This window comes from Musca domestica, unplaced genomic scaffold (assembly GCF_030504385.1).
Source record: "Musca domestica strain aabys unplaced genomic scaffold, Musca_domestica.polishedcontigs.V.1.1 8, whole genome shotgun sequence".
Lineage (NCBI taxonomy): Eukaryota > Metazoa > Arthropoda > Insecta > Diptera > Muscidae > Musca > Musca domestica.
The window spans coordinates 5,286,886-5,431,064 of record NW_026712409.1 but is presented as its reverse complement, the minus strand read 5'-3'; the positions used below and the strand labels follow the sequence as shown (position 1 = coordinate 5,431,064).

At 35.5% G+C, this 144,179-nt stretch overlaps 6 protein-coding genes, 1 long non-coding RNA gene and 9 other non-coding genes across 22 annotated transcripts; 10 read left to right on the top strand and 6 right to left on the bottom strand.

Annotated features, from left to right (window-relative positions):
* Positions 1 to 28,280: 28,280 nt before the first annotated feature.
* Positions 28,281 to 29,909, bottom strand: LOC101892705 (MIP18 family protein galla-1). 2 transcript variants are annotated; one of them, XM_005174742.4, is made up of 5 exons: positions 29,766 to 29,909; positions 29,348 to 29,683; positions 29,176 to 29,288; positions 28,958 to 29,108; positions 28,281 to 28,897 (listed from the first exon to the last, which is right to left on the bottom strand). In XM_005174742.4, the coding sequence occupies exons 2-5, from the start codon at positions 29,544 to 29,546 to the stop codon at positions 28,800 to 28,802; spliced, it is 561 nt and encodes a 186-aa protein (XP_005174799.1). In that variant the 5' UTR covers positions 29,547 to 29,683; positions 29,766 to 29,909; the 3' UTR covers positions 28,281 to 28,799. The 2 variants fall into 2 exon arrangements, with proteins under 2 accessions (XP_005174799.1, XP_058987050.1); XM_059131067.1 differs by lacking the exon at positions 29,766 to 29,909 and having other exon boundaries at positions 29,348 to 29,759.
* Positions 29,910 to 31,053: 1,144 nt separating this feature from the next.
* LOC101892196 (maternal protein exuperantia) lies at positions 31,054 to 38,491 on the top strand. Of its 4 annotated transcripts, none has more exons than XM_020035368.2 (5): positions 31,054 to 31,263; positions 33,721 to 33,957; positions 35,845 to 35,997; positions 36,089 to 37,007; positions 37,107 to 38,491. In XM_020035368.2, exons 2-5 carry the CDS (start codon positions 33,826 to 33,828, stop codon positions 37,445 to 37,447), a joined length of 1,545 nt encoding a protein of 514 aa, XP_019890927.2. In that variant the 5' UTR covers positions 31,054 to 31,263; positions 33,721 to 33,825; the 3' UTR covers positions 37,448 to 38,491. The 4 variants fall into 4 exon arrangements, with proteins under 4 accessions (XP_019890927.2, XP_058986949.1, XP_058986948.1 ...); XM_059130966.1 differs by lacking the exon at positions 31,054 to 31,263 and adding an exon at positions 31,663 to 31,841; XM_059130965.1 differs by lacking the exon at positions 31,054 to 31,263 and adding an exon at positions 32,072 to 32,254.
* A 1,779-nt stretch (positions 38,492 to 40,270) lies between these two features.
* LOC101892023 (RING-box protein 2) lies at positions 40,271 to 93,571 on the top strand. Its single transcript, XM_005174737.4, has 3 exons — positions 40,271 to 40,422; positions 40,512 to 40,670; positions 93,162 to 93,571. Exons 2-3 carry the CDS (start codon positions 40,514 to 40,516, stop codon positions 93,341 to 93,343), a joined length of 339 nt encoding a protein of 112 aa, XP_005174794.1. The 5' UTR covers positions 40,271 to 40,422; positions 40,512 to 40,513; the 3' UTR covers positions 93,344 to 93,571.
* Positions 43,259 to 64,283, bottom strand: LOC101891733 (facilitated trehalose transporter Tret1). 2 transcript variants are annotated; one of them, XM_005174735.4, is made up of 8 exons: positions 64,147 to 64,283; positions 59,155 to 59,505; positions 55,675 to 56,579; positions 55,454 to 55,604; positions 45,544 to 45,669; positions 44,666 to 45,451; positions 44,321 to 44,606; positions 43,259 to 44,261 (listed from the first exon to the last, which is right to left on the bottom strand). In XM_005174735.4, the coding sequence occupies exons 2-8, from the start codon at positions 59,233 to 59,235 to the stop codon at positions 44,074 to 44,076; spliced, it is 2,523 nt and encodes an 840-aa protein (XP_005174792.1). In that variant the 5' UTR covers positions 59,236 to 59,505; positions 64,147 to 64,283; the 3' UTR covers positions 43,259 to 44,073. The 2 variants fall into 2 exon arrangements, with proteins under 2 accessions (XP_005174792.1, XP_005174793.1); XM_005174736.4 differs by lacking the exons at positions 55,454 to 55,604; positions 55,675 to 56,579; positions 59,155 to 59,505; positions 64,147 to 64,283 and adding an exon at positions 45,767 to 46,109.
* On the top strand, positions 51,239 to 55,447 carry LOC109611914 (uncharacterized). Of its 2 annotated transcripts, XR_009344109.1 has the most exons (3): positions 51,356 to 52,296; positions 52,379 to 52,777; positions 52,841 to 55,447. It is a non-coding gene; the product is annotated as an uncharacterized LOC109611914 (long non-coding RNA). The 2 variants fall into 2 exon arrangements; XR_002194172.2 differs by lacking the exon at positions 52,841 to 55,447 and having other exon boundaries at positions 51,239 to 52,296; positions 52,379 to 52,837.
* TRNAE-UUC (transfer RNA glutamic acid (anticodon UUC)) lies at positions 86,822 to 86,893 on the top strand. The gene has a single exon. It is a non-coding gene; the product is annotated as a tRNA-Glu (tRNA).
* A 3,124-nt stretch (positions 93,572 to 96,695) lies between the features above and the next one.
* TRNAM-CAU (transfer RNA methionine (anticodon CAU)) lies at positions 96,696 to 96,768 on the bottom strand. The gene has a single exon. It is a non-coding gene; the product is annotated as a tRNA-Met (tRNA).
* A 568-nt stretch (positions 96,769 to 97,336) lies between these two features.
* On the top strand, positions 97,337 to 97,409 carry TRNAR-UCU (transfer RNA arginine (anticodon UCU)). The gene has a single exon. It is a non-coding gene; the product is annotated as a tRNA-Arg (tRNA).
* A 369-nt stretch (positions 97,410 to 97,778) lies between these two features.
* On the bottom strand, positions 97,779 to 97,851 carry TRNAR-UCU (transfer RNA arginine (anticodon UCU)). The gene has a single exon. It is a non-coding gene; the product is annotated as a tRNA-Arg (tRNA).
* Positions 97,852 to 100,006: 2,155 nt separating this feature from the next.
* TRNAR-UCU (transfer RNA arginine (anticodon UCU)) lies at positions 100,007 to 100,079 on the top strand. Its single transcript has one exon. It is a non-coding gene; the product is annotated as a tRNA-Arg (tRNA).
* Positions 100,080 to 101,180: 1,101 nt separating this feature from the next.
* On the top strand, positions 101,181 to 101,253 carry TRNAR-UCU (transfer RNA arginine (anticodon UCU)). The gene has a single exon. It is a non-coding gene; the product is annotated as a tRNA-Arg (tRNA).
* A 652-nt stretch (positions 101,254 to 101,905) lies between these two features.
* On the top strand, positions 101,906 to 101,978 carry TRNAR-UCU (transfer RNA arginine (anticodon UCU)). The gene has a single exon. It is a non-coding gene; the product is annotated as a tRNA-Arg (tRNA).
* A 1,652-nt stretch (positions 101,979 to 103,630) lies between these two features.
* On the top strand, positions 103,631 to 103,703 carry TRNAR-UCU (transfer RNA arginine (anticodon UCU)). The gene has a single exon. It is a non-coding gene; the product is annotated as a tRNA-Arg (tRNA).
* Positions 103,704 to 103,836: 133 nt separating this feature from the next.
* On the bottom strand, positions 103,837 to 103,909 carry TRNAR-CCU (transfer RNA arginine (anticodon CCU)). Its single transcript has one exon. It is a non-coding gene; the product is annotated as a tRNA-Arg (tRNA).
* A 63-nt stretch (positions 103,910 to 103,972) lies between these two features.
* On the bottom strand, positions 103,973 to 104,600 carry LOC101891561 (small integral membrane protein 12-A). Its single transcript, XM_005174734.4, has 2 exons — positions 104,388 to 104,600; positions 103,973 to 104,221 (listed from the first exon to the last, which is right to left on the bottom strand). Exons 1-2 carry the CDS (start codon positions 104,515 to 104,517, stop codon positions 104,085 to 104,087), a joined length of 267 nt encoding a protein of 88 aa, XP_005174791.1. The 5' UTR covers positions 104,518 to 104,600; the 3' UTR covers positions 103,973 to 104,084.
* Positions 104,601 to 105,304: 704 nt separating this feature from the next.
* On the top strand, positions 105,305 to 107,043 carry LOC101891383 (probable trafficking protein particle complex subunit 13 homolog). Its single transcript, XM_005174733.4, has 5 exons — positions 105,305 to 105,464; positions 105,530 to 105,914; positions 105,979 to 106,291; positions 106,346 to 106,474; positions 106,535 to 107,043. The coding sequence occupies exons 1-5, from the start codon at positions 105,422 to 105,424 to the stop codon at positions 106,973 to 106,975; spliced, it is 1,311 nt and encodes a 436-aa protein (XP_005174790.1). The 5' UTR covers positions 105,305 to 105,421; the 3' UTR covers positions 106,976 to 107,043.
* The last annotated feature ends 37,136 nt before the right edge of the window (positions 107,044 to 144,179 follow it).

Sequence of the window (144,179 nt, the reverse complement as noted above, 5' to 3'; positions counted from 1 at the left end):
TGCTATGTCAGGTGAAAAATTGGACATCATGTGCCTCCCCCACAGAGGGTCCAAATTTTGAATAATTAAAACTCTTAGAAAATGTGATATAAGTGTCCGATTGCCTTCAAATTAGACACATCAAAATATTTTTATTAATACCGGGTCTTGTATGAAGAAGAAATCTATCGGCCCACTTCTTCTGGTACCTCCCCCACAGAGGGTCAAAATTTTGAATGTGCATGAAACTCATAAAACGCAAAATTAACCTTGGATTCCATTCAGACTTGCCACATCTCAATATTTCTATCAACACAAGATCTGTTATAAAGGTGGTTGGGATCGTCAAAGGTCAAAGTTTTGAATAACCAAAACAATTATAAAATCTGAAATATTCATTCGATTCTCTTTATATTTCACATTTCCCATTATTTCTACTAACATAAGATCTGTTGTGAAGATGGGATATATCGGCCCACTCCTTCTAGTACGTCCCCCACAAAGGCTCAAAATTTTGAGTACCCATGAAGCTCATAAAACGCAAAATTAGCATTCGCTTCCATTCAGACTTGGCACATCTAAATATTTCTATCAACACAAGATCTGTTATGTGGATATGCGGACCATTCCTTTTGGTACCTCCCCCACAAAGGGTCAAAAATTTTGAGTACCCATGAAGCTCATATTCAGACATCTCAATATTTTCATCAAAACAAGATCTGTTATACAGATAGTAGAGTTCGGGCCATTTTTTCTGGTACTTTCCCCACATAGGGTTATAGATTTTTGAAATAACAAACCCTCAAAGAAAGCGAAACAAGTATCCAACTCTCTTCAAATTTCACAAACACACAAACATTTTTGCTAACACAAGATGATTTATATTAGCGAACCCCTTCTGGTACCTCACCCACAAAGATTCACAATTTCCAATTCTTATATCTGTCATAACTTGCGAAACAAAATCTAGATCTAAACATTTCTCTTAACCAGAAATCTGACATGAACATGTAATTTATAGAAATTTATGATTTCGCGTAAAATTGGATATAAAGGTTCGATTTTCTTCAAATTTTGCACATACCAATATTATTATCTGTTTTAGATGAGATATGAAAATGGAAAACTTCTGTCGGCTTTATGTGTTACCTCACACATATTTCCACATTTTCCAAAAATTTACACATATTTCATATAAAGTATGGGAAGTAGTCGATATAGTCCAAATCCGATACGTTGTAATATTTTTATCAGTCTTATGTGATATACGAATTGGTCAATATTGTCCAACTGCTTCGGAACCTCCCCCATAAAGGGTAAACAGCTTGAATAATCATAACTCAAGGCTGGGGGTATACAGCTGTCGGCAAAACCGACTGATACTATTTTTCTTGTTTCATTGAAATAAGGCCACATATCGCTCCTGCAGTAACAGGTTTCCATTCAAAACTTAAGGATACCATGTCATTACAAATTAATTTAAAAACAAAACTATTTGTATTTTGCATTCATGGGTTTAATTTATGTGCATTCTCATATCCATACATGTGTGTAGTGGGCAATTGCTGTTGTTGTTCTTGTTGTTGTGGACAATTGCATGTGTGTTTATTTGAATTGGTATTTTGCAAACCAGTATGTGTACGTGAATGTCATTATAAATGCCTTGCAACTATTCATGTGTTTGCAGAGTAGTTTCGAAATTGAATTCGCAAACTAGAATGTTTGCCAACTCGTTGGCCACGATGACTAACGGAATGTGCATTGGCATTAGCAAAAGTATTTTATGACTTATGCAAACTGTTAATTTACTATGTATTTCTCTCCCCTCGCTCTCTCTCCCTCTCTCTCTCTCCCTGCTCTCAAAGTATTTAAAACCAACCAAAACGGCAGTCATAATTCAAAAATTACTATTCACATTTAAGTGACCACAACAAATTGTGCGGTCGTGAATATAAATAATAAAATATAAAATTCCCATCGTCACATTTTATTCGACTTTATTTTTATCCAAGCGCTGGCACTCACTCACACACTCACTACCCTTCCTCGCACGGCCATACAATATTTCTCATTTAGTTAGGAATTTATAAAATATTTAAAATCTAACTAAAATTTAAATACATTCCTAAAGAGAAGCAATGTCGCTGGTGCGTCAGGATCATGGTTTTAGGTCATTTTTGGCGTCAGTTTGTTCGTGGTTGTTTATTTGTGTGGTTTTGCCCAAATGCATATGCTGCCTGGGCAGGGGAAAGGAGGGGAAGGAGGTATAGCAATTACAATAGCTAAAATTGCAATCTAAAAATTACTTGGTTTTAAATGTACTCTCGCTCTCTCTCTCTCATATACATATTTTAATATTTTAATTTTCGATGCCAATGCCACCACCAACCACTCACTGTATGCTTAAGTGTCACAAATGCTTAAGTGTCCAGGAAGAAAAAAATACATGAAATTCAATCGTTAAAAGTGCACTACAAACTCCTCTTCGGTAGTAAATAAATTTCTCAACATGAGCTCCACTTAGATGGAAATCCTTATTAAGAATGACAAGAACTTATTATGGAAACATTTGTCCAGTGCTTAAACATTTTTCATTCAGTTCGACTTCGAAGACCCATTTATTTGAATTATCTGCATTCGCTGGTTTAGGAAGACTTCATCTCATCTACAAATGAGCTCTTCTTTAAAGACCCTTCAATTTCCGTCATCATCATTTCTGTAAGAAATATTTTCCAAATGCATGTATTAAGACTCCGCCTGGATTTTCTGGCCTTCAACTAGTCTCTGAGGACATAATCTCTTTTCTGATGGCTTCTGGCCATCACATAATCTTTGAGGCCTCCCTGGCCTTTTGCTCATCTCTGAAAACTCCTGGCCTTCAGTTAGTCTCTGAGGACATGTAGGCTTTCAGCTCTTTTCTGAGGGCTTTCTGGCTATCAAATAAACTCGGAGGCCTCCCTGGCCTTCAACTAGTCTCTGAGGACATACTGACCTTAATCTCGTCTCTGAGGAATTCCTGGTCATCAATTAGTCTTTGTGGACATCCTGGCCTTCAATTAGTCTCTGAAGACATGTTGGCCTTCAGCTCTTCTCTGGACGCTTCCTGTCCTTCTGCTCAAGTCTCTGAAAACTTTCTGCCATTCACCTCGCCTCTGAGAACTCGTCTCTGAAAACTCCTGGCCTTCGGTTAGTCTCTGAGGACATGTTGGCTTTCAGCTCTTCTCTGAGGGCTTCTTGGCCATCAAATTATCTCCTTGGCCTCCATCTCGTCTGTGAGGCCTCCCTGGCCTTCAGCTTATCTATGAATATCTTTGACCTTCAGCTTATCTCCGAAAGCTTCGTCTCTGAAAACTCCATGGCCTTCAACTCGTTACTGAGAATTCTGAAAACTCCTGCTCATCTCTGAGAACTCCATGACCTTCAGCTCGTCGCTGAGAACTTCCAGACCTCCATCTCTTCTTTGAGGACTCCCTAGCCTTCAGCTAGTCTCTGAGAACTTCCTGCCATTCAGCTCGTCTCCTAGAACTCTCTGGCCCTCAACTCGTCGCTGAGAATTCTCTGACCTCCATCTTTTCTCTAAGGACTCCTTAGCCTCCAGCTCTTTTCTGAGGCCTCCCTGGCCTTCAGCTTTTCTATGAAGACTCTTTTGTTTTCAGCTTATCTCTGAAAACTGCTCGTCTCTGAGAACTCTCTGACCTTCAGCTCGTCGCTGAGAACTTCCACGCCTCCATCTCTTCTTTGAGGACTCCCTAGTCTTCAGCTTGTCTGTGAGAACTCCCTCGCCTCCAGTTCCTCACTGAAAACTCCTTGGCCTCCAGCTTTTCTCTGAGAACTCCCTGGCATCCAGGTTGCATCTGAAAACTCCTTGGCCTCCAGCTCGCCTATGAGAATTCCCTGGCCTTCAGCTCGTCTATAAAGATGCCATGTAGTACGTCTGTAGTACGTCTATAAGGACTCCATGGGCTCCAGTTAACAATAAAATACTTCCTGGGCTTTATCTCGTCTATAAAGACTCCATGGCATCCAGCTCATCTCTGAGAGCTCCTTGACCTCCAGCTCGTCTCGGAGAACATCTTTGACTCCAGTTCGTCTCGGAGAACACCTTTGACTCCAGCTCGTCTCTGAGAACACCTTCGTTTCCAGCTCGTCTCTGAGAACACCTTCGTCTCCAGCTCGTCTCCGAGAACTCCCTGTCCTTCGGCTCACATATTAGGATTCCCTGGCCTTCAGGTCATATATAAAGACTTCATTTCCTGTAGTTCATCAATAAGGACTCCCTGGCATCCAGCTTTATTCTTAAGCACTTCCTGGCTCCAACGCATCTTAAAGGACTTTTTGGACTTCAGCTCGTCTATAAAGAATACCTGGCCTGTGAGAACTACCTGGCTTTAGCTAGTCTGTAATGACTTGCAGGTCTTTAGCTCGCCTAAAAAACTCCCTGACTTCTAGTTTAGCTATAAAGACACTGTGGGCGTTTGATTTGTCTATAAGAACTACATGGCCTCCAGCTAATGGAACTTTGACCTCCAGTTTGACTATGAAAATCCTTGACCTCCAGTTCGACTTTCAGGGACTTCTGACCTCCAATTCGTCTTTAAAGCTCGCCTTCATCTCCAGTCATCATCTCTTCTACATCGCTTTTAGGTCACTTCAGAAAATAAGGGTCAGCTTTCAGCTTAACTTCAGCTCTCTTTTTAACACGTTTTGTCAAGCTCTTCTATAAGGTCTCTTCCGTTCATCCACGAAATTTACACCCTTAGCTCGCTACTCCAACTATTTTTACAGAACTTGCACTTTTCAGTTCATCTATAAATACTCTAAAAATAATCCATGTTGTTGAAAACGAAATATTTTTCAACTGGAATGTAAAGACTACCTAACGATGATCTATTCAGACCCTCCTCATCTTACCTATAAAAAATCTTGTTTCAACAATCTTTAAAAGTTACGCTCCTTCAGCCCTCATTGAAAATCTCGCTCTACTGCTCATCTTTACAAACTCACTCCCCAGATCTTAGACAGAAAGCCTGTAAACTGTTGAATACAGCTCAGGATCCGTCTATTTATACTCCCACCTCAGTACCTTCTTAAAGAGTCCCCTTTCCGATTTTCTATATAGATTCCACCTTTAAATCCCTTTATGAAAACTGAACCCTCGACTCCTTTAGCCTTGATTCTCAGCTCGAATAAATGTGTTGTTTAAAATAAACTGTTATCCTTGAACATTTCAGACAAATTTCCCCTCTGCTATGTTTATGTGCATATTTGTGTGTGTGTGTGAATGTGTTTGTACGTGTAAATAAGTATTTGAATAATACAGATTGCCGTACATATGCAGACTTTAATTTAAAATAATTTCGTTATGTTATTCATATTTGTTGTTGTTGAAATTCAAGTTGCCACTACTGATGATTCTGCTGCCGGTGTTGCTGGTAGTGATGATGATTATGATGCTGTTGTTGGCATTACTGTTGTTTTCGACAAGCGTGTTGTTGTTGTAAACAAATAATCTTGTTAACCCAATTTAAAGTTTAATAACATTATTATGAATGTCGAGTAACCACTTACACATGAATAAGCATTGCAACATCAGCAGCATCAGCATCGCTGTCTGACAAACATTGGCAGCAGCTGAAATATGGCAGATCTAAAGTTTTGAAACATGTGTTGCAAATGTTATTAGTATCATTTATTGTTCATTTGAAATTAAAAAGCAAGAGATGATGAAAAGCAGTCACAATTTTTGGATTACAAAATCTCATCAAAAATTAAGAGGATTTAATTTAAATGACAAAGTTCGAAGTATTCTACACCCTCTTCGATTAATTAAACCAAGGTCTTTTTAACTTCGTTATCACCAGATATTCACTGAACAAGTTAACTCGCATATTAATCACAACGGAAATGAAAATTAACATACACACAAACACACTCCATGGTGTTAACAGCTGAAACGACCAAAGTGTGTAGTGGCCTACACATATAAATACAAAAACAAAATTAAAAACTCAAGGCATTCGAATTTCTCCAACAAAAACAAGGACACCATCACAAACGAAACAAGACACCAATAAAAAAAGCCCAAGCCCAAGAAGTAAGTCGAAATGCCAGCCAGCCAGCAAAGTATTAAAACCTCCGCATATAATTGGCCCCCATGCGATAATTGTAAAATATTTAAACAGACATTTCCGCAAAATATGTTCGTTCATGGTCGAGCAAAACAGAAAAAAAAAAACAAATAAAAAACAGGCGCATTCATGTGACCATTGCCGGCAGAGGTGACGGTGGTGGTGGTGAAAACTCCACCAAAGGTTATTGTACAACAAAATAAGTAACTCCGGTTTGGGAATATGTAATGTAGTTATATATTCAGTGCGGTAGGGTTACCCACAATCGTCATGAAGATATTTAATACTTAATTTTTATAGCGTATTAAAAATGAAGATGGGGGCAATATAGAAGGCAAGTTCGATATAAATTATGACTACATACAATATCTTTTTTTTGTTTGGTGTTTCAGATCTTTGCCATATAAAATGTCCACTTTTATTTGGATTTTAGGAAGAAACACCAAACATTCTCTTAGTAATTAGTAAAAAAGGTAGGTACCAGAAGGAAGCAGGTAGCAAAAGAAATAGTCCGATCTGTACCATCTTTATAACAGATCTTGTGTTGATGGAAATATTGAGATCCACCAAGTCTGGAATGGAAGCGGATGTTGTTTTCGCTTTTTATGAGCTTCATGGATATTCAAAATTTTGAACCTTTGTGGGGAAGATCCCAGAAGGAGTGGACCGATATATCCCATCTTCACAACAGATCTTGTGTTATGACTTTCATGGATATTCAAAATGTCGATCCTTTGTAGGGGGAGTACCAGAAGGAATGGTCCGATCCGTTTTTATAACAGATCCCGTGTTGATGGAAATATTCTGATGTGCCAAGTCTAAGTGGAATCGGATGTTAATTTCGCGTTTTATGAGCATAATGGATATTCAAAATTTCGACCTTTTGTGGGGGAGTTAACAAAAAGGGGAGAACCGATGTTAATAATATTAATATTGGGATGTGTGAAATTTGAAAACAATCGGACTCTTACATAACATTTTATAAGAATTATAATAATTCAAAATTTTGACCCTTTGTGGGGGAGGTACATGATGGAGTGGACCGATATTGTCCATTTTCGCACCTGACCTAGCACTGACACAAATATTAAGATTTGCAAAGTTGGAGCAAAATCGGATTATCCTTTCTCTTTCTTGACAGAAAATATATTTTACGAAAATTTCGACCTTTTGTGGGGGAGGTACCAAACCTTGAGTTAATAAAAATATTGGGATGTGTGAAATTTGAAGACAATCGGACTGTTACATGGCATTTTATAAGGGTTGTAAATATTCAAAATGTTGACCTTTGTGGGGGACTACTTGATGGAGTAGACTGATATTGTTCATCTTCGAACCTTTTGGAGCAAAATCGCATTATCTGTTCTCTTTGTGTGCAGAAAATTTATTTTTTAATTTTTTTTGGGAGGTACCATAAGGAATGGACCAATTTTGCCCATCTCCGAACTCGATCTAAGTTTGGCAAAAATATTACGATATACCAAGTTTGGACCAAATCGGATACTGCCTTCGAGAGTTATCGTGCACACCAGCCAGCCAGACAGGCATACGGACAGAAATCGCTAGATCGACTCCAAATGTTCTGAAACGGATTTGGTCCGAAGAGACCTAGGGTCTGAAAACCGTTATTGTAGCACCTGGTAAGCACTTTCCTTTCTTAGGTTCTTATTGAAGTCTCTTGCAGTAGTAGCTTGGCATATCCCGTTAGATCCTCGTTAGAATTCTTCTAGTATCTTTTGCGGCAATGATTCTACAAATCCTTGTAGATCCTTGTTTGAACAGTTACTATGGTATTTTTCAGTTGTCTCTTTGCAGATTCTTGCTTGAGTACTTGTGAAGGTTTTTTGTAGGAATGTTACATAACCTTGTGGACCCTTGCCTTTGTACTTACTTTACCTTACAGGAATATCCTTACATATCTTTTAGATTTTTTCCTAGCGACCTCTTAGAATTCCATTAAAGTGCGAGCCAATTTTTTTTTACTCAACAAGTCAATGATATATTTCCTTCTGAAAGCTCTATTCAAACACATGCAACACATGAGAAATGATTTTTATCCACTTGGCTATTGTCGTGATTTATAGGGTTTTCGTTTCGGTTGACAGATCATTTGCTGTCCTCCGATGAAGAGAAATCGTAATAATACATTGACACATGAACTTAGGACTACGGTCCCAAACGAAATCTTGAGTAGTAATGTTAAGTTAGTCGTAGACCGTAACATAGCGCGACTAACTAACCTTCGAGCACCGATATGAGATCCCGATCATCAACTCCTCTTACACGACCCGAACACAGTAATTCCGATTGTAACCCGAGAAGAAAAATCGTCTTCATAGTGGTCCACAACGACCATTCATCAGAATTGCCGATTAACTTCAAATCGTCGACATCCCTTACATCTTCATTGCACCCGAACATCATTCATCAGGGTGGCCGATTGTCTTCAAATCATCTACAACCCGAAGATCGTAATCCTCGATTACTCACAAATCGTCAATATTGTAAATGCCAATCAGCCACACTTCGTCCACATCCGACGACTACCATCAGTTCCCAATTATCCTTAAATCGTATTTCAATTTTGTCCAAATATCTGGGACCACAATATTCCTCCTAAAACTAATTTTATTCGGGAAGCTCTTTTAAAATTCTTGCCAACAGTGCATCGGCATGGTTGTACCCCAGCAATTCACTAGCAAAGAACTCCATTATTAAACAGTAGGCCTGTTCTCTTCTTGCAAAAAATGTTCGATTCAATTCCACAAATTGGTATAGCCCCCATATAACAGTACCTGCCGATTTTCGCTATTTGGAAGGTTTCTTCTACAATTCCCAACCAAGTTATATGTTAACATAGGTTTTGCTATTTGGGTTATATAGATTTTTTTATAATGATGTTAAGAACAGAAATCTACCCCCGAATATAATTAGCTCTATTGAATTCGAATGTATTTTCATGCACATCTTCCTTTACGAAGCTTATGAAGAAGTCAATGTAGAACTGCAATAGTTGTTGACAGCTTTTAAATGTTATAAATTTTGGACAAGGGGAGGAAATTTCCATCACTAATCGGACCAAAAAAGGGTTAAAGCTCTTAATTTATTTTTTTTAATAACCTAAGGGACTCCACAACTCATTTTTAAGCCGTCCACATACACCGTGGTGTTGTTTAACATCAGAAAACGTCCATTGCTTCGATTTGTTCTCATTCACCCCATTAAACAAATTTGGCCAATTTCACATGTTTCCTCTTATCCCATTACTAATCGGAACAGTGGAAGGTTCCCCTTGCAATTTATGTAGATCAATCACACATTGCTTTACAATATTGTTTTAAAGTCTATTAAGACCACATATACATTGCCTTCCTCCCCCATCCCTCACTTTAGGGAATTTCAAATATTCAAATCACAAATGCCTTCAAAGATTTGCAAACCCACTCGCACACTCGTACACTCTCTCTGAGTACAAAATCAATTTCCCATTAAAATCCGTTTCTTATTTGCTTTTTGATTTCCACACACATTCCCCCAAAAGGCGCACGAAACCGGCAACATTTCCAGGCCAGGACATTAAAATTGGGCTAGGGGAGCAACAATTCGATTGGTAAACCCTTTTTCTTCTTCGATCCAAACCAATTGGCCCAAATCGTACATAAAAATCTCGACGCACTGCTGTTCCGTACATATTTACTTGGTAAATGTATTCTCTTACATTTCATAGTTTAAGCGATTTTACTTGTTTGCGTGTTGTCCCAAGTGTAAGTGAGTGCGTCTGTGTGTTGTGTGCGAGCGAGTGAGTGTAAGTGAGTATTGATGTTTGCTGTACACATTTACGCATTCACTTGAATGCGCGTTGAACAACAAAAAAGCATGCACAAGCAGCAAGTGTCATTGAGGGCAATTTCCGGTGATAATTTAAAACGACAATGACGACAGCGACTACAACAAGTACAATAACAGCGGCAACAACAACAGCATCATCGGCAATTCAAGTAAAACCAGTAAAGAACAAGAATAATAATTGTCGCAATAAATGCCTACGTGTTTGTATGCCTTTTACGCGTTCTCTCGTACACATCGTCCGTGAATACCATACATGTGTATGGATGTGTGTGTGTGTGTGTTAAATGAATGCGTTTGTACGTGTGCAAGGGATCGACAATACAAAATGATTGTGTAAATAAAATGCTGCACATATACACATGAACACACACTCTCAAATATTCGCATTATTGAAAGCAAAAGTATTTATTGCTCTTTTTATGTTCAGACCCCAAAAGAAACTACACATACACACACGCAAAAAGCAAATTGGCGATAGTGTTGAATACGCCGAGTAACAAGAAAAGACAAACAGACATAGCGTTGAACGTTCCCCGGGCCAGCCAGACAGACATTGATTTATAAATAAGTAAATAAAGACATTTATTTTTATTTATGCTGCGCAATTGTTATATGCCGAAAGGACAACTGTTTGGCATTATTTTAACATTGAATTTTGATCACTTACATACATGCATGCATGGTGTATGTGTGTGTGCCCGCGAGGAGGTCACAAAGTGTATGTGATTTATGTGCCCGTTTTATTGGTGTTAATGATGCAGATGTCTTTGTTGAGAAATAATTTCAAATTCATCCTAAATTCATCGGTTAGCAGTTGTGGCCTCTTTAGGAGACGATTTTAGGAGGCTTTAAAAAGATTTTAATGTGAATTTAACAATCGGCAATAAAGTGAGTGTGTGGAGCTTATTTAAAATATTTTGTAATCATTTTAAAGTCATCCTGAAGTCCTTTGAGCCTTAACGAAGGTGGGGTGTACAATCGGGATAGCAGTATTTTTGGGATTCTTTAACGAAATCTGCGAGATTTAGATAGGTATTGTTATTAGGTCGTCTCGATCCATACTTCAATGTCTAATACCGATTACATGGTACATGGTGTAAGAAGTCTCTGAACCTTATTTTTGCAAGCGATTTCTTTCGCAAAGGAGGTGGTAGACTTCATATATATGACAGTGTGTACTTCAAAGGTACTAAAAGGAACATTATGATTGTTTTGCGCTCGATAAGAGCTAGATTTGACATTTAGCGACAATTTTATTAAAAAATGTAGAACATTTCCGCTAAATAATCGGAAAATTATACAGAAAAACTACTCTTTGCGATGAAAGGTTGGATACGATATACAATGTAAGAGTGCTGAAAGGTTCGAAATGGACCATTGAGGGCGATAGATTAGAGCCAGATTTTTAAAAATAAGCATAAGTTTCACTCTTGGGTGAGATAAGGCGGAATTTTTGAAAATTTCTAACTTAAGGCATAAGGTTAAGGTTAATTTTTTAAAGTGGTCATTGATATATCGATAAAATCAAATTTTCCATGAAATCACTCCTTGTGCAGAGAAATAAGATGTTTAACTGGATATCTTGTACTTCGTACATTAAAGGTTCGAAAATTGATCTGTTAAAGTCTTCAAATAAGGTCTTCACCAATCTAGTTCGATCGAACGAACTATTCCCTTAACAGGTTCCGTGGGCTCCGGTCGTTTCCATGAAATCTTTGCGTATAAGTGATAAGAAATAGTTGAAATTTATGAAATCACTCATATGTTATGGGAAGTATCGTATTGAACTACGAACTAGATGGTCCCAACTCTATGTAGAAATTTGTATACCCTCAGTCATATGGCTAGAGAGGGTATATATCATTTGATACGGCCAAAACGTGCCTCATCGAAACAACGGTTTAGACCCTAGGTCTCTTTCAGACCAAATCCGTTTCAGGACATTTGGAGTCGATCTAGAGCTGTCCGTCCGCCTGTCTGGCTGGTTTGTGCGCACGATAACTCCCGAAGTGAGTATCCGATTTGGTCCAAACTTGGTACATCGTAATATTTTTGTCAAACTTAGATCGAGTTCGGAGATGGGCAATATCGGTCCACTCCTCCTGGTACCTCCCCCACAAAAGGTCGAATTTCCCAAAAAATATATTTTCTGCACAGAAAGAAAAACGATAATCCGATTTTACTCCAAATTTGCAAATCCTTATATTTGCGTCAGTACTAGGTCATCGGTTAAAATTTTGAATAATTATAACTTTTATAAAATGTGATGTAAGAGTCCGATTGTCTCCAAATTACACAGATCACAATATTTTTATTAACCCAAGGTCTGGTGTGAAGATGGAATATATTGGTCCACTTCTTCTGGCACCTCCTCCACAAAGGGTAAGAATTTTGAATAACCATGAAGATAATAAAACGCGAATTTAACATCTGATTCCATTCAAACTTGGCACATCCCAATATTTCCCTCAACACAAGATCTGGTATAACGAAGGTAGAGGTCGGACCATTCCTTCTGGTACCTCAATGTCAATGTTAAATAACCAAACAACAATAACCAAAACGATTATAAAATCCGAAATAAGCATCCAGTTCTCTTCATATTTCACACATCCCATTATGTCTACTAACAAGATCTGCTGTCAAGATGGTATATATCGGTCTATTCCTTCTGCTGCCTCCCTCACAAAGGTCCAACATTTTCAATATCTATGAAGCTCAAAAAAACGTGAAACTAACATCCGATTCCATTCAGTCTTGGTAAATCTCAATGTTTCCATCAACGCAAGATCTGTTTTAAAGAGAGTAGAGATCGGACCATTTCTTCTGGTATCTTGCCCACATAGGGTTCAAGATTTTGAAAAATAAAACGCTCAAAGAAAACTAAATAGTCATAAAAAACACTCCATATTTTCCACATCTCAATATTTCCTTTAAGTCAAGATATTGTCTGAAGATTATGGATATAGGCCTACGTCTTCTGGTACCTTATCGCAAAAGGTCACAATTTTCAATACTTTTATCGGTAATGATTCTTTACAACTGGCTCTTTCTAAATATTTCTCTCAATCAGAAATCCGATAAGAATATGGAATTTGTCGAAATTTATGATTTCGCATAAAATTGGATATAAATGTTCCATTATCTTGTTATTTTACCCATACCAATATTTTTATCTTTATTAGATGAAGAATGAAAATGGAATACTTTGGTCGACTATATCTGAAAACTCACGCACATTTCAACATTTTCTAAAAAATTATCATATATTCCATAAAAAGTGAAGGAAGTAGTCGATATAGTACAAACCTGGCATGTCGCAATATTTATATTATATTTATTTAGGTCCGATACGAAATGGACAATATTGGCCCTTTATAACCTCTGAAAATACCTATATTTAAAGAAAGAATACGAAAGTTCTTCAATCGACAGAAGCTTATAGAAGACATCGAGGTATGCGCCAATGGCAGCCATCCTCGAAATAATTTATTGTTTTATTTTTTTTTTTTTTTTTAATTTTATATGCTTTCCAGTTGGATCCTCTAAAAAGTCCCGATACGCTTTCCATTGATGAGTGTGGCAGTACATATACATATATAGGACCACATAGAGACTGCCATATTTATCCTTTATTGAGTAATTACCTTCTACTACTCACGTAATAAGAAATCCATATCGAAATTATTTCGGACCCAACTTGCAGAACATCTTATATTTAAATAAAACTTATAGAACGATTTTAATCAAGGGAAACCTATTCAGGGTAACCTGTAAAATTTTACTATTTCTAATAGTTTATGATTTTAAAACAATTGATTATTTTATATAAATTATTATTATAAAGCAAGCTATTCTATTTGCAAAAATAAAGAAAGAGAAAGTTGTATTGTACTATCCTCCCTATTTTCCACCTTTGAAATATGCAATACACTTTTGCACGATTTACAAGTACTAAAATACATTTGCACTTACGCAAGTCAAACAATACCAGAAGCAAAATTACATTCACAATAGGTGTTTCCACTTCCAGGAAAGCCATGTATTTAAAACGGCACTTGAACAACAATTTCACGTAAACAATGCATCATGCTCCACACGAGATAAGCTTGAAATGAAGTGCTCACTTCATAGTTAATAATGCATTGTAAGGCGTCATCCATTTGCCAACCTGGTCACGGTGCTAACAAAATGGCAGCAATTGTCTAAAATCACAATATTAAGAAAAGGATAGCTAACACGGCCTTATCCCGACTTTATGTGTTTTGTGTTGCTTTATTATCCCGTGCATGATTATCATGAAATTATTCTGTCTCTTGTGTTTGCAACAAATACCGGATAACGGATATGCGAGCAGACATTGACAATACATGTTTTGTAACGTGGGCATCAACGTCAACGTCATCATCAACATCTACTACTACAAATGGCGATGAGAGCGAGAGAGTATGTGCGTGAGTGCATGCATGCATTGTTTTTGGTTGTCACAGTAACTCGTTTGTGAACAATCAAACACTCAGTCGCCCATACACACACACTCGCTCGCACAATAACATTTAAAACACGCTGCATCCATGTCTGTGGACCACTCACCAGGATTTATTGTTGTTGACATTAGTTGTTGCTCATATTGTTGCTAATAATGCGAAATTGTCACATATAGTTTTTTTGTCTTTCTCACTATTTTTCGAAATGCCTCAACGCTAGGCAACGTTGTTTCCGCATCCTCTTTTCTATATGTGTACATGTGTGAGAGTGTGAAATTAAAGTATGAAAACAGTACCAAGTCATATCAGAAGGATGGAAGCGTTCGCTAAATATTTGGTAATTCATGTTATTTTGCAATTTTAACACTTGGCAACAACATGTAATTTAATGCCGTGGGTAAAAACTGTGCGAAGGATCCATCTTTTGTAGAGTTGTGCCAACCTAGTTCAATCGAGCGTATTAGTTCCATATCTAATTTTTTGGACTCCGGTCGTTTGTATGCAAATTCTGCGTATGAGTGATATGAAATATGTGAAATCACTCATACGTATAGAAACTGGTGAACTATGAACTTGACTGACACAACTCTAACAAAACAAATTAAAAATTATTAGTCGGTTTTTGCCTGTGTTCGATTATTTACATATATCGGACCTAAATAAATATGATATCGTGCGTCGTGCAAGGTTTGGACCATATTGGTTACCTAATTTATGTTGTTGAGACAAGTGATAATTTTTAGTATATATTAAAATGTGCGTGAGGTACCAAATATAGTTGACCTAAGTATTCCATTTTCATACCTCATCTAATACAGATAAAAATATTGGTATGGGCAAAATTACAAGAAAATCTTACATTTATATCCAATTTTATGCGAAATCATAAATTTCATATTCATCTTAGGTTTCTGGATGGGAGAAATATTTAGATATAGCAAGTTATGACAGATAAAATTATTGAAAATTGTGACCCTTTGTGGGCGAGGTACCAGAAGGGATTGGCAGATATATATATAGCATACGATATAACCCATCTTCACACCAGATATTAGGATATGTGAAATTCGAAGTAAGTCGAAAGCTTATTTCTTATTTTATAAGAGCTATTATTATTCAAAATGTTGACCCTTTGTGGGGAAGATACATGATGGAGCTGGTCGATATTTTCCATTTTCGCACCTGATATAGCACTAAGAAAAATATTGAGATTTGCAAAGTTTGCAGAAAATCGATTGATCCTTTCTCTTTCTATAAGTGAAATTATTGTCTTTGAAAAATTTGAGGTTTTGGAGTGGACCGACATTGACCATCTCCAAACTCGAACCAAATTTGGTAAAAAAATTACGATGTACCAAGTTGGGGTCAAATCAGAAACTCCATTCAAGAGTTAAGAGTTAAAACGGATTTGGCCCAAAGAGCACATTTTGGCCGTATCAAATGTTAAATACCCTCCGTAGCCATAATGCTGAAAATAACTGTAGAAAAAAACACTTTACATATGAATCTTACATTATGTAAAGTGAGAATGGAAGAGTATCTTCAGGTTCATCCCTGATGTTACTTTTGCTCAGACGAACCCCGATTTTGGTTTTGGCCTTCACTTGGGGTACTCGTCCACAGGACATGGTTCCTTAAGGGAACCATGGTATTACCACTCCCCTGGTCACATGAGACTGAAGCTGGAAGTAACTCGGTTACGAGATCTGACCAGAGATGTGGTTTTTCTGGTACCACATGTGGTGGGGACTCACAGGGAATCCCAAATGTCTGCCCCACCACCATTGATCTTTCAGATCTTATCGGGGTCACTTTCAAATCTAATCAGTTGCCTTTTGACAGCATAAGAACAGTGTAGCTCTTGTGTTGCACTCGTCCTGTCCTGATTGAGCCTTAAACATTCTCTCATTTTGACTGACCAGTCCCGTACTGTATGAAGCAAAAATCTGGTAATAGTTTTGACTGCGATGTCTGACCGGAGACTTTTCTGGTTCAGCGGGTGTTGGGAGCCCCTAGATGTGTTGATCTAGCCTGACTATGGAGAGGTCCCTGTTTTTGGTTCAACGCGGTAGTTGTGGTTTATACCCAAATCGCGGGTAGAGCTTTGGCTCTATGTGGAGTTGCATTCTCCACCGGGTACTGCGACCCATAGAGCATCAGATATTTAAGTTAGTCCTCAACCCGTTACCAAGAGGGAAGTGAAGCCTACATAGCCTATCTTCGAATTGGTACCTGCGGAATAGACTTAGAACTCTGTGGAGAGCTACCACTCCCTATGAGAACTCTGGGTAGTTCCAAAGAGGCGCTGGATGATGCATGTTATCGCGAACGCTATGCAATGGTGCATCATGGATAAAGCCGTCAAGCCGAAAATCATGTAACCCCCCCCGACAGCTTGCATTCTGTGTAGACTGGAGTAAATCGCTCCAAAAGCTTTCAATAAAGTAAATAATGGCTTTTTGTTTGTGCAAATTATTTTCTATACCATTCGAAAACTTTGTTTGTTCTCTAAGAAGGACGGGTGTATCCTCCCTAAAAAAAAGAGAGCAACAAATTTCGACATGAGCCTGTTCCAGCTGGTGTTAATTCACACACATATCATCGCATAATCACGAGCATGTTACATGTCCACTTACATGAACTCGAACGCACAAACACACACACACATCCCAAAATACAAGCAAATTCATCATTTTATAATTGTCTTTGTTTTGTATTAGTGTGGGTGTCTGTGTCCGTGTGCATGTGCATTTGAACATAACGTCAAATAGGTCAGCGGTTACAAGCAGCCAGTCACACATTGTCCTTCCCGCAAAAGGAAGTGTTGAAAGGAAGCTGCTGTATTACTTGTACATGTCCTTTGGTGGTCCTTTGTTTGTGCGTGTGGACATGGGTGTGTGTGTGTGTGCCTTGCAAGCCTGGGTTTTTGTGTTATTCCTTTCAAGTGTAAATGAATGCAGAATGCACCATCTGTTTATGTATTTGTGGAAATTAAAAACATAACCAAATACAACAAACTTAACACACATACAAACACACACACACACACACAAACGAAGAAAAATGTCCTTTTGTTAAATTAGAAAAACATTGCACACACACAGACAAATTTTCATGTAATTGAATGTAATTTATTATCAAGAAGAAGTAAAATTACAAGCTACAAATTAAACATGTTTTTAAATATCACCCTCTCGCCTTCTTCTTTTTTTTAATAGCTCTGTCCTCGATGTTCTTTCTAATTCACAAAAAAAGAGAACATGATAATTGATTTATGACTTCTGATGTATTGTCTAAGCTTTTCAGAGATAATGGAATGGCAAAAATCAAATTTACTTTTTAAATTGAAGAGAAAAATATGTAGGGCATGGTGTGAGCCAATTGAAGAGTAGTGCTCTAAGCTATGTCAAGCGTGCAACTTTCTTACAGGAATTCAAAATGGAACCCTATAAAGGCTAATCTTGGCCATCATAAAAGTCTATAGTGCGGACAGAATATTTGAAATGTGATATGATCCAATTCTTCAAATCAACTGGCCCCTTCGTTTTATCTCATTAAGCCTAATAAGATGTTAGGGATGTCTATAACACTACCATAATTGATGTCTTCATAAGTTTGTTTCACTTTTAATTTACAGTACACAAAACAAGTAAGAAAAGTCTATAGTGAGGCGATACGGAAACCTATGACACTATAATTTACGGAAAAATTTCTGTAGATCTGAAATCCTTTGGACTGGAATTAACCCATCCCTCAAGATATTGTGATACATAATTAAACTACTTAAAATATAATTCTAAATAATATATTCTGTGTTACATATGATGTGTATAAATTCATATTTCAGGATCATTGTTGCTATTATTATACCCTCAGCCATATGGCTAGAGAGGGTATATATCATTTGATATGGCCAAAACGTGCCTAGTCAAAATAACGGTTTTAGACCCTAGGTCTCTTTACAACAAATGCGTTTTAGGACATTTGGAGTCGATCTAGCTATGTCCGTTCGTCCGTCTGTCTCGCTGTCTGATGCGCACGATAACTCTCGAATGGAGTATCCGATTTGGTCCAAACTTAGTACATCGTAATATTATTATCAAACTTAGATCAAGTTCGGAGATGAGCAATATCGGTCCACTACTTCTGGTACCTCCCCTACAAAAGGTTGACATTAAATAAAGAGAAAGGTTATTTCGATTTTGTTACAACTTTTCAAATCCTAATATTTGCATCAGTGCTAGGCCAGTGGGTCACCTGAAAGGGCCAAAATTTTGAATAATTATAACTCTTATAAAATATTATGTAAGAGTCCGATTGTCTTCAATTTACACATATCACAATATTTTTATTCACCCAAGGTCTGGTGTGAAGATAGAATACATAGGTCCACTCCTTTTGGTACCTCCCCCACAAAAGGTCGAAGTTTTAAATAACCAAAACGAATATTAATTCCGAAATAAGCTTCCGGTTCTCTTCATATTTCACACATCCCATTATTTCTACTAACACAATATCTTCGGGGGAGATGGAATGTATCGGTCCACTCCTTCTGGTACCTCTATCCCACAAAGGATCAAAGTTTTGAATATCATAAAACGCGAAATTAACATTTGATTCCATTTAGACCTGGTACATCTCAATATTTCCATCAATACAAGATCTATTATAAGGATGGTAGAGATCGGACCATTTCTTCTGGTACCTCCCACAGAAAGGTTCAAAATGTTGAATAACCAAAACGATCATAAAATCCGAAATAAGCATCCGGTTCTCTACGAATTTCACACATGCTATTATTTTACTAACACAAGATCTGGTACTTCCCCCACAAAGGGTGGAAATTTTGAATAACAATGAAGCTCATAAAACGCAAAATTATCATCCGATTCCATGCAGACTTGGCACATCTCAATATTTCTATCAACACAAGTTCTGCTATAAAGATGGTACAGATCGGACCATTTCTTCTGGTACCTCCCCCACAAAAGGTCGCCATTTAAATAACCAAAATTATTATAAAATCCAAAAAAGGCATTCGCTTCTCTTCATTTTTCACACATCCTATTATTTCTACTAACATAATATCTGCTGTAATGATGGGATATATCAGACCACTCCTTCTGGTACCTCCCCCATAATGGCTCAAAATTTTGAATATCCATTAAACTCATAAAACGCGTAGTTTACATTCGATTCCATTCAAACTTGGCACATCGCAATATTTCCATCCACACAAGATCTGTTATAAAGATGGTAGAGTTCGGACCATTTCTTCTGGCACTTCTTCCAAAATAGAGTTCAAGATTTTGAAAAACAAAACGCTCAAAGAGAACGAAATATGCATCCAACTCTCTTCAAATTTCACACATACAAACATTTTTGCCAACACAAGATCTGTTGCGTAGATGATATATATTTTCGAACCCCTTCTGGTACCTCACCCTTCTGGTACCTTCTTTTAATTTTGACCACACCAATATTTTTATCTATATTTTATCGTGTACCTCACGCACATTTCAATATTTTCTATTTTTTTTTTCTTATTTTCAAATTTTTTTCTATCTCATATTAAGTGAAGTCGATATAGTCCAAACCTGGTACGTGGCAATATTTATATCATATTTATTTAGGCCCGATACGAAATGGACAATATTGGTCTATTCTTTCGGAACCTCCACTGTAGACGGTGTATTCCTTCGGAACCTACACCATAGATGGTCAACAATTTAAATTTATGTCACATTCCGCCAAATAAATCTATTGTCCCAATATTTTCAGGAAAATTGCAAAGAACTAATTGGTCTATTTCAATTTTTAAATGTTTTCTAATGAAAATAAATTAAATTCCCTGCATCAATTTGGGGCGCAATACAACTTTGTGTGATGCCTAAAAATATGCAATACATTCTGTCTCAACTCAAAAAATTACTATTTCACTCTTTTAATTGATAATAATCTCTAAACGGTCCTTATTTTGTTCAATTATATTGCAATTATATTTAAATATTTATGCCGGCCCTAATGACTGTGAGCAAAATTGACAAACCTACAGCCTCCAATGCAGTACCGCAGTGCGTATTAGTCATCATCAACAGCAGCAGCAATAAATTGGCCAACACTTATTCGTCACCATAGCCCAATTTGCTCCACACCAAAGCAAATGGAGGGAAAACTTTTTCAAAAACTAAGCTAATTAAACTAATTGGCAATAAAATTACAAATTAAAAGAGTATTAACAAAAATACTAACACACAAAACTACCATCAGCAGAACCACTACAAAGCAGTGCCAGTGTGAATGAAAAACACACAACATGAACACTTTTTTCGAAAATCCTCTACCAGGTAAATATTCCATGGAATTATGAAGAGTATTATGATTTTCTTTTTTTTCCCCTCTTGGCCAGAAGGGGGAAAAACAAAACATTTTCTTTTCAGCATCACATACTTTGGTGCAGTTTTGTTGCTGTTTGTTTTCACATTTTAATAGACAACAGTTGGGGAGTCACTGACACACAACGACAAAGGGGAGCAAAGAGAACATTACTTCGCCAGAAATACCTGGAATAGTGTGGACATCAGACTGCAACAAAAACTACTTCTCAATGCTTAGAAAAGTCGTTACAAAAAACGCTGCTTCAATAAGTTAAGCAATGCAAGTAAAGTCCACTTTTTTGTGAGGGATAAAACCGTTTGAGAGCAAAATATGCAAAAAAGTCTACTTATAATGAAGAGCAGGACCATCAGAAAAATAAGACAAGCAGAAGAACGATAAACGCCAAGAAGCTGTAGAAAAACACGTTGAGGTAGTAATGTAATGGCAGTAATGGCAATTTGTACCAGCTACAAAGCTCTGCTGCAATTAAGCAGGCGAGATGGGGACAAAAAGACAAACTAAATGTGAGAATGAAGCATTTACCACACCAACATTGTTGGGTTGAAAGAGTACGGAGTTCGGTGTGGACATCAGAAAAAGTACTTAGCATGACAGAGGTTTTTGCACTTCTTTCTCCTAGTTTTTTTTTTTTTTTTGTGATGAAGAAAATATTTAAATTTTCTTCTTTTTTTTATGTTATTATTACTGCACATTTGTTCGTGTATATTTGGTTGCATTGACTGGGGAAAAATGTCCAGGGGATATTTTGATCTTCTTGACAAGGAATACTTTGCTTAAGATATTAAATAAAAGCTTTTAGGGAAAAGCTTTAACCGATATTTTAACAAGCTCTGATTCCTAAAAAAATGAGCATAGGAATTCTTCAAACGCGTCAGAACCTACCTTGCTTTACAGGTACCACTTTACACATACATACAAACATTCTTTCAGAAAAGAGTTTAAATAGTTCAGTTAAAGTTCCTTTTCAGGAGTCTATAAAGATTCCTTTACAGGAGTCTACAAAGACACCTTTACAGGAGCCTGTGAAGGCTCCTTTACAGAATGTTTAAAACGACTCCTTTACAGTAGTCTGTAAACACTCCTTTACAGTAGTCTGTAAACACTCCTATACAGGATTCTATAAAGACTCCTTTACAGGAGTCTGTAAAAACTTCTTTACAGGATTCTGTAAAGACTTCTTTACAGGAGTCTGTAAAGACTACTTTACAGGAGTCTGTAAAGACTACTTTACAGGAGTCTATAAAGACTCCTTGACAGGAGTCTATAAAGACTCCTTGACAGGAGTATATAAAGACTCATTGACAGGAGTCTATAAAGACTCCTTGACAGGAGTCTATAAAGACTCCTTGACAGGAGTCTATAAAGACTCCTTGACAGGAGTCTATAAAGACTCCTTGACCGGAGTCTATAAAGACTCCTTGACAGGAGTATATAAAGACTCCTTGACAGGAGTCTATAAAGACTCCTTGACAGGAGTCTATAAAGAATCCTTGACAGGAGTCTATAAAGACTCCTTGAGAGGAGTCTATAAAGACTCCTTGAGAGGAGTCTACAAACAATCCTTGACATAAAGACTTCTTTATAGGAGTCCATAAAGACTTCTTCATAGGAGTCTAAAAAGACGTCTTTACAGGGGCCTAAAAAGACTCCCTCACAGGGGCCTAAAAAGACTCCCTCACAGGAGTCTAAAAAGATTTCTTCACAGGAGTCTAAAAAAAAGACTCCTTTATAGGTCACATTCTTTATATGACTTGAACCCAAACCCCCCCCCCCCCTCTCCCTCTCTCTAGGGTCAAAACTACGACGTTATAAAAAATTTTCAACATGGAATTTTGTGACGTTGTAACATAGATAGAGGCCATTTGGTGCTGTATGGCCGCTCGGGCTCCATCTCAGAATATTGAGTCCCTATTATGCTATCTCAGCTAATTCTTCCTTCTAATTCAAAAAAATCCATGAGTTATTATTGTTTTTGGATATCCGAATTAAGTCTGCATATGTTACACGTGGGACACTAATGAAGTAATCTACTCAGTAATGGGCTTTATTTTTGGAATATCTGATCTGCAATTTCATTGATTGACATTGATTTTGCATTCTTAGTTGCGGTAACATCTCTGACCACTGTAGAGGCCTTAACGTCTTTATCAGACATGGAACCGAATAGTCCCAATCGAATCTATAAAACTGCCAACTATCAATGCTAACGTAATTTTATGCCACAACATCACCGACCATTGCTGACACTTGGCAGCAGTCGATGCTACGGGTTTTGTCATTTCCACGCTCTCACTATCTCTCCCTCTTCTCGCCTCTCACATCACACTCACACTGCCACTGCATTTCACTTGGGGTAATAAATGAAAATTTGCCTTTCTGCAGTAATCAAGTGGTCTTAAATACAAGTGTGATCTGCATACAAAGTTCATGATTATAACTTTTAATGGACAAGGCTTAAAATGGTGTGTTCTTCTTTTGTGTGGCACCTTCCGCCAGGTATGACATTGGTGGCGAAGGTGATGGTGATGATGTGGATGACGTTTATGCGATCCCTACCCTTGCTTGTTTGACGAAGGTGTTATGGGGCAATTTTCTTTTTCTGTTTTGTTTTTATTTAAAATGTTCCAATGCTACATTGGCTGTAGGATTCTGTTTTACACACACACACACACACCGACTCACTAAGAGCACGTGCACACAGGCCCAAACTTTTGCACAATCTTGAACAACATTGCCAGGCAAAAGTTCAACAACAACAACAATAAAAAGCCAAGTTTAGCTATAAAAAATTAATACCTCCAGTCCATTATGTTCCTCATCAATATGGTGGGAGGGGAGGGGGCAATGAGGACCATGCGCTCGGAAAAATGACTCGAAAGAGTTTAATTCTTTTTATTGTTTTCACCTTCGCATAGCTAATTTATGGAAATGTTGCAGTCCATTTTATTTCTTTCATTGGTCCATTGCTGCTAATTTTTGGGGTGTAATTTCTTTGCCATTAAAAAGGATTACAGCGAAGGGTCATAAAATTTTAAAGCAATACATTTTATGATTTCATGATGAAAGAAAGAAAGCAAATGATTGCCAATGATTTGCGTGAAAATAATCGAAATAGGCTAATTAGTGATAATTTCGATAATTGTCCAGCGAAAAGGTCATAAATCATGAAAAACATTTTGATTTATGGAAATCGCTAAGTTTATGGCATAGGAAAAGTTAATAATTAAATCAAAAACAATTGGACCTTAAAGCCTGAGGTACCTTTGTAGGAATTTATTGACCATAAGGATAGTATAGTCTATAAGAGAATATTTTTACAGGAGTCTAAGAAACTCCCGACCGAAGTCTATAAGGTCTTCATGAAAAAATTGATTAAAACTCCTTCAGAACAGTCTACAAAAACTTTTACATTAAAGTCTATTTAGATTCCTTTATAAACGTATGGGAGAACTGATTTATACAGGGTGAGATAAAAAACTGAAACAAAGTCAAACGCCATATTTTTTACTTTTTTCTAATTTTATTGAATGAAAGCAAAAATGTCGGAAATAGCATCAAATTTTAGAATAAGTTTAGATTTGTTCGAATTGGCACGAATCATGGCCTTCAAACGGCCAATGAAACCGTCACGCGCTGCCCGAATGTTGCTCTGCGGTATTTTGGCCAATTCCAGGCGAAGCGCTTGCTTGAGGTGATCGACACTTTGGTTTCTTTTAGTGCCGACCTTGCTTTCCAAAATACTCCAGACACAATATTCCAACGGATTGGTATCCGGAGATTTTGGTGGCCATTGTGCGCGGGAAATGAAGCAAGGAAACTCATTTTGTAACCACTATTGAGTGGAGCTTGCTGAGTGCGATGGTGCTGAGTCCTGTTGGAATGACCAAGGTCTGCGGCCAAAATGTTTGCGTGCCCAAGGCTTTAATACACCCTCCAGAATATTTTCGAGATAATATTCGGCATTTATTCTGATACCACGGTCGATTAATACGAGCGGAGAGCGACCATCGGCTGTTATGGCGGCCCACACCACCACCATGGCCGGCGCTTGAGTTCTGGTGGCCAATCGAAGGTGCACATTTTCAGCTGACCTCTTTGGCAAGTAAACACGAGCATTTTGTTTGTTTTGCAAACTGCTAGACAAAGAATGTTTTCTCATCGGCGAAAACCAAATTCGGCAGTTCACCACTTTCGGCCAAGCGAAGCAACTCTTTAGCTCTTTTGAGTCTATTTTCTTTCTGTTGCGGTGTAAGTTCAATATTTCCGAATGGAATATTGCGATATGTTCAGCTCACGAGCCATTTTTCGGCCACTGCGACGCGGGTTTCGATCAAGTCGCTTCTTTAAATTTCGAACCATTTCTGCTGATGTTTCTGTTTTTTTTTTATCTCACCCCGTATTATTATTAATATTATCATTATTATCATTATTATTATCATTATTATGATTATTATTATTATTATTATTATTATTATTATTATTATTATTATTATTATTATTATTATTATTATTATTATTATTATTATTATTATTATTATTATTATTATTATTATTATTATTATTATTATTATTATTATTATTATTATTATTATTATTATTATTATTATTATTATTATTATTATTATTATTATATTATTATTATTATTATTATTATTATTATTATTATTATTATTATTATTATTATATTATTATTATTATTATTATTATTATTATTATATTATTATTATTATTATTATTATTATTATTATTATTATTATTATTATTATTATTATTATTATTATTATTATTATTATATTATTATTATTATTATTATTATTATTATTATTATTATTATTTGTATTATTATTATTAATTTTATTATTATTATTTATTATTTTTTTATTATTATATCTATTATTATATTTCTTTTTTATTATTTTTGTTATATTTATTTTCCTTCACAATTCTGCATTTAAAAAACACTTCTTCTCCTCATAAATTAAGTTTTACTGGACATCCAAAACCAACAGTTAGAGCGGTTATAGTTCTTTTTGCCGGTATATCATGAATGCTTTCCCCCTGTTTTTGTTATCTCCCCAAGTAACTTGTGTGGTTTTTTTCTTCTTTATAATGTCCATTTCCTTGCACATATTCCCACAGGGCATATGAAGAATGTGCGTGTGTAGAACATTTTATATTCTATATTTTTCCATTAAGGATGAGCGTTTACTTTTTTTCTTCTTTGCTGTCGCCGACAACATCCCCATTCATATTCCACAGTCCGCACTAAAATCTCTTTGTTAGGACTTTCTTAATGTCGTTGCCGTCAGAATGGTCATAGTTTTTCTTTTGGTTTTCTTAATTTCATTTCGGTTGTTTTATTTGAAAGAGCGGCACGTGTAAATGCGAGTGTGTGTGTGTGTGTGAGTTTCTTCGAATGTGTGTTAGTGTACTTTTGGTTGCGGCTGCAGTTTTTATTGCGCTCGAAAGTGCATTATACTTTAATTATGTTAAAAGCTTTCATTACTTCATTCTTTTGCTCGGTGGCGGTTGTCTACTTCTTTTTCGATTTTGTGGAAATTCATTTGGTTTTTCACACAAAGTTCTTTAACTTTATGAAAGTGGGGTAAAGGAAATAAAACTTAGATATCATCTTTTTATAGGATGTAACTTCTTTGGTTTGTTTGATCTGTTAACAAAAAAGCAGAATTTGTAAAAACGAAATGCACATAAAGATTTTTTTTGGTATTTCAAAGAGGAGGAAAATACATATGAATGGTCAAAGTTCGTTATATTGTGTTGTTTTAATAGCCCGACATTTTTTAGAGAATTGGTTGAGGTAACAGTCGTTGGCCAAGTGGAACTGATAGATACGAACTGTGTCCTTATGAAAAGCCCTAACTAGTTACGATATAAGACGTCAAAGAAATGGACGAAAGAAAACAGCAACATCAGCAGAAATGGTTCGAAAAGTAAAGAAGCGACTCGAAACCCGCGTCGCAGTGGCCGAAAAATGGCTCGTGAGCTGAATATATAGCAATATTCCATTCGGCAAATATTGAAAAATGATCTCGGGGTAAAGCCATTGAAATTCCAAAAAGTGCAAGAACTTACACGGCAACAGGATAAAAAAGACTCAAAAGAGGTAAAGAGTCGCATGTGGTTAACTGCCGAATTTGGTGTTCTCCGATGAGAAAACATTCGTTGTACAGCAGTTTGTAAACAAACTAAATGATCGTGTTTACTTGCCAAAGAGGTCAGCCGAAAATGCACACCTTCGGTTGGCCAACAGGACTCAAGCAATTAATCGACCATGGCATCAGAATAAATGCCGAATATTATCCCGAAAATAATCTTGAGGGTGTATAAAAGCCTTGGGCACACAAACATTTTGGCCGCAGGCCTTGGACATTCCAACAGGACTCCGCACCATCGCACTCAGCAAGCGCCACCCAAGAATGATTACAAAATGAGGTTCCTCGCTTCATTTTCAGCGCACAATGGCCACCAAAATCTCCAGATACCAATCCGTTGGACTATTGTCTCTAGAGTATTTTGAAAAGCAAGTTTGGCACTAAAAATACCAAAGTGTCGATCACCTCAAGCAAGCGCATCGCCGGGAATGGGTCAAAATACCGCAGAGCAACATTCAGGCAGCATGTGACGGTTTCATTGGCTGTTTGAATGCAATAATTCGTGCCAAAAATGATCAATTCGAACAAATCTAATCTCATTCTAAAATTTTCAATTTCAATTTCAAATTTTATTGAAATTTAAAAAATATAAAAATTATGGGGTTTTTACTTTGTTGGAGTTTTTTTTATCTCACCCTGTAATGGGTAAAACTTAGTTTTCTAGACCAATTAGAATAAAGACAACGAATTGGTAAACACTTACGCCATTCAAAACCATTCAAACCCAATTGTTTTACTGTTTTTATACATCTGGTGTACGTCCATCACATGCTACCCATCACATGTAAACCCATTGGACATTGTATGGAAAAGAATGTGTTTTACTTACAACCCCTTTACAAGTTGATGACTGCATAACCCGTATAAAGTTATATTTCCATAGCCAAGATTAAAATATTAAACGAAGGCAAAATTTGCAGATTTATATTATCTTAAAAACTAAGCCTTAAGTTTTGTGTTGTTTCTAAATTCTAAGGCTTCATCAATTGTTTTAAATGGTTTCAAAAAGTGTCAAGAGTATTCTGCTTAGAGACAGTCTTGGCGTTTGTTTTTAGTATAACATAGATTTTATGTCCATGCAAATATTTCCATACCCTAGTTTGTTCCATAACTTTCCCGGAACATCTTTTATATTTGTACTGTATTTTATAATTACCATAGGGTGTAAAACGATCGACTTTGTTTCGCATTTAACTCTATATGATTTCAATGCACACAATTCCATTAATTGCAATCACCAAATAATAACAATAACATTATCTAAATATGTATTTTCAAATGGTAAAAAATATTGCTGTTGTTGTCTTTATTCCATTGATACTCTTATCAACAAATTATCCGCAAATAGTACCCCATTCTAGTCTGTTGATAACAGAACTTCATTCAGAAATTACAGGTGATGCACGCCAATGAGCGCCATATTGATTTGATTCTACTAGGCATACACATTAGTTATTGGTGCCACTTACTACTACTGGCCAGTCAATTGGTGTGCACACGACATTGTTATTATTTTTTCTGTTGTCTATTTTGATACGACATTACTTATAAACATACGATTAATCTTAATAAAAACCAAACCATATCAATTATTTTTACAAAAAAAAAAAAATAAGATAAAAATATATGAACCAAATATGATTATGGTGCTCGGCGAACTGCACACACAAACCAAAAAAAAACTTGGACTATCCCTTTAGGCACGTCTCAACGTGTCGCTATAACACATTTAATATTCTACACTAAATTTAGTTTTAAGATATTTAGAATTTTGTTTTCCAGTATCACTCTTCATCCTTTATGCAATTCTCCACTAATTCCCGCAGATTTGGATTTTCCATTGCCGCTGCAATTCTTTCCTTGTCATTGATTTGTTTGTTAACTGCCAAAGATTTAAACAAGTAAATTAATGGCTAATGCTTTTATTCCCAATTATACTCACTTTCTTCTTCTGTATTGTGGGTGCCCTTTTTAATAAAAATATCCAATTTGATGTTGTGCGGCAGACTTCGCTCCACCTTGACGCGTATACACAAACCTATTAATGTGGCCAATGAACAATGAGGAACTGTGGGATTAAATTCAATGCGCACCTAGAGAGACAATATTGTTGTATAAAATAATTTTACTTTTTTTCAATAGCAATTGCCTAAAACTTACCACTGAGACATTTGATTTGGTGGGTGGCATTACAAATATACCATCCTCATAGATTACATTTAAATCTTCCAATGTTGAAGGCTTTTCCGGGTCTCTTATTGTCCTCAAGCAATCTACAACAAAAATGGATAAAATGTGAAACTCATGCAAGAGTATGCGGCGTAAAACTTACCATAAACTGTCTCCTGTAAATCAGTGGCATTTTTATAGCCCAGTTCCTTTAACAGGGCATCTTCACCCATGTCAACGGCCTCATTTGAATTCAAAGACATTTGTGATGTTCTACGGGCCAACTGTTGATCTGTTGTGCCGGCGTTCGAATTCGCTGTGGAATCCGATTCAGACAATTTACGTTTTATAAAAGCCAACATAGTAGTTAGTGCTGCAATGTGTTTCGAGGTACGTCTTATCAGAGATTCGACTGTAGCGATGTCACCAACAGTGCACCAATATTGAATGTTTGTGTGATGTAATATCTTTGGTTGAAATGGAATTAGCCCAAAGCGCGCTGCTTATGTTTTAATTAGTAAAATAGGGAAATAAGAAAAATTCACCAGGATAAGGAATTTAAAGGAAAATCTAAAATGTACCTTGTTACGAATGAGGGAAGAAGCAAAACGACACACGTACGTTGTTACGAATGAAGGGAGTAGCAACGAAGTATAACAGCTGTTGGTCAGGAATGTTGGCGCAAAAAGGAAACTGAAAAGCGTATGGCGACAAACTGACATTCACATTGGAATGATAACACAAAATATTTTTGCATTGCATGCACATTAGAGAAAAGAATAACATTACGATATTTTTAAAAATTTTAATTTCAACATTTCTTAATATCGTTCAAACGTTATGCGTGAATTTTGTCATGAGGTATGAATATAAATATGGTATAATTATTCGAAAGTAATTGCCGACGTTAGCTGTTAGATGTAAAAGACGTGTAATTTGTATAACCTACAAATTTACAAGAAGGTAAAGTCATTTCAAATAAGAATTCCCAGCTTTGCATTTTCTGTAATTTACCTTATTATGGGCCCTGTGGGCTTATTTATATTTCTTTGTAAGGTAAATAAATGAAATGAAATTTTAACTGCATAGAAAATGGTTTCCAATTTCTGATTTGTGTATATACCATGGCAGAAAAATATAGGTAGATGCATCAAAGCTTGGGAACATTGATATGTCAAACATTTTTAGATGTCTTTTTTTTAAATACGTATGTTTTTGTATATTTTCTTATACGACACCAATTGGAGTTTGTTATAATATTTATTTTTCAACAATTTTTACAAATTTAAAAAAATTTCATTCAAAATTTTTGATTCCAATATTGGTTTGACAGTTGATTGTCCCAGGCGCGTCTACCTGTATTTTTCTACCATGGTATATAAAATGAATTTATGAATAAACATTTTGAAAATGAGATGTTGTTAAAGGTATAATTTTGAAAAAAGTCTACCATGGACCTTTTATTACCAGAAACAAATTAAAAACACCAGTCATTGACACAGGCTAAAATATAATGATTTGCTAGTTTCACATGAAGTTTTGTGAATCCTACTTACATTTTCCAGTTAAAGTGGCTGTAATAATATATTCAAATTCTTCATAAACACACACATTTATACTTAAATAATACAATAATTAATTTATCAAATCTAATTGAAGGCATTAAATAACAATATTTTTTATTAATATTTTGGTCATGGGATGCAAAATAGTTTAATAATTAATTCAAACAAACAAACTGTAATTTCTTGTGTACCAAAGTTATGTCTCATCACTGATCATGACAACTGTCAAGTCGTTGTGAATGCAACTCTGTTCCATTCACACTTATATCAGACTACAGAGTCAATCGGTTTCATTTCATTGATATTCTGCTATCGTTCGTGGTTGTTTATTTCTAGAACAAATTCAACGGGATTTTTTCGGTTAAAATTATAAAAATTAAATAAAAGAAGAAAAACAATAGAAAAAACATCAAAAGTACAAAACACAAAGAATTTATAGAGAAATTGTTATTTCAAGAGACGGTGAAGACAGTGCCAAACATTGATTGCGGTCTATAAAAACCACATTTTTTCTGTAAGTAAAGCAAATTGTTGCCTCCCCCACTTCAACCTGCCGATATTGAGTCGACCACTTGATATGACTGATCCATGCAAACGACCATAAAAAATAGCTACGTAAGGAAGAAAAATAGCCACTAGCCAACATAACATCTAAACCGCAACAGTTTATGTATGACTACATTGTTGTGTCTAAAATAAGTCAATACAAATTTATAGAAGCTTGAGGTAATAATCGAGCTTGAGATGTGGGTGTTTTATTTTCCACAAAAAAACATGTATTTCCCCAACTTTGCATAAAAACTACTTGTCTTTATTTCTAACTCTGTTTTTTTTTTGTTTTTGAACCACAATAGGCTTGGCAATTTCAATGTCAAAAGAAGTATTGAAAAAAGTTCATTTTGAAATAAAAATTATAGTTTTCGTGTGCAAATTATTTTTGGGTCCATGTAACGCCGGCTGCTAAATACAATAAAAATCCAACCCAGAAGCGATTTAAAGAGCTGAAGCAAGAAAATTTGTCTCAAGAAAAGAAGCAAAGTTGTAGTTGGATGCAATTTTAATTTACCACTCAATTCTTGGAAGATTCTATCGGTAATTTAGCATTTTTTTTTTTCTAACTCCAAAGTGACAATTTCATTGGAATATTACTCTCCACGTAATTTGTGTGTGAAGCGAGATAGCTTAAGTATAATTATTGTTTCTTTATGTACTCGATATCCCTTTTTCTTTAACTGATTTTATTGTTGCCTTATTGGAAGTATTCCGTTAGAAATTCTTTTTGGGAAAAGGTAGCTTTGCTAAAGGTAGAGGGCTCCGACTTCATTTTAGTAAATCTATTTGTAAAACGAAGAAGTATTGCATAAGACCTTTTTGCTGGTTCAAAATAGGATCTTTTCAATTCTAGTTAAAAGTGATAATATTAAAGTATTCGTTATATTTAAGTGGAAGTTAATATTCACATTCGATAATTGTGAACATATAAATAATTTCTATTTATATTACTGGTAAGTTCTTTTTGTTGGGAGTAGAAATTTATTATCTCTATGTTGCTTTATTTTAAACAAATCATCGATTATTTATTTCCAAGCGTTGCCTAAAAAATTACATTTTGAAATTTTTTGGTATGGTAGCCATTTTAAAATCTCTCGAAAAATCAGATTTGAATATATTTCTTTTCTTTTTAACAAAGCCAAATATACCATTGAAAGTTTAATAATTTAATTTACAATTTTCAAAATTTAATTTACAAAAAAATCTGACCATTTTACCGAAGATAGGGGTTTTCATCTTGATTATAACAACCAAAATACCCTTTTTTACTTTGCTATTTCCAATACCTTCCTCGCGAACCAAATTTCCTCATCTAGGGTCAAAAAAACGACAAAGTTTATATAAATTTAATCCATTTTTAAGTAGATTTTTCCGTCAGCTGAGTGTAAACTTAATTTAAGCCCAAAAATTCTATAATTCCACATCATACTTTTTTATGTAGATTTAGCCATTTCCGTCAGTCTATGGAAATCACTCTAGCATTTTAGGTCCGTAGAATGTTTGGTATTGAAAATGGGTCATATATGTCGGCATTTTGCCGCCAGATTTAAGGTGCAAAATTGGATTATAGCTAACCTTTCTGTGCAAAAAAAAATTATTATTTTTTTTTTTAAATATGACTTTGTGGGAGATGTATCAGAAGTAGTGATACGCTATACTCCATCCTCACACCAGACCTTGGGCTAATAAAATTATTGGGATGTGTGAAATTTATAAGAGTTGTAGAGTTTTATAAGAGCTATTTGGCTGAGGGTATAAAAAACCAAAAAAAAAAAAAAACTAAAATAAGTCATAAAAGAAATAATAATTGTTAAGTATTTCCCCTATTATCCCAAAATGAAAATGAAAAATGGATTGATGTCGCTTACTTCATATTAACACAATAAAAAAGCTCGATAGTTATAACATCGATTTAAAGAAAGGGTCTTCCCCCTCTTCCTTTACAATTTTTATCAGATTAAAACACGATTGTCGTTTTTTGTTTACCCTAGCTGCTCAGACTGCTTATATAGGTTCAATTTTGCTATTGTACAAACATTTTTAATTTTGCCTTACAAAGCAAAACACCCTTTTTGCGCCAAACCCAACTCTCCGCTGGACAATTTCGGACAGAAAATTATGAATAAGCACAAACAGTAAAAACCATAAAATATTTGAAACGTAAATAACTCTCAAGTCATCTAAACGACGATAAGAGCAATACAACAATTTAGTTGCAAAAAAAAAAAAGAAGAAACAACAAAGTTGGTGCTCGATCGATCGCTCAGTGCTGAATTGTGTTGGATCTTTCAGTTTAATTCTGCTTGTGTGGTCGTCATCGTCATTGCATTCTGCTCCTCAATTTCTGTGTAAATGCATTTAAATAATTTTTTTGTTTACATAAACATTAATATTTTTCTTTGTTGTTTTTTCTTTGCAGTGAGTACTTTCAGCAATAAAACACATAGCTATTGAGTGTTACAACAAAAACAAATTGCATTTGAAAAAGAGGAATTAATTTTGTTTCAACAAAAGAATTAACAAAATGGTCGCTGCTACTGCTACTGTTGCCACACCAAATGGTAACTCCAACAATGTCACAACACCCCTACCAAAGGGCAAATACACTTTAGTTGGTATTGATATTGACACTACCGGACGCAGATTAATTGACGAGGTAAGTTTGTCATCATAGTCTTGTTAAAAATGATTATAATTTTGTATGAACGTGTGTGAGTGTGCATTCTGAGAGCTCATTAATGCTAGCTATTGCTCACTGGTTGTATATTTTTAATTTCTTTCTCAGCAAAAAAGTCACGTTTTACTCAATTGTTTAGTAGTAGTGCATTTTCCGTTGTTCATTTCGTTTATTTTCAGTAAGTTTTGTATGTTTTCAATTTCTCCGGAAAGGCTTTAAAATTTTATAATAAACTAATCCTATTACTACGATTTTTATAAAGTTGAAAAATTTTTTGTTAACCATCCAAAATAACATTTTCAATATTTTTGAAAGAGAAGGAAGAAAGACTTTTAAATGGTAGTCAAACAAGTAAAATTGTATCAGTCGATTTTGCTGACAGATTTATACTCCCAACCTTGAGTTTAATTAAAATAGAATAATTATTCGAATTGTTGATCCTTTATGGGGGAGGTTCCGAAGCAGTTGCCCAATATTAACCAATTCGTATCTGGCATAAGACTTATAAAAATATTACAACGTGGCAGATTTGGAGGACATCGACTACTTCCTATAAGGTAACAGCTATAGCGGACCGAAGTACGGCTTGAGATGAAAAAACTGCAATCAACTTCAGACTGCTGTCATTTCTAAGCCACTCGTCCGACATCTGTTAAAACTATTCCAGTGACAACTCATTATATTGTTTACAAGCGTACAAAAGCATTTTGGTGAGAATTTTCGAGCAAACAAGTTATTCGTGATGGAATTCAAGCGTGATAGTGTGATCTCTTTATATTTGTCTGGAAAACCATTGGCCGTTTGGAGTGGACCGATGTATTACATCATCACACCAGACCTTGGGTTAATAAAAATATGGTGATGTTTGTAATTTAAAGAGAAACTGATACTTATTTCAGATTGTATGATCGTTTTGGTTATTCAAAATTTTGGCCGTTTGTGGGGGAGGTACCAGAATGAATGATCCGATCTCTATAATAGATCTTGCGTTAATGGAAACATTGAGATATGCCAAGTCTGAATGGAATCGAATGTTAAGTTCGTGTTTTATGAGCTTCATGTATGTTCAAAATATTGACACTTTGTAGGAGAGGTGCCAAAAGGAGTGAACCAATATATTCCATCTTCACACCTGGGTATAATAAAAATATAGTTATTTGTGTAATTTGAAGACAATCGGAATCTTACATCACATTTTATAAGAGTTAAAAGTTATTCCCTTTGTGGGGTGAGGGAGATACTCGATAGAGTTGACCGATATTGTCCATTTTCGCGTCCTACCTAGAACTGGTGCAAATATTAGGATATGCAAAATGTTTGACATTGACATTTTGTTGTTGACATTTTGTGTGGGAGGTGCCAGAAGGAGTAGACAGATATAGCCCATATCCGAACTCGATCTAAGTTTGACAATAATATTACGACGTACCAAGCTTGGATCAAATCAGACGGACGGACGGAAACGGATTTGGTACATAGAGACCTCGGGTCTAAAACTGTTATTTGGATGAGGCACGTTTTTTTCGTATCAAATAATATATACCATCTGAACCCTATGACTGAGGGTATAAAAAGCTTCGGCTGTTGCCAATATCCTCTTCAATGTGTGTGAATAAAAATTTGTTCAACATGACCCGATAACGTAACTGTCACACACTGCTTATTTTCCAAGAAAAAGGGGCTAATTATGAACCTGGGCGAAAATCCGCACCAAACAGTGGAAGGATGTAACTAATTATCTTTCAAACCTTACATGAACTAAGTAGTATCATTCACCAAATAAATACTAGTTTAAAAATAAACGTTGATAAATTTTTGTTTTAAATTGTCTAAATTCAAAATATATCGTACTTGTATATTTCTCAGATTGTTCAGCTGGCGGCTTATACTCCCAAAGATCATTTCGAACAGTATATTATGCCATATATGAATTTGAATCCAGCTGCTCGTCAACGTCATCAAGTTCGTGTGATTTCCATTGGCTTCTATCGCATGCTCAAGTCTATGCAAACATACAAGGTAATGTATATCATTCTTCTTAAAAATAATGATGTGTTTTGTTATACCCAAATACATGACGACATTCAATTCCTTATTCATTTACTTACAGATCATTAAATCAAAATCTGAAATCGCTGCTCTCAAAGATTTTCTCGCTTGGCTCGAAGCTTTGAAAGCTAAAGATGCCACATCGCAAGGTATTATTTTATTGTATCATGAAGAGCGTAAATTCATTCCATATATGATTTTGGAATCGCTTAAAAAATATAACCTGCTGGACAGGTTTTTACTTACTGTTAAGTCATTCGCTAACGGTCTCAATTTGGCCAAGGCCAATGTCAATGAGTCCCTGCAACATTATACATTGCGAAAACTATCCAAGTTTTTGAAATCAAACGCTGTGAACAGTGTTGAATTAAACAACAATAATGTGGAGGCATCGTCCACCACTGAAGGTGCTGCAGCAGTTGCCACTAAAGAGCAACAGCTGCAACAAAAGACTAACAATAAGTCTAGTCAAAACAATAATGAAGGTGAATTATTCGATGGAAGTGCCAGTGTTCGTGCCAAATTAGCCTATGAAGTGGCTTTGCATTTAAGTAATCAAGACTCGAAGGAAGATCTCGATTCTCAAAATGCTCTCGATAAATTTTTAACGGCCATAAATCCTTATGCCCAAACCATTCAATGTGATTTGGATGAGTTGCAAACCCAAAATGAAAATCTGGATCGCCAAAATTCATTCCGTCCAGTATTTTTGAATTACTTCAAGTCAACACTTTACAATCGTGTGCGTGCTGTTAAATTCCGTATTATCCTGGCAGAGCATGGTTATGATTTGCAAACTCTCAATGCCATCTGGACTGAAAAGAAACGTGATGGCCTTGTTGAAGTTTTGCAGGCCATAGAAGAGCTGAAGGATGAGGACAAAACAGAATTGGCTGATTTATTTGACAGCTACTATGATCCAGCCAAGACGACTATTAAACCGGTTGTTAAACCAATCAATCGTTCGCGTAATAGGCGTTGTAAGTTTACACTTGATTTGGTAATGGTGTTATTCGAAATTCAGATATACAAACTTTCGTTAAACCAATTCATTAATTTACATTTCATTTTGTTTCCAGTACGCAGCAATGTTAGAAACGATGGTAAAGTGGCTCCTCCTGCTGCTAATGGTGCTCCTGTTGAGCAAGGTGCCGGTGGTGATAAGCAACAAGCTAGTGGTAACAATGCTAATTTGCCTGATTCTACAACAAAATCACCCAAAAACCGCAACAAACGTAATCAACGTTCACAAAAGAACAATAATAACAACAACAATAATACTAGCACAAATAACAACAATGTGTTAATAAAAACTGAAACTCCAGTGGCAAACGATACTCCCACTGCAGCCGATGCAAATCAACAACCAACTAACAATGCAACTACTACGGCTCCAGTGGCTGTAGCGGCTTCAAACTAATAAAACTACACTCCAAATGAAATCCAACAACAAAGCCAAAAAGGAGAATATGATTCAAAAGCCAAGCCATTCAGCCACCAAAAAAGTGAAACTCCAGCTCGCACTTTTTCAAATTAAATGCCATGTCCAGATGTTGCTGCAACAGTTAACAGAGTAAATCTAAATATGTAACTACATTATTATCCGTAATTTTTAAAACCTAGTTTTGTTAACAAACTTTAACTACAAATTGTTGTAGTTGTAGTAAATTATTTTTATTAATTGTTAATTTTTTACTTTTTTTGTTTTTATTATACTATTGTGAATTGCTAAAGAAAAGAAACAACCCAAACATATTGTCATTATATGATGCTGCCTAACAACAAAAACGACAAAGCGTTTTTCGTTAAAGTGCCCAAAATTGTTTATATTATTAAAATTTTCTTTCATTTGCTATAATTTGTTTAAAACAAAAAAACATGAGGGAATTTGAAATTTACCTTTTTACTTTGATTTTCTTATTATTTTTGCCATTCTTTTAAATATTAATTTGAATTTTGTCTTGGTTTTTTTTTTCTAGAAGTATGAAACACACAAATTAAACATTTAAACTGAACACACAAACAAATGAATTTTGAAAATCCATGTGGAAAACAAAAAAAAATGTTTAATTTGGCAAAATATATAAAATTGAAATAAAATAAATGTAGATCGGAAGAGAAGCTAGCAAAATATTTAGATTTGTTTTAAAACACAATTGAATTTTCCAGGCCTCTGTTGTTGCCAATAGCTTTTTCAAAAAAATTGAATAACAAATCTGGATATTTTGTTTTACTCCACAGACGACTGATCACAGAAAATAGTTTAACAACAATATTTGCATACAATATTTGTACTGTACATTTATATACATGTGAATCATATTTATTCTTCCTCTTCCCCATACAAACATATATATTGCATAAAAATACATATTTCTATTTTAAATGAGAATAATAAGAAAACTTTTAAAACTATTTTTGATTGAATATTTAAATAATAAAAAAATAAAAACAATTACAAAAATATGAGTTTTTATTAAATGTTTTGTTTATTTTGTTTATTTTAATTAAATTTGTTTATTGATTATTTTAATTAAATTTAAATTTATTTGCCATTCATAAACATAGCCTAAATTTAATTTTTAATATTAAACAAATGTTGGCGGAAATTTAACGAAGGATACGAAGTGGAAAGTTATGTATCCTGACGTCGAAATTTTGGATAGACGTTAGAGGTTTTTGCTAAATATTTTAAAAATTCTATATTACGTATTAATAAGCTGAACTACTAGTCGCACTCCAAAAAAATTTATATATATTTTTTTCACTTTCAAAAACTGATGCTATTTAAAATTTTGAATTTGATCAATTATTTTCTGCTAGTAGGCAGGTTAAATTCGTAAATGGGCAATGTAGGTCATCGTTTTCATATAGCTCCCCATATAACAGTACCTCCCGATATTCGGTATTTTGATGATTTAACGATATTATTCATCGGAATTCTTTCAAATTTGGTATTTGAAGTTCGTAATGGATACTACAGCCTATGGCAGAAAATTGTATGTGCAGGTCCACGTTTTCATATAGCCCCCATATATACGATACCACCAATACCAATATTCGGTATTTTGATGATTTTAACGTCAATATTCGCCGGAGTAGTTTCAAATTACGTATTTAGAGTTCGTAATGGGTACTACAGTCTGTGGCAGAAAATTGTCTATGCAGGTTCAGGTCTTCTAATAGGCCCCATATATCAGTACCTCCCTATATTCGGTATTTTGACGATTTTAGGTACAATATTCACCGAAATTGTTTGAGATGTCGCATTTAAAGTTCTTAATGGATGCTACAGTCTATGCAGGTCCAGTATAGCTCCGATATAACGGTACCTTCGCATTTTGGTGATTTTAGCTACATTATTCACCGTTTATTTCACGTTTCGAATTTGAATATGGTAATGGCTTATGACAAACAATGCTTATGTAAGTCCATGTCGTATAGACACCAATATAACGGCTATATTAGGTATTTTTAAGATTTTAACAGAACTTTCAACGGGTTTTATTTTTAGAAAATTTCCAAATTCGTTCCAAATGGTGGAGGGTATTCAAAGTTCGGCCCTGCCGAAATTACTGCTTTTTAACTTGTTCCAATTTTAAATAGCATCAGTTTTTGAAAGTGGAAAATGAGTTATTCGCATCATAATGTTAAAAGTAAACATTTTAAGAAAAGTTGGCTAAAGTTCTTCATTAAATTGCAGAGGGAAAGTACACGTCACAAAATCTTCATTCCAATTCTATGTTAGATACTCTATTCCTCAAAAATCTGCGGACAAGTGTATGCATTTTGGCTTCAGCCGAATCAAAATACATATAAAATTACTGATGTAATTGAACAATCGTAAACGTGGAACGCTCGTAGCGTTGTACAGAATTAAATATTAAAAAAAGAGGGGGGAAAGGAATTTTAGCTCGAGGATGCAAAACACTTTTTATGTACCATGCTTAACATAGAGAACGCCAGAAGATTATTCGCAGATATATTAAAAAAAAAAAAACATAAAATACATTATTACAAAATTATGTACAAGTTAAGCACATGTATCTACATAGAAAGCTGTTTCCCTCTCTTCGCGCTACTTCAAATATAACGGCTATTTGTCTTATAGATCCCTATTTGCAAATGTCACCATTTCAATGTGAAAAGCATTCATTTGTTCATTCAGTGGGCACTAACATATGTTTCTTGGCGAAATTGGTGTGCCAAAACCCTGCAAACACAGTTTCGATCTTCTGATGACTATTTAATTTTTGTTTTTTGTTTTGATTTATAATTTATCACTCATTCCCGTTTCGGTCTTTGTTTATCATTCGCATATCCTCTAGGAGCTTTTGTTTGGCGTCAGTCGAATTGTTTTAAACTATTGGAAATTTTAAAAAACTAGCAGGACAAGTAAGCCCAGGAAACAACCAGTATTTGACATCTCATTGCTGAAGGACAGAAAATTATACACATTTACGTTTAATACAAATATTGTTTAGTCATGGATGAAAGTGAAAATTCTATGGATAAACAAATTGATGACAACGATGGCACCAAACCTGAGAAAATGTTTACGCTGAAAAAGTGGAATGCCGTGGCTATGTGGAGCTGGGATGTCGAATGTGATATTTGTGCTATTTGTCGTGTCCAAGTCATGGGTAAGTCATCCATTCCTATAATTAGAATTTAAGACCTTCTAAATCGTAACTTATGATGTTTTTAACAACTTGTTGGTACTGATATATTTCAAAATGTTTCAAACCTGTCGCGCTCTGAAAATAAAAAAAATACTATGCATAATATATTATTTACTATACATTCAAGCGGTCAGTATTATTAAGACCAGTTCGGTCTGGCTGACCAGGAAGCGTAGATCGGATTAAGAAGTTCTTTAAAAATACTGGCCTAACTATAGTTTAGTAAAACCTCGGATGTTTCCTGATTACCGGGAATGTATGTTTTCTTGGGGGACGGACCCGGGTACCCAGATATTTGAGCAGAAAATGCGGGTTAAATACCCGGATCTAATGAACCGTTATAGACAATATGGGTATCATTTGAAAGCTTATTAAAATGGTGACCAACAAGAGACCCCAATAAAGCAATGCACTTTACATTCTTGCTGTTCTGAAACAGCTGTGTTATTACCTTTCCTAGAACAAGAGATGTTCTTTGATATCCTCCATCATTTTAAACCCAGCAAAGTATACATATACTTGGTCAACATAATATTATATATCGATTAAGCGATGTCCGTCCGATTGTGAAAATCACTCTAGCTTCCAAACAAAATGAAGTAGATTTATAATATTTTAGTCAGAAAATATCTGCAGGAGTTTTGGTATTGAAATTGGGCTATATAGGCCCACGTTTTGGTATAGATCTCACATAACTGTAACGAGAGATTACAGTATTTTAAAGGCACCACCTTCTCTGGCAGATAATTGGGTGTAAAGGTCCACGTTTTCGTATAGTAGATATTGTAGAGACATATTTCGAGGTTTTTTATACCCTCTAACTTCGTCATAGATCCCATAAAGTATGTACAGAGTGAGATGAAAAAACTGCAACAAATTTCAAACTGCTGTCATTTCTAAGCCACTCGTCCGACAGCTGTTAAAATTATTCCAGTTACAACTTATTATATTGTGTACAAGCGTACAAAAGCATATTCCAGAAAAAAAAAGTTATTCGTGATCGAATTCAAGCGTGATAGTGTGATTTCTTTATATTTGGCTGGAAAAACACAAGTGGCTATCGTTAGAGCGCTGCAGCATTTAAATGTGAATACATTTTTTGTGTTTCGTACCAGCGTAGCCCGACGTCAAGAAAGTGGATGGAAGAAAACAGCAACATCAGCAGAAATGGTTCGAAAAGTAAAGAAGCGACTTGATCGAAACCCGCGTCGTAGTGGCCGAAAAATGGCTCGTGAGCTGAACATATCGCAATATTCCATTCGGCAAATATTGAAAACTGAGCTCGGGGTAAAGCCACTGAAATTCCAAAAAGTGCAAGGACTTACACCGCAGCAGAAAGAAAATAGACTCAAAAGAGCTAAAGGGTTGCTTCGCTTGGTCGAAAGTGGTGAACTGCCGAGTTTGGTTTTCGCCTATGAGAAAACATTCGTTTTCCAGCAGTTTGTAACAAACAAAATGATCGTGTTTACTTGCCAAAGAGGTCAGCTGAAAATGTGCACCTTTGGCTGGCCACCAGAACTCAAGCGCCGGCCATGGTGATGGTGTGGGCCGCCATAACAGCCGATGGTCGCTCTCCGCTCGTATTAATTGACTGTGGCATTAGAATATATACCGAATATTTTCGCGAAAATATTCTGGAGGGTGTATTAAAGACTTGGGCACGCAAATATTTTGGCCGCAGACCTTGGACATTCTAACAGGGCTCAGCACCATGAGCACTCAGCACACGCCCCCCAAGAATGGTTACAAAATGAGGTTCCTCGCTTCATTTCCAGCGCACAATGGCCACCAAAATCACCGGATACCAATCCGTTGGACTATTGTGTCTGGAGTATTTTGGAAAGCAAGGTTGGTACTAAAAAATACCGAAGTGTCGATCACCTCAAGCAAGCGCAGAGCAACATTCGGGCAGCGTGTGACGGTTTCATTGGCCGTTTGAAGGCCATAGTTCGTGCCAAAGACGACCAATTCAAACAAATCTAAACTTATTGTAAAATTTGATGCTATTTTCGATATTTTTTGCTTTCATTCCATAAAATTTTAAAAAAGTAAAAAAATTGACTTTGTTGCAGTTTTTTATTTCACCCTGTATTAATAAAAAGTATCTATCTACATTGGTGATGATGCTGAAATACCATCTGTACTTATGGCCCAGCACTAACCTAGCATTCCCCATCGTCCCAGCAGTGAAGGGCATAAATAGTTAAAGTAAAACTGGTTGTTGCATATAAATAAATCGAATTTGCAAATTTGAAGCAGCTACTAGTTATTCATATTTAATAAGAATAATAGATTTTGCTGATAAGAAACAAAATTTACGTAGGTATGTCTGTAGATTCATTTCTACACGTTGTTTAAAGACATCAATAACGTAAAAATCAATACAAAAAAGGCAATTCCGATGTCATTGTTATCAAACCAGTCCAATAAATAAATAAAACGCAATAATTTACAGGGTTTGTAAATATGTAAATAAAAAATAAAATACAGTACACTTATATACTTACACAACAATGTGAGCTGACCCTTTGCAATAAAATCTGTTCTTGTTTACTGTTTTAGTTTATTTAAAAACATTTAAATAATAATTTATAAAATATAGTAAAATTGTATCGGTGTCTGTGTAAAGATCCATACATATTGTTCTCACATTACAACATTTTATTATTATTATTGATATTTCTTAAACTTAATTCATAATAACAATACAAATTATTAAAAGAAAATAAGAGGAGTTAGATGATCTACATATTTTGTTAATACAACAAAACTATAGTTAAAATCTCTACATTTATAGACTACAACTGCTCATCAAAAAAGAAAAAACTGTCATTAGAACCAATGACTATCATCAATGCCTACATTGATGACAATTATGTTGGTACAATGCGCGTATACTTTTTGTTTTTTTTTTTTAACATAAATTATTATTTATAATTATTTTAGACAATTTAAAAAATAAAATACCAATCGTTTCATATTCATTCGCTTATACAATAACAAAAATAATATTAATAATGACAATGAAAGCTAAGCTTTAAATACGTTATGTTCTCTTTTGCTTTTCTAATATAACGATTCTGTTTTCTTGTATAAAGAAACACTAACTGCCTGTCTAACTGATGGGCTAGAGGTTTTAGCCCACACTTCTCCGACTTGCTTACTACTTATAGCTAATATTTGGTTTTTCTTAATGTGTATTTCTTTTAAAAATGGGATTATATTATGCATGGCAAAGGTGAAGATTTGTTGATGGTGCAGCGACAATTATGGCTTATTCTACTATACATCATGAGGATTTTTTATTCTGGTTTTTGTTTGCACTCGTCATTAATATTCGTTAGCATCACACTATTCAGATTGTTTACATGTTGAAAGACAATGGTTTGATATTGGCCACCGATGACATACGTCTAACACGGCCCATCATTTTTCGTTCAATATCCTCCAGGGTCTTGCCTTGGGTTTCTGGCACATAGACAATTACAAAGAACAATGCAATTACGCAAACTACACCGAAAAGCCAAAATGCACCATGACCACCAATTGATTCTGAAATAAAAATAAATTTTATAGAAATTGAGGACAAGGGTGTGTACAATTCTACCCACCAATCATATCCGGGAAAGTCTTGGTAACAATAAATGTACATGTCCAATTAAATGCAGTAGCAACAGAAGCTGCAGAACCACGAATTTTTGCGGGTAAAATTTCACCCATCATTAGCCAGGGAATGGGTCCGAAACCCAATGAGAAGCCCAGAACATAGACCACGAAACTGGCCAAGGGCAGCCAGCCAACATTTGAAACATCCATTTCACTGGCTTTGCAGTAGAAGAAACCACCCAAAACAAATAGAGTAATGGTCATTGCCACAGCAGAAATATACAATAGAATCTGGAAAATATAACAGAATAACTATTTGCTAACATAACAGCGTTTTGGTGACAACCTACCTTTCTGCCCAAACGATCAATCAATACAATTCCAATGAATGTGGCTGCAAAATTCACAATACCCACAATAATGGTACAAATGTTACCATCAATAGTTGAGCCGGCATCCTTGAAAATTTGCACGGTATAAAAAATTACGGCGTTAATGCCACTGAACTGTTGGAAGAACATCAGACCCAATGAAATCGACAATGGTTTCAGATTATTGCGTTTCAGCAACTCCATCAATTGATTTTGCCTAGCCTGACGTTCGTCATCGGCCTGGGAACGCAAGAGGCCCTTCAATTCTGGTTCAACATCTGCTTCCTTGCCACGCAACCACACCAATGCTTTACGGGCTCTTTCCTCGCGATTACGTGAAACATACCAACGTGGTGTTTCAGGTATAACAAACATCAGAATTAAAAATGGTACAGGCAATGCTCCGCCAAGGAATGCCAGCATTGACCAATCCATATAAGTACCAGCCACAAAACACAACAATATACCGATATTACCAAATGCCGTCGGAAGTAGACCCAATGTGCCACGCACTTCTGGTTGTATGGTTTCACCCAAATAGACTGGCAGTGAAAGCGATGCTATGCCAACACAAAATCCTGCCAAAGCGCGTCCGGCCAATACCATGGCTACATTTATGGCACAGGCAATCAAAAGCCATGATATAATAAATGGTACGGCTATGGCGAGAATTGTATTTCGCCGCCCCAAGTATTCAATTAAGGGTCCACCACAAATACCACCAGCCAAACCAGCCAAGGGCATTAAACCTCCAACCCAGGAGGCCTGAAATTGGGAAAAAGTAGAATTTTGAGCAATATGTGAAAGGCATCTACTTTGAAATAGAAACACAAAACCAAAATAAATTTAATACTTACCGTCTGTGGTGTTACTTCAAATGAGGTAATATTTCGATCAGTCATGGAAACCAAGGCGGGTGAAGTGTAGGCCGATGAAAAGCCCACAACCAATGAGCCAAGAGAAACACTGAAGGCGGCCAATACCTGAAATTAATAAAAAATTACACGTTTATTCTATTATCCTTTTTAAGATAAAAAAAATAGGAAATAAATTCGGTGTTATTTGTAATTTGAAATTAACCTGTGAAAATGTACACTTTGCAGCTGGTACATCATCCGGCAAATGGAACGACACATGGGTGTCGGCTCTCATTAAAATTTTCATCTTATTTCAATTAAGTACTTGATGGCCGGAAGAAAAAGGACCTCAACTTAAGTCTACGAACTACAAAATATATATTCGTAAAACGCGTTTGTTCTACGTGAACATTAAATTTATTTGATTGCCAAAAAAAAAAAAACAACAACAACAATAAAAATACTACAAAACTGAAAGTAAGGTCACTTGAATTTGGAATTCTTCCAAGTTTGCTTGATCACTCAACAATATATTGTGTGCGTGTAGAGACAATGCTCGAGCCGATGTAAATAGTTCGTTCGAAAGTTAAACAGGAACTGATTACTATTGTTCGGTATTTTATTTACAAAATCAATAAGATCTACTTTTGTACGTTACATTTTGAAAACACAAAAAAAAAACAGCGAAATGCTTAAATAAATAATCAATTAATATTCGCTCTTTTCAAGCGGTTGCAGTAATAGTCATAGCTAATGTGTCAACTAACAAATCGAAAGCTGAGCGTGAAATGGAGAATAAGACTAGAATTTAAATTAGAATATTTGTAGAGTAAATCAAATCCATAAATGCTAATCAAATAAAATCAATGCATCACATTAGGGATTGCCATTTCGGATTTATGAAAAACGACCAAAATCGATGCTTCAAACCCTGTTGAAATGGACCGAAGGGAATTTGAAGAAAAAAGAGAGAAAGAAAGCCGGAAACTAAAACCTGGAACTGGAACTAAAGTCAAGGCTGTGTGAAGCGACACAAAAAGAACCAGAAGCGCTCAAAAAGAGAATCATTGGCCTTTTGAAGGCCATAATTCGTGCCAAAGGTGACAAATTTTTGAGGAGCCTTTTTAATATAATTTAAATAAATTTGTAAATCTAACCCGACCAACAAAGCAAAATGCACGAACACGAGCGGATGCTGCGTTGGGCGAGTCAATCCGGTACATAGAACCGGTCATCTGGGGAGTTGTTTAGTCACAACTGAGATATGGATGGTGCAGCCACCTGAATTCTTGTTGGGTTTGAATTGACAGCAGTGCACAGTTTTGTAGTAGAAGTTTTATTAGGAATGAAAAACTTGAGTATGTACAACATGAATTGTAATATAATAGTAAATCAAAAACTACTATAGATAAAACAGAAACTTGGTTATATAAAGTAGTATAACATTTCTTAACACATCAACACTTTCCCTTGTTAAGAGATGTTAGACTGTTTGTTGTAATCCAATATGATCGCAAAGAAGTTTAAGTCTTGTGGGTTGCAAAGGTTTTGTCATCAAATCAGCTAATTGATCTTGCGTAGGTATTTGTATTACTTGAAGCTCATTTTCAGAAATTTTTTCTCTAATAAAGAAATGCTTATTGTTGATATGCTTTGTGCGTTTGTGATATTCAGGATTTTGTGCCAAACGTACTGCAGCAGAATTATCAACATATAACAATGGAGTGGAATTTAATTCTATCAATTCAGAATATAAACGTTTTAGCCAAATTACTTCTTTTGTTGCTTCAGAAGCTGCAACAATTTCTGCTTCTGTTGTAGATGTTGCTACCATAGCTTGTCTCTGGCTTAACCATGATACAACCCCTCCCGCAAATTTTACAACAACACCAGATGTAGATCTTCCGGTTTTCAAACATCCTCCAAAATCTGCATCACTGTAGCATTCTAGCTCTTGAGCATGTTCGTTGTTGTAAAATATTCCATAATTAATTGTTCCAGATATGTAACGAAAAACTCTTTTAACTCGGGTAATATCTTCGTTGGATGGATTTTCTAATGTTCTTGAAAGGAATCCAATGCTATAAGCTAAGTCAGGCCTTGTTCCCAACATAAGATACATAATGGCTCCTACGGCTTGTCTGTATGGAAATTGAGAACACTTCACATTGTCTTTCCCCGATTCGAAATTTTCTCCTTTCAGCATAGGCGATGAAACTGGCCTGCAATCAGTAAACCTAAATCTTCCCAGAATTCTTTTTGCGTATGCTTCCTGACTGATTGATATTCCACTTTCATTTGCCTTTATTTCCAGACCCAAAAAATAACTTGCATCTTTTGTGGTTATTTTGAATTCTCTTCTCAACTCTTCCAAAAATGTTTCCAGCTCGCCGGGGTCTGTGGCAGCTACTAGACCATCATCTACATAAAGAGCTAGTATTAATTTATTCCCTTCTTGATTTCGTATGTATATACAGGGATCGGCGTCACTTGCTATAAAACCGATTTTTAATAAATATTTTCCAAATCTTCGGTTCCAACACCGCGGAGCTTGCTTTAATCCATATAGACTCTTTTTAAGCTTACAAACTCTTCCTGTGCCGTCATCAAAACCATCTGGTTGTTTCATAAAAATAGTTTCTTCAAGGTGGCCATAAAGAAAAGCAGTGGATACATCAAATTGAGATAGATGCATCTTTTCACTTGCAGCTATACTTATTATAGCTCGTATCGCTGCCAACCTTGCAACTGGACTGAAGGTTTCATTGTAGTCTACACCTTTGCATTGTTTGTATCCTTTTATAACTAATCTTGCTTTGTATTTGTCTGTACTTCCATCAGGGTTAGTTTTTATCTTATAAACCCACTTTGATGGGAGTACCTTATTTCCTTTTGGAAGTTGAATCAAATCCCACGTGTTGTTTTCTCTGAGGGAATTCATTTCTGACTTCATTGCCTTTATCCAATGATATTTTTCTGTACTTTCGACAGCATCAATAAAACTGGTAGGTGTTTGTACTTCACACATAAAATCTTGAGCAGCCATAACATAGTCATCATACTTCGAGTTATGTAGCGTTGATCGATCTCTTAAACGATTTCTAATTGTATTTTCTATCGTATCAAATCCACGGAAATCACTCTCATTGGATACATTTTCTTCCGAACATTCTTCAAACATCTCATCTTCCCAATCTGAATCACAACGAATCTCTTGAATATATCTTGGTGTACTGGGCTGAATATGATCTTCTTCTAACACTTCTTCTTTAGATCTCTCATATGATTTAAATGGCAATTTTATTTCTTCAGCTCTCTTATTTGAAAACTCTTCATTCATCTCTTGCTTTTGATCGTCACATTTTGAAATTTGTTCATTAAATGTCACATCTCTTGACAAAATTACACTCTGATTTTCTTTGATGTAAATTCTATAACGCTCTTCAGTATCATATCCAATTAAATGTCCCTTGATTGCCTTTGAATCCATCTTTTTCCTCTTCTGACTTGGAACATGGACATAGCATTCACTTCCAACTATTCTCAAATGAGTAATTCTGGGTTTTCTTCCAAACCAAAGTTCATGTGGACTTTTGTCATCAACTGGTGTCTTGCGAGTACGATTTAAAATATATATGGCGGTACGAACTAACTCAGCCCAAATAGCTTCAGGAAATTGGACATTCTTATTCGAGTACTTAAAAGTACGGGCCATCTCAATTACAGTTCTATTTTCCCTCTCGCTTGCACCATTCTGTTGCGGAGTGTAGGGAGCAGTTAGTCTCTGTGTAACTCCATATTTCTTTAGAATTTGCTTTACTTCATTATTATCGAATTCGCCACCATTATCGCTCAAAAATTCTTTTATTGGATTTCCTTGATTTTCTGAAAAAGCTAGAACTTCCTTCAATACAGTTTTAACTTCGGATTTTTCCTTCAAGAAATATCCAAAACAATATTTACTGTATGCATCTTTAAATATGACCAAATACTTCCTTTTGCTGAAAGACATATGGAATGGGCCACATACGTCAGCTGACATTAATTCGCCTGGTCTTTTAGAAACCTCTCTAGTACCAAAAGGTAATCGATGTGACTTTCCATAAATACAGGATTCACAAATTTGCATATCAAGTTTTACATTAATACCAAATTCCTCCCTTAGTTTCTTCTGTACATGGCGTTTATTCTGGTGTCCCCAACGTTCATGATATAGTTGCAATGTGTTATCAGATTCCGTTAAATTTACTTCATTTGTTGAATTTGAGATGACTGTTTCAATATCCGCTAGATACAATGTGCCTCCTTTTTCCCGATGACCAACTAATATCACCTTATTATTGACCCAAAGTTCACACTCAGTTGCTGTTGACTTAAATTCACTGTTTGAACACTTGTCTTGTGCAGATAAAACAGAAAATAAGTTCCTTGACACTCTTGGAACGTACCAAACATCTGTTAGTGTGATTTGGATTACCTTGTTGTTGACATAAGACTTGATATCAACTGTACCTTTCCCAATTACATCTAACATTTCACCACCGGCCGCTTTAATCTTGCAACATTCCTTGAACTTCTCGAAAGATTTAAATACATTTCTATTATTTGCCACGTGTCGTGTAGCGCCATTATCAATCCACCAATTCTTTGAAATATCCTCCTTAATTGTGTTAATCTCTTCATACAATAAAGGTAAAATCTGGTGTTGAGGAGTTATTGCTTCAGCCTTCTTTTCTTTTATAGGCTTACCATCACTTATCCATTTTCTGCAATCTCGTATCCAATGACCTTTCTTATGACAATAATTGCATGCACCATTTTTCTTGCTTGTTTTTGTATTATTGGTTTGTGGGAATTTTTTCTTGACATTATTAAGCATTAAAGCTTCTTCGTCCTTAACATCAGCACCTTTGCAATTTCTTTGATACATACAGAGTTGTGCGGTCATTTCCTCAAAATTCTTCTCTTCGTTTTTTGTTAAAAGCATCCAACTTGACTTAAAAGTATCAAAATGACTTGGTAAAATTTGAAGGATTTTGCAAACTAATAAAACTTCTGGGAGCTCATTTTCCTTACGTCCTTTCAATCCGTTATTGAGTTCTATCCACAAACTTTTGAGTTTTGCAATATGTAAGCTCACGTCTTCACTTAAATTCCATGTAAATGAGAAGAAGTCAATACATATTTTGAATAATTGATCCTTCGATCTAGCCTCAAATTGAACCATTAGCGATTCCCAAGCCTCAGCAGCAGTTTCTTTATCCATTATCTTTTGATACACATTGTCACTTACTGCGCTTGCTATCATGGATTTTGCATAACTGTTTGCTTTTCTATACAAGTCCGACTTTTCCTTGTACAGCTTCTTTTGTTCACTCGTGGCATCAGAGGATGGTGGATTTGGATTCTTTAGTTTACCTTCAATAACGTCAATTGCTCCTTCGTGATAGTCTAATAAATCACGCATCTTCCGTTTCCATATTGGATAGTCCGTTTCGTTTTCCAAAGGCTTGATGTGCTTAGCAAAATCCATTTCTTCTTTTTTTTTTTTTTTTTATAAGTTATTAGTTATTGTAGCCTGCTTCCTTGATTAAATTCTTGAACAATTCTCTTTTTTTTTTCAAAAAAAAAAAAAAAAAAAAAAAAAAATTTTCATAAATTTTTGAAGTTCTATATTTTTGTAATTTTTATTTTTCTCAGAGACTCCTGGGCTCATAACCTTTTGTAGTAGAAGTTTTATTAGGAATGAAAAACTTGAGTATGTACAACATGAATTGTAATATAATAGTAAATCAAAAACTACTATAGATAAAACAGAAACTTGGTTATATAAAGTAGTATAACATTTCTTAACACATCAACACACAGAACACCAGTCCAGAGTGTGGCACAGGCCCACATGACACGTTGTACCTCATCGACTGCCCAGCCAAATCTACTCACCTAACTCCGGTATCGCTATGGACTCAAGCAATACAGGTCGCCTCCTTTTTGAACTTGGAGTTGGAAGCAGAGCCAGATTAAAGAAGAAAAGCTAACATAGCAGTACGAGCTGCAACAACAAATTATTACACGAAGTAATTTTTCAGTTGAGTTGATAAATATTAAACCAAACCAAAAAAGAAAGGATTAACATTTTCACCAGGATAAATTTTTAAATTGAAATTTACAAATATGAATTTAAATTCACGATCCAATTCCAATTTCCCAGCATTTTGGGCGAAAAATCCCAAAATTATCTAATTTTTATTCCCCTACTTGCAAATATTTCTCTCAAAATTTTTGTCATCTTTCGTAATTGTTGTTGTTGTGGGTTTTGCTGCCGCCACAAATTGCTGCTCAGCAAAATGGGTTGTTTGGGTGGTTTGTTTGGCTCAGCAACTATCAGTCTCTAATCCGTACTTTTAGTGTGGAAATTGTCTTTGTTTTCTTAACTATCAAACATCACGCTGTGTTCAGCTGCTTGGTTGTAAAGTCCAATGGAAATCAAAATAAAATGCAATATATTTTACAAAAAGATAAGATGTGCTACGCCACGTAAACGTCTGATGATCGATGCTGCATTCTGCAGCTGCAGCAGCAGGAATCAAGGGGACCAATAAAATAGTCACAACAATAACATATTCAAATTATGATTTTGTTTTCGTCAGAAATCTACACGCCAATTCATTCTCCATATTGTTATACTTGTTGTCTCTCACACTTTCCACTTTAATTTGGTTGGTAAGCGGTTAGATGCGGAATTTTACAAATGTACGTATTGTTGTTGTTCTTTTTTGAAAAGCAAAAGGATTTGTATAGCTTTTATTCGTTTTTTTTTTTTTCAATTTTGTAGCACTCAATTATAAGAACTGATATTGTTTGTTCCCTGCTGTACCAGAGGACCACCAAATGTGTTGTAGATAACGCCAGTCAAAAGTTCACACTGACACTGAAATTGTCTTTTCATCGGAATCCACATGTTAACCCCATCACATCTTGAGGTATTGCACAGCAACCTTTTGTGTGATGCGAATCGAATGGTCATAATTCATCATTCGCAGTGATATTTATTGCATACTACTACCAGTTTATGACTTTGTTTGACAGGCGCCATAAAATGCATATCTAGTTTTTGTTATTTCAAAGTCGGGAAGCTCGCTGCCGCATGCAAAGACCTAGAGAAGCTAACAGGCTATTCATTCCTTAATTGAATTAGAGGTCAATTAAATCAAGGTAGAGTGTGTGTGGCAAGGTGGGTGGATGTGTTTTGTGAATATATTTTTTTCTAAATTGTTTTTTTTTTTCAATTTAATAGAAAAACCTCAGCTTAATCTTTAGATATTCTTAAAGTAACAAAGCAAATTTTATTTCTGGTGGGTGGCATAAATGTTGAAAACCAAATGCATTTTTGAATACTTTTTTTAAATACAGTTTTTATTGACAATGATCATATTGTTGCTGACGATATATGCAAGATAGTAATATTTCAAAAATATTGTTTTTAACATTATTTAGTAGCAGAGTATGATTTGATTAATGGGCTGAAAAATGCCAAAAGCTAGAGATATTTTTGGAAATTTCTTTTTTAGGTTGAGGTATTAATGACCTAAGGAGAAGGCACTGAAAATTGGAATCTAGCAAAATTCCATGCATTTAACCAGTCAGGGGGCTCATCAGGCATATTACATGCTACTTTAGTGGCTAGACGAAGGCCAATTTTGGTGAGTTTCATTTTGGTGTAAATCGTTGGATAAATGCATACGCGAATTAAAGTGAAACAAGTCAGTCTATAGTCTGACTGTAGAAATTTCAGTACTCAACATTTACAATGGTAGGTTTTTATACCCTCCACGTCATTCCGTTTGTAACTCATCGAAATAATAATTTTAGACCCAACAAAGTATATATATTCTTGATCAGCGTACAATTCTAAGACTACTTAGCGCTGTCCGTCCGTCAGTTGTAATCATGCTAGAGTCAAAACGAATTAAGATAGAAAGCTAAAATTTTGCGCAGATCAGTCTTTTATATAAGATTAGATCGAAGATGAACTATATCGGTCCACGATTTCGTATGGCCCCCATATAACGGTACCCCCCGATATTTTGATGATTTTAGGCACATTTTGCAATGCAATTGTCTGAAAATCCACACAAGGAGTTCCTGCTGAGCACTTTACCCCCTGTAAGAGAATGGTCTATATAGATACACCATATCGTATAGCCTCCATATAACGGCACCCCTCGATATTCGGTATTTTGATGATTGTGGCCAAATTTTTCAATGGAATTGTCTGAAATTCTAGACAAGGGGTTCTTTGTGGAATTGTCTTAAAATCCAGACAAGAGGTTCCTTGTGAGTACTTTATAGTCTGCGGAGATGACAACAGAGCTGAATGTGCAGATCGAGGGAAATATAATTCCGACCACAAACTACCCCAAGATTCTAGGGGTCACATTCGACAATATGTTCAAGTGGTCAGCTATGCGGTTCCAGTGTGGTTTGCGAAAATAAGTGCTACGCAGTAGAAGAATATCCGGACCCTGAGGACTGCGACAGGGTGCTTCCCTATAACACCAGTGGACCATATACATAAGAAGGCGAAAGTCCTTCGAGTACGTCAGTATGACCATATGCTTTCGTTGCAGAACGTTCTTGGGTATTATCGTATGAGTCATCCAAACCATCATGTCAGGAAGGAAATACATGATCTAGAGAGGGAGTTCCATGCTACAAGAAAGAGCCTCTACATAAAGAAATCTATCAGGTAGGTCTGAGTGGCATTCATACTGATGGAATTACAGACCCCATCAACAATTAGAGTATGACTACCGTGCTCGGAGTCCACCACCCCACATTCATTGCATCCGAAAAACGCGCCCAGACAAACCAGGGTAGTTTTGGCACAATTTCGTTCTGGATGGTGCAGTCGTCTCAATTAGTATTGGGCACGAATTGACGAAGATGTGGGAAACATCCGCCTGGCGTATGATACAGGGCTGAATAATACGCTGCACCTCTTTAATTGACCTATCCCACTCACTCCAGAAGATCTATGGTTACAGCCCGTGGAAGTAACCACATTTTTTAATCTGTCTGAGTTAGAAGCGGACTAGCAGAAATTAAACAAAACATCTGAAGCTGTTAGAACAACAACTTATTTTTCGCATTCTTGTTTCAAGAACATCCATTTTGGACTACAAAAAATGGTAAGCGAGTCTGAGCCTCAAAGCTGTATTTATTTTCTTAGGCAACGACGAATAAAATCTAATTATGAGCTGAAACGTATAAAATTCGGGCCTTCCTAATAGCTGCTCTGTTCCAGTACCTGCAAGAATCAACTAGTTTTGCAATTTTCTTCGATATCAAAAAGGGAAAATCGGTTATTGTAGTAAAAACTTTTACATTCTTGCAGTTCAGGAACCGTAAAACGAAAAAAAATATTTTTTCTATGAATTGATGTTATAAGAGTGGGGGTTGTCACGAGTTCCTAAGGTTGTATTTAAAATTATTTATAAAAGTATGGAAAATCACTTGAAAGAGCCGTACAAAGTTACAAAATAATGTATCATCCAAAGAAAACTTGGAGCCTTATAAACCCACCGACCAAAATAAAAAAAGTCACTTGGGAGGGTGGAGGCTTTTCCTACGGACGAAATATTAACATTTCCATATAAATATGCATTTGATGTAAACTAATCCCTTTAATTTCTAAGAACACTGCGTCGCTAAGCAGACATCACGTGCGACAATTGTTGTTGAGAATGTCGTAGTGATAAGAAGATTTCATCAGATTAATTCCATTGCATTTTCTTTGGAATACATTGAACCCCCCGTTCAAAGGTCTTACACAAACCTTGACTCAATCGATTGGTAGTTAGAAATGGGTTAAGTGCAATAATTATTAAAACACAAAATTCTTTCTTACCTGTGTCCAAATAAATATAGGATTTGTCGTTGGTCTATAAACTTCCAGCTTTGGTTTGCCATCTTCGGTAATTTGTCTAACAAAGGGTACAGCTTGGCGCAGATTTTCACCCTTTTTACGACCCATTTCATCCATTTCGTAAAAACGTATACTGGAAATTTTAACAAAGAAAAAATTAAAATTTAAAAAACATTTATGGAAGAAATTAATTGAGACCATACCTTTTCCTTGAATCTGTACTGATGGAACGTTGCTGTTGAAAGTGCTGCCTCGACGAGACGTAATCTTCTTCACTCTCACTCTCCAAGTCTTTCAAATCGATAACCACTGGCTTTGTTATGTCCTTGGGACGATATATCAAACGTTTGTGTTCCACATCATCATTTTCCTCATCACTGTCTGTGCTGGAACCTTGTAATACTTTTTCCAATTTGAATGAGACACGAGGATCCAAACTTTGATGTTTGCGGCCCTGAAATTCACGACGATTTTTGCGAAACTCCTCCTCTGATGATGATTCTTTTAGGAGATCCTTGAGATATCGTGTTCCCTTCAAATCGAGTGATACATGTTTTTTCGATTGAAATTGACGGCGATTGTCATTGGCCAAAATGGTTTTTAGATCCTTAAGTATACCTCGGTGATCGACACTACTGACAGCCTTTTGTTGTTGAAATCCGGTGCGACGCTCCTCAAAGCTGTCGTCTTCACTGCTCTCATCACCGCCCCGCTTCTCAAATGACACCCGGGAACCCTTTAGAGAAGATTTACTGCGCTGCAAATCTTCTGTGGACACAACACTGCGTGTGTGTTGATCACGATGTGAATGCGATGAAGGCGGTGGTGGCAGCGGCAATGGTAAAGGCTCTTGAGTATTTTTCACCTTTGGATTTATGGGCAGAGGAGGTTCATTGATATCATCTGCCTCAATGATGGGACCAAACTGCAAAGGGAATTCAGCCTCAAAACGTTGACGCTGTTGTTGCTGTGTACTCGGGGCTGTTGGTCTGTTGTGTGAGGGAAATAGAAAAGGATCCTCGGGTAGAATAGTATCAAGGCTGGTAGCAGTATTTGAGGTTGACAAAGTGCCTTCATCCAAATCCACACGCTGATATGGTTGCTCCTCCTATTCAAGGGGTGATTGATCGTCGATGTAAAAAGAATGTTTCATTATTGAATATTGCGGAAGATTTTCTTAAACTACTCTACTTGTGAACTGTCGTTTAATCTGTGTTAACATGATTCTTATAATTTCTGCTATTTATTAATTATTGAAATTCAGTACAATAAGAAAAATATTGAAAATTGATAAGATGATGGATGGATGCCCCATCAAACACAACATGTTCGCTCGTTGTCGCTTTCTTTCATTCGTAGGAAATGGCTGCGATCTGTTATTTGTTAATTGATTTCAAATAAAATATATGTAAATATTTCGGTTCGGCATATGTCACTTTCATACTTGATGAAACATGTTCCACGGCTCATGCTCAAACCATCAATGGTCTTGCGACTCTTTTGAGGTTCATTGCAATTTGGGATGGGAACAAAAACGAATTTTCGTATTCTTATCTTTTTTTTTTTTGCAAATTTGTTGTTGAGTGACCGAATTTATAGGTTCATATTTTGTAATATTTATTTGCGGAAATTTTAAATTATTTACCGGTATAATAAATGTCATCAATATCTTCAAACAAAATTTAATGATTAATTCAAACATTTTCTTGGCAAATATTTTTGTACATACATATTTAAAAAAACACCTGGCGTTCTACTAACCCATAATTGTGGGGTATCAAATTAAAATTTAATTATGTATAAATAAAAATTAAGTTAAACATAATTTTTGAAGTGTAATAGTCATTTGTCAGTTAGGTGAAATGCGGAAGATGTAAACACCACACAAAAATATCAAACATTACAATCAAATCCCATTAAATTATTTTCGTCCCAAAACTTTGCAATGGAGTATTTTTGTTTGAATGTTTGTTAGAGTTTTTGTTTCCAGCATCTTTTTTCCCTCTGATGCTAACAATCACTTTTGGATTGGCTTATTTTGTCTTAATTTATTTTATAACGTTTTTCGAAAGTAAGAGTTAACATTCTGTAACCTAATTTGTATAATTATTACTTGACAGTTTCACAATCGTTCTGGGCTGCTGCTCTTTAGATATATTTTTGTTTCGGATTTTTAAATTCTAAAAATATAAGAAATTGTCCAATGCCCCCCTGTGCTGGTTTGACCACAATTACATTACCCTTGATTGATTTTGGTATCTACATTTTTGAATGTAGTGCTCTATATATTAACATAAGCCGTATCGATCTATTTTCATGGAGGAGGGTATAATTACTTTGTCATTCCGTTTGTAACTCCTCGAAATATTCATAATAGACCCTACGATGTATATATATTCTGGATCAGCGTCAAATTCTAAGACGATCTAGCTATGTCCGTCTGTCTCTCGTAATCACGCTATTTTTGAACGAATTGGGATATAAAATTTTGCATACATGCTTAGTTTACCAGTAGGCCGGTTAAGTTCGTAAATGGGCCATGTCGGCCCATGTCTTCGTATAGCTCCCATATAACGGTAACTCCCAATATTCAGTATTTTGATGATTTGAGCAGCATTATTGACCGGAATAGTTTCAAATTTCGTACTGGAAAATCTTAATGAGTACTACAACCTATGAAAAAATTTTTGTATGCAGGTCCAAGTCTTCATATAGCCGCCATGTGACGCTTTTCATTTAAGTGGTACTTTTCGTTTTTTTTTTGTTTTTTTTGAAATTCTTCAAGTTCCTTCAAAATGGTGGATGAAGGTATTAAAAATTCGGCCCGGCCGAACTTTTCTACTTTTTAACTTGTTTTAAATATTAATAAGACAATATAAGCATCTTGTTGCTATTACAAGGGAATATAACTCCACCTTCTCTGGCAGATAATTGGCTGTAAAGTTCCACGTTTACGTATATAGCTGTAATACCCATATTTGGAATTTTAGAAATTATAGTGGTATTATTCAGCGGACTTATTTACATTTTGGATGTTCTTTCCAAATGGTGGAGATTATTAAAAATTTGGCCCGATTTAGTCGTTTTTGCTTTCAGTTCTTAAGCTCGTTTCAATAGAAAAATAATAAAATTAAATTAGAACGAAATTATTAGGCAAAAACTTTCCAAATTAAACTTTTAGGGTTTGGGTAAAAGATAATGTCCAATTTTTTCTCAAAAAAAAAAATGTTAAAAGAGATTTTAAACACAGTTTTTTTGTTAATTACTTTTTTACAATATAAAATTCTTCTAAATGTGTCGGAGTTTATTTAGCAAATTTTAGAAATCGATTTGTTATTTTTACAGTAAGAGGTTGTAACAGAACATATACTATGACCTACGAGGAAGACTGCCTGATTTTCATACCCAAATATTATTTCTAAAAATTTTTTCATATTGAGAACGTACAGGCTTGAGTTTTGTTAATACACCTGTTTCATCTAGGAAATAGAAAATAAAAAAACATTTTCAAAAAAGTAAGGAATTTCAATATTAATTCCCTAACTTCAAATTCTTTAAAAGTATTAGAATCGGTTATTCGACACTTTCCATTAGCGACTCCATGCTGTGTGTTTGAGGCATCATCCCATTTAGTTGTAAATAATAAAATTACAATATAAATAAAATAATAAATTCATACTCACCCTGGAGAGTCGATCTTTTAATTTGCCCATGGCATTGCCCAAGGGCTGATGCCCGCTACCACGATTATCTCTTCCACTCATTTCACTGCTTCGTTAATTCGACTCTTTATCCGATATGTTGAATATCCTAATTCACCTTTTTTTCCAAACAATTCCAGTCAATCTATTTATTTGCTTTGAAGTTCACTTGGTTGTTGTATAGGTTGTATAGATTGTTTATTTATATTTGCGTTTTTTGTTTTGATTCTTTTACTTCTACTTTGATTTGAATAACAACAAAAACGAAAACAACCACTGATTAATTCAAAAAATCCAACGTTGGCTGTCTCAGAGTATTGGTTGTTGTCTCTGCTGCAAAGAGTTTGTACAAAGAAAAAAGAGAAACAGAAGATGATGTTTAATTTGTGTTGAAAGAGAGAAAATCTATTTATCGATGTAAGAGAATGTTGAAAAATATACAGTAGCAAAGAGCACACCTAGCAAAGGCGATGACATTTCTCGGCAAACACAACAACGCCAAACAAAACAAAAAACCATTAAACAAAATCAACTGATTTAATTGTTATTATTTTTTATTATGATTAATAAGATATTTATTGCATTCACTGTATTTTTTGGTGTAAACTTTTTCGCCTACATATGCAATATTTTCTGCCCATATGAGTAGGCAAGAAACGTAGTTTTTTAAATGTTTTTTGTGTGTTTTTTTTTTTGCTAATAAAACAATATGCACTCGTTTGCCCTCCACAATTTTTGAAAGTAGATTTTTTAAACGATTTTAAATGGACTATACCTTATTTATTTAGTTGTAGTTTCTAATAAATTTATATAATAAAGTAATTTAAAAAAGATCTTTTTTTTTTTTTTTTTTGTTAAAAAAAGTAAAAAATAAAAACAACGAAGAACAAAGGGTCTGTTTCTGTATAACTATACGAAGTTGTTGGGTAAGAAAAACACAATTCCAAATGAGTTTTGTGATCACTTGTTTAAGGATGAATTATTCAATATTTTAAAATGGCCATAACTCCTTAAATATTGACTTTTCGGTGTTTTTAGCTATATTTTGCTACATTTCAAAAATGTATACAAAATTGAAATAGTGTTTTTCGTTCGCATTCACATTAGTATCATCATCGGAAAAAGCCTCTACGAATACTAATGTTTAAAATTTAAATAAAATAATAATAAATAAATAAATGTGGGTGGGACTCTGGCCGTAAAAAAAATATTTTGTCGAAAAATATACATGTCTACTAATTTTAGAGAAAACGTTAGTATAACTTTAAGTCTCTGTCGAAAGCTTCTACTGCATTTTCGAACCGATTTGTTTTCATACAAAAATGTGTGTTCGGTATTGTTTAACCCCTTGACAAAATCTTTCACTCTCTTTGCAATAAGTCTGTAAATGAAAATTTAAAGAAATATTTTTTTCCCAAAGGGAGAGGTCTAGCCTTATTGGCCGAAATTATACTATTCCATATGTAGTCAATGATATGTCTCCATTAAAAAATTACTCCCTTTTTGACTAAACTAGGGTCTCAACCAATTAGTTTATTAATATGTAATACCCTCAGCCATATTGCTACAGAGTGTTATATCATTTTATACGGCCAAAACGGGCCTCATAGAAATAACAGTTTTAGACTCTAGGTCTCTTTGGACATTAGGAGTCGATTTAGGGGTTCCGTCCGTCTGTCTGTAGCCATATGGGTACAGAGGGACATTGGGAGTCCATCTATGGGTGTCCATCGGTCTGTTTGTAACCATATGGCTACATAGGGTTATATATATTTGATACGGTCAAAACGGGCCTCATCGAAATTACTGTTTTAGACTCTAGTTCTCTTTGGATATTGGGATATCTCTCACTCACACTCTCGAGGGAGCATCCGATTTGGTCGAAACTTGTTACGGTACTTGCTTCAAACTTGGTACGGTACTTGGTCCAAACGTACGTAATATTATTATCAAACATATACGTAGTTCGGAGATGTGCAATATCAGTTCACTCCATTAAGTTCTCCAGGTTAAAATTTTTATTTATTTATTTTTTTTTCACAGAACAAGTAAGGGTCATCCGATTTTGTTTAAACGTTGCCATTCCTAATATTGGTATCATTACGAAACGACTTCAAAAATGCAAAATGTGCATCCTTTTTTGCGCAAAATTGGTATATCCAAATATTTCTTCCAACACAAAATCTGGTGTGAAGATGAAATAGGTCAGACCACTCTTTCTAGTATCTCCCCAACTATCTTAAATAAAGTGGTGGAAGTAGTCGATAAAGGCCAAAACTTGCCACGTCACAATATTTAAATCTGACTTAGATCAGATGCGAAATTTCCGTCCGTGTTTTTTTTTTTTTTTTTTGAACAAAATGCATGTCGTATTTAAAATACGATTGAGATGAAATTTTGCAAACAATATTTGTTTGGCCCAAGGACGAACCCTATTGAAATTGGTGAGAATCGGTTCACATTTAGATATAGCTCTCATATATATCTTCAACCGATTTCGGACAATATCAGTCCAAATGACCTGAATTTTGGCACATCCGACAGAATTCAATCTAGAAGCAAGTACATCAAATTTGTAGAAAATCGGTTCAGTTATAGCTAAAGCTCCCATAAATATGTTTCATCCGACTTGGTGTTTAAGTCCCTCACTCCACAAGAATGATTTTAATACCAGATATCAGATACAGCCCAGAAATACATCTGACAAATTTTATCAAGATCGGTTCAGATTAGGATGTAGCTCCCATATATGTCTTTAATCCGATTTCAGGTTTATTGTGCACCAAATAAATAATATTAGTCCAAATGGACTGAATTTTGGCAATTCCAACTGAAATCATCCCAGAAGCAAGTACTTAAAATTTGGTAAAATAGCTATAGCTCCCATATGTATGTTTCATCCGATTTGCGGTTTTAAGTCCCTCACATGCGTAATATGCACTCCACAGGAATGATATTTAGTACCGGCATCAGATATTGCTCGAAAATACGTCTGCCAAATTTTAGCGAGATCGGTTCAGATTAGGATATACCTAAAATTAATCCTAATGGACTGAATTTTGGCAACTCCGACTGAATTCATCCTAGAAACCAGTACTTCAAATTTGGTTGGTCCCTCACATGCGTAATATGCATTCCGCGCATCAAATACTGCACGAAAATACCTCTGCCTAATTTTATCGAGATCGGTTCCGATTTATATATAGCCTTGATAAACATCTTCATCCGATTGTAGGGTTATTTCTCACCATGGAGGTTATCATATAGTCGGCCCCACCGGGCTTTTGACTTTTCCTTACTGTTTTTTTTTTCATTTTCTTATTTTGGAATATCTTTGCCTAGATTGTTCATTATTCCTTACGCAGTAATCATTTGCAAAAGTCAAAATTCTATTTCAAATATTTTTTTGTTTGGTTTCTAAGTTTTCAGAGATATTTTATGTTGTATTATAGGCCCCACAATTCTCTCCCCCCAGAGAATCAGGTTGAATCCTTATTGCAATTAATTATTAATTAGAGATGTTTATATTATTAAGCCGATCACTAGTAGTTCTTATTGACATAACATTTTTCAATGTCACCGGCCAGCTTGTGTCGGTGGAGGCACGGGGGTATCCATTTTTCGATCCAGACGAATGAGAAACATTTCTTTTGTTATTATAATTTTTTGTTTGTTTTGAAGTCATGGTGTCATCGTCATCTGCGCCATTGTCTTTGTAAACAATTTAGTTTTATTAGCTAGAATAGTGTTTTTGCATTTCACTTTAGTGTTTTTTCTTTTTCTTTCTTATTTTTTGCACACAATACGAACAATTTTCTTTTACCAAGTCTTTTAGAAAAAAAATAAGAAAAGTTTTCTGCAATACGTAAAATAAAACACATTGATTTGTCACATTTATTGCTACATTCTATTTTCGTATTTTGTTTTTTGCAACAATTCACGGTCTCGTCAGACGATCTGTTGTCGTTTTTCACTATGACGTTTAGAAAGTCACAATTAGACAAAATTTCTATTTTATTTTAGTTGTTTTTCCGAAAACAATTTATTTTCATTTCGATTTTTTTTGGTTAATTTTAATGGCATCGTGCCCTTGGCGCAAATTTTCGCCAACCGAACGTGAATGTCTAGAAAACCTCAAGAAAAAAAAAAAGAATTTTCATTTTCATTACAACGTCCATTTGTATTTTGCTTTTTGCATTTGTTGCCTCTTGTTACGTAAATTCAATTTTTTTATAAAAAATAAATATTTAACCGCATAAATTGTTTTTTTGATACACATTTTTTATAATTTTTAATAGTTTATTTGTTTTGTTGCCTTCACTATATCACTGCTTGTAAATTATTGTTAACTACTAATGCGGCCAGTTAGTTATTTGATAGATGTTGAGATGGTTCGACTTACAATCAATGCCATATTTTGCCCATTGTTTAAAATTCTAAACCAGATTTTCCAAAACTTATTAACATATCATTTTCATTGGGCAGGCAATTTCCAACGTCAATCAGATCGTTCAAAGTGTGCAGGGCACTGTGGTGTTGGGCTGGCTCGTCGCTTGGAACTGTTGTAACACACACAGCAAGTCAAAGTAATTTTGCATTTTTTACGGAACTTGAAATATTTGAAGAAATTCACGTTTTATTTGAACTCACAGTCAGCCGACTTCTAGACTTGCCATTTTTGTTGTTATATTTGTTTTTGTTTAAAATTCAAGCTTATAAATTGCCAGTTTTAAAAAGTTACACCTTTTTTTATTTTCAATTAAATATTTTTTATGGCTTAATTTTCATCACATTTTCATTAACACGCAGTATTTACACATTATTTAACTATTAACTACTGCTTTTTATCTGAACATTCGCATTTCTTTTTTTTTCAAATTTAATCTAAATTTGCGTTAAATTTTATCTTTATTTAATTGGTAGTTTTTTCATTTTATGTGGCCAACACTCAACCAGTATCATTTTGACATTTACCTTTATTTTTTGTTTATCAAATATATCCAAACGGGAAACTAAAGCCAGAGACATGAATGTCAGTTGTTTATATAGTGAACGGTCGACGTCCGTCTCCTCCTTCTCACGAAAAAACGGCCGAACTCGATTTCTTGTAATGTGTACTCACTCAGCCAACTCATTTACACGAAGAGAACTGGCACTGAGATACACCATTACCATTACAAAGTTTCTACAACAATTTTGTTAGTTGGAGATCCTCTCTCTCTCGCTCGTTTGTTGGTGTGCTTTGTTGCTAAAATACCACAAAATGCATTTCATATATAGGGTTGCCGTTACAAGATAAGTCAGAGAGTGGAGAGCATGCAAGATATATGCAAGTTAATTAGTTTTAATTTGAAATCAAATTTTAATAGAAAATGTGCTCTCATAAAATAATTTGTTTTATTTAATATTAAGAAGTTCTTTGAATATATCCTAATGTAATCTACGTGAGAAGAAAACATAAATTATTGCAGACATAGTTTAATCACAATGCCAGAAGTAAGTCTCTAAAGTTTTATGAGAATCAGGTCAGATATAAGGATATAGATACATACATGGATATAGCTTCTTCAACATAAACTTAACAAGTAAAATAGTATCAGTCGGTATTGACCAATCCGTATCTGACATAAGACTGATGAAAATATTCCAAGGTGCCAGATTTGGACTATATCGACTACTTCCTGTGCGACTTATAAGATATGTGCAAATTTTTGGATAGTGAGGTAACAGATATAGCGGCTCGAAGTATTCCATATTCATACTTCATCTAATACAAATAAAAATATTTGCCTGTGCAAAATTTGAAGGAAATCGAGCATTTACAGGGTGAGATAAAAAAAACTATAAAAAAGTCAAACGCTATAATTTTTACATTTTTTTTTTTAATTTTATTGAATGAAAGCTAAAAATGTCGGAAATGTCATCAAATTTTAGAATAAGTTTATATTTGTTCGAATTGGTTACCTTTGCCACGAATTATGGTCTTCAAACAGCCAATCACGGCCGTCACACACTGTCCGAATGTTGCTCTGTGGTATTTTGGCCCATTCCCGGCGAAGCGCTTGCTTAAGGTGGTCGACACTTTGGTATTTTTAGTGCCAACCTTTCTTTCCAAAATACTCCAAACACAATAGTCCAACGGATAGGTATCCGTAAATTTTGGTGGTCATTGTGCGCTGGAAATGAAGCGAGGAACCTCATTTTGTAACCATTCTTGTGTGGCGCGTGCTGAATGCGATGGTGCTTAGTCCTTTTGGAATGTCCAAAATGTTTGCGTGCCCAAGGCTTAAATACACCCTCCAGAATATTTTCGCGATTATTCTGATGCCACGATCGATTAATACGAGTGGAGAGCGACCTTTGGCTGTTATGGCGGCCCACACCATCACCATAGCCGGCGCTTGAGTTCTGGTGGCCAACCGAAGGTGCACATTTTCAGCTGACCTCTTTGGCAAGGAAACAGGATCATTTTGTTTGTTTACAAACTTCTGGACAACGAATGTTTTCTCACTTTCGGCCAATCGAAGCAACTCATTAGCTCTTTTGAGTCTATTTTCTTTCTGTTGAGGTGTACGTTCTTGCATTTTTTTGGAATTTCAATGGCTTTACCCCGAGCTCATTTTTGCAAATTTGCCGAATGAAATATTGCAATAAACAACATAATGAGCTGTCATTGGAATAATTTTAACAGCTGTCGGACGAATGGGCTTGGCAGATATATATCACCTTTACAACAGATCTTGCGTTAGCAAAAAAAATGTATGCGTGAAATTTGAAGAGAGATGGATGCTCTTTTAGCCTTCTTTGAGCGTTTTGAAGAAATGGCCCGATCTGTACCATCTTTATAACAGATCTTGTGTTTATAGTAATATTGAGATGTACCAAGTCTGAATGGAATCGGATGTTAAATTCGTGTTTTATGAGCTTCATGGATATTCAAAATGTTCACCCTTTGTCTGATGTCTGATTTACATATAGCTCCCATATATAATTCCCTCTGATTTGATATAAAAGAAAATCTCATTTTCTTTTTTAACATGATCTATCAATCCTGTATAATCTACTGATTTTCTATGCAATGGTATATTGGCTTTTTATAGATCAATGTATCTATCAATAGCTTGTAGTGTGAGATATTTGAAAATCACATAATTCTTCTGAATTTAGGTTAAAATTATTTCAAAATATTTAGACCCAGAGGGCATCGTTTTGACTGAAAACTTGTTGGCTCTCAAATACCATCAAATGTTATTAACCTCAAAACAATCGGCTTTACTGCAACCAAACAAAAATCCCCCGTTAAATATTCAGTGATGGTGATCCCCTTTGAATTGAATGCATTCAGTTGCACAGAGTGCACGTTTGAGACAAGAGCATTGATGGGGAAGCCAAATTCTTCACTAAGAAGAGAGCAATTTTGAGCGTTCCTCATGGTCTTTTCTCAAACTGAGAAAATAACGTATACGTATTTCATTTCTGCAACTGTTGTTGTTGTTTTTGGCGAGGAGTAAAAACGAAAGAGTGTATCGCAAAACTGAATGAATATTTTGAACAAGTTAGATACTTTGGTACATTGTTGTTGTGTTGTTGTGCTGCTGTTTGGGCAGAACATGTGTGCATACAATACGCAACTTGGAAATATAGTTCACATCTCAAGGGCAAAAAAATATCAAATCAATTTCTCAGAGATGCGAAATGCAAAAAAGAGAAGAAATTTTGTGGTCACAATCGATGATTGGTTTTTGCAGTGGAAAATCACATGTAGTTTCCAGAGAACTTTCTTCTTCCTTCTTTCGTAGGAAATGTTTATTGTTAATAATATGTTGTGTTTACTTTCGAACGCTCAGATAATTGGAAGTTTCCACTGTTTTCAGAAAGTTAAAAAAAGGAAGAGGAGGTACAAGTTAATAAAAAAACGTGAACATATTAAAACACAGTTCGATTTCTTTATGGCCTATTTTATGTCTTATAAGAGCTTATACTACTTCATCATCCATTATAAATTTATAATGTCATAATATTAATGATCTCATTAAATGTTCAACGGCATACTGTGGTCTGTAATATCTGGAAAATTCGTGAAGAATATTAAATAGTGTATACAGGGAGATATGAAAAAACTGCAACCAACTTCAGACTGCTGCCATTTTTAAGCCACTCGTCCGACAGCTGTTAAAATTATTCCATGGACAGCTCATTATATTGTTTACAAACGTACAAAGGCACTTTGGTGAGAATTTTCCAGAAAACAAGTTATTCGTGATGGAATTCAAGCGTGATAGTGTGATTTCTTTATATTTGGCTGGAAAACCACAAGTGGCTATCATTAGAGCACTCCAGCATTTAAATGTGAATAAATCTTTTGTGTCTCGTACCATCGCTTGTTACCATGATACTGATAGTGTAGCCCGACGTCAAGAAAGTGGACGGAAGAAAACAGCAACATCAGCAGAAATGGTTCAAAAAGTAAAGAAGCGACTTGATCGAAACCCGCGTCGCAGTGCCGGAAAATGGCTCGTGAGCTGAACATATCGCAATATTCCATTCGGCAAATATTGAAAAATGAGCTCGGGGTAAAGCGATTGAATTTCCAAAAAGTGAAAAAACTTACATCGCAACAGAAAGAAAATAGACTCAAAAGAGCTAAAGAGTTGCTTCGATTGACCGAAAGTGGTGAACTGCCGAATTTGGTTTTCTCCGTCTCCGATGAGAAAATATTCGTTGTCCAGCAGTTTGTAAACAAACAAAATGATCGTGTTTACTTGCCAAAGAGGTCAGCTGAAAATGTGCACCTTCGGTTGTTGGCCACCAGAACTCAAGCGCCGGCCATAACAGCCGATGATCGCTCTCCGCTCGTGTTAATCGACCCTGACATCAGATTTAATGCCGAATATTATCGCGAAAATATTCTGGAGGGTGTATTAAAGCTGAGTCCAATAGGACTCAGCACCAACGCACTCAGCTCGCGCCACACAAGAATGTTTACAAAATGAAGTTCTTCGCTTCATTTCCAGCGCAAAAATCTCCGGATACCAATCAGTTGGACTATTGTGTCTGGAGTATTTTGAAAAGCATGGTTGACACTAAAAAATACCAAAGAGTCGATCGCCTCAAGCAAGCGCTTCGCCGGGAATGGGCCACAATACCGCAGAACAACATTCGGGCAGGGTGTGACGATTTCATTGACCGTTTGAAGGCCATAATTCGTGCCAAAGGTGACTAACTCGAACAAATCTAAACATGTTCTACAATTTGATGCTATTTCCGACATTTTTTGTTTTCATTCAATAAATTTAAAAAAATGTAAAAATTATGGTGTTTAGTTTTGTTGCAGTTTTTTTCTCACCTTGTAATAAGTATTAGAATATACAACTGAAGATTGCTTTGACCAAAAACCCTACACATGCTAAATTTCGTGTTAATTTTCACCCACTGAAATGTATATAGTAATCACCGCGTGGATACAGTGTGAAATTAAACACATATATAACTGAGTACATGCTGTATGACAGTTACACCTTGGTGTATATTTTTTAATAAAAACAAACATTAAAAATAAAGATAAAACTTCCTATTTTTTTCTAAAAAATTGTTCCACTCCTTTTTGTGGATCTTTTGTAGTCCTTTCAATATTTATTAAAGAGAGGTTGCACTTTGCAGTGTTTCCACGTGCAAAAATTACAAACTGAATTCTGATTTCAATACCTCACACATATTAACACTTGTGGAAAATCACATTAACAAAAAGAGAATGTACGAAAATGGATTTATAAAGTATGCATGTATGGGTGGGCCTTACAACCCTGCAGGGAAATAAATTGGTTTAAAACTAATTTAAAATTAGTTTAAAAAAAACCACAACTAGTTTGTTTTTTGATTTATATCCTTTACGCCAACTAACTATTTTAACATGGGGATGAGCTAGGCAGTGGACAATTGTCCATTCCTGCATTACTTTGAAACTAAATATAAACTAGTTACTTTTAAACTAACTATAAACCAATTACTTTTAAGCCAATTTTTAGTCAGTTGAAAAATATGTTAAAAAAGTTCAAAAAGATTTTTTTTTATTTTTTTATTTATTTTTTTTTATTTATTTATTTTTTTTTTTTTGTTTTGTTAATCAAATTCTTTATTTTCTATTTGGCTGCACTGTTTTTCTAAGCATATATACTTGTGTATTAAGGTTAGCAGCACTAGCTTGTATTATTGTACGTTGCATTTATATCGAAGTATTTTTGGAAATGTATTATGCGAATTATTGCAAAGTAGTTTGATATAACCAATCATTTTTTGCTTTTTAGGGCTGCTTTTTTCTCTAGAGAACTTATATGTGTTTTGTTTTTGCAATTTATTTTCGTTTTGGTGTTTGAAGTGGTTGATATCCAGATGACTTTTCAACCAATTTGAAGTTAGTTGTAGAATAATGCATTTATAACTAACGATTTTCTCAACTGGTTGAAAAATTCCCCGCTGGTAAGTTAGTTAGTAAATGCATTATTCTACAACTAACTTCAAATTAGTTGAAAAGTCATCTGAATATCAACCAGTAGTGGTTACTTAGCTTTTTGATCTCAAGATGACTTTTCAACTAATTTGTAGTTAGTTGTAGAATAATGCATTTATAACTAACGATTTTCTCAACTAGTTGAAAAAAGTCTTGCAGGGTTGTATTATTGTACGTTGCATTTATATCGAAGTATTTTTGGAAATGTATTATGCGAATTATTGCAAAGTAGTTTGATATAACCAATCATCTTTGCTTTTTAGGGCTGCTTTTTTCTCTGGAGAACTTATATGTGTTTTGTTTTTGCAATTTATTTTCGTTTTGGTGTTTGAAGTGGTTGATATCCAGATGACTTTTCAACCAATTTGAAGTTAGTTGTAGAATAATGCATTTATAACTAACGATTTTCTCAACTGGTTGAAAAATTCCCCGCTGGTAAGTTAGTTAGTAAATGCATTATTCTACAACTAACTTCAAATTAGTTGAAAAGTCATCTGAATATCAACCAGTAGTGGTTACTTAGCTTTTTGATCTCCAGATGACTTTTCAACTAATTTGTAGTTAGTTGTAGAATAATGCATTTATAACTAACGATTTTCTCAACTAGTTGAAAAAAGTCTTGCAGGGTTGTATTATTGTACGTTGCATTTATATCGAAGTATTTTTGGAAATGTATTATGCGAATTATTGCAAAGTAGTTTGATATAACCAATCATCTTTGCTTTTTAGGGCTGCTTTTTTCTCTAGAGAACTTATATGTGTTTTGTTTTTGCAATTTATTTTCGTTTTGGTGTTTGAAGTGGTTGATATCCAGATGACTTTTCAACCAATTTGAAGTTAGTTGTAGAATAATGCATTTATAACTAACGATTTTCTCAACTGGTTGAAAAATTCCCCGCTGGTAAGTTAGTTAGTAAATGCATTATTCTACAACTAACTTCAAATTAGTTGAAAAGTCATCTGAATATCAACCAGTAGTGGTTACTTTGCTTTTTGATCTCCAGATGACTTTTCAACTAATTTGTAGTTAGTTGTAGAATAATGCATTTATAACTAACGATTTTCTCAACTAGTTGAAAAAAGTCTTGCAGGGAATTTATTGCTCAAGTTCACCACCACGCGTGAATCATTCATGCATTCTGAAATTTTCGAGAAAGTAAACTTCTCATTATACCTTCGTATAGATCGGTCAGCCGACTGACCGACCGCAATATGCATATTACATTTTAAAACATTTGACATGTTTTTTCTTTATTTATTTTTTTTTTTTGCATTGGGTGGTATGAATGGGATTTTCTAAAAATATCTGATTCTCTATTTGTTGTTGCTGCCACAGTTTTTGTTTTCTTTAAACATTTTCAGAAATGCGCAAATTTGTTTTTATTTATTCTCTTTGAAGATTGCAAACAAAACGAAATATTCCATTCGATAATTACAGTATTTATGGGCAGTGCTGGTTCATAAGTCATCAGTGGCAATGATTATCACATTTCAGAAGGATTTTTGTTACATTTTGAGTTGAATTCTCCACTTAAAAATTTAAAATGAAATAAAAAGTTAAAAAAGCAATGACTGTGGTCCAATTTTTATTAATTTAATAGATTTTGATACAGTGAACATATAAATTTTTATACCATCAGCCATATGGCCACAGAGGGTATATATCTTTTGATACGGCCAAAACGTTCCTCGTCGAAATAACGGTTTTAGACTCTAGGTCTATTTGAACCAGTATTTCAGGACATTTGGAGTCGATCTAGCGATGTCCGTCCGTCCACCATAACTCTCGAAAGAAGTATCCGATTTATTCCAAACTTGGTACATCGTAATATTATTATTAAACTTAAATCGAGTTCGGAGGTGGACAAAATCGGTGCAATCCTTTTGGTACCTCCCCCACAAAATGTTGACATTTTTAAACAAAATAATTTACTGCACAGAAAGAGAAAGCATAATCCGATTTTGCTCCAACTTTGCAAATCCGAATATTTGCAACATTTGTAAAAATGGACAATATCGACTATATTATATAGAAAAAACTGTCCTCAGACCCTGAGGAATTTTTTTCTATAGAAAAAACTGTTCTCAGTTGCCTGAGGGATTTTTTTATAGAAAAAACTGTCCTCAGTTGCCTGAAGGATTTTTTTATAGAAAAAACTTTCCTCAGTGGCCTAAGGGATTTTTTTTTTATAAAAAAAACCGGTCCTCACTGGTCTGAGGAATTTTTTTCTATAGAAAAACCTGTCCTCACTGGTCTGAGGAATTTTTTTCTATAGAAAAACTGTCCCCACTGGCCTGAGGAATTTTTTCTATAGAAGAAACTCTCCTCATAGGCCTGAGGAAAAACTGTACTCAGAGATCTGAGGAACAGTTTTTCCTATGGGAAAAAACTCTCCTCGGTGTGCCTTGAGCAGATTTTGTACCTATGGAAAAAAGTCTCCTCAGTGTGCCCTGAGCAGATTTTTTTCTCCATCAAGTACCTCCCCCACAAAGGGTCAAAATTTGGAGTAATTATAACTCTTTTAAAATTTGATGTAGTGTCAAATTGTCTTCAAATAACACACATCACAATATTTTTATTAACCCAAGGTCTGGTGTGAAGACGGAATATATCGGTCCACTCCTTCTGGTACCTCCCCCACAAAGGTTCAACCTTTTGAATATTCATGAAGCTTATAAAACACGAAATTAACATCTGATTTCATTTAGATTTGGCACGTTTCAATATTTTTATCAACACAAGACCTGTTAAAAAGGTGGTAGAGATCGGAGCATTCCTTCTGCTACCTCCCTCATACCTCCTTCTTGTACCTCCCCCACAAATGTTCAAAATTTTGAGTATCCATTAAGCTCATAAAACGGAAATTACCATTCAGACTTGGTACATCGCAATATTTTCATCAACACAATAAAGATGGTAGAGATCGGATAATTTCTTCTTGTACCTCCCCAAAAAAGTTTCAAAAACAAAACGCTCAAAGAAAGCTAAATAAACATCCAACTCTTTTCAAATTTCACACACATGGGTCATATCTTGCGAAACAAGTCAGCAATTCTTTACAACTTGCTGTACCTAAATTTATGATTTTTCATAAAATTTGACATATATGTTCCATTTTTGAATGAAAATTAAATACTTCGATCGACTATATCTGAATTTTAATATCCCCAAAATGTACTCTTGAAACTTAACATTTCCATTTAAAGTTTCAATAACTTTTGCCTGATCTTTTTCTTAAAAAAGGCGTTTCAATGTCGTCTGATTAATCTGTCGTTAAAAATCGTAAAAACAAAGTGTAACCGACAAATGACAAAGCAATAACTCTCTTTTGCCTTGATAAAAATCAAACCTTCCTGTTTGTCACAGCAAAAAAACACCGCTAAATTGATTAACATTAAGTGACAAATTTTCAAACATTCATGTTATAATTTAAATAATTAACAAAATGCAAAGTTCAGCAAAGTGTCGTCTTATTAACGAGCATTTTTTTCATTTGCATGCGAATGTTTGTTTGCTGTGTGAACAGCTGGATTCTCTTCTCTTGATATTTTGATTTTTATCTCGTTCACACCACAAATGAGCGAGAAATGTTTAAAGAGCGAGACACCATATCTTCTAGTTGGGGTATTGGCCCCCTTACATGAAAAAGGCAAGAAAAACCTGTTAGCACAGAAAATCATGAATGTCATGTGTTTGAGTTAAAACAACAGCAATAACAGGGAGGCAAAATTGCAATACGATGTCAAGTGATTGTTAATTTTGACCTCTTTATCTCACTCTAGCTCGCTCTCTTACTCTCTCTCCATCCATCCCCTGTGTTGTTCATAAAGAGTGTTATTATTATTCACAAAGATGATATTGGATCATGAGAAAATCAACGGGTTTTCCATTTTTTTAAGTTTATATTTAGTTCAAACAGCTAGACGTCTACTAAACATGCTACAAATAGACTCAATCAACATACCAACATATGTATATGTGTGTATGAGTACACAAAACATCGTCATGCAATCTCATTAAAAGTGGGGGTCTGTCGCACAAATACATCTACACACAAGAGACGAGCCTCCAAACAAAATCATACGTAGACAGAGTCGTGTTGTAGCAACAGTAATTTCTGTGGTTGTTCTTGTTGTTATTATTATTATTGTTATTGTTTTACTTGTGTATCACCATTGATTGCACTTAGCCATAATTGCAAACCTCCGGCCCAGCCCCCTCTCTGTTCGAACGAAAAAAGCCACAAGTGTGTTTTTAGTTTTTTGTTTCAGAGAAACATGAGCAGCAACAGATTGAGATTCAACGTAGCGATAGAGAGAGAAATAACCCAAAATGTGTAAGTTGCATGACAAGCTTCAAGTTCGTATGCAGGCATGCCTGCAAAACGCCACAAACCTACTTATATGGGACATATATATATACATAAATATATACAGTTTTATTTTTGACATATAGGTACAAAATAATGTTATCGTAAAATAGTTTCCTCTTCTCGTGTTAAAATACCTACAACTGATGATGCTTTGTGGTTGATTATGTGGCAGAAGTAACTAATTACCTAAATCTCTATTTCGGAAATTGTGTATAAAAAATATTGAAATGGGATTCGAGAGTTTCAGATTTATTGGGTAACATTTACACACGTGGAACCCTTATTGGCAACGAACCAAAAGATTTGGACCTACATACAGGGTAAGGTGAAAAAAATGCAACAAATTTCAGACTGCTGTCATTTCTAAGCCACTAGTCCGACAGCTGTTAAAATTATTCCAGGTACACCTCATTATATTGTTTACAAGCGTACAAAAGCATTTTGGTGAGAATTTTCCAGAAAAAATGTTAATCGTGATGGAATTCAAGAGTGATAGTGTGATTTCTTTATATTTGGCTGGAAAACACACAAGTGGCTATCGTTGGAGCATTCCAGCATTTAAATGTGAATAAATCTTTTGTGTCTCGTAAAATCGCTCTTTACCGTGATACTGGTAGCGTAGCCCGACGTCAAGGAAGTGGACGGAAGAAAACAGCAACATCAGCAGAAATGATTCGAAAAGTAAAGAAGCGACTTGTTCGAAATCCGCGGCGCAGTGGCCGAAAAATGTCTCGTGAGCTGAACATATCGCAATATTCCATTCGGCAAATATTGAAAAATGAGCTTTGGGTAAAGCCATTGAAATTCCAAAACTCACCAGAACTCAAGCGCCGGCCATGGTTGCCGATGGTCGCTGGTGTTGATCGACCGTGGCATCAGAGTAAATGCCGAATATTATCGCGAAACATTTTGGCCGCAGACCTTGGACCTTCCAACAGGACTCAGCATCATCGCACTCAGCACGCGCCACCCAAGAAGAATGGTTACAAAATGAGGTTCCTCACTACATTTCCAGCGTACAATGACCACCAAAATCCCCGGATACCAATCCGATGGACTATTGTGTCTGGAGTATTTTGGAAAGCCAGGTTGGCACAAAAAAATACTGGGAATGGGCCAAAATACCGCAGAGCAACATTCGGGCAGTGTGTGACGGTTTCATTGGCCATTTCAAGGCCATAATTTGTGCCAAAGGTGACCAATTCGAACAAATCTACACCTATTCTAAAATTTGATGCTATTTCCGACATTTTTTGCTTTCATTCAATAAAAATTTTCTCAAAATTACGTTGATCCCAGTATTTATTTTGCACCACCTTCCCCATAAACATGGATCACAATTTGGATCAGATCGTCGATCATCGTGATAAATCTATCATATAATTTTCACAAAGAAGATTCTCAAGTTGCAAAAATTTGTCTATAGCTGCAAACATAGGTCATTTTGAAAGTGGACTTTATGACCCTCCCTTTCTGGTACCACAAATCGCAAAAAAGTAGAAAAAAATCACCGCGTTTTTATTGATCGACTATTCCACACAGAATGCTTTTTGCTTTGCTTTTTCCTTTCTCCTTCAAGAAATTTAGCCAACGCCTCTGGCTAGTGCAAGTGCAAACAAACTTTTGCAGCGATGTAGTGCAATGGGCCACATGTGATCGGGTAGTTTCACATATCATTTAGTTTCGTATCAAATTATTGTCACCTCAGAACAGAACAAAAAAAAAAAAACTCAGCATTCTGTTCATTAGTCTCAAATCATTTAAATTCCTCGCCACAGAATGAGGTGTTGTTGTTATTATATAAAATATCTTGCTAATGTGATGTTTTGCTGTTGTTGTTGTCGTTGCAATATCAGAACATTGTAGAAAGTGGGCGTTGTTAGGTTCAACAGTTGATATTGTCTTGTTAACCAAAAAAAAAAAAATCAGATTTATGTGCCTTAGAATCTGGCACAGATCCTGTGTTGATAGAAATATTCAGATTCAGAGTCTAAATGGAATCGGATGTTAATTTCGCGTTTTATAAGCTTAATGGATATTCAAAATTTCAATGTTTTGGTGGGGAGGTACCAGAAGGAGTAGACCGATATATTCGGTTTTAATACCAGATCTTGGGTTCATAAAAATATTAGGATGTGCGAAATTTGAAAACAATCGGACTCTATATTATAACAGTTAGAAATATTCAAAATTTTGACCGTTTGTGGGAGAGGCACTTGATGACGTGGACCGATATTATCCATTTTTGCACCTGACCTAGAACTGACGCAGATATTATAATTTGCAAAGTTAGAGCAAAATTGCATTATTTCTTCCCTTTCTTGGCAGAAAATATTATTTTTATTTTTTGTAAATTTTGACTTTTTTGGGGGAGTTAACAGAAGGAGTTGACCGATATACTCCATCTTAACACCAGGCTAATAAAATTATTGGGATGGGTGAAACTTGAAGACAAGAGTTGTAATTATTTAAAATTTTGAACATTTGCGGGGGAGGAACTTGATGGAGTGGACCGATATTTCGCACCTGACCTAGCACTGCCGCAAATATAAGGATTTGCAAAGTTGGAGCAATATCGGATTATCCTATTTTTTTGTTTGAATATTAGGATTTTTTGTGGGGGAGGAACCAGAAGGAGTAGACTGATATTGCCCATCTCCGAATTCGATCTAAGTTTGATAATAATATTACGATGTACCAAGTTTGGACCAAATCGGATACTCCCTTCGAGAATAATCGTACGCACCAGTCAGACAGACGGACGGACGGAAATCACTAGATCGACTCCAAATGTCCTGAAACGGATTTGGTCCAAAGAGACCTAGGTTCTAAAAACGTTATTTCGATGAGGCACGTATCAAATGATATATACCCTCCCTAGTCATATGGCTGAGGGTATAACAAATTAAAAAGTATCAGTTGGTTTTACCGACAGAGGTATACCCTCAGCTATTGTCAGTTTATTTAAATATATTTTGACATCCGTTTTTATTATTAAAAAAGTCGAGCCTTTATGGAGGTGGTTCTGAAGGAATTTGCCAATATTGTTCATTTCAAGATTGATATAAATATTACAACTTGCCAGATTTGGATTATATCGACTATTCATATTATATGAGGCATGTGAATAATTTTAATTTTCCTGAAACGAATTCGGTCCAAAGAGACCTAGGGTCCAAAATCGTTATTTCGATGAGTCACCTTTTGGCCGTATAAAATATTATATACCCTCTGTGACCATATACTGGGTATCTTCGTCTATACATTTATTTGTCTATGGAAAAACTATGGAATTAACTAAAACTCTCGACTCCGATACAATCGAATCGGAACTCCCAGCGATCATGATTTTTAGCAATGCGATAGCCCAACGACAAATTTATTAACTTCAATTATTGGTCATGGAAATTATTTTTGCCGAGTTGTTGTACAACAAAACCCCGATATTCCCTTCAATGTAAACAAAAAAACAACAACCAATAAATATTTAACTAAAATAGGAAGTGCCCGCTGGCCATAATGATGATGGCAGATTTAACAATGACATTGCCGGCGTTAGCGTTAATAACAACTGCATTATTACCATTGCCACTCTTATTACTGTCGTTGTTGTTGTTAACGTTTATTGTTATTATTTTTATAGAGATAATTTTGTTTTACAACATGATCGCGATCGGTGGGGCCGTATTGCTTGCACATTCGCTATATGGCTGACTTCTCGTTTAAACTGAGTGCCGTTTTTGCCTTTTTTGTTGGTGGCAATTTAAGGTGAATAATAATAGTGTAATGTGTGTAGATGATGGTTGTTGTTGTTGTTTTTTTGTTACGTTCATTTTAAATCCAAACTAAATATTTTTAAATTTTTTTGTAAACACTTCTAGTGAAAAAAAAAAACGCACACTCACACGACTGAGGCAGCGAACGTTCTTTGTTTACAGTGTACCATAGCTATGACATAAAAGTACCGAGTCGTTTTTAGAAACAAAAAAATGTGGATAGAAAAGTCAGTGTTGTTTTAGCGAAACAGTTAAATGGATACAGTATCAGCTAATGTGATATTTTGCCCGTAAAAGGCAATCGATTTTTATTAAAACTATAACCAATCCTGAAATCGTTAAAAATTTCCCCAAACTGAACGATTGAGGTTGGGAAAATCAGAGCTATACAGTCTGAGATAAAAAAAAATGTAGCAAAGTCAAAAGCAATAATTTTCACATTCTTTTTTTTTTTTTATTTTATTGAATGAAAGCAACAAAAGTCGGAAAAAGCATCAAATTTTAGAATAAGTTTAGGTTTGTTCGAATTGGTCACCTTTGGTACGAATTATGGCTTTCAAACGGCCAATGAAACTGTCACACGCTGCCCGAATGTTGCTTTGCGGTATTTTGACCGATTCCACGCGAAGCGCTTGCTTGAGGTGATCGACACTTTGAAATTTTTTAGTGCCAACCTTGTTTTCCAAAATACTCCAGACACAATAGTTCAACGGATTGGTATCCGGAGATTTTGGTGGCCATTGTGCGCTGGAAATGAAGTGAGGAACCTCACTTTGTAATTATTTTTCGGTGACGCGTGCTGAGTGCAATGGTGCCGAGTACTGTTGGAATGTCTAAGGTCTGCGACCAAAATGTTTGCGTGCCCAAGGCTTTAATACACCCTCCAGAATATTTTCGCAATAATATTCGGCACTTATCCTGATCGGCTGTTATGGCGGTCTACATCATCACCATGGCCGGTGCACATTTTCAGCTGACCTCTTTGGCAAGTAAACACGATCATTTTGTTTGTTTACAATCTGCTGCACACGAATGTTTTCTCATCGGAGAAAACCAAATTCGGCAGTTCACCACTTTCGACCAAACGAAGCTCTTTAGAGTCTTTAGCTCTTTTGAGTCTTTTGTTTATTTCTGTTGCGGTGTGAGTTCTTGCACTTTTGGGAATTTCAAAGGCTTTACACTGAGCTCATTTTTCAATATTTGCCGAATGGAATATTGCGATATGTTCAGCGAACAGCGATATGTTCGAACAAGTCGCTTCTTTACATTTCGAAACATTTATGCTGATGTTGCTGTTTAATTCCGTCCACTGTCTTGACGTCCCGCTACGCTACCAGTATCACGGTAACGCAAAAGATTTATTCACATTTAAATGCTGGAATGCTCTAACGATAGCCACTTGTGGTTTTCCAGCCAAATATAAAGAAATCACACTATCACCCTTGAATTCCATCACGAATGACTTTTTTTCTGGAGAATTCTCACCAAAATGCTTTCGAACGCTTGTAAACAATATAATTAGCTGTCACTGGAATAATTTTAACAACTGTCAGACGAGTGGTTTTAAGTGACAACAGTCAGAAATTGGTTGCAGTTTTTTCATCTCTCATAGGTCCACGTTGTGGTATAGCCCCCATATAACTGTACCTCCCGATATTCGATATTTTGGTGATTTTTGCCAAATATTTCCACTGATTTGCCTAAAAACTAGTATTTGTAGTTCGGAATGGGTTCCAGCTCCGGTGGCGGAACATGGTATATATAGGCCCACGCTTTTTATAGCCCCCATATAACGGTACCTCCCGATAGTCGGTGTTTTGATTCTTTTTGCCACATTTTTCCACGAATTTGTCCAAAAATTGGCCTTTATAGTTCGAAATGGGTTCCAGCTCCGGCGGCAGATTATTGAAAATTTAGGTCCACGTTTTCTTATAGCGCACATATAACGATACCCACCGATACTCGGTATTTTGATAATCCTAGTTACATTTACCCACGAAATTGTTTCAAATTTGGTCTGTAAGAAGATTTTATAGATCACAATCCTTGAAGTATAAAATTGTCTATAGAGGTTCCCGTTTAGATATTGCCATCATACAAAGGTCCCACCCACTGGATTTTTTTTGAAAATTTTAACATGAATTCAGATAATTTTATATAAAAATGTTTTCTTTATCCAAAGGTGGAGGGTATTAAAATTTCGGTCCGGCCGAACTTGATGTTTTTTACTTGTTTTATTTTTTGCAAGAAAATTATTTTTTACAAGGGGCGACCCTGGAAGTGGTTTCAAGAGGCCTGATATATATAGTTGTATGGTAAAACTTTCACATCATACTAACCAACCTTCATTCAAAATTTTAAAATATGTGATAATAAATATTTCCACCTATCCGTAATGATTCACTATCCACCCACTGTTCTCTACTGCTAATACATGCTCACAATTAAGCAAAGGTATGTCGCTATATATGTATATAAAAATATCATGCCTCGGTTGGCTGAAGCTATCAGAATCTAGGGCTTAACTGAAACTCAATATATATTGTATGTATTGAATAGATTCAAGTGTTATTTCAATTTCAAATTATTTGAAAAGTCAATATATCAATGGTTGGTTGGCTATCTGACTGACTATCTATCTGTATTCCCATCGGGGATTAAATAATTGAATTTTAAAACAAAAACAAAAAATATGTACTTGAACTGCGTCTTTTGCGATACGATCGTGCTCTCATACACACACATCTCTACATCGAAATGTGGGTAATATATGACCAATAAAATTACAATTTGTAATTTTTATTTTTTTAGAAGACTACTGAAACTGAATGGAATATGATTGATCTTTGTAAACGAGATTTCCCTTTTTTATATAAATTATGTAATTTTATTAGAATCGTGTTTTGATGTTTAATATTGAAAATATTTTTAACCCTGTGTAAACAAATTAAACTATTAAAGTTATTAAGTTTTGTTTGTTTGTTTAATAAATTGCCCTTGGTACTTCCATTTTTACGTACGAAACAATGAGGAAGAGGGTTTTACGTTCTTTTATGAATGACTTATTTATGGCTTTCTATGTGAAGATTTACCCTGTAAAGGAATTATCAGTGTTCCAATGAACCATAACTGTGTGAAATGCTACAATTGTAAAATAAACTAAATTTTTAAAAATTATTATATTTGGCTGACTGAGTTTGTTTAAGATTCTATGTAGATTTAGCCAGGTCCGTCCGTCTATCTGCCCGTCTGTGGAAATCACCCGGTTTTCAAACAAATTGAAGTAAGTTGATAAAATGTTGTTAATTTGAATTTAAGGTCCGTAGAATTGTAGGTATTGAAAACGGGCCATGCAGGTCCACATTTTGATATAGCCCCATAAAAGTATACCGACAGATTTAAGGTGTTTGGGAGGTTGCTGTAAACTGGCAGTTTGTATTCCCTATATGTAGAAAACAACCTTGCAAAGAACTGTTCCTATAGATCCAAGTTTAGGTATAGTACCCATATGACTGAGCCCCCTAAATTCGGTATTTTGATGATTTGTATTACATTTTTTACCGGAATTGCATCAAATTCGTTATTCCAATGACAGTGAATTGCTATACAGGTCCCTGTCTTCGTATGACCCTCATATAACGGTGCCTTCTCACATTCGGTATTTTGATGATTAAAATTCCATTTCTCACCGGAACTATTTGGAATTCGCAACTGGTACACTTCCTTTGACAGAAAATTATCTATGATAATCCGAACTTTCGTATGGGCCTCATATATTCAGTATTTACATTTTTTTAACCGAGTTATCTCTAACTTTGTATTTGAAGTTCGCAATAGGCACTACCTTTTCGTGCAGATATAGAGGTCTACGTTTTCGTATAATAACACCTGGTATTAGATTTTTTATAACCTCCACCATAGTATGGAAGGTATATAAAGTTTGTCATTCCGTTTGTAACTCCTCGAAATATTCATAATAGACCCTACAATGTATATATATTCTGGATCAGCGTAAAATTCTAAAACGATCTAGCGACGTCCGTCCGTCTGTCCGTCTGTGGAAATCACTCTAGCTTCCGAACGAAATGAAGTAGGTTGATAAAATTTTACTCAAATGTATATTATGTTTTTGCATTGAAAATGGGCAATGTAGGTCCACGTCTTCGTATAGCCCCCATATAACGGTATCTCCCGATATTCGGTATTTTGATGATTTTAGCAACATTATTGACCGGAATTGTTTCAAAGTTGGTATTTGAAGTTCGTAATGGATACTACAGGCTATGACAGAAAAGTGTCTGTGCAGGCCAACGTCTTTGTATAGCCCCATATAACGGTATCTCCCAATATTCGGTATTTTGATGATTTTAGCGTCATTATTCACCGGAATTGCTTCAAATTTCATTTTTGGAATTCATAATGGATACTACAGGCTATGACAGAAAATTGTCTGTGCATTGTAATATGCATTCGACATGATATTCGGTACCAGATATCTTATAGAGATCGGAAATACCTTTGCAAAATTTTATCAAGATCGGCTAAGGTTTGATTATATATATCAGATTTCAGGTTTATTGTGCACTATATGGCTAATATCAACCCAAATGAAATCGGCACTTCGAACCGAAGCCTAGGAGCAAGTACATCAAATTTGGTGAAAATCACTTCAGATTTATATTTAAAAATATCACTTCAGATTTATATTTAAAAATAAGGTTTTGGCTGTGTCCATGTTTCGACATAACTCCCTTTATTCAAGTGAAGATTTCCAAATCAATGATATAACATATTTATCAGTGGTATTTCAGCAGACAAAATTCAACCCAATCAATTTGATATTTTTGGTAATTTTCATTGAATATATCTTATTTCCAAAAAAATTTTGATTTCGCTCAAATGGAAATCAATCAAAATACACTTTTTATAGATTGATACCCGGCTCTTGAAAACATCACAATGTCAAGTTCAAAATAGCCCCTTTATAGTTTTCAAACTGTCTGTTAGAATAAAACAATATTGCGTCATTTTTTTTAAAAATATTATATTTCTATAAAGACGCATTTTGCAAACATCAAATAAAAATTCCACAAATCAATGCTAATAAAATAAACGTTTAAAAAGCTAGAAATGCAAATGTCATAAAAGTACAACTTGTTTCGATGAGATTTCTATTTTTTTTCTCAGGAATTGAAAAAAGGGTTTATCGCGACCCACAATGATTTATACATGAAAGAATGCATTAAATCATGTTGTGATAATTATCAAATGCAGAATTTAGGGAGGTGAAGGAATTTGCCAAGTTTTGCAAAAGTGACAGATTAATGCGGATATTTATTCTTATGGAAAATTAAGAATTTTAGAGAAGAGAATTTTTAAAATTATGTCTTCCTTTCTACAGAATTTTTAAACGAAAACATATTAACAAAATATATTAAAACCCCAAATCTATTGGGTTTTAAATTGGCTATTCCAAAATCCCATCTCAGCTTTATCAGATTTGGTTACTGCAATAGTGGATAAAAACTTGTTTCTTTCCTTGTCCACATTCGGCACCGTCCACACAATTTTGGTACATTAATTAATCTTTGTCAATAAATTTTCCACTATTTTACAAAAAAAAAAAAAAAAAAACGTAAAACTTCCATTGAACAACAACGCCATATTCCATTTCTCATAAATTTCTTCAAGATTTATTTAATGCCAAAATTTCTAGAAAAATTTCCAATTGATTTTTTTTTTTGGAAACTTTCCATACATTAAGGCGTGCGGCCTCTCGCTGCACTTAACTGGAGATGTATTGAAAACGTGCAATTGGAAAGAAGAATGAAGCGGTAGGGTCGAAAATGTTGTTTACTTGACGCAAACACACACACACACACAATTAATAATTGTTTGGTAAACATTTACAGTGGCGAGCAAAAGTAAACGGAAGATGGCTGCTAAGATGATCCTGCTTAGAGGTAGGGCAGAAGAAAACGTTCAACAATAACTAAAGACTTCTCACACAAATAGTTTAATGATAAAATACGTAGAACAGATATAAGACCATTTACAGATCTTCTTTATGTGTAAGAAAATCTTATATATTAAATAAGACCTTCATCAGGTCATGTATACTAACAATTAAATTGGGAGTTTGCTTGACTCACTGACTGATTGATTCATCAAAGCCCAGACGAATTTGCTGAAGCTGGAATTTTAAAATATTGCGAGAGAGATCTTGGGCGTAGATGCAATATAAGGCTGAATTTTTAGAAATTCGTTCTGGAAGATTACGAAATTTTCTGAAAGGTACTAAATATTTTACCATATTCATTGGGTGAATGGATAGTGCTGGAGATTTGTAATTTTGGGTTCCCTTGTGGAGTGTAGCATAAATATGGCATAAATATGGTTTTTAGGAACTATTTGGTACTACGATTTTTTTAGCGGATAGGGTTAAAATAGTGTTAGTTATATGGAAATAAATTTTGGGAAATATGTCTGATATGGGAGCTATACGAAGTTCCGCTTAGACAATTGTCTGTCACGGGCTGTAATTTTTATTAGGAACTGAAATACCGAAAATCGAGAGGTGCCATTATATGGGGGCTAAACGAAGATGTGGACCTGCACAGACAATAATCTGTCACAGGCTGTAGTATCCATTAGGAACTTCATGTACCAAATTTGAAACAATTCCGGTGAATAATGTGGCTAAAATCATCAAAATACCGAAAATAGGGAGGTACCGTTATATGGGGGCTATACCAAAACGTAAACCTGCACAGACAATTTTCTGTTTTAGGCTGTAGTGTCCATTAAGAATTTGAAATACCAAATTTGAAACAATTCCGGTGAACAATGTCGCTAAAATCATCAAAATACCGAATATCAGGAGGTACCGTTTTATGGAAGCTATACGAAAACGTGGACCTGCACAGACAATTTTCTGTCTTAGGCTGTAGTATCCATTACGAACTTCAAAAACCAAATTTGAAACAATTCCGGTGAATAATGTCGCTTAAATCATCAAAAAGCGGATATCGGGAGGTTCCGTAATATGAGGGCAATACAAAGACGTGACAATTGTCTGTCATAGGCTGTAGTATCCATTTCGAACTTCATGTACCAAATTTTATACAATCCCGTGAATAATGTCGCTGAAATAATCAAAATACCGAATATGAGGAGGTATATGAGGGCTATACGAAAACGTGAACCTGCACAGACAATTTTCTGTCTTAGGCTGTAGTATCCATTACGAACTTCAAAAACCAAATTTGAAACAATTCCGGTGAATAATGTCGCTAAAATCAGCAAAAAACCAATATTGGGAGGTACCGTTATGTGGGAGCTATACGAAAACTTGAACCTACATTGCCCATTTTTAATTACAAAAGTCCTGCAGACACACATTTGAGTAAAATGTTATTAACTTACTTCAAATCGTTCGGAAGCTAGAGTGATTTCCACAGACGGATGGACGGACAAACGGACGGTCATTGTTTAATCGACATATAATTTTATGCTGATCAAGAATATATACATACTTTGTGGGGTCTAATATTTCGAGATGTGTTTGTATATTTCGAGATGTTACAAACGGAATGACAAACTTAATGTACCCTCCATACTATGGTGGAGGTTATAAAAAAATCTAAAAGGTTTTCCATAAATAGAAGGACTTCGAAATATTGGTAGGCCTTTAAAGTTTTTTTTTTTATTGTTGGGAAACCTTCAATAGCTATTTTATATCCAGAAAACCTACAAGGGTGTTCTATAGTTAGATGACTTTCATCAGTTTATATGTTGTCTGTAGTTTCAATAACTTTAACCGGCATTCAACTTTTTTAAACCTTTCAACTCATCACCTATGAATGATACATCTTTTACAGTTCGCCTATTGATAGAAGACCTAAAACAGACCTCTCGAATAAAAGACCTTAAACAACTCTTTCATACTTAAAAACCCTCTGATATAACCTTCAACACTCTTATCGAGTCTTCTGTATAGAACAGGCAAGCTCTATCACGTTTTTCTTTCTTGGATAGCAATACTTATTTTAGGGATCCGGTTCGTCCCAACTCCATATTCCCATCTTTTTAAGTGATGAATGATTACATTTGTCCATCACTGTATCAAGGGAGAAACATCTTCAAGTATGCCTTCTTACGTACATCATGCGAGCCACTCATTCATCACTAACCAGTTTCCCAAAATACACAATGATATTGCAATGTGTCGACAAAAACAACAAAGCACTCTGATGCACAAGCGGTACACACAACCACACCCATACACTTGCGGGCCAAGCACAAGCTCTTAATTGCCGATGCTCTATAAAAATGAAATATTTCTTGTTATTGGTGTAATTGGTTGGTTGGCTGGTTGAACGCCTGTTTGCTGCTGGTGCTCTTGTTGATGGTTGCATACTCGTGACGTTATCGCCATGATTGTCATATCTGCCCGGCCTGCCCTCTTCCATCAAAAATAAAAAATAGCAAAGCGAAAAAATACCGAAGACAAGCCCCCGTGCATGACGTCACGTAACTCTAACTGTGCTCTGTTACTGCCTTTTTTTTATTCGACGATGGAAGGGGTGCAATGATGCCAAAATGTGTGCCTTCATGTCAGAGTCAACGACCAACGCCATAATCACATCGGCATTTGGAACACTCGAAACGTGTTCCGAACAAGAGTTTGGCGCTCAGGCTGTATGGCCCACAAAAGATCTTTTATTTCATCATACAATCTGCATGTATCTGTCTGTCGTGTTGATGAATATACAGAGGTATGTGGCTCTGTGTGTAGTCTTGGGTTTATTTATACAAGCGATGAGACATAGCATGATTGATACATAATGTTGTGGTGTCCATCATGCTTTGTGTTGTTGTGTAAATACCCCCAACCACAATTCTGGTATTTTTAAGTTTTAGAATTTGTGTTAAGGCGTTGAATATACTGGCATAGCAAGGTATCATATGTTATACAACTCGTTGTTCATATATCCCATATGGTCTAGTGGCTAGGATATCTGGCTTTCACCCAGAAGGCCCGGGTTCGATTCCCGGTATGGGAAGTTTTTTTTTTTTTTTTCAATTTTTTTATTTTTGTTTTTAATTTAAAATTTACAATTGTTATAAATGGGTTTATTGGTCTTTCCATACAAAGGAGATCAAAATCATGGATTTTTGAAGAGAGAAGTCAATAAATTGCTTATTGTTACAACTTGTATGGCAATTGACCAAAACCCAGCTTTAGCAACATTTACATATGACGCAATATTGTATCTCAGCATGCAATTAAGTTCGTCCAATGTATTTGATTGAATTTCAATTACAACTAATTTGTCTGGCAGAACCTCAAAGAAATTGAATATGTAACGACGGACCCACCGACCATTGCTTACGACATCAAGCGCACGTTGTTGCCTTAAAATAAAATAAAAAGAATTAAAAAAAGAAAGCACAATTCATAAAAAGCGCGAACAATTAAATTGTTCGGTACGCATTGCGATTCCATCAATTGAAAGCAAAATGAATGATTTGTAATGGTTTGGGAGCTGGGGAAAGGATTGGAGAAAAATATTTCCGCGATTTGTATACCCTCAGCCATATGACTACAGGGGTGTATATCATTTGATACGACCAAAACGTGCCACATCGAAATAACGGTTTAAGAGCCTAGATCTAGTTGGACCAAATCCGATTCAGGACATTTGGAGACAATCTAAGAGATGTCCGTCCGTCCGTCTGCTGCGCACGATATCTTTCGAAGGGGTATCCGATTTAATTCAAACTTGGTACATCGTAATATTATTGTCAAACTTAGATCGAGTTCGAAGATGGGCAATCTAGGTCCTCTCCTTCTAGTACCTCCTCCACAAAAAATCAAAAATTTTCCAAAAAATAATTTAAAGTATAGAATAACAACGGATCATTCAATTTTGTTAAAATTTTGCAAAATACCAATATTTGCGAAAATGGTCAATTTCAACCTAGTTTCTGCTGGTACCTCCCCCACAAAAGGTCACAATTTTCTCTCATAATTTCTTTCTGAACTCGGGAAACAACATTTATTTCAGATAACATAAAGTGCAATACTTCAGTCCTCCATATCTGGTACATCAGGCACATTTTAATATTATCCCAAAATTATCACATATCTCATATAAAGTAAACTAATACAGGATGAGATGAAAAAACTGTAAACAAATGCAGATTGTTGCCATTTCTAAGCCACTCGTCCGACAGCTATCAAATTTATTCCAGTGACTGCTCATTGTATTATTTACAAGCGTACAAAAGCATTTTGGTGAGAATTTTCCAAAAAAAAAACTTAATCTTGATGGAATTCAAGCGTGATAGTGTGATTTCTTTATATTTGGCTGGAAAACCACAAGTGGCTATCGTTAGAGCACTCCAGCATTTAAATATGAATAAATATTTCGTGTCTCGTACCATTGCTCGTTATCGTAGCCCGACGTCAAGGAAGTGGATGGAAGAAAACAGCAACATCAGCAGAAATGGTTCGAAAAGTAAAGAAGCGACTTGATCGTCGCAGTGGACGAAAAATGGCTCGTGAGCTGGACATTTCGCAATATTTCATTCGGCAAATATTGAAAAATAAACCCGGGGTAAAGCCATTGTAATTTCAAAAAGTGTAAGAACTTACACCGCAACAGAAAGAAAATAGACTCAAAAGAGTTAAAGAGTTGCTTCGCTTGACCGAAAGCGGTGAACTGCCGAATTTGGTTTTCTCGGGTGAGAAAACATTCGTTGTCCAGCAATTTACGAATAAACATAATGACCGTGTTTACTTGGCAAAGAGGTCAGCTGAAAATGTGCACCTTCGGTTGGCCATCAGAACTTAAGCGTCGGCCATGGTGATGGTGTGGGCCGCCATAACAGCCGTTGGTCGCTCTCCGCTTGTTTTAATCGACCGTGGCATCAGAATAAATGCCGAATATTATCGCGAAAATATTCTGAAGGGGGTAATTAAAAACTTGGTCACACAAACATTTTGGCCGCAGACCTTGGACATTCCAACAGGACCCAGCACCATCGTACTCAGCAAGCGCCACCCAAGAATGGCTACAAAATAAGGTTCCTCGCTTCATTTCCAGCGCACAATGACCACCAAAATCTCCGGATACTAATCCGTTGGACCATTGTTTCTGGAGTATTTTGGAAAGCAAGGTTGACACTAAAAAATACCAAAGTGTCAAGCAAGTGCTTCGCCGGGAATGGGCGAAAATATCGCAGAGCAACATTCGGGCAGCGTGTGACGTTTTCATTGGCCGTTTGAAGGCCATAATTCGTGCCAAAGGTGACCAATTCGAACAAATCCAAACTTATTCTTAAATGTGATGCTATTTCCAACATTTTTTGCTTTCATACAATAAAATTTAAAAATAAATGTAAAAATTATGGTGTTTGACTTTGTTGGACCGTATGGATCAAAGTTTTTTGTATAGCCTTCATATAAATGCACTGGCAGATTTAAGGTGTTTGGGCGTTTTGGTCACAATTTTAACCCGAATTTGCTGTAAATTAGTAGTTTGTGTTCCCTTTATGTAGGGAACATCCTTGCAAAGAACTGTCTATATAGGTCCAAGATTTCCCCATATAACTCTACCTCCAAATTTGAACATTTGTATGATTTGGCATACTTTGAATGTCACTCATCTTTTTCATTTCAGACTAAAAACTCATTTAATTATGACTTAGCTATTTAAAAACGCATCGGTTATAAAGTTTAGGATTTTCTTGCCTAACCCATTAACATTTGTTGTTTGGAAGTTCTATTTAGACCTACTCTAATGAAACATAAATAAAGCCTATCACTGTACATCATAGGTGGCGCCCAACCAATAATACTCCCAAAATTTAAGAGACAAATAACAATAGAACTACGTTTAGCTGGATCGAAATCTTAAATACATTATATCACAATCGGTTTCAATTTCAAAAGTGAACATTTCAGTGGTCGAAATTAAGGACTACGTTTGAGTCATCACATAGCCATCTTTAAACTGTACTGCTCATCTATGCACTTCTAGTTGAATGAATCAATTTGAACATGATCAAATGTTGCGTATGCAGAATTTTGCCGAAACAACGGACGTGACAGCGATCAGTTTTGCTGAAATTGAGAATAGTTTTTGTTTTTTTTTTTCTTTTTTTTTTAATTTGCAACTTTAGAGCCGCCACCACCGCTTTTGTCATTTAAACCATTCCCACAAATGGAACGGATCGGCCGGACGGACAAAAGAAATTAACACTTGACGTGTTGTGAAAAACGCATACACTTGTTAAACACTTACGGATCGCACACGCGTAAGCATTATCGTCGTGGTAAAATTCTTAGAATTTTGGGAATTGGGAAATATGATTAATGTAAACGATCGTTGAAAGTGGAGGGATGGGTGGATGGTCTGAAGTCGGCTGAGTCACTGACCGACTCAAGTAAGCCGAGCTCCTCCTCGATTTTCAAAACATAATAACTTGTATTCATTGAAATTTTAGTAGGCCTGTTGTTTTGATCAAATAAATATGAATGGCCTGGCCAGAGGAGAATTGTTTTGAAAATTATTGTCGGTTTTTTGTGGACGTATGCATTTTTATGCCGAGAGTGAGCTGGGTGGAGGCATATCCATTAATGAATGCACAGAAGCAGATATTCCTTCCCGCCACCTGCCTACCTTCCGAGCATTGCTCTCGCATTTTTGCTTTCTTTCAAAGTCACCCGCCACAGAATTTTTGCTTTGGTCAAACGTGTAAATATGCACGTTTCCCATGCCAGCCAACCAACCAACCGACCCAGCCCCAGTGATTTAAATGAAATTTTTTCAAAAAGTTTCAATCAATTTAATTTATATTTGTTTATTTTCTTATTTTTCATTTATTGTCAACGTCGTCTTTTAAATTTGTTAAATTGATAGAACGAATGAGCAAACAACAACAATAAAAAAGTATTCAAGAATTTCAGTAGCATAGGGAGGTGTGTTCCTTATTTGCCCCCAATCGAATGAAGATGATGACAATAATAGAAGGGGGTCGCGGGCCATTATCAATTACAGGCGATCTATTTACAACAAAAAGCAACGTCTCATCATCATCAGCATCATCATCATCGGCTTCGTCGTCGTTGCCATCATGTGATGATGGTTGATAAAATATATTACATACCGAAATATTCAATGCCGAGCATTTTGAATTTGCGTCATCATCTAGCCAAAGGGGGCCAAACACTTGCAATTGGCTCTTGGCCACCGTGGATTTCGCAAAAGAAATTGTTGTCGCTAAATTTATTCGATAATTTCTTGGTGGATTCTATGAAATATTTGTCGAATTACATGAATTCATTACAGTGGAGTGTAAAACATTTAATCGAAGTCATTGATATTTTATAGACCTGTTCAGTAATTAGATCGGTTTCGAAGATGGACAACATCGGTCCACTTCTTCTGGAACCTCCCCCACAAAAGATCAAAATGTTCATTGAAAATACTTTACGTCATAAGGGATGATTTTAAGATCTATAGGACAATTAAAAAAAAAAAAACAAGTAAAAAAGCATATAGTCCGGCCGGCACTCCACCACTTTGAACGAATTTGGAAATTTAAAAAAAAAAAATAAATCCGTTAAAAATTCTGATAAAATCTTAAAAATATCGAATATAGACGTTATATTGGGGTCTTTACGAAGACGTGGACCTGCATAGCCAACTTTTGTCACAACCCCTTACAATATTCAAATACGAAACATGAAAAAAACGGTAAATACTGTAGCTAAAATCATCAAAATACCGAAAATAGGGAGGTACAATTTTATGGGGGCTACACCGAAACGTGGAACTACACAGACAATTTTCTTCATAGGCTGTAGTATCCATTACGAACTTCAAATACCAAATCTTAAAAAATTCCGGTGAATAATGTAGATAAAATCATCAAAACACCGAATATCGGGAGGTACCATTATATGAGGGCTATACGAAGACTTGGACATGCACAGACAATTTTCTGTCATAGGCTGTAGTATCCATTACGAACTTCAAATAGCAACTTTGAAACAATTCCGGCGAATAATATCGCTAAAATCATCAAAATACCGAATATCGGGAGGTGCCGTTATATGGGGGCTATACGAAGGCGTGGACCTGCATAGATAATTTTTTGTCGTAGGCTGTAGTACCCGATACGAACTTCAAGTACCAAATTTGAAACAATTCTGATGAATATTGTCGCAAAAATCATCAAAATACCGAATATCGGGAGGTACCATTATATGGGGGTTATACCAAAACGTGGACCTACATGGCTCCTTTTCAATACCAAAAGTTCGGAAGCTAGATGGATTTTCACAGACGGACGGACCTTGCTTAATCGACATAGAATTTTATGCTGATCAAGGATACATATATTCTTTGTGGGGTCTAAAATGTATTTTTCGAGGTGTTACAAACGGAATGACAAACTTAATATACCCTCAGGTCAGGTGCAAAAAGGACAATATCGGTCCATCAAGTACCTCCCCCACAAAGGGGGAGGTACTTGATGAATAGTTATAACTCTTATAAAATGTGATGTAAGAGTCTGATTGTCTTAAAATTACAAACATCACAATATTTTTTAACCCAGGTTCTGGTCAAAAGGTGGAGTATATCTCCTTCTGATACCTCCCACACAAAGGGTAAAAATTTGGAATATCCATGAAGCTCATAAAAGGCGAAATTGACATCCCACTCCATTCAGACTTGACACGTTTCAATATTTCTATCAACATAAGATCTGTTATAAAGATGGTAGACATCGGACCATTCCTTCTGGTACCTCCATTACATAGGGTTCAATTTTTTGAAAAAACAAAAAGTTCAAAGAAGGTCCGATACAATATTTGGACAATTACTCCATAGACGTTCAACAATTTGAATAATCATAACAAAAGTCTAAGTGTATGTATCTGCCGGCAGAACCTACTCATACTTTTTAACTTGTTTACTCTACGTTCTAATGTACCGACGTCAGCGAATCCGGAACCTAAGCAAGAAATGTGAATTGAAGTTCAATGTCATAGATGTTGCAGCGCTCTATTGGAAAAGTATTTAAATGTAGAAAGAAAAAAATGACTTTTTGCTAAGTGGCAACAGGTGGAGAGAGAGAGAGAGAGAGAGAGAGAGAGAGAGAGGTTTTTCTCCCCACCTCGTCATACGACAAGAAATTTAGTTGTGTTCTAATAATTGAATATAATTAAAGTGTTGACAAGAGACTTGTGTTCTATTTCTCCTACCCTCTGCAATTATTTCGATTTTACTCATTCAATTCCATTTTTTCTCATTTCAGATGCCTGCTTGCGTTGTCAAGCTGAAAATAAACGTGATGTCATGGGTCGCCAGGATTGCGTTGTTGTCTGGGGTGAATGCAATCATTCCTTCCACCACTGTTGCATGTCACTGTGGGTGAAGCAAAACAATCGTTGTCCCCTATGCCAACAGGAATGGTCCATACAGCGTATGGGCAAATAGTTGCCATTTCGTGGGAGTAAGCTTAAAAAAAGGAAGATCTTGCCTGCTCAGAGCAAACTCTTAACATTTAGTATAAAGCACGTAATATAATTGAGAAAAAAAATCATAGAAAATTTAAGAAATTTAATCTTTACGTTCTGGTCTCATCTCATTAAGAAAACAATGAATGATTTTTATAAAGTATCAACAACAACCGTGAATGAATCTGAAATAAATATTGGAATTTAAGTATTTCAACTGGTTTTGGGAGCATTACATATCAACAAGGTACGTACGTTTTGGTAGTTATAAAACAGTAGAAAAAGTTAGAGGTTTAGTCGATATATTTTCTCCAATTGATGTATTTTTAATAAAAACAAGTTAAAAAGAATCAGTCGGTTTTCCGACATGTGCATTCTCCGCCAGTATTCAATAATTTAAGTATATTTGAACTTCTGTTATGATTATTCAAATTTTTGACCCTCTATGGAGGACCAATATTGTCTATTGGCAAATATTTTCGGACCTAAATAAAAATAAGATAAATGTTGCGACGTGCCAGGTTTGGACTTTATCGACTGCTTCCTTAAATTTATATGAGATAGGATAAGTGTACCAGTAGTCGGCACATTTAGGATTTTCGCGTTTTTAATAGCTCACCATTCTGAGTGGAACTTTTAAATTATTATATAGTTAATTTATTCATATTCGAAAATTTGTATAGTTTTTGCAATAATAAATAAAGTTTTAATAACTTTTTATTAAATTTCGTAAATTTGTAGTGTTATTAAAACAATGCTTTTTTGCCAGTAGTCGGCACCACTTGCTAATTGTGAGTATGGTGTGTTCCAACAGTCGGCATACCAATTTTTTTGTAAGAATAATTAAAAATAATAATAAATTAATTCATTAAAATATAATATTTTTGTTTATTAAACTGAATCGATGTCTTTATTGTACTTTTCTTAAGAATATGGATTTAATTTTCTTAAGAAAAAAATTAATTTTTATTAGAATAAATCATCTTTTCTTAGCGAAATTGTACACAAAGATAGCAGACAATATATATGAAGTAAACAAAAAAAATTAGTTATAATAGTTTCATTTATTTGGGCTTAAAAATAAAAAGTGCCGACTACTGGGACATGCCGAACTTAGGCACACTTACCCTATGTGATAATTTTTTGAAAATGTTAAAATGTGAGTGGGATACCAGATATTGTCGACCGAAGTATTCCATTTTCATACTTTATTTAATACAGATAAAAATATTGGTATCTCATTTTCTTTGAGTGTTTTGTTTTTCAAAATCTTGGACCTTATGTGGTTGAGGTGCCAGAAGAAATGCTCCGATCTTTACTATCTTTATAACAGATCTTGTGTTGATGAAAATATTAAGAGATGTGCCAAGTTTGAATGATTCGGTTGTTAATTTCAAGTTTTATGAGCTTCAAGGATATTCAAAATTTGGGCCCCTTGTAAGGGAGGTACAAGAAAGATGGACCAATATATCCCATTTTCACATCATATCTTGTGTTAGTAGTAATAATGGGATGTGTGAAATATGAAGAGAACCTGATGCTTATTTCGGATTTTATGAACGTTTTGGTTATTCAAAACTTTTAACCTTTGTGGAATAGGTACCAGAAGGAATGGTCCGATCTGTACCATATTTATAACAGATCTAGTATTGATGGAAATATTGAGATGAACCAAGTCTGAATGGATTCGGATGTTAATTTCGCGTTTTATGAGCTCCATGGATATTCAAAATTTGTGCTTTGAACATTTGCCCTTTGTGGGGGACGTACCAGAAGGATGGACCGATATATCCAATCTTTACAGCATATCTCGCGATGTGTGAAATATGAAGAGTACCGGATGTTTATTTCGTATTCTATGAACTTTTTGGTTATTCAAAACTTTGACCCTTTGTGGGGGAGGTACCGGAAGGAATGGATCGATATATCCCAAGTCTGAATGGAATCGGATGTTCATTTCGCGTTTTATGAGCTTCATGGGTATTCAAAATGTTGACCCTTTGTGGCTCAGGTACCAGTAGGAGTGGACCGATATATTCCGTCTTCAAAGCAGTCCGTGGGGTAATAAAGGAATTGTGATGTGTGTAATTTTAAGACGAACTCTTACATCACATTTTATAAGAGTTAAAACTATTTAAAATATTGACCCTTTCTGGGGAAGTACTTGATGGAGTGGAGTGATATTGTCCATCTTCGCCCCTGACCTAGCACTGACGCAAACATTAGGATTTGCAAAGTTGGAGCAAACTCGGATTATTCTTTCTCTTTCTGTGCAGAACATATATTTTTTGAACATTTCGACCTTTTGTGGGGAAGGTAGCAAAAGGAGTGGACCGATATTGTCCAAAACGATCATAAAATTCGAAATACTTCAAATTTCACACATACCATTATTTGTACTAACACAAGATCTGCTGTGAAAATGGGATATACCGGCGCACTACTTCTAGTACTTCCCCCACAAAGGCACATAAACAAACTCTCTTCAAATTTCACACATCCAAACATTTTTTTAACGCAAAATCAGTACTGAAGATGATAGATATTTGCCAATCCGTTCTGGCCAAAAATACTTATATCTGTCATAACTTGCGAAACAAGTCGGCGATTCCATACAACTTGCTGTATCTAACTATTTCTCTTATCAAGAAATCTGATATTAATATGTAATTTATCGGAATTTATGATTTCGTATAGAATTGGATATAAATGTTCGATTTCCTTTAAATTTTGCGCATACCAATAATTTTATCTGTATTAGATGTAGTGGAATATTTCGGTTCGCTATATCTGGTACCTCAGGCATATTTCCACATTTTCCAAAATTTTCTCGTAAAATTTCTCTCATATCTCATTAGACGATATAGTCCAAATCTGGCACGTTGTAATATTTATATCAGTCTTAGTTCAGACACGAATTAGTCAATATTGGTCAACTACTTCGGAACCTCTCCCCCATAAAGGGTTAACAGTTTGAATGATCATAACTCAAGGTTGTCGGTATACATCTATCGGCAAAACCGACTGATACTATTTAACTTGTTTTTTTTTTTATCAAAATCAAGTCATGAGAATTACCGAAAGATGCTGAAAAGTAGAAAAAATATGAGGACTTATTCCACATAAAGTCATAGATTTGCTGAGACTTTTAGAATGTTGGAAAAAAGAGAAAAGAACAAATTCCTATTCTTTCGAATGTTAATTATCTGAGTGTTTCCGTCAATAAAATATTTACTGCTGGCCAAATCCAAAAGCCCAAAATTACGTTGTCCGCATGTTCTAGAAGAAAATAAATGTTCTCATCAATTTGCTTTTTTTAAACAAAAAACATATGCCCCGGGTGAGGCTCGAACTCACGACCTTAAGATTATGAGACTTACGCGCTGCCTACTGCGCCACCGAGGCTATGTGTGGCCATCCTTCTTGGTTCCATATGAATCACTTAAAAATAATAAGAACATCTAGAATAATTCTGTTTCCAATAACAACAATCACATAAATGTATACAAATTATTATGTAAATAAAATTGTATAAACATTCAAGTAGGTTTAGCATCATAATATGGTTTTCAAATAAAGCCACACGCGTTCTTGAATGCGAAGAATATCAATACAAATGGAAAAGGTATTTATTTTAGCAGTATCTATATTCCATTAATGGTGTTATTGGAATACGTTAATTGTGTAGGGGTTATGAATAATTATGGGTAATAGATTTCAGAACAAAAGTAGGAGAGTATTGATAAAGTTCTTTAAAAAATAAAACAATGTAGAAATAAATTTTGAATTGTATACCATTAAACTGACTTAAATTATTTTCTGTCTGTGTTTATTAACTTTGTGTATGTATTAACTGCTAATAGCCATGTAAACATTTTAATTATTTTCATTTTTTCAATATTTTTTATTAAAATTTAAAAAAATGTTCTTATCTGAATTTTGTACGATGTTCTGTGGCAGCGTCTCGCAACATGTCCCTTTGGCGCAGAGGATAGCGCGTTGGACTTCTAATCCAAAGGTCGCGGGTTCGATCCCCGCAAGGGATGGCTTTCAAAATATCTTTTTATTCAAATACAAGATTACTTCTGCTTTAAAATTTATACGAATAAATGCCCAATTGTTTTGGTATATAAGAGGAATTAAAAATTTCATAAAAAAAACATTTAAGTAAGACTAAATTGCCTGTGGTCTAGGATATATAACATTTAGGGGTTTGAGGAGTTTTTATCCAAACACACTTGGATATTTTAACTTCTTTCATCTTTAACGTACATATCGATTATACATAATCTGAGTAATCTGATTCAAAATTTGACACTGTTTTTTACGCCGTTTACCCTACCTGGAAGCAGATTAATTCGGTTCGGCTTCTTAAGGCATTCTAGATCTATTATATATTCAAAATACAAGTTTGACATCCCTTGCGGGGATCGAACCCGCGACCTTTGGATTAGAAGTCCAACGCGCTATCCTCTGCGCCAAAGGGACAGATGATTTAACCCTTGCCCCTCACCACACTCGAAAAGTCAGAGGCATCGGATTTTAGGTCAATTATAAATAGAATCAGGTCAAGCTTAAGAATATTCTAAAATATAATGTTAAGCATTATATTAAACATAGTTATTGCCCGAAGCGGTAAATTTTTGGGGGTATTTTAAAGCACATTATTTGAAAATCGAATTTTTGTCGTTTGAATTTTCAGATTTTATTTAATATTCAAATTCGATCAATATTCAATAGTTTAAATTATTGCACCCATTTGATACGGTCAAAACGTGCCTCATCGAAATAACGGCTTTAGACACTAGATCTCTTTGGACCAAATCTGTTTTAGGACATATGGAGTCGATCTAGCGATGTCCATCCGTCTGGCTGGCTGATGCGCACTTAGATCGAGTTCGGAGATGGACAATATCGGTCCACTCCTTCTGGTACCTCCCCCCACAAAGACAGAAAGGGGAAAGATAATCCGTTTTTGCTACAACTTTGCAAATCCTAATATTTGCATCAGTGCGAAAATGGACACTATTGGTCCACTCCACAAACGGTCAAAATTTTGAATAACCTTGAAGCTCATAAAACACGAAATTAACATCCGATTCCATTTTGACTAAGCACATCTTAATATTTCCATAAGTATAAGATCTGTTATAAATATGATAGAGATCGGACCGTTTCTTCATGTACCTAACCCACAAAGGGTCGAAGTTTTCAATAACCAGAACAATCATAAAATCCAAAATAAAGTTCAGGTTCTATTCAAATTAAGGTCTGTTGTGAAAATGGGATATATCGGTCCATTCTTTCCGGTACCTCCCCTACAAAAGGTCAACATTTTTAATATCCATGAAGCTCATAAAACGCGAAATTAACATCCGATTCCATTCAGACTTGATACATCTCAATATTTCCATCGACACAAGATCTGTTATAAAGATGGTACAGATCGGGCCATTTCTTGTGAAACCTCCCCCATATAGGATTGAAAAACAAAACGCTCAAAGAAAGCGAAATAAGCATCCAAATCCATCCATCCATCGCCTCCATCCTTTCCCACATAAAAACATTTTTGCTACAAAAGATCTGCCAACCCCTTCTGGTACCTCAACCACAAAGGGTCACAATTTCCAATACTTATATCTGTCATAACTATCTATATCTAAATATATTGTTAAACCAGAAATCGGAGACAAATATGTAATATTTCAAAATTTATGATTTCGCATAAAATTGCATATAAATATTCGACTTCCTTAAAATTTTGCACATACCAATATTTTTATCTGTATTAGAATTGAATACTTGTATGAAAATTGAATACTTTGGTCCCCTATATCTGTTACACATTTTCCAAAAATTTGCACATATCTCATATTAAGTATAGGAAGTGGTCGATATAGTCCAAATCTAGCACGTTGTAATATTTTTATCAGTCTTAGGAACAGATACGAATTGACCAACTGCTCCGGAACCTCCCTCATAAAGGGTCAACAGTTTGAATAATCATAACTCAAGGCTGGGGCTATAAGTCTGTCGGCAAAACCGACTGATACTATTATTTTACTTTTTAATTATTAATATTGTTCAATGGAATATTATGAAAAATTGGTGAATGAGATGAGATAACTTTATATAATTCTGTCATCCTATAAAAAAGAATCAATTCAACTTCCAAACATAAATCTGAAGTTAGACGTGCTTTAGAATAGCAATAATAATTGCTTGGCCCCAGAACTTGCAAGAATCTACTAATTTAATAAAAAATCGATATCATAAAGAAAAAATCGGTTATCGTAGCAAAAATTTGTATTTTCTTGCAGTTCTCGAACAGAGCAAATGTACCTGGTCTATACATATGAACTCTTTAAATTGTATGTTTGTCGCCAATTTATTTACCTTCCATGTTTATCGCAAATTTATTGTACATTGACTGTGAATGTGTTCAGGGAAGTTACTGTAATAAGTATAAAGGTTCAGAATTTTTTAATTTCCACAAAATTTGCTCAATTTCATATTTTGTAGTTTTATATTCCATTATATGTTAGGATTCATTAAGGATAGTATTGTCCTTGGATTACTTAGGCGATTTCTAATAGTAGTAGTAGATTCCATGTTCGAATTTTGGCTAGTCATATCTTCAACTGTCCCTTTGGCGCAGAGGATAGCGCGTTGGACTTCTAATCCAAAGGTCGCGGGTTCGATCCCCGCAAGGGATGTATGCTAAATTTATACATCAGTGTAAAAAAATCAATTTACCGTATAAATAATAGAAGAAAATTATATGAAAATATATATCAATTTGTTGAGGGTCGTTTTGCTTACTTATTTGTAAATATAGTAATTAAGGTCATTGATCTCAAAATATGCGGAGATATAAAATCCTTAGTAGAAACCATCACAATACATACAGTGGCAGACAAAACTTTGTGCACATCTCAGCCACATTGATAGGGTGCGTGGGTTATGACCGCAAATAATATTTTGTAGGCATAAATCATTAATTAAATTTAAATATGGCGTACATTTTGAAGTCTCTTTAACTATTTTCTATCTATCATCTTTTAACCATTTTTGAGAGTAAGAGAGAGCATTAAATTTCTTAGATTTTACATCTCGAACCGGTACTCATCGGGAAAAGGAAACATGGAATGATGGTTTTATTGCAAAACTGTCAAAAATCATAGTATAATAATACAAGAACGGAGCACGGTAAATTTAAGGATTTAAAGTCATTTCAAATTTCACTAAATAATCTAATTTAAAAGAATAAAAAACAGGTTCCCATCTCTAATTTCCAGGCATACGATGGATTTATAAATATATATCTTGACAATGAGATGTTGTCAAATGAATAATTTTGAAAAAAAATGTAAACATATGATTGCATGACATGACCTTCTTAATTCTACCATGGAACGGAGTAACATTGTGTCAACATGATTATGCTTACCTAACGACAATAAAGTACTTTGGGAACAATGAATAAAACCATGTTTATTGTGATACAATAAAAAAAGGTAGAATTTTGTATGTCTGTGTTTTGTTTTAGATCAAAATAATTTAAAAATAAAAACGCTGCTTAACTTCGAATGAAAATATCGATTTTGTTTCAAATTGATTTGAGAAATAAGCAAAACTAACATAACTTCATGCTTAAGGAGACAATTTGACGCAATACGACTTTACTACAGAGTTGCATTTTTCATATGCGCTTCGACATTAAGCTACCATTTTGATTGTACCTTCGATAAATTCTTATCCATTAATTTTTTTAAAGGTTCTGAGTCGCTGTTTGATTTATCACAATGGAAACGACCGTCCCTTTGGCGCAGAGGATAGCGCGTTGGACTTCTAATCCAAAGGTCGCGGGTTCGATCCCCGCAAGGGATGTAAGCTTAATTTATACTACATTCGATCTAAGCGGTATAAATTACAAATTATTTGAAATTAATTTGAAAAATATACAAACAATTTTGAGTCGTTTTGTTTAAATTGAGTACCTATTTGTTTGTTAATAATAAAGCGTTATTAACCTAAAAATATCCTCTTAAGCCATCGAAACCTTATACAACTACACAAACTTCGGGAACCAAATTTTCTATATTTTAAGCAAACGTCAATTTTTATATTTTTGGAACCATTCCATTAAATAGCCAGAATGAGTATCCCTTGCTTTCCAAACTCAACATTTTTCAATTAGAGAGAATATATACTTTAACATATGGTCCTGCTTTAGACAAGATGCGTTTATTTGCAGAAATTTTTAACGTTTCGTTTTAATCTTTCTTCTTACTTTTATTTAGAAATTTAAGACATTTCCCATTTTCACCACTTCCTTTTTAGTAATTGTTATTAGAATTCGGTAGAAATAAAAACAAATTGCCTGAATTCCTCTTACATATTTTCACCTCCTACTTGCCTAATGTAAATTCGGTCATAGAATAAAATCTCATATTACATCAAAAATTTCAAATATATTTTAAAATAATATTTGTTATGAATATTCCGAGTCGCTGTTTAATATTTCACAATACCAATGACTGTCCCTTTGGCGCAGAGGATAGCGCGTTGGACTTCTAATCCAAAGGTCGCGGGTTCGATCCCCGCAAGGGATGACACAAAATTGTGTTTTTTACTAATCAATATGCAATGGATTTTAAAAATTATAAGACAATAAGAATAAGTGGTGAAAATTACAAAGAAAATATATAAATAAATCCATTGCCAACCCAATAAATCTCCAAAGGTTATGCGACCTTAATAATCGGGCACATTAAGAACTTTGTTTATCTGATTCCACTTAACCCATTTCCACAACATACCTAATACTTAGATCTTATGTAAAAGACTTTGAAAATACAGAGAAGTATATATATTTTTACTAAATTTTATAAATAATACCATGGTAGAATTGAGAAGGTAAAGTTATGCAACCATATGTTTACATTTTTTTTTTAATGATTTATTTGACAACATCTCATTGTCAAAATTTATTCAAATGTATAAACCCATTGTATACACAGAAATCAGAGATGGGAACCTTTTTTATTCAGTGAAATTTGACTAGTTAACTTTCAGAAAATGCAGAGGTGGATAGTTTTATATAAAATGACTTTACCTTCTGTTTTTTTTTTTTTTTTTTTTTTTTTTTTTTGATTGATGAAACTTAGAGCAAAGTACACATAGAAAAATTTTGTCTGCAAATAATTTCTGATTGAAGTTTTAAATTTCTTTAAGTAAAAGCCAGTAGTTCAAACATTTTTAGTCAAACAATGACAATTAATTACGTTTACATAAATAAAAGTTTTTATTCGAGTAAACCATGACAATTGACCATGGTAGAAGAATACAGGTAGATGCATCGGCGCTTGCGAATATTGTATGTGAAAATTAAAAAAAGAAAATGTAAAAATAAGTATATTTTTACACGTTTTTTATGCGGAGCCAATCGGAGGTTATCATGATATTCATTTTTCAAAAGATTTTATAAATTTAAATAATTTTCAATTCCAAAATTAGTTTGAGAGTTCATTGTTCCAGCATCTGTGTCGATGCGACTATCTGTATTCTTTTACCATGCAATTGTCCAATCACAATAATGTTGACAATTAAAACATTCATTAATTTTATGGGACTAGGTATTCATAACCAATAATCGCTTAAAAGAGGTGTATATAAACGCTGTATAAGGAAACAAAAGAGGTTTACCGAATATAAATATACTCGCATCGCCACAGCTGCTGTATCAATGAACTGTCAAACCAATTGCGAAAGTAAAAATTTTTAATGAAAAATTATTCAAATTTGTAAAAATTGTTTAAAAATGTATATCATAACAACCTGCGATTAGCGTCGTATAAAAAAACATATACAAATCTACTTATTTTTTAAATAATTTAAAAATTTTGTATTCTGTATTCTTCTATCTTGACTTGTACCCAATATTATGACTTCTACTCCTGTGCTCATTTATCCTTCCGACGAACTATTTACGTGTGAATGAAGACATACTTTATACTTTAAATATAAATGAGAGAAATAAATACTGAAAAATTGTTATGATAATTCACACAGAAAGATTAAAACACATTTGATTTTTTTCTACAAAAATTCTAGTGGCTATTTAGAACATTTGAATGGTAATTGGTAACCAAACAATGCAACAACCCTGTGATGAAATCATATTTCGCACGTTATGAGTCACCCTGTTTTGACGGTAATCAAAGCTCGGGTATCAAATGTAGCATTGGTGAAACACCCAACAACTGTCCCTTTGGCGCAGAGGATAGCGCGTTGGACTTCTAATCCAAAGGTCGCGGGTTCGATCCCCGCAAGGGATGACACAGGCTTTACAAAGCCTGTTTTTACAATATTTTCTTTCTAGCATTTTGATTACATTTAATTATCAAAAAATTAAACAAATTAACTTTTTGAAAAAAAAAGAAAAAAGTTAATGAAAAAAATTTACTTCTTTACCCCAGATGGGACTCGAACCCACAATCCCCGGCTTAGGAGGCCGATGCCTTATCCATTAGGCCACTGGGGCGGTGATTCCTGCTTGTCTAAACCACCACATGAACTTGCGAGATTAAACAAAAGTAAAAAACCATTTGGTCGGGCTTTAAAAACGCTTCTATTTAATTACTTAATAACAAGAACAATCGACACATGTTTCTATCTCAGACTACTTGGAAAATGGTGTATTTTATATCACAATTTGATTAGATTTTCTTTTGCAGCGACGGCGATAGGTTTCTTTCTAGCACATTTTCCTTTAGACGTAATTTGTCTACTTGAGCTGCATTGGCATCTGCTATATCCTCTGCCAGGCGTTCGGCACGTATTTCTTGGATAGATTCTGTAATGAAAATAGGAGAGTACTCGTCAATAATATGTGTATGTGATCTTCTAATAAATATAAAATTGATAGTTTGAAACATGGAAAAGGCTTTTATATAAATATTGTGGACTATTTACACAATATCTTTGCGACTTTCAACACACGCTCCACCACCCCCACTTACTGCTGTATGGTGTATATTTATCCGAGAGTAGACTTTCCAGGTTGTAACCAATGAAACCCACAACACCGGCAAAGGGTAACGTTATGTAGACCGCATTTCTGCGAAGCAAAGCCATAATAACAGGCCACATTATTAATTATTTAATTTTTTTACGAAAGAAACAAAACAATCAAAGGACTTTAGGGTTGTAACAATCGATCAAGTGACCAATATGGTTAGGGATTTCAAGACCGATATTTGTGTTTATAATTTACATAGAACAGATGATATCGATTATGTTGCCACATGGGATAATAATTAATTTATCTAATCTATGCACAGTGGCAATGATGGAAATTAAGAAAATCCTGTTAAAGTTAAATGTTTTCTGAAATATCGCATGTATGTTGTGAATAAAAACTGTATCTTTAAAGAATATTTTGGAAAATAATCTTTGCAAACACATACATGTTGCCCACAAATTTTGTGTTTGTTGAAGTAGACGTTTACAATCAAAAATAATGTTCTTCAGGGAATAACAATCAGATTTGTTAGAACCCATTTTCCTCAAGGGCTCTTTCTATTTGATATTAATTCTGTTTTGACTGACCAATATAATCGTTTTAAATAGTTGGATTGGTATAAATTTGACTTATATGTGCCTAATTGTAGTTGAATACAAGTTTTATTATGATAAAATCTTGATACAATAACCAAAAATATAATTATGTCTGAAGTTTTATGCAGTATTGCAAGCCATTTATTCCTCTTAAATTGTCCTACCAATTTTTTCAACACTAGTTTCGCTGTTCCATTTTAATGAATATTCCAGCTGATTGCGATTCCCATCAACTCTTTGTTTTTGTCTCTTCATTCATAAACTCGACCATTTTGTTTTCTGTTCATTTTTTATCGGCGTTATGTTTTGTCTTCCTTAGGAACGTTTTTAATTTTGGTGTTACCATAGGTCGAAAAGGAAAAAGTTTCTTGTTGGAATCTTGTTTTTAATTCTAAATATATTTGGATAAATCCAGGAAAGCAAGAATAAATCAACAATGAATCCTCTAGAACAAGGAGAACATTTGCTGGCATTAAAAGGTAATTCAAGAATAGCATCCTATTTTGTAATGACTTCTATAAAGTATCATATTTTTCTCCTTTAGTGATGCGTCTGACACGTCCCACTTTGGTCGCACCACAAGTGATTTCATGTGAGCCTCGAGATTTGCCGCAGTTTAGTCTTAAACAAGTCTTGGAGTCCGAGGCATCCATTGCCGGCGCCGAGACCTTGGCTGCTGGTCAATTTATGCTACTGCCACAATCATTCGGCAACATCTATTTGGGCGAAACATTTTCCAGTTACATTTGTGTACACAATTGTACCTCACATCCAGTTGAGGGTGTAACCGTCAAAGCTGACCTGCAGTCGAACAATACTCGCATAAATTTGCCTATGCATGAAAATAAGACCAAACCGGCAACATTGGGGCCCGATGAAACACTAGACGATACAATACGCTACGAAGTTAAAGAAATTGGAACCCACATGTAAGAAAACTCTCCAGATTTTGTATGTTTTCACTTTGTTAACACTATGTTGGTTTCTTTGTAGATTGGTTTGCGAAGTTAACTATACAACTCCAGCTGGCTTGCCTCAGTATTTCCGTAAATTCTTTAAATTTCAAGTTCTCAAGCCTCTGGATGTAAAGACTAAATTCTATAATGCTGAAATGGATGAAATCTATTTGGAGGCACAAATACAAAACATAACAACTGGTCCGTTTTGTTTGGAAAAAGTTGAACTTGATAGTTCGGATCAGTATACTGTGACTTCCTTGAATACTCTGCCCAATGGTGAATCTGTATTTACTTCCAAGAATATGCTACAGCCAAATAATAGTTGCCAATTCTTGTATTGTATAAAGGTATGAAATAACATATATGTGGAAGCCTTAATTTTTAATGCTAACTCTTTACAGCCAAAACCTGAAATTGCCAAGGACATAAAGGCTTTGCGGGCCGCGAATACCGTAGGAAAACTAGACATTGTGTGGCGTTCGAATTTAGGTGAAAAAGGACGTTTGCAAACTAGTCAATTGCAGAGATTAGTATGTTAAAAAATTCTATATATTTGTATGTTTTTATAATAAGCCCTTTTTTCATTTCAGCCCTTTGAGTATAAGGATGTACGACTGGAGGTCATTGATGCCATGAATATTGTTAAGATTGGTGAACCATTTACATTCACTTGTCGTGTCACAAATACCGCTGAAAGACCCATGGATTTGATGGTAAAACTTCCTACACCTTTAGATTACAATTGTCCTTATACCGGGTCAGCAGAATTCAGTTTGGGTGTTATTGATCCCGGTCAATATCGTGAATTCCCAATGACAATATGTCCCTCCAAATTGGGTTTGGTGAAAGTAACGCCATTGATTTTCACCAATACCCTATTGCAAGAGCAGTATACCATTGAAAAGGTGGTGGATGTTTTTGTTGTTGACACCGATTACCACGAAGATGAATCATTCCAAATTAATAAATTTGTACGTTATGATAATGCCCCAAAGATTGAAAATCAATCTATGCAATTGCAAGTGGTGTAGGTTGTTGCTTTAGATTCCAGATTTTATATTATGATAATTTGTAATGTTAAATATATCAATATTTATTTTAATAAACAATAGTTTTTGTTTTCTATTACTTTAGAAACGAACAATTAAATTATAAATTAAAATATTTAAATGAACTTGAAATCATGTGTCAATATGTGCTGTCGTGGAAACGTTGAGATCTTAATATTCATGTATCGATTAGGCACCAAATTAGGATATACGAAGGAGGCGAGGAAGACTTACATTAGTTAAATGATCTTTCTGAAATCAATTCCTACGCTGTTTTACGATTGTTCATCCGTATGCCTATGTTACCATCGAAATTCTTGGACAAATGTAATAACATGTAGACAGTTCCTTTTTTTTGGTGTAAGGACGAACCATATCGACATTAGTGATGATTGGTTCACATATCTGCCATCTATATATTCCAACTGAAAAAAATTATATTTGGTACGATTACATACAAACTAGAGATGCCATTGTCAGATTAAGATGTATGTTCGGATTAACCCAGTCGCTGCGATGGTAGAATCAAGCTTAGAGCGCAGATTAGCACAATCTGCTCGGTAGTACCACCCACGGTCATATAAATTTTCATTGAAAGAATCCGTAGGCCAAATAATAGGTGTTTCTGGTTACCCTAAAATCTGTAACAATTTTTACTGGAAGTCGTCTGTTACACAAAAGATTTACGAAAGAGAGCGATTTGAGATAACAATTTTGACAGTTCATTCACTGAAAGTTTGTAAATTCTTGCTGGTCAAATTTCTTCTTGCAAACACTTGCAACTCTTCTTCTTCTCCTTTCTGCAATGCAAATTTTGAAACATTTTTATTATGAAAAATGCAAGTCCAATTGTTTGGTTTTTCGACACATTTTTAATTTGTGCATTCTTAATTTCTTTTATTTAAGGACAAATTTAGCTCTCACTGAGCCGATAAAACTTATCCCGTATCTATCAAAGCTGGCACAAACTGCTTTTCATCAGTCCCCAATACAAACCATGCATTTGTCAAAGGAATATGAGCTAACAATGCAGAGTGGTGTGGGGTATCATATAGTCGTTCCCTCTCAGCTTTTGCTCCTTTCATTTCAATTTCTTCATATCACACCAATGCATTTTTTCTGCCCTGAAAAATCGCTTAAAATATTAAAAATATTATATTATCATTAATAATCATAGACTTTGTTTTCGTTGATGTAATTTTCTTCAGTTATTTTAGAAACAATATCAATTTAGTTTTTTGTTGGCTTATTTGTTCGGAATACCACAGTATTTTGTTGTTGCAAAATGTTCAGGCTTAATCCCTTTATTGTTGTTTTTATAAAACAACTTTTGTTTTTTAGTGGAGAACGATAGTAATGTTTACCAGGAGGTAAGACAGGGAATACCTAGAGCAACCAAACATTATCATCGTTCTCCACTAATAAACATTGTTTATATAAAAACAATAATAAAGGTATTAAGCCTGACCATTTTGCAACAACAAAATATCCATTTATTAAATACACCCCTGACATATATGCCCCTCCCACGGAGATATGTCGGCATCGATAAACTTTAGCTATTTATTTAGTTTACGAATCCCAAATAGACCTGTTTTGCATTGTAGCCGCATTGCACTTGGATACTTTGGCACGCATTTTGCAGACTGGCAGACAATAACCGTAAAAATTAGAGCAAACAAAATTCATAACAGCGAAAAGCAATTATTTTTGCTGCTGCTGCTGCACCCAAGAACATAATAAAATCATTTCCAATAAAAGGAGAAAAGCCAACATAGACAGGCATTTGAATATAATTGATGCAATAAATTAAAATTCCCAAAGTCGTTTTCAAGTTTCTGGCAACTTTAGTTTTGGTTGGTTAAAAAATTACAACTCTGTCCTGATAAACTTGACAATTCAATTGTAACGGTACATTTTGTGTTTATGTTTTTCTGTGTGAAAGGGCGGTCGTCATATGATGCGTTGTGTTGTGCTATTTTCTTAAAATTAGAAATAATGCTTTATAATTAATAAATTCGTGGGAAAAAAAGCTAAAATTCGTTTCAATGGCGTCGTCTGAATGTTTTCCATACGAGTAATAAACGAAATAATTGAAGATCAATAAAATGTGGACCTCGTTTAAAGTGCGCTTGAAAACTTTGCGAACATTAACCACGTCGGTGCAGTCGTCGGTCGCGAGTGTTTATAATAGAAAAAGTTGTGTTGGTTTACCCTGATAAAAGTTGTGGATATTGATAGGAGATAGGATAGGTACTTGGAGCTGGTAGAGGCGTTTTTGCTACACCGATTTTGTGTAGTTTTCATTAGAATGAGAAAAGGACATGTTTCAAGGTAAGTCGTTGAACTTGTTCCTATATTGCATTAGAAATAGTTTCTATGTTCCTTTTATGATTTGTAGGTAAAATATACATCATTCTGAATGGCCGAAGGACCAATATGCATAACATACTTCACATATATTTTGGTTAGTATTTGACAATTTTATCATAAATGATTTTTTTGGTCTAACTTCCGGGACGTAAGTCTAATAAGAAAATGCGCTATAGGAAAGAATTATGATCATATTTTGATGAAGACTGTCATGGAAATAGACGAAAATTTAAACCGAAAGATTGGATATATCGGATCCATAGTGCTGAATATTCTTGACCATGACGGGCAAGATAGTGGGCAAATATATGTAAAAAGTTGGCACTATATCTAGTGCGTTTGCGATGCCACGAGAGATTTTAGACATAAAATGGCAACAAAATATAGGTATGTTTAGTGAAAAATTAAGAACTTTTATCTAATATTTATCTAAAAGTCAATGCTCCATTTTCAATAAGATTGAAGACCTCTTTTCTATTCATTCTCACCTCTCAAGACTAAATTATCAAAAAAAAAAAAAAAAAAAAAAAAACGTCGGAAGCTACTTTCGATATGCGAGATCATCGCCCAGCAGATTCTTGTAATGTTCCTCATTCAGCCACCATCTAAAGTCACAGAGTTCTCGAAGAAAATTTTTTGATATAATGTCAATAGTTAATTGGTGTTTTGACATAGTTGTTAATCGGAACATCAACGAAATAGCCCAAGTTAATTCATTACGATACAAAATTGTTTTTGTTCTTTAACCAGTCACTCTCCTGAAAAATGAGGGAGTGGAAGTGTTTAAAAAAAATACCGACTAATATCACTTGTACCGATGATAGACCAGAATTTTTGGCAACGAACATCTTCTAGAAATGTGCCTAATGGACGGTGTCATTCCATCTGTAGCACTTCGAAATATTCATATAAGGATGAATATGCCTCTATAATCATAACTAGCGTAAATTTCTTATTCACATAATTGGTTGGATTTTTATACCCTACATCACAAGGTATGTCTTTGTGCCTTTGTTTGTAACAGGCAAAAGCAAACGAGATAGACCCATAGTTCCTTTTGATGCATAGAATCACATTCTGAGTAGATTTATGTCCGTCCGTCCGACTGTCCACGTATTTTTGTAAACAAAGTACAGGTCGCAGTTATTGCCCGATCCAGATGAAATTTTGTGCAAGTCATATGTTTGACCCAAGACCGAACTCTATTGAAATTAGAGGTAATCGGTGAACATTTAGATATAGCTCCCATGCAATATCTTTGTATTCGCCCAAATAATATTGAATTTTGCACATACTACCAAATTAGTTTTGGAAATATGAATGCCAAATTTGATCGACATCGGATCAGAATTAGCTATAGCTCTTATATATGTACTGTTCATCCGATTTGTTATTTTTGTCCTCTGCAGCCGTAATATGCACTCTGTAACAACGAAATATATCAAATACATCTCAGAAATACCTTTGCTAAATGTTATCGAGATCTGTTCAGATTCGAATATAGCTCCCATATATCTTCGTCCGATTTGCCTTTTATTTTGCATCAAACATGTAATATTAGCCCAAATGGGATGGAATTTGGCACTTACGACCAAATTGAGTCCAGAAACATGTATGTCAAATATAGCTATAGCTCCCATATATATTGTTCATTCGATTTGTCATATTTGTTCTTCACAGCCTTATTATTCCCCGATATTCGGGGAAATAAATCAAATACAGCTTAGAAGTACCTTTGCCAATTTTTATCGAGATCGGTTCAGATTTAGATATAGCTCCCATTATATCTTTATCCGATTTGAAGTTAATTGTGCACCGAAATGGTAATACAAGCCCGAATTGAAAAGGCACAAATGCCCCGGTAAATTTAGTCGAAATCGATTCAGAGGAGGTTATTCCTGTCATATATTAGTTCCTTTGGTATTAGTTGGTATTATTTAATTTTCATAAATTCCCAATAAAAACGTTTATTTGTTATGTGAAGTTGTACTAAATATGCAAAGTGGTGTAGGGTATCATAAAGTACTTTTAAATTATGCAAAAAGGTTTAAGGTTTAATATATGTAGCCTTAGCTGCCGATGAATTTTCTATTTTTTCGCGAAAATCAAATCAATATTTAAAAAAATGAAGAGTCTAAAATTTATAAGAAAATTGCGAAAAATTCATATGTTTGAGCAAAACATATTTATCCGATAAAACCAAAATGAGAAGCAATCAGTCCACTCAATTAATAAATTTGGAATTTTTATCTAATTTTTTCAGTATTTGCTTCTTTGTGAAGAAACGGAAAACCATAGGAGTCATTTTAAGTCTTTTTAGAATTTATGTAATTAACCTCTGCTAAAAATTGTCTAACTTATGTTTTTCGCTTATTCCTAAATTACAAATCTAATCCAATCATAAATTTTACGATGAAATAGGAAAAAACCGTAACATAACACAAAAAAATCTACCACATATTTTTGTTAATTGTGTGTCCAAGGAAAGAAGGCGAACAAAATACAATCGTCAACTAAATCCCAAATGTCTAAATGTGGTTTACAAGTCAGGTCTAAATGTGGTTCACATCACATCCTGTACCGTAGTTGGATGTCAAGTTATTTTTTAATGTGCCCACCTTATATCGCATCACATCGCATACAGACGGAAAATGAGTGCATTAACGTCTTGATTGAATGCCAAACTGTGCTCCATTTGACGACAGTTTGACTGCAATTAACGACGACGCGTTCCAACGTCAAGTGACGTCGAAATCTGCGTGTCTAAATGCCTTTGAAAATACTCTTTATGTGTATTTTCTGTAGCTGCTGCTGTTATGTTCTCGTATTGTGATATCTGAGGCATAAGGCATGCAGACAGACAGTTGGACAGACAATCCACAACCGCTGCTTTAATTGGTGTAAGAGCTCCACCAAAAGCGGTCGACATCAAACAATTTCACTTACAAATACACACACACACAGGCACAGAGAACAGCTAGCCATGTCTGAAGTTCACGTCCAACAATTTTTCCCATCCAATGGAAATGATTTCTGCCATTTAGCCATGGCTGGGCGATATTAGAGGGTATGCTAAAGCAATAGAGGTAGTTTGTACAGTTAAAGGGCCTGATGAAAAAAAGAAAGCATTTTTTTTTTGCTAAATTATCTTGTTCCTTGCAATATGAAATTCAAAATTTAATTATTAATCAATACCCCTGACTGAAATTCTGACTTATTACTCAAATTTTTTATTTTGTTATTTGTTTTAATTAAATTATTTTCTTTGTTTTTAACTAAATTTCAGTAGTTACACCATACAACCTTTTCAGGAACTTAGAATAGCTCTAAAAAAAGGTAGTAAAAATACCAGTCTTCTAAGTATTTTTAAGGTTTTTTTTTTTGTACCTTTCTTTGGTACAGTAACCAGGCAAAAAGTTTTAAGGCCCCCTCAGTTCAATGCCATTCCAACATGCATTGCTTTGTGGTCTTTCTTTAATCGTTACTCCACTTCCCTTTTTTTTGATGGGGTTCTTTCTCAGCTGTAAACCAAAAAGGAGATATTAAAGCCATGACAGGCAACAGCAGCATTAAGAAGTATTAACTTAATCATCAAAGCTATGTGATGGCCACTGAAATTAGACGACCTCTTATTTTAACGTTTTTTTCTTTTTTGTGCGTTTTACGTTTTAAGTTTGTGTAGTTGTTGTTCTAACAGTTGCATATTGATGCATTTAAGTTGGATATTTTATTGTTGGCTGGTTGTGATTCCTAATGGCTAAAAATTGAAGTGTTTGCTCCGGACGTTAGTTGGCTGTTGAGAGGCTGATTTCATTTAGCAGTGCAGCGTATTGATGTTGTTGTTGTATTTTTTCACATTATTTGTTTGCTTGTATTTTCGCAATTCTGTAATTTACGACTTCTGAAACATTTATGTGTTAAGTGTTGCTTGAGCATGCAATTAAACTTTTGCAAACTGACTGGCTGAACACAAAATGAGAAAAAAAAAAACGGATCGTGTGCAAGCTTGTTGTTCGATTTTCAAGTGCAAATCTTAGTTTTTTTACTGCCGCTGTTATATTTGAGATGCTGGCGCTGTATTGACGTTGGCCCGACCATTCAATGGTAGGTTTATTCTGTCTTTTGTTCAATCTCTCTCGCTAATGGGAGGCGCTTCATTTAGCTATGGCAGCCATCATAGTTGCGCGGGCAATTTAGCAACAGCTTCGGAAGAGGGGGTATTGAAAGAGGTATAGGATATTCGAGAGGAGCTAATTGCATGTGTGACAGTGTAAAATAGTTTTATTTCAATTAATGTAAGCTCTATGAAGTTCTCGTCAAATGGGGACAGTGTGCTATTGGCAAGTTATGGAGATGCATTTATGGAATGCATAGTATGAAATTTAGATGAAATCCTGAGAAATCCTGTTCTTATTCCTTTTTATATGCTCCACCATTCTTTGGAATGTATATTAACTCTGTCATTCCATCTCTTACTCCTCGAAATACTCATGCCAGACTCAACAAAGTACATATATTCTTGATCAGCATAACATTTTAAGTCTATTTAGTGATGACCGTCCGTCTCTGTGTCTGTCAGACTGTCTATTGTAATCACGCTATCTTTGGAACGACTTGAGATAGAAGGCTAAAATTTTGCACACATGTGTATTTGTTTCAAATTTCGTATTTGAAGTTCGTAACGGATATTACAGCTAATGACAGAAAATTGTCTGAGCAGGCCCATGCCTTCGTGTAGCCCTCATATAACGGTACCTCCCGATATTCGATATTTTGATGATTCCAGCGACATTATTTACCGGAGTGGTTTCAAATTTCGTATTTGAAGTTCGTAACGGATATTACAGCTTATGACAGAAAATTATCTGAGCAGGTCCATGCCTTCGTGTAGCCCTCATATAACGGTACCTTCCGGTATTCGGTATTTTGATGATTTTAAGTTTCGTATTTAAAGTTCGTAATTGGTACTACAGCCTATAAAAAAAATTCTCGTATGCAAGTCTACGTCTTCGTGTAACCCCCATATAACGGTACCTCATAATATTCGATATTTTAATGATTTTAGCTATATTTTATACCGGAATTGTTTCAAATTTGGTATTTGAAGTTCGAAATGTATACTACAGACTATAACTGAAAATTGTCTGTGCAGGTACACGTTTTGGTATAGCCCCCATATAACGGTTCCTCCCGATATTCGGTATTTTGATGATTTTAGCGACATTATTCACCTGAATTGTTTCAAAATTGTTAATTGAAGTTCGTAACGGATATTACAGCTTATGACAGAAAATTGTCTGAGCCGGTCCACGTCTTCATGTAGCACTGATATAACGGAACCTCCCGATATTCGGTATTTTGATGATTTTAGCTATATTTTGTACCGGAATTGTTTTAAATTTCGTATTTAAAGTTCGTAATAGGTACCACAGCATATAACTAAAAATCTCGTATGCAGGTCTATGTCTTCGTGTAGCCCCCATATAACGACACCTTCCGATATTTGGTACATTGATGATCTTGGCGACATTATTTACTGGAATTGTTTCAAATTTCATATTTGAAGTTAGGAATCGGTACTAAACGTATGACAAATTACTTATGATGTGAAACGACAGGATTTCTCCCCTTGGACTGGAGTAGCTATTCAAGGTCCACCGGTTCGTATAGTAATTTATTTGTTGAATATATGAGGGAGAAAGAGAAAGATCATTCACTGATTGTGAGATTCGATTGTACATTGGAAAAAAGTTCAATTTCTTAGTTTCTAAGAAGACTAAATTATTCCACTAAGGTCCGTCGTCCACAGTCTTCTGGATAGGATCACTGGGGTTCGTTGATACGAGACCTGGATAAGTACTCGTAGCGTCGGGATTGGGAAGGGTTTGTGGTTGTTGGAATGAGACCTGGCTAAGTACACTACCGGTTCCCAAGGATACGGGGAAGGTCTTTCAAATCTACTTACTGTTGGACTGTGAGTAAAAAGAGACACAAGGATATTCAAAGGATACTGTTGCGAAAGACCTTAATAAGTACTCACGCAGACGACTAGAACATTCAAAGGCTACGGTTGCGAGAGAACTTAATGAGCATTCAAGCAAACTACAGGGATCTATGATACGTCCTTAATAAATACTCAAGCACTACAGGGTATAGGGTACGGTTGCGACGACAGGGATCTAGGATACAGTTGCAAGAGACCTTAATAAGTACTCAATCAGACTACAAGGATCTAGGATACGGTTGCAAGAGACCTTAATAAGTACTCAAGCACTACATGGATCTAGGATGAAGTTGCAAGACCCCTTAATAAGTACTCATGCACTACAAGGATCTAAAATACCGTTAGAAGAGACCTTAATAAGTATATATAAGTATAAAGAACTCACCAAGGATGTGTCAGGAATAAATTGGGAAAGAATAAATTTATGATTTTTACACTTACCGCGTTAGATATAACCCACGGAACAAAGCGTGTTCTTCTGCTTAATACTTTATATTAAAAAAAAATTCCTTTAAACAAAGGAAACTTCAATGAGTGTAGTCGAAAATGAACCCTTGTGATTTTCGTCGTCACAGAAGGACCACGTCGTCGTATATCTCCCATATAAGGGGTTTCATTTGAGAGGCATTTTTCTACGGATTTTTTTTTTTTTTGAAAAATTTCAAGTTCCCTCAAATGGTGGAGGGTATAAAAAGTTCGGCCCTGCTTAAATTGAAATTAAAAAAAAATTATAGCATTTACCACCTGGATAAACTCAGAGATGAGCCCATGTTTGTCAAAAGGCCCTGAAATGGTCATATTTGGAGATTATTTCAACCACATAGTTTTGTTTTGTCCATTTGTAATTTTGGTTATCCGACTCTCAGGGACTTCAAATTTCCATTGGCATTTTATTAAACTTCGACCCGGCACTGTAAAGAAACATCTACTTCGCTCGTTTTGAAAGTCCAAAACGAATGTATGTTTTGTTGCAACCAATTGCAATTATCTGAAATACATGCATTCCACTGTGGAAGATGGATGAATATGCTTGAGTGTTGAATATTTTAAAAATGAAAATAATTACGACTAACTACGGTTGGACAATCTATGGCATTTGACCGATTTTACGTCATTAGCTTTGCTAGCGGTTGTGTATGTGCATGTGTGTGTTTTTTTTTAAGCAGCCATCAATGTTAATTGTCAATGCAACGTGAAAATATTGTAACGGAATTAAAGTAGGACGATTTCAAATTGTTATATATTAATAAGATAATTTCGATGATTAAGTGCTTTGTCAATTGGAGGAAAAAAAATCTTAAATTACAAGTCCTCAGATCTTCAATGAAGCACTTTTGATATTGGGATAATTCACTGGAGTCATCAATTCTATGATAACGTAAATGTAATAACATTGGATTCAATATTCAAACAAATATTTTTAAAAAGTAATATAGGGTAAGTTCGCCTAAGTTCGGCATGTCCCAGTAGTCGGCACTTTTTATTTTTAAGCCCAAATAAATGAAACTATTATAACTAAATGTATTTTGTTGACTTCAAATGTATTGTCAACCATCTTTGTGTACAATTTCGCTAAGAAAAGATGATTTATTCTGATAAAAATTAAATTTTTGTCTGTGAAGGTCCTCAACAATCCATATTCTTAAGAAAAGTACAATAAAGACGTCGAAACAGTTTAACTAAACAAAAATATTAAATTTTAATGAATTAATTTATTAGTATTATTAATTATTCTTACAAAAAATTGGTATGCCGACTGTTGGAACATGCCATACCGACAATTAGCAAGTGGTGCCGACTACTGGCAAAAAAGCACTGTTTTAATAAAACTACAAATTTATGAAATTGAATAAAAAGTTATTAAAACTTTATTTATTATTGCAAAAACTATACAAATTTTCGAATCTGAATAAATGAACTTTGTAATAATTGAAAAGTTCTACTCAGAATGGTGAGCGATTAAAAACGCGAAAATCCTAAAAGTGTCGACTACTGGTACACTTACCCTATTTCAGAATTTTTTTCGGGGAAAAACTGTGGATTGCTTTAAAAAATAGTACGCCTAAAAGTATGCCTCTATATGCAATAACAAGAAACTTCTGTAAAACTTTCAACTAATTAAAATAATCATTAAGTCTCAGGTCCACAGACGAGATATATGTGTCGCTGGCTTGGGTTAGGACGCAGAGACCCGATACCTCTGGATTTTTCTTTTTGAGATACAAATAGCATCAAATTTAGTCCTAATTAAAAATTTAATTATTTACATTTTATTTATTTCAGAAATGCAAACTGAAGATCAAATTGAAGTTTTGTTTGTTATATATTTTTCACCATACCATTAAGGGTATATTAACTTCCGTTTGTAACTCCTCGGTGTACTTATATCAGACCCAACAAAGTATATATATTCTAGATCAGCGTAAAATTCTAAATCGATTTAGCGATGTATGTCTGTTTGTTGTAATCACGCCATCTTTCGAACTAATTGAGATAGAAGGCTACAATATCAATGTGTATTTTGCCAGTAGGCAGGTTAAGTTCGTCAATGGTCATGTCGGTTCACGTTTTCTTACCTCCCAATATTCGGTATTATGATTATTCTAGCGACATTATACCCCAGAATTGTTTGCAATTTCGTATTAGAAGATTTTAATGGACACTTCAACCTATGAGAGAAAATTATTTATGCAGGTCCATGTTTTCATATACCCGACAAATAACGGGACCTCTCTTTTTTTCGGTATTTTGATGATATTTACGACATAATTTAACGGAATAGTTTTAATTTTCGTATTTGAAGGTCCTAATGGATACTACAACCTATGACAGAAAATTGCGTATGCAGGTCCTCGCCTTCGTATACCCACCATATAACGGTTTGCATTTAAAACGTATTTTTCGACGAAACTTTTTTAAGTTTTTCAAGTTCTTTTCAAATGGTGGAAGATATTAAGAGTTCGGAATTTAGATACTTTTGTAATTGTATTACATTCCGGGTTCTCCGTACCTCTGACTTAGGGATTTGCACAGTTCAGTTTTTGTCGACTTATTTGGGCCCAGTTTTGATGCCATTCATCATAGAATTGGATTCTAGACGTGATACTGCCCGATAGTTTGGCCGACCATCACATAAGCAACATTTCAAATTAGGATTAATTTCCTCAAACTTTTCCCCTGTTCATTACTTCCTACTATAGCAGCTGAGTCATTGCTGTGATCGGCGAGGAATAGGTTGCCATAGATGCCAGCTGGAGCTAACTTCTTGTTGAGTTTCAAGGACGTGATTGCGCATAAAGGACCCGGACTCTTCAAATGCTACTTGCACTCTTAATTCTGGAGTTTTTCCATCGTTCCCTGTCCATGAGGACAGCGGGGCACTGTCAGTTAGAGACAACGTAACCTGAATGTAGGTCGAAAGGACCCGATATCTTCAAATGCGCACTCTTAATTTTGGATTTTGTCGCAACATTCTATATCCAGCGTTTCTGTGGCAGTTAGAGACAACGTAACCTGATTTGAGGTCGAAAGGACCCGATATTTTCAAATGTGATTTGAATTTTGTCGCGTCGTTCTCTGTCCATGAGGTCAGCACTACGCTGGAAGTTATAGACAACGTAACCTGATTGGAGGTCGAAACTCAGCTCATCACCGTGATGTCTATGGTATCTTGTCACAGATTTATGCTCTTCTTGTTGTCAAAGCACATGGTTGAGGCTAATACGACCCACTCTCTTAAAAAGGTTTTGTAAGGCTTGTTTCATCGTCTACACTTGCAGTAACTCGCTCCCTATAACCAATGTTTTCTAGAACTGGGCTATCTGCGTGTTGCATTATTGAATCTATGACAGTAAGTGGTAACACGCCCAGATTAGAGGTCGAAACCTTGATCTTCCTATTGACCAAGGTTTGTTTTCTATCAACGGAGATAGTTTCTATCAGATTCTATTCAGGTATAGCCCACATGACTCTACAGGTATAGCCCAAATGATTAATTGGAAAAATGTTCACGATGTTTTAAATGTGCTGTAAATGAGAGCGAGTCGAGAGAACAATTTCGACAGTAAGGGTACTGTTTAGTAAAATTTTTCATCTTTGAAATTTAGGACTTCCTGTTAGGATTTACTAAGTAATTTTTCTTCGGAAAGTTATGGAACATGTATCAGTTGGAGAAGGGCTTTACTTTGAATTTTTGGACTTCATCCAGGCATTTTTCTTAGTTTATTTTCCAAAATTCGATTAATTGGACGTTATAAAATCAAAAACAAGGCAAACAGATGCATCAACATTTCTATAATAATTTAAAGCAATTTCTAATGATTTATATTTAAAAGTTAATACGAAGCTCCTACTCTTTAATAATAATCAGATTTGTACATCTACAGGACATAGATAAAAATGTTTTCGGAGTACAATAAAAACGAAGTCTTGTGAAGATGGGAATTTAGAGCAAAACATCAACCATCCAGCGAAACAGATGAGGAAGGAACAACAGTCGTGGAATGAAAACTCTTTGGCTGGAATTGAAAACAACAACAACAACAACAAAAAAACAGAAAACGACCAACAAAATAAACATTCTCTACATAAATGGTAGCAATTTGTAACACGCCACAGCGGGGAGCCGATGTCGGTTGCAATGGCAAAATGCGAAATATCGAAATGGACAATGTTTGGGAAGGGGAGATCGTCGCATTGATCGCGGGAGCATGCCGCGCAAGTTTTTGATTTTCAACTTCTGGTCGAATGATCGTGCCTGGGTCGGGACAGAAATCAAATTGAAACACAAACTATAAGACTCTATCGACAATATCAATCGACAATCCTTAATGTTGCAGCGGTTGCCAATGTTGCTGCTGCTGCTGCTGTTTGGAGTCAATCGGATTTTTTTGTTTGTTGCTGCTTCTATGGCATTGTTTGCTTGATATTTGTTATCGTTGTTGTTGCGCTGCTGTTGTTGTCAGTGGGGGTATAAATGAGCTGTGCAATATGATCTTGTAAAGGCCCCCCAGTAAGCAATTGTGGTTTTAGTTTAACAGCAACAACAACGACGACCAGCAAAACTAACAGAAACAATAAAAAACTAAACATTGCAGGTAGCGTGTAACAATCCTCGGCGAAATGCTACTGTTACCGGCAAAGTGGAGGGCGGAAGCTACAAATAGATTTCACAGGCATCAGGCCCACAAATGGACAGGCGACTGCACCAACGTGGTCACAGGGACGGGCAGCCAACATTGATCCACAGTCCGTTCGATGGAGGCGACAGCCGATTGTAACGATGTGAGTACAACAAAGCAAAACAGTTATTGCCCACTTTGTAGCCCGCTCACGGCAATCTTTATGTTGTATCTACATGTAAAATGTCGTAACGACAATTAACGATATCGCCAATTGGCACGCACAGCCAACGCACTATATGGCCTGCAAATTTTAGCAAAAATCAAAAAAGAAAACCTCCTTATATCCTAGCTTAAGCTAAGAAAAGCGTTGTTAAGAAGAAAGAAAGAGTGGCTGCTTGGAAGGAAATTCATTTACCACTCAACAATGTTGACAATCCACCTTGATTGTGCCACAATTTGCCAACTAATATCCATAAGCCCAGGGAAATCTGCTTTTCTCCTGCCTGGGGGAAATGCCCCGAAAAGTTGGAAAATTAACCACGTCTATCTACCATGCTGTGTATCATGGCTGGATCCTGTTTTCAAACGGTAGTCTTGGGCTATCATATTATTTTTCACTTGGGCTTATAATAAGCCAACGCACAGTTTTCAGTTTTTGACTGGGGTATTTTTGTCACCAACAAAAACCAAAAAGAAAAACTAAGTCTAGGGTGACCGGCTAAGTTTCATATGGAAGTTTGGAAAAAATATTTTTTTACTCGGCATCATCATTTAGTGGGTTTTTATACCCTCCACCATTCTATGGAGGGTATATTTACTTTGTCATTTCGTTTGTAACTCCTCGAAATATTCACAAATAGACCCTACAAAGTATATATATTCTGGATCAGCGTAAAATTCTAACATGATCTAGCGATGTCTGTCTGTCTGTTGCAATCACGCTGTCTTTCGAACGAATTGAGGTAGAAGGCTAAAATTTTGCATAAATGGGCCATGTCGGTCCACGTTTTCGTATAACCCCCATATAACGGCACCTCCCGATATTCGGTATTTTCATGATTTTAGCGACTGTATTTACCGGAACTATTTCAAACTTTTATATTTAAAGTTCGTTATTGTTACTACAACCTATGACAACATATTTTGGTCATTTTGCAACATTATTCACGGGAATCGTTTCAAATTTCGTATTCGGAAATCTTAATGGTTACTACAACCTATGGAAAAAAAATTTCGTATGCAGGTCCAAGTCTTCGTAAAGCCCCTATATAACGGTACCTCCCGATATTCCCCACTTTCATGATTTTAGCGACATTATTTACCGGAATTATTTAACAAAAATCGTAAGCAGATCCACGTCTTCGTATAGTCTTCATATAACAGTTTTCATTTAAGTGGTAGTTTTCGGAAGTTTTTTTTTTTGGAAATTTTAAAGTTCCTTCCAAGTGGTGGAGGGTGTTAAAAGTTCGGCCTGGCCGAACTTAGTTGAATTTTTACTTGTTTTACTTTGTTGGTATAATTGCAACCCCTCTAAATATTTATCGAAACCCATTTTGAAATCAAGATAGGGGTCACAGTATCGTTGGTAAATAAGCATCCGATTATCGCCAACCTAAGTACCTTCCAATTTATATGTTGAAGAAACATTTTGTACTCTTGGGGCAATTATAGCAAACATTTCCAAAACCACCAACAGATATCAACAATGACCTCAATATCAAAATTCGAGATTTCAGCTCTATACAGGGTGAGATGAAAAAACTGCAACCAACTTCAGGCGGCTGTCATTTCCAAGCCACTCGTCCGACAGCTGTTAAAATTATTCCTGTGACAGCTCATTATATTATTTACAAGCGCACAAAAGCATTTTGGGGAGAATTTTGCAGAAAAAAAGTTACTCGTGATGGAATTCAAGCGTGATGGTGTGATTTCTTTATATTTGACTGGAAATTGTGGCTATCGCCACCACGCCAGAATTTAAATGTGAATAAATCTTTTGTGTCTCGTACCATCGCTCGTTACCGTTATACTGGTAGCGTAGTCCGACGTCATGGAAGTGGACGGAAGAAAACAGCAACATCAGCAGAAATGGTTCGAAAAGTAAAGAATCGACTTGATAGAAACCCGCGTCGCAGTGGACGAAAAATGGCTCGTGAGCTGAACATATCACAATATTCAATTCGGCAAATATTGAAAAATGAGCTCGGGGTAAAGCCATTGAAATTCCAAAAAGTGCAAGAACTTACACCGCAACAGAAAGAAAATAGACCCAAAAAAGCTAAAGAGTTGCTTCGCTTGGCCAGCAGTTTGTAAACAAACAAAATGATCGTGTTTACTTGCCAAAGAGGTCAGCTGAAAATGTGTACCTTCGGTTGGCCACCAGAACTCAAGCGCAGGCCATGGTGATGGTGTGGGCCGCCATAACAGCCGATGGTCGCTCTCCGCTCGTATTAATCGACCGTGGCATCAGAATAAATGCCGAAAATTATCCCGAAAATATTATGGAGGGTGTATTAAAGCCCTGGGCACGCAAAAATTTTAGCCGCAGTCCTTGGACATTCCAACAGGACTCAGCACCTTCTCACTCATCACGCGCCACCCAAGAATGGTTACAAAATGAGGTTCCTCGCTTCATTTCCAGCGCACGATGGCTACCATAATCTCCGGATACCAATCCGTTGGAGTATTGTGTCGGGAGTATTTGAGAAAGCAAGGTTGGCACTAAAAAATACCAAAGTGTTGATCACCTCAAGCAAGCGCTTCGCCGGGAATGGGTCAAAACACCGTAGAACAACATTCGGGCAGCGTGTGACGGTTTCATTGGCCGCGTGAAGGCCATAAGGTGACCAATTCGATCAAATCTAAACTTATTCTAAAATTTGATGCTATTTCCGACATTTGTTGGTTTCATTCAATAAAATTTAAAAAAAAATTAAAAATTAGGCGTTTGACTTTGTTGCAGTTTTTTTTTATCTCACCCTGTATGTGAAGATCAACCCTAATGAAGGGATTTCCAGTACAAAATTTTAAAATACCAGCTTCATTCGTTCACTCCAAAACACAACTGTTCCAAATTTGGTACTATTTAGTACAGCTCGCACAGTTTCAAAAATCACCTTCATATATAAAACTTACTTTCCAACCTCGATTCTTATACAAAGTTTCAAGTTTTTAGCTGTATCAGTTAACATAATCTAAAATGGTACCGTTTTAGAATTTTCGTACCATTTTAGAACTTTTCGTAACCTTAAAGTTCGAATTTCGGAATACCCTTTGCTACATCTATCCTTCACTCCATCAGTGACTTTCATTTCAAATTTCTAGTTCATTCCGTTTGTAAAGTATTCAATTTTTAGTACTTTTCGTATCCTTTCAGTACGCATATCCAAAAACCTAGCATGATCACACGCGTACGCATCAAGATTGACCTTCATCCTAAATTTCAAGATTATAGCTTCAGCCGTTTCTTCGTCTGGGCGTTGACTCTCTTTGTGTATTCATCACAAACAGACAAAATTTTGAAATATCTTCAAACTCATATAAGACGATGACAATATCCGTTGGTCTTAACTTCGAGTATCATTCAGTTTTTTATCAAATTTAAGTAGGGTTCTATATTTCTTAATTTTCGAAATCGGAAATCAAAGAATTTTCCAGTCACGAAAGTGGTCACCTCATTTTCAAAGTTTGTTTTTTTTTCCTCCAAATATTTTTGTGTGTCGCAGCATGTTTTTCCAATTATGTACGCAACTCTATTCCTCTCTATGAGTTTTTAGATGACAGTGACTGCAAGTTTGTGAGTATGTGTGTGCGTAACGAAAAATCGGAGATATATTGTCGTCGAAAATAAAATTTGGGTAAAACACATTACAGTACATCGTACTTCGATGGAGTACGATCGATGTACGTATTATTTTGTTCCTAGGCAATTAATCAAAATGGACACTTGTGTATTGCGTGCCATTGCTCAATTAATATCCAGCTACAAGCTTAGATTTGTGTATGCGGATGTCTTGTAATGTTGGTTGGTTCGGTGGTTCGTTGATTCGTTGGCTGGCAGGCTGTGTCGTTTTGCTATTCCTATTGTTGGCCCATTACTGCTGGTAGTTTTTAGTTGTTATTATGTTTGGTAAGCGGACTCTTTCTCTTCCCAAAACGAAGAAAAAATAAAACAATCTCCCAAACAAACCAAAGTGTTAAGCCGCATCCCCGTATATTAAAATGTCAGTAGACAGAACGTGGGACGTAAAACAATTACAACGAACGAAATTTGAACATACATCAAAATTGTGAAAATTGTTATTAAGAAAAATGTACAACGTCGGTGGTTTGGTTTTTTTTTTGCAAGGCCTTCAGAAGCGAGCCTTGCAAAAAATGTTAACTTAGAAAGTGTGACAGTAGGAGAGGTTGCTCTAAATTAAATCGCAGATTAAATGCCATAAATTTTATTGAATTTTGTTGTCTCATGGCAACCAAAGGAAATACATCATTTTAAGCGGCATGAATCCCAAATTTTATATGATTTCAAAAAACAAAGAAAAAAAAAAACTAAATCCCTTTGGAAACTGAGGGTGTGGTTGAGATCCAATCTTTTCATTTCCACCCTTAAGGTGAGGGTACATAAGCAGCCTGAAGTTTTTGCATGGCACATTATGTGACATATCATAAAGCGATGCCAGAGCCGCACTCGAATCCTGCCAGTATTCCCACTTATAAATTGACAATAATATTCCTATCTATGATGCCAAGCTCCTTATGTACCCTCTCCTTTAAAACGTTGAATATTAATAACTCTCACAAAATGCTTTTTCATTATTATGTAATTAAGCTTAAATTTGGCAAATCGTAATATTCCTACCAATATTTGTTTCAGTGTAAAAATAAGATATACTGGACCATTTATAGCCCAATATATCCCCCAAAAACTTTGAAATTTTTTTTTTTCAAAAAATTCAATCTATTACAGCGGACAAATGATGTGCCGGGTTAGATTGAATCTTCGTGTGTCGTAATAACCACATAGGACTTACGTTAGGTACAGAATTTAACATTGTCGCCCACTCCTACTCATAACTTCACTAGTACTGTCAACATTTTGAATAATCGTATATTTCATAAAATCTGAAGTGATTCTCCGATGTAGTCCAAATTTCAGGCGTTCCAATATTTTACAGAAATTTCACCTCCGCCTTAAAAGGGAGGGTATATTAACTTTGTCATTCCGCTTGTAACATCCGTAAATATTCGTCGTAGAACCCATAAAGTATATATATTCATGATCAGCATAAAATTCTAAGTCGATTTAATGATGTCCGTCTGTCTGTCTATCTGTCTCTTGAAATCACAGCCCTAATTATTATTTGACGTATGACGATGCCCGTCTGCCTCCCTGTCTGTCTGCCCGTCTGCCTATTTATTCAAAATAAAGCCCAAATTATTTCACGTAGAGCTTAAAAAATTTGGCAGAACAATTTGTATTGTGTCTAGGTATTGAAAATGAGATATATCGGTCCACGTTTTGGTATAGCCGCCATATAACGGTCCCACACGATATCCGGTATTTTGATGATTTTCGCCACATTTTCCCTCGGATTTGTCTAAAAATTGGTATATATAGGTCATAATGGATTTTAGTAAACATTGCATGTATAGGTCCACGTTTTCGTATAGCCTCCACATAATGGTACCTCCGGATATTCAGTATTTTGATGATTTTTGCCACATTTTTCCACGGATTTGTTTTAAATTTACTATTTGTAGTTTGTAATGGATTCTAGCTCCGGTGGCGGAACATTGTATGTATATGTCCACGTTTTTGTACATCCCCATATAACGGTATCTCCCGGTATTCGCTATTTTGGTGATTTTTGACACATTTTTCCACGAATTTTTCTAAAAATGTGTATTTGTAGCTCATAATGGGTTCTAGCTCCGGCAGCAGAAAATTGGAAATTTAGGTCCACGTTTTCCTATACCGCACATATAAGGATACACATATATACTCGGTATTTTGATAGTCACATTTACCCACGAAATTGTTTCAAATTTGACACTTAAGAAGATTTGATAGATGACAATTCTTGATGTATAAAATTGTCTATGGATGTTCCCGTTTTGGTATGGCCCCCATATAGCGGCCTCATGGTCTTTATGGTTATTTGAAAGATTTAACAGCATTATCCAAACGGTCTTACTTGTATTTGTAGTTTAAAGCGAAATACGTTTGAATTCAGATACATTTATAAAAAAATGTTTTTTTTTTTACCTAAAGGTGGAGGGTATTAAAATTCGGCTCATCCGAACTTAATGTTTTTTTTTTTTAATTGTTTGGATGTAATTCGAAACATTTTATTTGTAATACGAGAATTGTATTTGTAATTCGAATCATTTCAATTGTAATTTGAAAATTTCCAATTGTAATTTGAATTGTTTCATTTGTAATTCGAACTATTTCAATTGTAATTCAAATTATTCCATTTAAATTTCGAAATGCTAAAAACTTCAAGTATTTTGTTTTTTGAATTTAAAATGGAATAATTCGAATTACAAATGAAATAATTTCGATTACAAATTTAATAATTCGAATTACAAATTAAATAATTCGAATTACGAATGGAAAAATTCGAATAACTCGAATTACAAATAGAATTCTCATATTACAATTAAAGTGTTTCGCATTACATCTAAAAAGGTGAAGTTTGAATTACAAGATGAATAATTCGGACAAAAAATGGTTACCTACCCCAAAAATTATGGAAATTTTGAATACTAATAAATGTTCAAAATTTCTATTATTTCTTTATATATTTCTACCAGAGCATTTCAGAACTCTGGTCGCTCGAATTCGAGTACATATGACATTACCTCAAATTTGAACAGGAGTACTCCTGTGAGCATTTTCTTATGTCGTTCGAATAAGAACGTGCATAATTTGCTCGTTTTCGAGTAGGAGTAAATTTTGCTGAAAATCGAGTAGTTTCTACTCTTACTAAGAACTTCTTTTGCTTCTGTCATACCGTTGAAAACGAAACCAAACAATATGTTGAAGATCATCCTCACCCACCTCTACCAAACGGTGTTACTACCCGTCCAGAGCAGCATCTAAATCTTTTTGCTACTACTACTACATACTCTCACTCAATTAAACTCTTATTTTGAGCACTTTGACTATTACTTCTATTTTTCGAATATTATGCAAAGAGGTGAAGAGTAAACTTCTTAAAATACTCGTACTAATAGAGCACTCTTAATAGCGAGTGTTTTTCTCTGTTCAGTAAAATTGAGAAAATCAGAGCTCAGATTTTTACACAACAAATGGGTACAAAATCCTACAAAAAGTTATAAAATTAAATTAAAAATTTAATCTTTTTTTATAAATTTCATAAAAATACTTAAGAATCTTAAGTTGAAGAATTGTTTTCGTTTGTCAGCTTGAAAATAATTAAGGAGATAACCAACTAAACTCAAAGCTTTCGTTTTTTGTTCTTACCTCCAACTATTTTCACTCCATATTTAATATGGTTTTTTATTTTCCTGAAGCCTAATTGTATATATTATTATTTATGTTATCATCGGAACTGAGAACTGAGGCGTATTTCGTTTGTAGGCATTTTGTTTCCCACAAAGAAAAACACAATATTTGAAAAATCCTTTCAAAATATCTATTCACACATTTCAACGCATTGTACGTACTTATTTCGCAAATATCTTATTTACGACAATACCTCCATTTGCCCCCAATGCAGTTACTAGACACTATCTGTTGCGCCCCAAAACAGTTAACTGCAACATGACCTTTTTTACAGCCTGCGACAATAGTCGATGTCCTAGTATATTTTTTTTCTTTATGGGTTTTTGCTTTATCTCCCATTGAAGTCATATTTAATCTTACCAAATTTGATGTTAAGGAAACTATAAATATTTTTAATGCTCTTTGCCTGCCGGCCTGACTAGGTGACTGTGGAGGTATTTTTATTTTGTCGCCCAGAAACTAAAACTGATAAAAATGAGGTTAAGCCTTAAGCTGCAATGTGAACATTCTTTTTTTTGGCATAGTCGATGGTGTGCGTGTTTATTAGAGTGTCACGTGGAATTATTGAGGGAATTCAATTTCTTTGGAATAAAAGAGAAAAGAAAATTTCGCCAAGAAAAACTACTAAAAAATTTTTGAGGGAAATAATCCTTTTTTGAAATGGCTGATAATGAGTGAAAAATTATATTATAATCAGAGTCCCATTGCGTCCATGGAGGATTCTAGGCGACAAAGAGTAGCAGGTGTTTCCTAGGCTTGTAAAATTGAAAGTATGGTTCAACTTCGCAAGCCAGACATGAATGCCAGTAAAGGTGAAACGTACAGGCCGTTTTCATTAGAGGTAAGGCTCTTCACAGTGATGAGAACCAATACCACCACAGTCCAACTTTAATATGATTCCTTAAAATGTATACACAGATCGTGCAACCGAAAAAAAATTATAGGTAGCTGTAAAGGCATATTGAGAGGACTATCCTCGGGTCGTATTTGAAACGATGGCTATAGAAATAATAAAAACGTCAAAGACTTGTAGAATAAAATAGGAAGTTTCCCAAGAAGGGTGATCTTTTCTGACCCATCTTAACTTTCATTTCTGTCATTTTACAATTACTAGCCGGCGTAGAGATTCTTGTGCATTGATGATGATAGCACCGATTCCACCAACTTGGTCAGGAGGTGCCCTGGATAGTATGGGACTCTATGTTTTTGGCATTTTATTTGAAAAATTAACGTTTGGTGCGTTTGTTCCTCTAAAAAAATATTTTCCTGGTTGTATCAGCGGCTTGGCCTTATCGTTGATGACATTACATGGCAGTGCGATTTTTTAATTGAGGTTTAAACAGTCTACTGTAACGACCTGGTTAGTTATTCCAAGATGTGTGCGACGAATTCCCAGAATTACATTTGTGGTAAAATCAGGAGAAGTAGCATCGTCTCATTATAAATAGAGGGTTTATTAGGTATATTTTGTAACCAGAAACTTCTTAAAAAAGAGCATTCTTACCTCTTATTCTAACATGGAAGTAAGTACTTGCCGAACTGACTCCAATAGCTTAACAAAGGAGTACAAAAAGCAGTCGACACTTCATTTTTTTGCTTGTCGATAAGGGGATGAACTTGCAATCTTCTGATTTAAGTGCTTCATCGAATTCTTTCTTTCTAATACCATCCACTATAGTAGGAGTGTATATTAAGTTTGTCATTCCGTTTGTAACACCTCGAATTATACATTTTAGGACCCTTAAATTATGTATGTTCTAGATCAGCATAAAATTCTATGTCGAATTGGCGATGTCCGTCCGTGTGTCCGTCTTTGGAAATCACTCTAGCTTCCGAACGAAATGATGTAGGTTGATAAAATTTTACTCAAATGTATATTATCTCTGCAGGACTTTTGATATGATTAATGGGTCATGTAGGCCCACGTTTTGCTATAGCCCCCTTATAACAACACCTCCTGATATTCGGTATTTTGATGATTTTAGCGACATTCCATAAGAATTGGGATCTGATATTTGCAAACGCTGGGCATTGGCAGAGAAAATGTTCCTATCTTCCCCACATGCCCTGCATATGCTGTTTTCTGCACATCCTGTCTTGTACAGATGAGCTTGAAGGCCCAGGTGCCCCGTAAGGATATCTGTTACCTCACTGAATTCTTTTTTACCTAATAATAAAAGGTTCTTCGTTTTTATCTCATCGGGATCGCCCCATATGATTTTTGTGGCTTTCCCTACACCCTCATCCAATATGCATACGTTTTGTCGGATATACAGGATGAGATAAAAAAATTGCAACAAAGTCAAACGCCATAATTTTTACATTTTTTGAGTGAAATCAAAAAAGTCGGAAATAGGATCAAATTTTAAAATTAGTTTAGATTAAAATTTGGTATCTTTTGGCACGAATTATGGCCTTCAAACGGCCCATTAAACTGTTACATTCCCAGCGAAGCACTAGCTGAGGTGATCGACACTTTGGTATTTTTTAGTGTCAACCTTGCTTTCTAAAACACTCCAGACACAATAGTCCAACGGATTGGTATCCGGAGATTTTTGGTCATTGGGCGCTGAAAATGAAGCGAGGAACCTCATTTTGTAACCATTCTAGGGTGGATCGTGCTGAGTTCCAAGGTCTCCGGCCAAAATGTTTGCGTGTCCAAGGCTTTAATACACCCTCCACAATATTATCGCGATAATATTCGGCATTTATTCTAATGCCACGGTCGATTAATATGAGCGGAGAGTGACCATAGGTTGTTATGGTGGACCACACCATCTCCAAGGCCGGCGCTTGAGTTCTGGTGGCCAACTGAAGGTGCACATTTTCATCTGACCTCTTTGGCAAGTAAACACGATAATTTTGTTTGTTTGCAAACTGCTGGACAACGAATGTTTTCTCATCGGAGAAAACAAATTCGGCAGTTCACCCATTTTGGCCGAGCGAAGCTACTATTTAGCTCTTTTGAGTCTATTTTCTTTCTGTAGCGGTGTAAGTTCCTGCACTTTTTGGAATTTCAATGGCTTTACCCCGAGCTCATTTTTCAAATTTGCCGAATGGAATATTGCGTTATGTTGCGCGACTGCGACGCGGGTTTCGATCAAGTCGCTTCTTTATTTTTTGAAGCATTTCTGTTGATGTTGCTGTTTTCTTCCGTCCACTTCCTTGACGTCGGGCTACGCCAACAGTATTACGGTAACGAACGGTGGTACGAAACACAATAAATTTATTCACATTTAAATGCTGGAGTGCTCTAACGATAGCCACTTGTGGTTTTCCAGCCAAATATAAACAAATCACACTATCACACTTGAATTCTTCCTCGAATAACATTTTTCCGGAAAATTCTCACCAAAATGCTTTTGTACGCTTGTAAACAATACAATGAACTGTCAGTGGAATAATTTTAACAGCTGTCGGACGAGTGGCTTAGCATTGTCAGCTGTCTGAAGTTGTTTGCAGTTTTTTCATCTCACCCTGTACGAATTTTTAATATTTTCAGAATGCTGTCCTTATAAATTCTCTGATATGGTCTCTACGTTAATTTGAGAGAAAGTCTTTAAAAAGACGGCAAGACCCGAGCCAGTGGTAGGCCATCAGTGTTTGTTTCTGATGATAGAAATCCTTCTTCATACCAGTAAGCAGGTTAAGTTCGTAAATGGGCCATGTCGGTACACGTTTTCGTATAGCCCCCATATAACTGTACCTCCCGATACTCGGTATTTTCATTATTTTAGCGACATTATTTACTGGAATTATTTAAAATTTCGTATTTGAAGGTCTAAGACAGAAAAATGTCTGTTCAAGTTCTCGTCATCGTATAGCCCCCTCCCGATATTCGGTATTTTGATGATTTTAGCGACATTATTCCCCGGAATTGTTTCAAATTTGGTATTAGAATTTCGTAATGGATACTACAGCCTATGACAGAAAATTGTCCATGTGTGTCCACGCCTTCGTATAGCCCTCATATAATGGCACCTCCCTATTTTAGGTATTTTGGTGATTTAAGCGACATTATTTACCGGAAATGGTTCAAATTTGGTATTTGAAGTTCGTAATGGATACAGCCTATGTCAAAAAATGCCTGTGCAGGTCCACGTTTTATAACCCCCATGGTACCACCCTATATTCGGTATTTCGATGATTTTAGCTACATTATGAACAGATGTTTTTTCAAGTTTCGTATTTGAATATTGTAATAGCTTATGACAAAAGTTGCCTATGCAGTTCCACGTCGTCGTATAGACCCTAATATACTGCTACATTCGGTATTTTTAAGATTTTAACAAAATTTTTAACGGATTTTATTTTTTTTGAAAATTGCCAAATTTTTACCAAATGGTGGAGGGTATTCAAAAATCGGCTGGTTACTTGTTAGTTTTTTAAATCATTGCTTTCGATAAAAAGTTTATCCTCGGCAAGACTTTGTGAATATTTTTCTCAGGTGTTAAAGATGCTATCGAATCCGTTGGAGAATTTGAAATCGACTACCTCAAAAATGTTGACCCCCTCACATGTCTTGGCAACACTCTAATATTTACGCATATCTGGAGATGTGATCTGTTTTTTTTTTCTTTTTTTGTTACGTAGTCGTCGTAGGTACACATTCATGAATTGGTTGACCGGCCACCTTCTGGTTATACCCATGTAACAATGTCACAATCTGTGATTCATTGTGTGTTAGCACAGTTGGATGACAAACACTTTCATATATGAACACACACACACACTCACACACCTATATGTTTACCTACAAACATGGTCCCGGTGGTAAGTACAAGTACACACATCTCGGCCAGGCGGAATGGGGCCAGGCCATGCAAAAAGATCACACATGGACATAGTAGTACATTAATTCCTACATCTGTATGTACACGGCGAGTATGTCCTCGTTTTGGCTATGGTAAATAAATAAAATTGTCTCTTGGGTGTTAAGAATATAAATAAATTATGTTATCGCACCGAACCGCGTTGTGGCAGCCAAAAAAAAAAAATAAAATAAAAGACGGAACAACGGGAAGATATACAACCTACCAAAATAAAATCTATGTTTGACTTGAAGTTGTTGATTAATTCGTTCAGATAGTAAGATATATATGTGTACATACATTTATACATTTATACATATATGCAATATGCATATGTGCCCAGGCTTCAGCTGGACACCCCTCCTTTTTGAGAAAAAAAAAAATCGAAAAAAACTAAACGTGTAATCACAAAAAATATGCCACGCCAAGGAGAACAAACCGAGATCTTTTACAGATTACCAAACAGGACAGCGCGGTAACAAATTCTAATTATTATTCATGTAAAAATACCAAATAAATCTCCTCGATTCTTTGCAGCAGATCTTAAGAGATTATGTTGTTTTACAATTTTATCTGCCGTGGAAGAACTCACATACTCAATCACCAATCCCCCTGGCCCTCGTACCTCCTCCTCTCGTGATTCGGAGAGAATCGAGTTGAATTTAAAATTACATGCAAAAAATAACAAAATAAATATATTTGTTTGCTGTACAGAACACAATACGATGACATGTTACTTATGGTCCGCTGGTTGTACTCGATCGGCCAACAACAACCACATCATCAGCATTGAAGTCATTTTCCCCATCCCCTTCATTTTCTGCATTGGCCAGCTAATGATGTGCCGAGTACTTGGAATGACTGATGACCATGGCCATTTGTTATAACTTTAATTGCGCGAATGTAGCCTTCGAAGCGACATTTTTTCCCGGCAACAAGCAAATTATTATGAGAAGTTCTTTAACTCTCAATCCAAAGAAAACGAAACAAATCTTTTACAATTGTTCCAAGGGGATCATAAGCCATCTTCAACAAAAAAAAGGGGGCTGGCATGGAGGCATAATCCCCTAAATTGCAGTCGTTAAAGTCGGATTATTAACCGGCCACAAAAACAAATAACTCTGACTGCAATAAATGTGTTGTCATTCACGCATCACGATTCGTCGTTCTTTGCTTCATTCCGGGTATTCTTGCCATCTTTCTTCCCTTGCCTCTCGATTTGAGGTGTCTTGGTATGCATTGAGGCCAGTGAGAAAACAATTATCCTCACTTCCTTGGAAAATGCTGCGAGTGAGAGAAAGAGAGGGAGGGAGATAGTACAAGAATCAATTAGAAGGCAGTTCCAACTTTTATGCTCAAAGCTAAATTAAGTTAAATTATCAGCTTCAAAAAAAAACTTTTTTCGTTGTTTGCTGCTCAGCCCCCAAATGTCCTGTGTCCATTACACCTGACAGTGCAAGAGGAAGAAACAACTGAGCAAATTGGATTTTTTTGGTGTTGTGGTCGAAGTTTTTAAACCTTAAATGCGGCCAAAAAGTATAGGTTATAAATGAGAACTAGCAGCGCCTAAAAGTATGCTTTAATTTCTTTACATTATCAAATGCTCTTCATTAACTCTTACAAAAGTAAAACAAAAGTGTTTTTTTATACCCTCAGCCATATCGCTGCAGAGAGTATATATCATTTGATACGACCAAAACGTGCCTCATCGAAATAATGGTTTTAGACCCAAGGTCTCTTTGATCCCAATCCGTTTCAGGGCATTTGGAGTCGATCTAGCGATGTCCGTCCGTTCGTCTGGTCATACGATAACACTCGAAGGGAGTATCCAATTTGATCCAAACTTCGTACATCGTAAAATTATTATCAAAATTAGATTGAGTTCGGAGATGGTCAATATCGGTGCAATCCTTCTGGTACCTCTCTCACAAAATGTTGACATTTTCAAAGAAAGTAATTTACTGCACAGAAAGAGAAAGGATAATCAGATTTTGCTCCAACTTTTCAAATCCGAATATTTGCATCTGTGCTAGGTCAGGTGCGAAAATGGAAAATATCGGTCAACTCCATCAAGTACCTCCCCCACAAAGGGTCGAAATTTTGAATATTTGTAACTCTTATAAAATGTAATTTAAGTCTTCGACTGTCTTCAAATCACACACATCACAAAATTTTTATTCACACAAGGTCTGGTGTTAAGATGGAATGTATCGGTACACTCATTCTTGTACCTCCCCCACAAAGGTTCAATATTTTAAATAATCATAAAGCTCATAAAACGCGAAACTGACATCCGACTCCATTCAGACTTGGCACATCTCAATATTTCTATCAACATAAGATCTCTTAAAAAGATGTTAGGTATCAGACCGTTCCTTCTGGAACCTCTTCCTTCTGGTACTCTCTTCAAATTCCACACAAACATTTTTGCTAACACCAGATTTGTTGTAAAGATGGTATATATCTACGAACCCTTTCTGGTACCTCTGGTGGTACAAAAAAAGAAGTTTGCGAGCTCCTCCCCTCCTCCCTTGTCATGGATAAGTTTTTTTTTGCATGTTGGGCCTTCTCCAGAAATGGGTTAGAAATGCATGTCTGCTTAAGTCCATGGCATAAAAGAAGGCCCATTTAAACGGCAAAGTCACTTCAAGAACCTTAAAATTCGCAGGCTCTAGTCGTTCACATCCTACGAAAATGAGCCTTGTGTTTCATGATTTTTTGCCAAAGGTTCGTGTGAGCTGCAACTAACATATTGTTCAGAGCTGGCCCTTTTAAGAATAAAAATGCACAGGGTAAAATGAAAAAACTGCAACCAACTATAGACTGCTGTCATTTTGAAGCCACTCGTCCGACAGCTCTTAAAATTATTCCAGTGACAGCACTTTATTTTGGTCACAAGCGTACAAAAGCATTTTGGTGAGAATTTTCCAGAAAAAAGTTATTCGTGATGGAATTCCGGCGTGATAGTGTGATTTCTTTATATTTGGCTGGAAAACCACAAGTGGCTATCGTTAGAGCACTCCATCATTTAAATGTGAATAAATCTTTTGTGTCTCGTACCATCGCTCGTTACCCTGATACTGGTAGCGTAGCCCGACGTCCAGGAAGTGAGCGGAAGAAAACAGCAACATCAGCAGAAATGGTTCGAAAAGTAAAAAAGCGACTTGATCGAAACCCATGTCGCAGTGACCGAAAAATGGCTCGTGAGCTGAACTTATCGCAATATTCCATTTGGCAAATATTGAAAAATGAGCTCGGGGCAAAGCCATTGAAATTCCAAAAAGTGCAAGAACTCACACCGTAACAGAAAGAAAATAGACTCAAAAATGCTAAAGAGTTGCTTCGCTTGGCCGAAAGTGGTGAACTGCCCATGAGAAAACATTCGTTGTCCAGCTGTTTGTAAACAAACAAAACGATAGTGTTTCCTTGTAAAAGAGATCAGCTGAAAATGTGCCCCTTCGGTTGGCCACCAAAACTCAAGCGCCGTCCATGGTGATGGTGTGGGTGTGGGCCGCCATAACAGCCGATGGTCGCTCTCAGCTCGTATTAATCGACCGTGGCATCAGAATAAATGCCAAATATTATCGCGAAAATATTCTGGTGGGTGTATTGAAGCCTTGGACACGCAAACATTTTGGCCGCAGACCTTGGACATTCCAACAGGACTCAACACCATCGCACTCAGCACGCGCCACCTATGAATGGTGACAAAATGAGGTTCCTCGCTTCATTTCCAGCGCACAATGGTCACCAAAATCTCCAGATACCAATCCATTGGACTATTGTGTCTGGAGTGTTTTGGAAAGGAAGGTTGGCACTAAAAAATATCAAAGTATCGATTACCTCAAACAAGCGCTTCGCCGGGAATGGACCAAAATATAGGAGAGTAACATTCGGGCAGCATGTCACGGTTTCATTGGCCGACATTTTTTGCATCAATTCAAAAAATAAAAAATGTAAAAGTTATGGCTTTTGACTTTGTTGCAGTTTTTTTTCTATCTCACCCTGTAATTACTATAACGACACTTTACAACTGAGGAGATTAAAAATGCATCAAAGAAGTAGCTCAACAATAAAATTAATTAAAAATCCGTTCACCTTTAAAATAAAAGTCTTAACTTCTATTTTTTTGTTTCTTTTGTTATATCCATAATTTTTTATTAACTATTGGGTCAGCGTCAAACGAAGTAATAAACCAAAAATAGTTACCTTTTCCATACTAACAAAGAAATGCAGTAGCATGATGAATGCCCGAAAGTACTCATCCTGATTTTCCTGGCATATACATATTCCCTCCACTTGCAAACATTAACGAACCTCAAAACATATCGCAAAAGTCCAAAATAAAGAAATCTCACAGAGAACAGAAGAAAAAACTCACATCCATAATTCCACATTAACTGTCTCTAACCACCGGCGGGTACTTAGCTGCTCAGGCTTTTGATGGTTTGGCCAAATGATGATGTAAGTGAACCCATAATTATGTCCGATATGATGACGACTTCGTCTGCAATGCCCATAATTTGTCAGACCTTTTTTTCGGTTGGTGGTTGGGGATCTGTCTTTTTTTTGGTGCCAAGTCCTCGGCAGCATCATCTTCTGATGCAAAGTTTTGGGGAGAACTGACTGACCACTGATTGTTTGGAGGTCGAACCAGTGATTTTTTTTCTTTATGGTAATTGTTGTTGTTGTCGAATGCAATTGCTCATTAGTCCACCACTGGGGCCAGCAGCGAGATGCAAAAGCAACGAAAGAAGGTGAAACAGCAAAAAATGGGAATTTGGAATGGAAATGAATGATGTAAAATGGCGCAGCTAAAAGAAAACTGAGCAAAGTTTTGATGCCGCTGCTGATAATGATGATGGGGGACAGAAAGGCAGACAGACAGTGATGGTGATGCATCTTGCATTTGCCATTTGTATGGACCATAAATAGAATTATAATGGCCCACAATTAATCATTGCAATTAAACGAGTGGCATAAAGAAACAACGTAAATGGTAAATGGGGTGGGGAACGAATAGGGGAAGAGAATTTTAACAATTTGAAATCTCAATGTTTGAGGAATGATCATTTGTTTGCATTAAAAATTAGTTACCTTTTCAGTTGGAAAACATTTCATGGAAATGTTGATGAGGAAATCTTGGCAGAAGAGACTTGTTGTTAAAATAACGGTTCAACATGAGATGGAGGGATAATAGAGATTATTATTAGGTAATTTGGATATTTGTAATGTTATGCGGAACAAATGAGGAAACCATTGGGTGATTTGTCCGCATTTCCCTAGTCTCTGAAACATGTTTGAAATTTCATAGAAATCCACTTGCTATAGGTTCCTAACATATTGAAAATCGTTCAGAGCTATGTCACAGGTCTTCTATGGACTTTTCCGAGATCTTCTATAAATAGAAGACATTCCACAGGTCATCTATAAATTTTCGTCGTATTCATCAATTGATGAATATTGTAGTTTTTTGGAGTTGCTATACAAAGCCTTGGGCAGTGGTTTAGAAAGGGGTTTGCTAAAATTAAGATTTTTCGATCTTCTATGAGAATATTTACCAATCTTCCATAAGATCTTCCGATTTCCTATAAGAAAATTCGCCCATCTTTTATGAAAAGAAGATGTAAATATCTTTAGAAGACCTTCCGCAGGTCTATGGCTTGAAGACTTTCCACAGGTTTTCTATGACTAGAAAACCTTCCACAGGTCTTCTATGGATAAGAGTCCTTCCATAGGTCTTCTGTAAATATAAGACTTTCTACAGGTCTTCTATGGATAGAAGAAATTCCATAGATCTTCTACAGATGGAAGTCCTTGCACAGGTCTTCTATGGATAAAAGACCTTTTACAGGTCTATGGATAGAAGACGTTCTACAGGTCTTCCGTGAATGGAAGACCTTCCACAGGTCTTCTATAGAGAGAATACCTTCCACAGGTCTTCTATAGATAGTAGACACAGGTCTTCTATGGAGAGAAAATCTTCCATAGCCTTCTATGGATAGAAGACCTTCCACAGGTCTTCTATGAAGAGGAGACCTCTACAGGTCTTCTATGGATAGAAGACCTACCACAGGTCTTCTTTGCATAGCAGCCCTTCCACAGGTCTTCTACAGATAGAAACCCTTCCACAGGTCTTCTACAAATAGAAGACCTTCTACAGGTCTTCTATTGATAGACCTTCCACAGGTCTTCTACAGAGAGAACACCTTCCACGGGTCTTCCATAGCCTTCTAAGGATAGAAGACCTTCAACAGGTCTTCTATGAATAGAAGACCTTCATAGGTCTTCTATGGATGGAAGACCTTACACAGGTTTTCTGTGGCTGGAAGACCTTCAATTGGAGTTCTATGGATAGGAGACCTTCCACAGGTCTTCTATGGAAAGAAGACCTCCCAGACGTCTTCTGTGAATGGAAGACCTTCTACAGGTCTTCCGTGAATGGAAGACCTTCCACAGGTCTTTATGGATAGAAAACCTTCTACAGGCCTTCTTTGGAGAGAAAATCTTCCATAGCCTTCTATGGATAGAAGACCTTCCACAGGTCTTCTATGAATAGAAGACCTTCCATAGTTCTTCTTTGGATAGAAGACCTTCCACAGGTCTTCTATGAATAGAAGACTTTCCATAGGTCTTCTATGGATAGAAGACCTTACACAGGTCTTCTATGGCTGGAGGACCTTCAATTTGGGTTCTATGGATAGAAGACCTTCCACAGGTCTTTTATGGAGAGATGACCTCCCAGAGGTCTTCCGTGAATGGAAGATCTTTTACATGTCTTCTATGTATAGCAGCCCTTCCACAGGTCTTCTACAGATAGAAGTCCTTCCACAGGTCTTCTACAGATGGAAACCCTTCCACAGGTCTTCTACAAATAGAAGGCCTTACACAGGTCTTCTATTGATAGAAGGCCTTACACAGGTCTTCTATTGATAGAAGACCTTCCACAGGTCCTCTATGGATAGAAGACCTTCCACAGGTCTTCTATGGATAGAAGACCTTCCACAGATCTTCTATGGAGAAAAGAACTTCCCAGGTCTTCTATGGGGAGAAGACCGCCCCATGTCTTCTATGTATAGCAGCCCTTCCACAGGTCTTCTACAGATAGAAGCCCTTCCAAAGGTCTTCTGCAGACCTGGATAGAAGACCTTCCACAGGTCTTCTATGGTTTGAGGAGGAATATTTTGTGCATATCCTTTGTAGTCATCACAATTTTTTTATCGTCACCCTTTTGCAATTCGAGCCATAGCATCCTCCTGCCATAGCAGCACTCTCGGCAATTGCAAAAAAGGCTACATTATCTACCGAAAAATGTTATATGATAGCCTTAAACTCTGGCAATTCTCAGATTTTGATAAGGATATTTCAATTGTTGAAATCAATAAATCAGATTGGACACAAAAACATTCGTCCCCCTTTCATGGAGGAGAATGGACATTTAATACCCTCTGTTTGGATGCTCTGACGTCCATTTAGCAGCAGCGACATGGTCACAAAATCTGTAGGTGTAAACATATCAACCGTCAAATGGACGATCCTTTCCGCCATTCAGCAATGGCAATGTATCGGCACGAATGGATAGATGGATGGATGGATGGATGGACGGAGGACGCCTTACACGGAAACTGTATGTAGATCATTTAACACAAAAGATGCAATTCATTGAGTTAATGGGTTTTAGCCATACCTGAGAGAGGGTTTGTTTCTGTGGTGGTGGTGTTGGCGGCGTCGGCAACTTGAGTGAATGCATCATCGTCATCATCCGTCCATACATCCATCCGTCCACACAAGTCCAAGGCTTAAGTGCAACATTTGTGTCGGCTACCTATTGAGTGCAAGCGATGCTGGTAACTTAACTTTACAGCCTGGGATTCGCTTTGTTTTTAATGTTCCAACTGCCTGCCATGGTGCGGCACATGCAGATGTCCTGGGTTGAGAAACGATATTCAAAAACAGTGGTTTCCCAGAGAGTTGTTTTATCCCGCCAAACATTATATTACATTCCGCCGCACTGTAACCACTGTAAGTCTTCCGATCCATTTCTTTTTTCTTCAGCGCATTCACAGAAGCTTCAGTCATGAACGATTATTTTGCCATATTTGCATTTAATTGATGTGCAAACAGGACGTAGACGTCAACGAGATATGTTTAAATGCCAAGGCTTTTGGCTGGCTGTCCAGATCTGGACCCTGAGCCATGCTTACAAAGATGTTTCAGTTTTTTTTAATGTGCGTGAGTTTGACTTTTATTTGGAGTACAAATGAAATGACAGAACACAATGGCCAAGGAGAGAGCGAAGAGGGTCGTCAGCTATCGATAAGCTTTGGAAATGCAATGCAAAGCCCATGGCCAGAAATAAATGACAACAATGTCTAGCAATGACAGTCGTATTAACATCCCAATGACAAAAGCAGAGTAGGAAGCAAATCCAAAGGCACATTGAAAAACTAGAAACATCAACCACATCCGGAGGCATATTTTCATTGATATTTGATGCTGCACACAAATACACGTTGGCTGGATGGTTGGCTTTGTCTCTCTTCGGGATCTAACGCCGACGCTGCCTATTTACAATGTTTATATTTTTTTGTCATTCTTCGTCCTGCAGCCATTTGTGATATTGATTCGATTTTTTGGTCTATTGTTAGATGGAGTGGTTGGATGTTGTTGTTGTACAAAGCCTTGGACAGTGGTTTGGAAAAGGATTTTACTTAAATTCATGTCCGATCTTATATTTGGAGATCTGCCGATTATTCTTGGACAATTTGTGAAGACCTACGAGTAGTCTATGAGATGATCTATCGGTTTTTCTATAAGAAGATCTATCGACTTTCCATGGGAAGGTCTACCGAGCTTCACCTAAAAACCGATCTTCTATAACCGTCTACCTTTATTCAATGCGAAGTATAGGCGATTTGTTATTAAAATATCTTCCGATCTACCGGTCTTCTGTGAGAACGTCTTTCCATTTTCTGTAAAAATATCTCTTGATGGTCTCTGACTTTATCTTCCCATCTTCTATAGGATTTTCCGATCTTCTATGCGATAATCTTCCCATGTTCCATAATCTTCTATGAGAAGATCTACCGATCTTCTGTGGGCAAATAGTTCGATCTTCTATAAAAATATCTTCCGGTCTGCAGAAAAAAATAGGAAACCATTGGATAATTTGTCAGCACTTGCCTAGTCTCTGAAGCATCTGAAGCTAAAGATAATAGACATGCTATATGTCTCTAATATATTGAAAATCCTTTAGAGGTTTTCACGGGTCTTCTACTATGGATAGAAGGCCTTCCACAGGTCTTTTATAGATAAAAGACCTTCTTCAAGTCTTCTAGCAATAAAAGAGCGCATGCAAATCTTCTAGGCCTAAAAGACCCTCAACAGGCGTTCGATGAATGGAAGACATTCTACAGGTCTTATATGAATAGAAGACATTCCACAGGGCTCCGATGGATAGAAGACCTTCCACAGGATAGAAGACTATCCACAGGCCTTCTACGAATAGAAGACCTTCTACACGTCTTCTGTAGAAATAAAGCCTTCTACAGGTCTTCGATGGATGGAAGGTCTTCTATATGCAGAAGACCTTCTTCAGATCTTCTAGGAATAGAAGACCTACAAGTCTTCGATGTATGGAAGACATTCTACTGGTCTTCTATGGATATATGACCTTTAGAGGTTCTGTGTATAGAAGACCTTCCACGGGTCTTCTATGTATGGAAGACCTTCCACGGGTCTTCTATGTATAGAAGACCTTCCACAGGTTTTCTATGGATAGAAGATCATTCTCGGGTCTTATATGTATAGAACACTTCTACGGGTCTTCTATGTATAGAACCTTTCCACGGATCTTTTATATATAGAATAGTTTCCACAGGGCTTCTACATGTTTCCTATGGATAGAAACCCTTCCACAGATCTATGTATAGAACCCCTACAGGTTTTTCTATGGATAGAAGACCTTCCACATGTCTTCTAGCTTCCAATATTCCATGATCTTCTATAAGAAAATCTACCGATTTTTTGTGGGAAAATCTTTCAATCTTTTATGAAAATATGCTCCGATCTTCTATTAGAATATCTACCGGTCTTCTATGAGAATATCTTCCGATCATCTATAAGTTTATTTTCCGATCTTCTGTGAGATGAAATTCCGATCTTCTATGAGATAGATATTCCTACCTTTTATGAGAATATATTTGCATTTTCTTTGAGTTCTTGCGATCTTTTATGAGAAGGTCTTGATATGAGATGATCTTACCTTCTATGAGAAAATCCAACGATCTTCTGTGGAAAGATCATTCGATCTTCCGAACTTTTTGACAAAGTCTATCGGTGTCCTATGAGGAAATCTACCAATTTTCTGTGGGAAGAACATCCGATCTATTATATTCTCATATATCCGAATCTTCTATGATATTTTTTTTCATTTTCTATGGCATCTTCACATCTTCTATGACAGGATCAATCGATCTTCTGTGGTATGATGAGATTTTCGCGTCTTCTATATTTTCCCTCCTTCTATGAGAAGATCTATCGTCTTTTATGAGAACATCTCATTTCTATGAGAAGTTCTACCGACCTTCTTTGAGAAGATCTTTCTTTGAAAATATTTTCCTTATCCTATCAGGAGACCTATCGAATTCCTATGAGATCTAATGATTTTCTCTAATAGTATGTATTTTCTATGAGAAAATCGATAGATAGCGGATTAAAACTATTCTAATTTCCGCTTATTATTCCTGATTTGATTGATGTGTGGGTGTCAGGTGGGGATCATTATGTTTTTCAACAAAATTCCATTGGAATTTGCATTCCTTTATGGAGTTGTAGACCAACCTCCAAAACAAATGAACCAACTAAATTATTTAAATTAAGAACAAAAATCAATAATGACATGACTGTTAATTTAAAAGCACTGTGCCATTATTAAAGCCAAAATACCTCAATACAGAAGAAACAGCAATGACAATGGCAGGAGCTATAGCCTCGGCAACAGCAACAACAGGCAATTGCAAAACGACTGTTGCTTGTCACTATTGTAGATTTTTTCGTTAACAAAATGACATAATTGCCTGGCAGTCGAAATGGCAACAAAATAGCAACAACAACAACAGCCGATCCAAAAAAAAACTTCTCCCAACAAAATCATGGCCCACTTCACTTCAGTTTGTGGCGAGCATGCAACAACATTTTTTTTGTTGTAGCTGCAACTACAGATGGACGTGTTGTTGGCCGTTTGGCTAAATGTGTGTTGTGCTGTATTTTATTCTGTTAACATTTTCATTTTAAATTGACACAATGACAGATGTACCGAAAAACAATAACAATGAAAACTAAA

Bases quoted from the DNA above. Each gene is read 5' to 3' on its own strand.
- LOC101891561 (XM_005174734.4), bottom strand. From the start codon at position 104,517: ATGTGGCCTGTTATTATGGCTTTGCTTCGCAGAAATGCGGTCTACATA. The intron at 104,222-104,387 runs GTAAGTGGGGGT...TTTTCATTACAG, and splicing joins TAAATATACACCATACAGCA to AATCTATCCAAGAAATACGT.
- LOC101892705 (XM_005174742.4), bottom strand. From the start codon at position 29,546: ATGTTGGCTTTTATAAAACGTAAATTGTCTGAATCGGATTCCACAGCG. The intron at 29,289-29,347 runs GTAAGTTTTACG...TTTTTGTTGTAG, and splicing joins TTTACAGGAGACAGTTTATG to ATTGCTTGAGGACAATAAGA. The intron at 28,898-28,957 runs GTGAGTATAATT...AATCTTTGGCAG, and splicing joins CCACAATACAGAAGAAGAAA to TTAACAAACAAATCAATGAC.
- LOC101891733 (XM_005174735.4), bottom strand. From the start codon at position 59,235: ATGAGTGGAAGAGATAATCGTGGTAGCGGGCATCAGCCCTTGGGCAAT. The intron at 44,607-44,665 runs GTAGGTTGTCAC...TATATTTTCCAG, and splicing joins TTGATCGTTTGGGCAGAAAG to ATTCTATTGTATATTTCTGC. The intron at 44,262-44,320 runs GTGGGTAGAATT...TTTTTATTTCAG, and splicing joins GACTTTCCCGGATATGATTG to AATCAATTGGTGGTCATGGT.
- LOC101892023 (XM_005174737.4), top strand. From the start codon at position 40,514: ATGGATGAAAGTGAAAATTCTATGGATAAACAAATTGATGACAACGAT. The intron at 40,671-93,161 runs GTAAGTCATCCA...TTCTCATTTCAG, and splicing joins TTGTCGTGTCCAAGTCATGG to ATGCCTGCTTGCGTTGTCAA.
- LOC101891383 (XM_005174733.4), top strand. From the start codon at position 105,422: ATGAATCCTCTAGAACAAGGAGAACATTTGCTGGCATTAAAAG. The intron at 105,465-105,529 runs GTAATTCAAGAA...TTTCTCCTTTAG, and splicing joins ACATTTGCTGGCATTAAAAG to TGATGCGTCTGACACGTCCC. The intron at 105,915-105,978 runs GTAAGAAAACTC...GTTTCTTTGTAG, and splicing joins AAAGAAATTGGAACCCACAT to ATTGGTTTGCGAAGTTAACT.
- LOC101892196 (XM_020035368.2), top strand. From the start codon at position 33,826: ATGGTCGCTGCTACTGCTACTGTTGCCACACCAAATGGTAACTCCAAC. The intron at 35,998-36,088 runs GTAATGTATATC...ATTTACTTACAG, and splicing joins AGTCTATGCAAACATACAAG to ATCATTAAATCAAAATCTGA. The intron at 37,008-37,106 runs GTAAGTTTACAC...TTTTGTTTCCAG, and splicing joins TCGTTCGCGTAATAGGCGTT to TACGCAGCAATGTTAGAAAC.